Source organism: Scyliorhinus torazame, chromosome 7 (genome assembly GCF_047496885.1).
Source record: "Scyliorhinus torazame isolate Kashiwa2021f chromosome 7, sScyTor2.1, whole genome shotgun sequence".
Lineage (NCBI taxonomy): Eukaryota > Metazoa > Chordata > Chondrichthyes > Carcharhiniformes > Scyliorhinidae > Scyliorhinus > Scyliorhinus torazame.
This window is the reverse complement of record NC_092713.1, coordinates 163,709,700-163,853,878: the sequence shown is the minus strand read 5'-3', so window position 1 is coordinate 163,853,878 and position 144,179 is coordinate 163,709,700. Positions and strand designations below refer to the sequence as shown.

Genomic DNA, 144,179 nt, shown 5'->3' with positions numbered 1-144,179 from the left:
CTTGGTCAGGTAAACGCTCAGCAATCTCCTAAACAGCTCTTGAAGCGATTTCCTCTGCAGCTTTTTGCTTAAACTTTTATAGGGTTTTTTACTTAGGGAGTTCAGGGGAGGTTTTAGCAGGCCTCTGCTTCTGAAGATACTAGATTAACACCCCAACAGCCATTGTTAGACAAACAGAAGCTTCCCGTAGTTGGCAAGGCCATTAGACAAGGCCACTAGACAAGGCCACGAGACTAATAAGCTCACTGCAGCTGGGCATCTACAAAGGTAATGTCTGCAGTACATGTCGAAAGACATTATTGCGATAAGTAGCATCAATTTTATGGTTTACAAGAAATACATGGCTTCATCAGTTTTTAATATAGAGTTAATACTCTTCATCAGTTTTTAATATAGACTTAACACATGCTTGAATATAAAGTCAGTTTTGGTGAGTAGCGTGGAGACCGCCACATCCTCCTCTTGAGCGAAATAAGTCTGGTAGTTAATATGTTCTTTGGATAATTTCCTTGATGAATGTCCTTCTTTGTTGCATTCCTTTTTTCCTTCCAATTGTTTGGAAAAGGGTTGATTCTGCCACCAGTCTTTCATAGGTGTTTTTCCCATGATATATGCTTTTGATTTCCGAATAGGCGGTTCAGTCCATCTCTTGCGGGCCCATAATAGGAGGAGGTAACAACAGAATCCCAAGAGGAGTTTTGCTTCGTAATTTGTCCTCATGATGAGTGTGATTCTGGGATTAGTGTTACGGGCAGTTTTCTTTTAGCAAAATATGGACTGTGGGTATTTTGTCCAGGAAATCGGTTTCTGATTCTGCATTCAATAATAAGGTTACATTTCCTGTTATAAGGCAAGCTATTCCTAAGGTTTTCTAATGCTAATTAGGATTAAGATTGTAGATTATACAAGAGTAGTGAGCATGATCTTTCTCCATAGGCTGAGTATCCTCCAAGTAATGGAGACATAGCCGGGTTGGCCATCTGGAAAGATAAGGCAGGTCTAGTCAGTTAGAGTTAGTGCCTAGGTGGGGTAAGCCCCATCTATCCTATATCTGGGGGACATCACTGCTTGCTTATCTTAGTGCGGCTTTCTGCAGCGCTCTAAATCCATTCGGCCAGTTCCTGGCAGCAGGTTTTCTTTGTTTTTTACCCAATCAGCAAAAGTCTGGTTTGATGACCTGGGGTCGTTCAGGTAGGTTTGGTACTCACATGGAGTGGAGAATGGCCATACATGGTTAATTTGGCTATTTCCATCTGCCGTATTTTGGGGGCATCCAATTGCCATGGACCAAATCCAATTTTGTGACTTACTTCGTCACAGACCATTTTCAGTGTATGGTTGGAAAATTTGGCTTCCGTGTGCTCATAGGCCGGGGGGGCATGGGGTCTGGTTTTGTCCCCATCCATGACAGAGGGAGAATTTCTTGAATCCTTTCTTAAATTGATCAATTAATCTGTTCTCTTCTCGGGCGTCCTTGGCATAGAGGACATTTTCCCATTCTGAGAGAACTGAAAATATCTCTTGGCAGTTTTGGGTATCAGCTTGTCTTGTTACTTTATGGACATCTTTCTGTCCTCTGAGGGACACTATCCTTTCTAGGCAGACCATCCATCTACCATCATCTGGGTAGGTCATACGGAAGGTGTCTGCCTGTAGGAGCTCTGCTAGTGTCATGGTATTTGGGTAGTTATGCCTGACAGCGAAAACAGCGCAAGAGGAAAGAGAGCCGGGACAGCGAAAACAGCGCGAGAGGAGAGAGAGGCGGGACAGCAAAAACAGCGCGGGAGGAGAGAGCTGGGAGATTTTAAAAGCGCGGGAGGAGAGAGCCGGGTCAGTGCTGGGAGAGGTGAGTGCACAAAAGGTGTGGCAGGAGTGCCTTTAGACACGGAGTGCTGATTGAAACAGAGTGCATCTGAGTTTAGGTGAGTGACTGAGTTTGGGTGAGTGGCGAGAGAGGGCTGTGTTTTTGTTGGTGTTCGGGTTTATCCTTGAGGTTATTTTTTTTTTTTAAATTTAAAATTATTATTTAAATTAATTAACTAGTTGAATGTGGCTGGACAGGTGATGTGCTGTTGCTGTATGATGATGGAACTGGTGGATCCCATTGAGACCGTCAGTGACTACATCTGCAGCAAGTGTTGGCTGCTCAAGGAACTTCGGCTCAGAATTGATGAGCTGGAGACCGAGCTGCACACACTGCGGCACATCAGGGAGGGGGAACAGTACCTGGACGCTTTGTTTCAGGAGGCAGTCACACCCGGTAGAATAAGTTCTGTTAATTTGGTCAGTGGTCAGGGACAGAGTGCTGTGACTGCAAGGGAGGCAGGTAGGGGGATCCTGAGTTTAGGAGTTGAGGAGTCTCAGCCCTTGACCTTGTCCAACAGGTATGAGGTACTTGCTCCCTGTGTGGATGAGGAAGAGGGCTGCAGGGAGGATGCGTTGACTGACCACTGCACCGTGGTACAGGAAGCCATTCAAGAGGGGGGAGCAAGAAAACAAGTGGTAGTTGTAGGGGATTCTATAATTAAGGGGATTGATGGCATCCTTTGTAAGCCAGATCGAGAGTCCTGCATGGTATGTTGCCTGCCCGGTGCCAGGGTGAGGGACATCTCTGATCGGCTTGAAAGGATTTTGGAGAGGGAGGGGGAGGATCCAGTTGTTGTGGTCAACGTTGGGACTAACAACAAAGGTAAGACTAGGAAAGAGGACCTGTTTGGGGATTATCAAACACTAGGGACAAAATTAAAGAGCAGGTCCTCCAGGGTTATAATCTCTGGATTACTACCCGAGCCACGTGCCAATTGGCATAGGGTTGAGAAAATTAGGGAAGTTAACATGTGGCTAAAGGAGTGGTGCGGGAAAGAGGGATTCCATTTCATGGGGCAGTGGCATCAGTACTGGGGCAGGAGGGACCTGTACCGTTGGGACGGTCTTGACCTGAACCATTCTGGGACCAGTGTTCGAGCGAATAGGATAAATAGGTTGGTCACAAGGACTTTAAACTAGCAAGTTGGGGGGAAGGGAAGTGTAAAGCTATGGACAGTATAATGGTTAATGGAGATCAAGGCAGCAGGTTACGTGACAGGTTATTATGTAGAGATACGGGTTCAAAGACAAGGAAAATTAGGAGAAAGGGTAAGAGGAAAAATAATTTGCGAAAAGTTACTGATCAAAGTGTTAGGATTCATAACAAAGACATAAAAAACAGCATAAGTGTACTTTACCTGAATGCTCGTAGTGTACGAAATGAGGTAAATGAGTTGATGGCGCAAATCATCGTGAATGACTATGATTTAGTGGCCATTACTGAAACATGGTTAAAAGATGGTCACGACTGGGAGTTAAATATCCAAGGGTATCAGACTATGCGAAAGGATAGAATGGATGGGAAGGGCAGTGGTGTAGCTTTGTTGTTTAAGGATGGCATCCGGGCAATAGTAAGGGATGATATTGGTGCTATGGAGGACAAGGTTGAATCAATTTGGGTGGAAATCAGGAATAGTAAGGCGAAAAGGTCACTGATAGGAGTAGTCTGTACGCCACCAAATAGTAACAGGATGGTAGGGCAGGCATTAAGCAAAGAAATAACGGATGCATGTAGAAATGGTACAGCGGTTATCATGGGAGATTTTAATCTGCATATCGATTGGTTTAACCAGGTTGGTAAAGGCAGCCTTGAGGAGGAGTTTATAGAATGTGCCCGGGATAATTTCCTGGAACAGTATGTAATGGAACCTACAAGGGAACAAGCGGTCCTAGATCTGGTCCTGTGTAATGAGGCAGGATTGATTAATGATCTCATAGTTCGGGATCCTCTTGGAAGGAGCGACCACAATATGGTGGAATTTAAAATACAGTTGGAGGATGACAAGGTAAAATCAAACACTGGTGTTTTGTGCTTAAACAAAGGCGATTACAATGGGATGAGAGAAGAAGTAGCTCAGGTAGACTGGGAGCAAAGACTTCATGGTGAAGCAGTTGAGGAACAGTGGAGAACCTTCCGAGCGATCTTTCACAGTTTTCAGAAAAGGTTCATACCGACAAAAAAGAAAGACGGTAGAAAGGGGAAAAATTGACCGTGGATATCTAAGGAGGTGAGGGAGAGTATCAAATTGAAGGAAAAAACACACAAAGTGGCAAAATTTAGTGGGAGACTAGAGGACTGGGAAGTCTTTAGGGGACAACAGAAAGCTACTAAAAAAGCTATAAAGAAGAGTAAGGTAGACTATGAAAGTAAACTGGCTCAGGACATAAAAGCAGATAGTAAAAGCTTCTACAAATATATAAGGCACAAAAGAGTGGCTAAGGTAAATATTGGTCCTTTGGAAGATGAGAAGGGAGATTTAATAATAGGAGACGGGGAAATGGCTGAGGAGCTGAACAGGTTTTTTGGGTCAGTCTTCACAGTGGAGGACACAAATAACATGCCAGTGACTGATGGAAATAAGGATATGATAGGTGAGGACCTTGAGATGATTATAATCACTAAGGAGGCAGTATTGGGCAAGCTAATGGGGCTAAAGGTAGACAAGTCTCCTGGCCCTGATGGGATGCATCCCAGAGTGTTAAAAGAGATGGCTAGGGAAATTGTAAACGCACTAGTGATAATTTATCAAAATTCACTAGACTCTGGGGTGGTCCCAGAGGATTGGAAAGTAGCAAACGTGACACCACTGTTTAAAAAAGGAGGTCGGCAGAAAGCGGGCAATTATAGGCCGGTAAGCTTAACTTCGGTTGTAGGGAAAATGCTGGAATCTTATCATTCAGGAGGAAATAGCGGGGCACCTGGAGGGAAATTGTCCCATTGGGCAGACGCAGCATGGGTTCACAAAGGGTAGGTCGTGTTTGACTAATTTGGTAGAATTTTTTGAGGACGTTACCAGTGCAGTAGATAACGGGGAGCCAATGGATGTGGTATATCTGGATTTCCAGAAAGCTTTTGACAAGGTGCCACACAAAAGGTTGCTGCATAAACTAAAGATGCATGGCATTGAGGGTAAAGTGGTAGCATGGGTAGAGGATTGGTTAACTAACAGAAAGCAGAGAGTGGGGATAAATGGGTGTTTCCCTGGTTGGCAACCTGTAACTAGTGGCGTCCCTCAAGGATCAGTGTTGGGCCCGCAGTTGTTCACAATTTACATAGAGGATTTGGAGTTGGGGACCAAGTGCAATGTGTCAAAGTTTGCAGATGACACTAAGATGAGTGGTAAAGCAAAAAGTGCAGAGGATACCGGAAGTCTGCAGAAGAATTTGGATAGGTTAGGTGAATGGGCTAGGGTCTGGCAGATGGAATTCAATGTTGCCAAGTGTGAGGCTATCCATTTTGGGAGGAATAACAGCAGAATGGATTACTATTTAAATGGTAAGATGTTAAAACATGCTGCTGTGGGACCTCCGGGTGCGGCGATGACCAGCTAAGTCGCACGTTTCGGCAGCTCCCGGTGGAACGGACTTTTGGGCTCTTGATAGGAGCCCCATCGGCAATTTTAACAGCAAATAACACTGTGCAGTAATCCAGAAGGGAATCCCCCCCGGACACGGATGGAAAAAAGAGAGGAAAGTAGACGGATTGCGGTGGATCCTCAAGAGCAGCGGCCAGGAAGGCAGGCACAAAGCAAGATGGCGTCGGAAGAAGGCAGTTTAATATGGGGCCCTGACCAACAAGAGTTCCTGCGGCGTTGCGTAGATGAACTCAAAAAGGAGATGAAGAAGGAGCTGTTGGCCCCGATATTACAAGCGATTGAGGGGCTAAAGGAGGAGCAAAAGACCCAGGAACAGGAGCTTCGGGTCGTGAAGGCAAAGGCTGCTGAGAATGAGGACGGCATACAGGGCCTGGTGGTGAAAACGGAGATCCACGAGGCACAACACAAAAGATGTGTGGAAAGGCTGGAGGTGCTGGAGAATAATGCGAGGAGGAAGAACTTAAGGATTCTTGGTCTTCCCGAAGGTGCAGAGGGGGCGGACGTCGGGGCATATGTGAGCACGATGCTGCATTCGTTAATGGGATCGGAGGCCCCGATGGGTCCGCTGGAGGTGGAGGGAGCCTATCGAGTTATGGCGCGAAGACCGAGGGCTGGAGAAACTCCTCGAGCAATAGTTGTGAGATTTCTCCGATACAAGGACAGAGAGATGGTCCTCAGATGGGCCAAGAAAACTCGGAACAGTAGGTGGGAGAATGCGGTGATCCGCGTATATCAAGATTGGAGTGCGGAGGTGGCGAGAAGGAGGGCAAGCTTTAATCGGGCCAAGGCGGTGTTGCATAAAAGGAAGGTCAAATTCGGAATGTTTCAGCCGGCGAGACTGTGGGTCACACATCTAGGGAAACACCACTATTTCGAAACGGCAGACGAAGCGTGGACATTTATTGTCGAGGAGAAGCTGGAGTGAGCGGGCCAGAAAAAGAACGTTTGGGACAAAAGGGGGGGGGTGAATTTGTGGGATGAAGGGGGGAAAAGGGGGAAGAGAAGACTTCCCAGATTGTTAAACCTGCGACCCTGTAACTTCTCTCTCTTCCCCATGTCGTGGGGGAGGGGGTGAGGGAGGATGAGGAGCTATGGGCGCTGGCCATTGGGGGCGGGGCCAAAAGGGGAAGCGCGGGCTTTGTTCCTGCGCTATGGTAATCATGGCGGGAACGGGGAAGCAGGAAGGAGGGGGCCTCGCACAGTGTGAGCCGAGGTCACGGGGGGAAGCCGAGGTCGGCCAGAGTTTGCTGACTTCTGGGAGCAACATGGGGGGTGCAATTACGCTAGCTTGGGATCTAGCGGGGGGGGGGGGTTAACTGGGTTGCTGCTGCTGGGGAGAAGGGGGAGCTGGTATGGGAGGGGGGGGGTCGGGGCGGGGGGGCGCCACCTGGGGGGGATACAGCTACGTGGGAACCGGGTGTGGAGCTGGATTGAAAAAGGATATGGCTAGTCGTCAAGCCGGGGGCGGGGGGGGTAAAGAGCCCCCCAACCCGGTTGATCACGTGGAATGTGAGAGGGCTGAACGGGCCGATAACGAGGGCACGGGTACTCGCACACCTAAAGAAACTTAAGGCAGATGTGGTTATGCTTCAGGAGACGCATCTGAAGCTGACAGACCAGGTTAGACTTCGCAAAGGATGGGTGGGGCAGGTGTTTCATTCGGGGCTGGATGCAAAAAACAAGGGGGTGGCCATACTAGTGGGGAAGCGGGTAATGTTTGAGGCAAAGACTATAGTGGCAGATAGTGGGGCAGATACGTGATGGTGAGTGGCAAACTGCAAGGGGAGGCGGTGGTATTGGTGAACGTGTATGCCCCGAACTGGGATGATGCCAATTTTATGAGGCGTATGTTAGGGCGCATCCCGGACCTAGAGGCGGGCAAGTTGGTAATGGGTGGAGACTTTAATACGGTGCTGGACCCAGGGCTGGATAGATCGAGGTCCAGGACCGGAAGGAGGCCGGCTGCAGCTAGGGTGCTTAAGGATTTTATGGTGCAGATGGGAGGAGTAGATCCCTGGAGATTTAGTAGACCTAGGAGTAAGGAGTTTTCGTTTTTCTCCTATGTACATAAAGTATTTTCACGAATAGATTTTTTTGATTTGGGAAGGGCACTGATCCCAAAGGTGACGGGGACGGAGTACACGGCTATAGCCATCTCGGATCATGCTCCACACTGGGTGGACCTGGAGATAGGGGAAGAAAAACAACAGCTTCCACCCTGGAGAATGGACATGGGATTATTGGCAGATGAGGGGGTGTGTTTAAGGGTGAGGGGGTATATTGAAAGGTACTTGGAAATTAATGATAATGGGGAGGTACAGGTGGGAGTGGTCTGGGAGGCACTGAAGGCAGTGGTTAGAGGGGAGCTGATATCTATTAGGGCACATAAAGGAAAGCAGGAGGGTAGGGAAAGGGAGCGGTTGTTGAAAGAACTGCTGAGGGTGGACAGACAATACGCGGAGGCACCGGAGGAGGGACTATACAGGGAAAGGCAAAGGCTACATATAGAGTTTGACTTGTTGACTACGGGTAAGGCAGAGGCACAATGGAGGAAGGCACAGGGTGTACAGTACGAATATGGGGAGAAGGCGAGTAGGTTGTTGGCCCACCAACTGAGGAAAAGGGGAGCAGCGAGGGAGATAGGGGGGGGTGAGAGATGAGGGGCGAAATTCTCCGTTATTGGCGGAAAGTCTGCCGATCATAAGGCCGCGCTGCTCCCCCCCACCCGACCGGAACACCCGACCGCAACACCCGACTGGATGGCTGGCCGTCGCTCAGCCCGAGGTTCGAGTCACGCGATGTGGAGGCGCTCCTGGACGCGGTGGAGCAGAGGAGGGACGCCCTGTATCCCGGGCATGGCCGCAGAGTTGCCCCACGCCACAGCCGGCATCTGTGGAGGGAAGTGGCAGAGGCCGTCACCGCTGTGGCCCTGACAAAACGGACAGGCACCCAGTGCCACAAGAAGGTGAACAACCTCGTCAGAGCAGGCAGGGTGAGCCTCCCCCATATCCCCCCTCCCCCATATCCCCCCTCCCCCATATCCCCCCCTCCCCCATATTCCCCCTCCCCCATATCCCCCCCTCCCCCATATCCCCCCTTCCCCATATCCCCCCTCCCCCATATCCCCCATATCCCCCCTCCCCCATATCCCCCCTTCCCCATATCCCCCCTCCCCCATATCCCCCCCCATATCCGCCCTCCCCCATATACACCCTCCCCCATATCCCCCCTCCCCCATATCCCCCCTCCCCCATATCCCCCCTCCCCATATCCCCCCTCCCCCATATGCCCCCACCCCGATATCACCCATATCCCCCCTCCCCCATATCCCCATATCCCCCCTCCCCCATATCCCCCCTCCCCCATATCCCCCCTCCCCCATATCCCCCCTCCCCATATCCCCCCTCCCCCATATCCCCTCCCCATATCCCCCTCCCCCATATCCCCCCTCCCCATATCCCCCCTCCCCCATATCCCCCCTCCCCCATATCCCCCATATCCCCCCCTCCCCCATATCCCCCCTCCCCCATATCCCCCCTCCCCCATATCCCCCCTCCCCCATATCCCCCATATCCCCCCCACCCCCATATACCCCATATCCCCCATATCCCCAAGTGAATCCAGCCCTAACCTTAACCTCTGCAATGCACGCGCAACTGATGGCGTGCATTCATATACCTGCCTAACACTGTTGCCTTTTACCCCTGCCCCCCCCCCCCGCCACAGGAGAAGCGCGCACACAACAATAGGGAGCATGTGAGGACTGGAGGAGGGCCCGCTGATGAGAGGCCACTGACCGTACACGAGGAAAGGGCCCTGGAACTGGCTGGCGGACCTGAGGACCGGGAGGTTGCTGATGCAGAGGTCGGGGGCGTACTAGCGAGTGAGCCACCGACAGCCAGTCCCCATATCCCCCCTCCCCTATATCCCCCTCCCCCGTATCACCTGATCACTGCCTGATGTCTAACCATGCATGCTTCATTGTGTATCGCAGGACCAAACGTCCAGGCACCCATCCCCGCAGATGCAGACCGCCCGCAGGATGCCCCTCGGAGACCACGGGAGACGGAGAGACCCGCACCCTCCAGCATGCGACGCCCGCAGGATGCCCCTCGGAGACCACAGGAGACGGAGAGACCCGCACCCTCCAGCATGCGACGCCCGCAGGATGCCCCTCGGAGACCACGGGAGACGGAGAGACCCGGACCCTCCAGCATGCGACGCCCGCAGGATGCCCCTCGGAGACCATGGGAGACGGAGAGACCCGCACCCTCCAGCATGCGACGCCCGCAGGATGCCCCTCGGAGACCACGGGAGACGGAGAGACCCGCACCCTCCAGCATGCGACGCCCGCAGGATGGCCCTCGGAGACCACGGGAGACGGAGAGACCCGGACCCTCCAGCATGCGACGCCCGCAGGATGCCCCTCGGAGACCACGGGAGACGGAGCGACCCGCACCCTCCAGCATGCGACGCCCGCAGGATGCCCCTCGCACACCACGGTAGACGGAGAGACCTGGAGCAACAGGGAGACGACACCCCCGTCACGTGTGGGAGCGACCACCCAGCGACGAGGGGGGCAGCCACAGGCCCCCGTCACATCCGAGCCAGGACACCACTACCCAGGACACCACTACCCAGGACACCACTACCCAGGACACCCCTACCCGGGACAGCACTACCCAGGACACCCCTACCCGGGACAGCACTACCCAGGAAGACGAAATACCGGACAGTGACTCAGAGTGGATGGGTGGAGACGAACCCCCACCCCAAAGTGCCATGGACTCAGAGTGGGACGAAGAGCACGACACAACGCCACTGCTGTCACCAACACCCTCCACCATCGCAGAAACACTCACCACGGTTGGGCACTTAAGTGATGAGGCGTCTGGTACACTCACTGGTGCGCACAACACAGCCGTCCCGGTACAGCAGGTGGAGGTAGGAGCAGCAGAGGGACCGGGTGGTCGGAGGGCAGCCCAGCCCAAGCGAACATCTGCCGCCCAGATGGATCCCGGGTTCCTGCAGTTACCACACCCACACATAGATCCGATGCAACCACCGACCCGGAGACGAGCGAAGAGGGTGACGGGCGGCTTGCGGCGGCTGCGGTCGCAGGTGGAGGAGTCCACCCGCGTCCAGGATCTGGGAGTGGTGCCGGTCATGCGTGCCACCCAGGCTGACACCGCACGGGTGGCGTCCGCGGTGGAGGCAATGGGTGCGACGGTGTCAGACAAGGGGAACGGTTTGCGAGGCCTGGGGCCTTCCGTGCAGGCGGCGTCTGTGGCCCAGGAAATGGCTGCCCTCTCACAGGAGGCCATGAGCCAGTGCCAGCGCCAGATGGCAGAGGCGCTCAACGCTATAGCCCAGTCTCTGCAGGCCATGGCCCAGTCTCTGCAGGCCATGGCCCAGTCTCAGCAGGCCATCGCTGAGGGCATCGGCGCCAGTGGCCATGTGCGAGCCGGCGTCGCACTGTCACAGACAGGGTTTGCCAACCCCCTGGGCTCCATGGCTGCAAACCTGCAGACCCCTGTCGATACCAGCACGGGCCTCCAGGACTGGCAGCGCCAGATGTCGGGGGGGCGTCGGATGGCCAGTCCGTTCGCATCCCCCACCCATGTAGAGGCCTGGGGGCCATCGGGCACCCCGAGGGAGGAGGAGGTGGTGTGGTCCGTCCCGGCTCCCTCTGTAGGGGAGGTCCCGGTACACCGCGACACCTCGGACTCCCCCCCTTCCGTCCCAGGTGCATCGGGTGGGCAACGGGCAGAACAGGCTGGCAGCTCGCCATCCCAGTCGCCCGGGCCGCAGCCTGGCCCATCTAGGCCAGGACGCCCCAGGAAACGGCCGCCAAAGGGATCCAGTGTCAGAGGGCAGGAATCACAGGAGTCCACCTCCAGTTCTGCTGTACCGTCTGGGGAACCACGTAGACGTAGTCAAAGGGCCCGTAAGGCCAAACAATTAGACACTGAGTAAGTTGGCACGGGTGCAGGGCACAGATGAGTTTTAGGGGCTAGGGCACGTGCATGAACTCCTTTGGTTATTAAAGTCAATGTTACACCTACCGAAGCTGCCTTTGTGCTCTGTCCAAAGTGTGCGGGGGTGTCATGTACGTTGAGCGCAAGTGTGTGTGTGAGGGGTGGTCTTACCTCAGCCCCAGGTGAGTCTGCCCCCTTCCCCCTGGGCCGCCATCAACATCCCCCGGGTAGAGGACGGGACCGTGCGCTGCAGTGTCACAGCCGCATGCAGGGATGGTCCGGGTGGATGGTGGTACTGTGGCCATGGGTCAGACATAGTCCAACGATGTAGAGCCAGGAGCTCATCGCAGGGCGGGTTGTCATCATCCTCCATGGCCTGCGATAGACACGCGTCCACCCGCAACTGGGTGGGCCCGGCCCGTTGTGCCGCAGGTGGATCGGCAATGGGGGGAGGAGGGTGGTGTGCATGCGGGTGGGGTGGGTGGGGTTGGGGAGGGGGGTGAGGGTGCTGGGTGGGTGGATGGGTGGGGGGTGTGGGTGGTCGGCTGTTGCCATGGTGTGCGGTCTGTGGCCATACTACCCGATTCCCACGCCCATCTAGTCAGTGAAGCGGGCGTCTATCAGTCTGTCCCGTGCCGCTGGGCCAGCCGGTAACGGTGGACAGCCACCCGCCTGTGTCTACCCCGTCTGCCCTGACCATTGCCCCCATCCCCCTCACCTGGGGAGGACTGGGCCTCTTCCTGCTGCTCCTCCACTCCGCCCTCCTCTGCCTGCGGCACATCGCCCCTCTGCTGGGCTATGTTGTGCAGGACGCAGCACACCACAATGATGCGGCCGACCCTATCTGACCGATACTGGAGGGCGCCCCCAGAGAGGTCCAGGCACCTGAAACGCATCTTCAGCACGCCAAAGCACCTCTCGATCACGCCCCTTGTCGCTACATGGGCATCATTGTAGCGGTTCTCCGCCTCATTGCGTGGCCTCCGTATAGGCGTCATCAGCCACGATCGCAATGGGTAGCCCCTGTCGCCCAGCAACCAGCCCCTCAGCCGGGGATGGCGTCCCTCGGACATGCCGGGGATGGATGACCGCGACAACACGAATGAGTCGTGTACACTGCCTGGGTGACGGGCGCAGATGTGCAGGATCATCATGCGGTGGTCGCAGACCACCTGTATGTTCATCGAATAGGTCCCCTTCCTATTAATGAACACGGCCCTGTTATCTGCAGGTGGCCGCACGGCGACGTGCATCCCATCGATCGCGCCCTGGACCATGGGGAACCCGGCCACGGCAGAGAAGCCCACGGCCCGGGCATCTTGGCTGGCCCGGTCCACGGGGAAGCGGATGTAGCGGTGCGTCATGGCATATAGGGCATCTGTCACTGCCCGGATGCACCGGTGCACCGATGTCTGCGATATGCCGGACAGGTCCCCACTCGGTGCCTGGAATGACCCCGTTGAATAAAAGTTCAGGGCCACCGTAACCTTGACGGACACGGGGAGAGGGTGTCCCCCGCCAGTGCCACGAGGTGACAGGTGTGCCAGCAGGTGGCAGATGTGTGCCACGGTTTCCCGGCTCATCCGGAGTCTCCTCCTGCATTCCCGGTCCGTGAGGTCCTGGTATGACTGCCGGGGCCGGTACACACGGGGCGCCCTCGGGTGCCTCCGTTGCCGTGGGGCCGTGACGTCCTCCTCCCCCTCCTCGTCCTGTCGGTCAGGTGTCCCTCCAGCCTGGGCGGCTGCCGCCTGCCCCTCTGCGGCAGCCTGCGCCGCCTCTCTGGCACGCTCCTCCTCCTCCTCCTCCTCATCCAGGGCAACATAGACATGAGCGGCTGCCACCACGGCGGCCAACATCGCTGGATGATCTGAAAACATGACGGCCTGGTGGGGGGGAGGGGAACGACGACATGTCATCATTGCCCATATCCCCTCCTCCCCCCAGCCAGGTGGCATGGACCGCATGGGTCCAACTGTTGGAGGCTGGCACCTGGCCAGGTGGACCAACTCACTTGCCCTCCCAACCCCGTCCTCGGCACGGACCCCCCCCCCCAACCTCCACCCCGGCACGGCACGGACCCCCCCCCCCAACCTCCACCCCGGCACGGCACGGACCCCCCCCCAACCTCCACCCTAGCAGGGACCCCCCCTCAACCTCCACCCCAGCACGGACGCCCCCCAACCCCCAACCTCCACCCCGGCACGGCACGGACCCCCCCCAACCTCCACCCCAGCACGGACCCCCCCCCCAACCTCCACCCCAGCAGGGACCCCCCCCAACCTCCTCCCCAGCACGGACCCCCCCCCAACCCCCAACCTCCACCCCGGCACGGCACGGACCCCCCCCAATCTCCACCCCAGCACGGACCCCCCCCCCAACCCCCAACCTCCACCCCGGCACGGCACGGACCCCCCCCAACCTCCACCCCAGCACGGACCCCCCTAGCCCCCAACCTCCACCCTGGCACGGCACGGACCTCCCCCAACCTCCGCCCCGGCACGGCATGGACCCCCCCCCCAACTTCCGCCCCGGCACGGCACGGACCCCCCCCCAACCTCCACCCCAGCACGGACCCCCCCCCAACCTCCACCCCATCACGGAACCCCCCAACCCCCAACCTCCACCCCGGCACGGACCGCCCCCCCCAACCTCCACCCCGGCACGGACCCCCTCCCGGCACTCCCCCGGAGCCCAGCCTACTCTAACCACACCCCCCGCCGCACACACACACACACAACCCGAGACACACGTCTCCTCACGCAATCTGACTGCGGCCACGCCATTGCCTGCCCAGAGCCAACCCCCCAGGCCGTCACTCACCTCCACGATGGTCGGCGTGAGCCTGGAGCACCGGGTCACGCCGATGAAAAGGAGGTTTGATTCACGTCGACGTGAACGGTCATCACGTCGACGGGACTTCGGCCCATCCGGAAGGGAGAATATCGGCAGGCCGAAAATCGGCTGCCTTGCGCAGACCCGTGACATTCTCCGTGGCAGCGGCGCCATTAACGCCCCACCGACTTTTCTCCCTTCGGAGACTTCGGCAACCGGCGGGGGCGGGATTCACGGCGGCCAACGGCCATTCTCCGACCCTCTGGGGGGTCGGAGAATGACGCCCGAGGAGGGGGAGATGGAGCGGGGAGCGGAGAGAGTGAATGGAGTGTTCAAGGCATTTTATGAAAGATTATATGAAGCGCAGCCCCCGGATGGGAAGGAGAGAATGATGTGCTTTCTGGATCAGCTGGAATTTCCTAAGGTGGAGGAAAAGGAGAGAGTGGGGCTGGGAGCACAGATTGAGACGGAGGAAGTAGTGAAAGGGATTGGGGGCATGCGGGTGGGGAAGGCCCCGGGACCAGACGGATTCCCAGTTGAATTCTATAAGAAATATTTGGACTTGCTGGCCCCGCTACTGATGAGAACCTTTAATGAGGCGAGGGAAAGGGGGCAGCTGCCCCCGACTATGTCAGAGGCAACGATATCGCTCCTCCTAAAGAAGGAAAAAGACCCGCTGCAATGCGGGTCATACAGGCCCATTTCCCTCCTGAATGTGGATGCTAAGATCCTGGCCAAGGTAATGGCAATGAGGACAGAGGATTGTGTCCCGGTGGTGGTCCATGAGGACCAAACTGGGTTTGTGAAGGGGAGACAGCTAAATACAAATATACGGAGGCTGCTAGGGGTAATGATGATGCCCCCACCAGAGGGGGAAGCGGAGATAGTGGTGGCGATGGATGCCGAGAAAGCATTTGATAGAGTGGAGTGGGATTATTTGTGGGAGGTGTTGAGGAGATTTGGCTTTGGGGACGGGTATATCAGGTGGGTACAGTTGCTGTATAGGGCCCCGATGGCGAGCGTGGTCACGAATGGACGGGGGTCTGACTATTTTCGGCTCCATAGAGGGACGAGGCAGGGATGTCCTCTGTCCCCGTTATTGTTTGCACTGGCGATTGAACCCCTGGCCATGGCACTGAGGGGTTCCAGGAAGTGGAGGGGAGTACTTAGGGGGGGAGAAGAACACCGGGTATCTCTATATGCGGACGATTTGTTGCTATATGTGGCGGACCCAGCGGAGGGGATGCCAGAGATAATGCGGATACTTGGGGAGTTTGGGGATTTTTCAGGGTATAAACTGAACATGGGGAAAAGTGAGTTATTTGTGGTGCACCCGGGGGAGCAGAGCAGAGAGATAGAGGATTTACCATTGAGGAAGATAACAAGGGACTTCCGGTACCTGGGGATCCAGATAGCCAAGAATTGGGGTACATGACTGTGGTAGTATGTATTAGGGGTCATGTGGGACTGTGAAGCCGTGATTCTATTGGCTGACAGATCCCGGGTCCTGGTTGGCTGTTGACTCCTGGCTCCGCCCTGAAGGCGGAGTATAAGGACCCGGGCTTCTCCCCGCCGCTCCATTCTGTTGCTGAACATCTGGGGACAAGTCTCGCTCAATAGAGCCTCATCGACTTCATCTCTACTCGTCTCTCTCGTAAGTCATTGTGCGCTACAATTTATTGAGCGAGCTTAAAGGACTATGGAGCTCCGGATCGCCCCGGAATGCCTGCGGATCAGCCCCCACGCAGCGAACCCGGCAGCAGTTTTTAAACACTGGCAAGCTTGTTTCGAAGGCTACCTCCGAACGGCCCCCGGCCAGATCACAGAAAACCAGAAAATGCAGGTCCTGCATTCGAGGGTAAGCCCGGAAATTTACCCTCTCATAGAAGACGCAGAGGATTTCCCGATGGCGCTCGCAGCACTGAAGAGCATTTACGTTCGCCCAGTGAACCAGGTCTACGCACGCTACCAACTCGCAACGAGACGGCAAAGTCCCAGAGAATCGTTAGAGGAATTCTACGCCGCGCTGCTAATTTTGGGACGGGGCTGCAGCTGCCCGCCGGTGAACGCGATTGAACACACGGACATGCTAATTCGCGATGCGTTTGTGGCAGGTATGAACTCTCCCCAAATCCGCCAAAGACTTTTAGAAAAAGAGTCGCTAGGACTCTCAGAGGCACGGGCCATTGCAGCTTCCCTAGATGTGGCCTCGCAAAACACCCGCGCCTACGGCCCCGACCGCCCGGCAGCCCCTTGGGCTCCGTGGACCCCCGTCGCGACAACCCCCCCCCTCCCGTACAGGCTTGCGCGGTTAAAGCGCCAGATCATCCCGGGGGGGCCCGCTGCTATTTCTGCGGGCAAGCGAAACACCCCCGACAGCGCTGCCCGGCCCGCGCAGCTATTTGCAAAAGCTGCGGCAAAAAGGGCTGTCTGCCGGTCCCGGGGGGTCGCCGCAATCCCCGGAGAAGAACGAGCCCAGCGCATCCCAAACGCTCCCCAACCCCCCCAGCGCCCCATGTGCGACCCGCGGGCGCCGCCATTTTGGGTCCCGGCCACCATGAGGGGGGGATGGGCGCCGCCATCTTGTGACTCCCCAGCCACGTGCGATTCATGGGGGCGGCCATTTTGTCCACCCCTGACCACGTGCGATCCATGGGGGCAGCCATTTTGTCCACCCCCAGCCACGTTCGATTCATGGACGCCGCCATCTTGGATGGCAACAAAGGACCCCAGCATCGACGGCTCCACGGGGTCCGAAGAAGACGCCGAGACACTACGACCAAGACTGGCTTCAGTGACGCTGGATCAATCACGGCCCCCGACGCTCCAGACGACGACAACAACGGTGCTGATCAACGGACACGAGACATCATGCCTGATCGACTCCGGGAGCACCGAAAGTTTCATCCACCCCGACACGGTAAGACGCTGTTTTCTGACCATCCATCCAAGTACGCAAAAGATTTCCCTAGCTGCAGGATCACACTCCGTAGAGATCAAAGGGTTCTGCATCGCGAACCTAACGGTGCAAGGGAGGGAGTTTAAAAACTACAGGCTCTACGTCCTTCCCCAACTCTGCGCGCCCACGTTACTGGGATTAGATTTCCAGTGTAACCTGCAGAGCCTAACATTTCAATTCGGCGGCCCAATACCCCCACTCACTATCTGCGGCCTCGCAACCCTCAAGGTTGAACCGTCGTCCTTGTTTGCAAACCTCACCCCGGATTGCAAACCCATCGCCACTAGGAGCAGACAGTACAGCGCCCAGGACCGGATATTTATTCGGTCTGAAGTCCAGCGGCTGCTGAAGGAAGGCATAATCCAGGCCAGCAATAGTCCCTGGAGAGCCCAGGTGGTAGTAGTAAAGACCGGGGAGAAGCAAAGGATGGTCATAGACTATAGCCAGACCATCAACAGGTACACACAGCTAGATGCGTACCCTCTCCCCCGCATATCCGACATGGTAAATCGGATTGCCCAGGATGAGGTTTTCTCCACCGTGGACCTCAAGTCCGCCTACCACCAGCTCCCCATCCGCCCAGGTGACCGCAAGTACACAGCCTTCGAGGCAGACGGGCGTCTATACCTCTTCCTAAGGGTCCCATTTGGTGTCACGAACGGGGTCTCGGTCTTCCAACGGGAGATGGACCGAATGGTTGACCAGCACGGGTTGCAGGCCACATTCCCGTATCTCGATAACGTAACCATCTGCGGCCACGATCAGCATGACCACGACGCCAACCTCCAAAAATTCCTCCAGACCGCTAACGCCTTGAACCTCACATACAACGAGGAAAAGTGCGTCTTTAACACAAACCGGTTGGCCATCCTGGGATACGTAGTGCGCAATGGGATAATAGGCCCCGAACCCGAACGCATGCGCCCCCTCATGGAATTTCCCCTCCCCCACTGCTCCAAAGCCCTGAAACGTTGCCTGGGGTTCTTTTCATATTACGCCCAGTGGGTCCCCCAGTATGCAGACAAGGCCCGCCCGCTAATACAGACCACTACCTTCCCCCTGTCGACAGAGGCTCGCCAGGCCTTCAGCCGCATCAAAGCGGATATCGCAAAGGCCACGATGCGCGCCATCGACGAGTCCCTCCCCTTCTAGGTCGAGAGCGACGCATCCGACGTAGCTCTGGCGGCCACCCTTAACCAAGCGGGCAGACCCGTGGCTTTTCTCTCCCGAACCCTCCACGCCTCAGAAATCCGCCACTCCTCAGTGGAAAAGGAAGCCCAAGCCATAGTGGAAGCTGTGCGACATTGGAGGCATTACCTGGCCGGCAGGAGATTCATTCTCCTCACAGACCAACGGTCGGTAGCCTTCATGTTCGATAATGCACAGCGGGGCAAAATTTAAAATGACAAGATCTTAAGGTGGAGGATCGAGCTCTCCACCTTCAACTACGAGATCTTGTACCGGCCCGGAAAGCTGAACGAGCCGTCCGATGCCCTATCCCGCGGCACATGTGCCAACGCACAAATAGACAGTCTCCAAACCCTCCACGAGGACCTCTGCCACCCGGGGGTCACTCGGTTCTACCATTTTATAAAGTCCCGCAACCTCCCCTACTCTGTGGAGGAGGTCCGTACAGTCACCAGGAACTGCCACATCTGCGCGGAGTGCAAACCGCACTTTTTCAGGCCGGATAGAGCGCACCTGATCAAGGCTTCCCGCCCCTTTGAACGCCTCAGTCTGGATTTCAAAGGGCCCCTCCCCTCCACCGACCGCAACATATACTTCCTGAACGTGGCGGACGAGTACTCCCGTTTCCCCTTCGCCATCCCCTGCCCCGACATGACAGCGGCCAGTCATTAAAGCCCTTGGCACCATATTCACACTGTTCGGTTGCCCCGCATATATCCATAGCGACAGGGGTCCTCCTTCATGAGTGACGAGCTGCGCCAGTTCCTGCTCAGCAAGGGCATAGCCTCGAGCAGGACGACCAGCTACAACCCCCGGGGGAACGGGCAAGTAGAGAGGGAGAACGGCACGGTCTGGAAGACCGGCCTACTGGCCCTACGGTCCAGGGATCTCCCAGTTTCCCAGTGGCAGGAGGTCCTCCCGGACGCTCTCCACTCCATCCGGTCGCTGCTGTGTACCACCACTAACCAAACGCCTCATGAGCACCTCCTTGTCTTCCCCAGGAAGTCCTCCTCCGGAACGTCGCTGCCGACCTGGCTGGCGGCCCCAGGACCCATCTTGCTCCGGAAACATGTGCGGCGCACAAGTCGGACCTGTTGGTCGAGAGTGTTCACCTCCTCCACGCAAACCCGCAGTACGCCTACAGCCGACAGGACACGGTCTCCCTGCGAGACCTGGCGCCCGCCGGCAACACACGCACCCCCCTGACACCGATCATCCCCTCCCTGCCACCGGCGCACCCCGCGACCACCCCCTTCCCGGGAGGATCGGTCCTCCTCCCGTGTCCGCCCAGGAGTGAAACAGGAACAAACACCGAAACGCTCCCGGAGACAACAACTCCGGAACAAGCACCTGCACCACCACCGGGTCTGAGGCGATCGACGAGGAAGACCAGACCGCCCGCTCGACTCGTGGCATCGGCGTGACACCAAGAATGTTGTTGGACTGTAACAACAATTTTTTTTCTCTTACTCATATTGTAAATAGTTTCACAAACCTTCTACATAGCCCAGTGTAGGGCGAAAACTGTAATGACATGCCCAAAATTTTTCCTCCCAGGACCAGCCTTGTAAACCCCTACCACCATGCAAACCACCACCCTGCCGGGTTCATTTTTTAACAAGGGGTGAATGTGGTAGTATGTATTAGGGGTCATGTGGGACTGTGAAGCCGTGATGCTATTGGCTGACAGATCCCGGGTCCTGGTTGGCTGTTGACTCCTGGCTCCGCCCTGAAGGCGGAGTATAAGAACCCGGGCTTCTCCCCGCCGCTCCATTCTGTTGCTGAATTGCTGGGGACAAGTCTCGCTCAATAGAGCCTCATCGACTTCATCTCTACTCGTCTCTCTCGTAAGTCATTGTGCGCTACAATTACATAGGCTTAATTTAACACGGTTGGTGGAACAGATGGAGGAGGATTTCAAGAGATGGGACATGGTGTCCTTGTCATTGGCAGGTAGGGTGCAGGCGGTTAAAATGGTGGTCCTCCCGAGATTCCTTTTTGTGTTCCAGTGCCTCCCGGTGGTGATCACGAAGGCTTTTTTCAAAAGAATTGAGAAGAGCATTATGAGTTTTGTGTGAGCTGGGAAGACCCCGAGAGTGAGGCGGGGATTCTTGCAGCGTAGTAGGGACAGGGGGGGCTGGCACTACCGAGCCTAAGTGAGTACTACTGGGCCGCCAATGTTTCAATGGTGTGTAAGTGGATGGGAGAAGGGGAGGGAGCGGCGTGGAAGAGAATGGAGAGGGCGTCCTGCAAGGGGACTAGCCTACAAGCAATGGTGATGGCGCCGTTGCCGTTCTCACCAAAGAAATACACCACAAGCTCGGTTCTTATGTTTGAAGGCAGTTGGCATATCCTCCTGCCCAGAGTGTACACATTGGATTGAATGGAGTTTGCTGACCTGTTTCTTTTTCCATGGTCAGTATTTTGAGGACTTGTTCAGGGGTACACACTATTTGAGGTGCTATTTTATAAGAAGTTAATTTCAGAATGATCTTTTCTGCCAGCCTAGAATCGGCTTCATAGTTGTCAGGTGTTTGGGGATCTGAGATTATTGGGTCGGAGGACCTTGGGTCATAGTTAAAACGGATTTCTATTTCCATATTAAATTCCCATGCTTGGATCAAACAGTGCAGACAAATGGGAGAGTGCTTCCAGTAAATATTCTGATTGGAACAGGTTCCACACTGGAATTGTGTAACGTGCCTTTGCTTCACGGGATGATTGTGGACAAAGATAGGCATTTCTGTGGTTAGATTACAATGGCTAGTTTGGGCTTTCAGGAAGGCCTTACTCATAAGTCCTTGCAAAAGGGTTTCTTCTGGTCGCCCTGGGATGAAAGGGAAAGTATAGGAATGAGAAGTTTCGCCTTTAGTTACTCCAACACGGAACCGTACTTTGTTGCAAGAAAGGTGCCATTGTTAGATCTACAAAAGGTTAATGTGTCTCTTTGTCCAGGGTCGTTATCCAGGTTTTCCAGGTGGTGTGTATAGAAGTTGAAATTTAGATGATTGTCCATTGGCATGGTCATCAAGGTGAGGCAAGAGGTCCAGTCTTCGGTCCAGCGTGGGTATAGGAATTGGTATATCAATTCTCCGTATAAGGGGGTGCGATGCTCAAGCAATAATTGTTGCAGCTTTCGCAGAGTATAGAGGGTCTCCTGTCTTTGTTGATCGGTTTGGATTGAGTAGTATTGATTTGCTGAGCCCCATTGTTGGGGGACGGTGCAGTAGGGGGAGCAGAAGGTTGGATTGTCAGACATGATGGTTTGTAGATTTGTTTTCGGTTGGTCTTGTACTTTGGTTCAAGTTTTGGCTTTGGCGGTTGGAGCTCCAACGTGATCTGGGCCAATCTAGTATTGTTAAGGTGCAATATAATCAGGGGAAGAATGATAAATGCAAATGCCACAATATATCCTCCTTCAATAATATCAAAGTTCTTTGTTTATTAGGCAATGGAGAATACAAGTTTGGGAAAGTGTTAAGTTACTATATATTGGGAAAGTGTTACAGGAAGGTGAGGCAGACTAGGGGGACATAATCCGCAGGTCAAATCTGCAAATTGCTGGCAATGTCCTCCTCTTGACCACCTGGGCTGCTGAGCAGACCGGTGGAAATACTAGTGTCCAGGGAACCAGAAAGAGAAAGAAAAAGGAGAAGTGGAAGGGTCGTAAAAACTGTTCTTTCGTCTTCTATCTTTCTTTTTTTTGTCAGAGAGAGAACAACGACATCAATGTCTTCTCGTCCCACAATTACACCCAGTCCAAGCCCAACTCCAGGCTCTTCCCTCAGCGAAGAGGCACGATTATCTGTCAATAATGCAGAAGCAGAAACCACATCGCGCGGTCTCCTGTGCCGGCGTTAGTACTTAGTGAAAGCTTGACAAGAGCTTCTTCATATAATTCCGGTAATGACGGGGAAGAGAAGAAAGATTGGAAAGTGAATTCTTGAATTATGTCCTCATCTCTTTTTTGGTATTGATCCATAACTGTCAATTATCGATTGGGGCAAAGGAAATGTATTAGTACTATGCCTCCAACCCCAATTGAACCATATTTTAGGTATTTTCCCAGTCCTAACATTTCACCAAACCAGCCAAGCATTCTGGAGGCCGTGTTGACGGCGAAGTCAATAATAGAGGAGAATGCATCTGCTAGTCTCGGGAAGGCGTTTTTCATGGTCTCACGAATACAGTAAAGAATTCTCTCATGGCTCCCATATAGGAAGTGTCTATTGCCTCCAAGTTGGCCTGGAGGTATTTTATCTGTTTCTCGATGTCCCAATCAGTATATGTAAGGACTAATAGCTCCTGTATGATGATCATTGCGGCATCCAGTATTTGTGAGATAAGAAATTTGGGCGCTGTGACTGAGTCCGCTCGCTTTAACTCTCACACTGCCTTAGGGCGGAATCCTACAGTAATGGGGCTCGGTCCCCACGCCGGCGTAAAAAGCGGCGCCAACCACTAAGGTGTCAACGTTCCCCAATATTGGGGAATGCTCCCCTTCCTAGGGGGCTAGGTCGGCGCCGGAGTGGTCCCCGCAGCTCCAGCCGGCGTGGAATGGCCCGCGCGTGTTCGCGCATGCGCGTGTGTGGGGGTTCCCTTCTCCGTGCCGGCACCCGGGCAGTATGGCCGAGCCTGGTGCGGAGTAAAATAGGCACCACGGAACCAGCCCGCCCGCCAATCGGTAGGCACCGATCGCAGGCCAGGCAACCGGATACCCCGTGCTCCCCCTCCAGGACAGCCCCCGCAGACTCACCTTCTAGGTCCCGCGGTGTGGGACCTGAGTAACTCACTATGGGGATCAAGTTCCACAAATTCACCACCCTCTGTGAGAGGTAGTGCCTCCTCATCTCAGTTTAAAGATGAGTCAGGACTGACTGACCGCTGGCACCCCCATAACCCGATCCGCCCACCCGAGGGTGGCCAAGCACCCACCAGGAGGCGGCTTTCTATCTGGTCAAACAGAAACTATCATCATCGGCCGTGTTGACCCACTATGACCAGGGTAAACCCCTCGTCATCACTTGCGATGCTTCGCCCTACGGGATCAGGGCAGTCCTGGCCCATCGGATGCCAGGTGGTAGTGAACAACTGATCATCTTCACGTCCAGGGCACTGATCACTGCCAAGCGCAAATATGCATAGCTAGAAGAAGGAGGGTGATGTGTTGGGTGTTCTGGATCACAAACAGGTCACCAACACTGGAAGTGGTGCAACTCTATTTTATTATAAGGTTAACTATATTAACATACTTGAACTGTGGGTAAATGCAATACCAGCTTTAACTGTTGACCCTTGCCTAGTCCTAACCAGGTGATGCACTCAGCACATGGTGAATGTCTGTGTTGCAGGCTGTGAGCTCTGTGCTCCGAGCTGGCTGCTACTAGAATGAGCAGGAACTCTCCTGTCCCCTATCTTTATAGTGCGGGTGCTCTCACTGGTGATTGGCTGCGGTGTTGTGTATGCTGATTGGTCCCACTGCATGTCCATCAGTGTGTGTGTGTGTGTCTGCACCATAATATACTGGTGTATATTATGACATCCCCCCTTTTATATAAAGAACATGTGCCTGCGTGACAATAAATATCGTGTAGTGAATGTGCCTGACTATGTGTGTGCGTGTTATTTACATGACTATGCACATGAGGCTAATCTATTTACACGGGAAGGTGCCTGGTGCAGAGAAATAGGGTGTCACACCAACAATGAAATGAACATTATATACAAACTACTGGAACGATGAAACAGGATAACAGAACAGATCAAAGAGTCCAACATTGTAAAACTCATAAGTCAAGTCTCTGAGGTGGGCGAAGAACTCTGGTTGACCGTCAGGGTGGCACACCACTCATCGTCTGGATCAATGCTGTGCACCGACAGCGGCTGGTGGTTTTGATTCGGGGACAGCCTGTTCTTTGTTATAACAGCGACTCGAAAAGGCTCCCTCGGGTCCTCGGTGTCACTGATCTGCGGGAAGGCGGAATCGGACTCGGTGAACGTGGGTTGAATTGCCCGAACGTTCCTGCGAGGCTGGCTGAAGCGATGCGAATTGGCAGGCTGAGCTGCTCGACAGCAGGCAGCATAGTGGCCAAGTCTGCCACATCGTAGGCATTGTCGCGATTTTACGGGGCATTGCCGCTTTAAATGGGTGGAGCCACAGTTGCCGCACGTCATGACGTCAGTACGCTTGTTGCGCCACCGCGCATGCGTGGTGCGGACCTGCGTGATGCGCGCTGTCATGATATTCAAACACACACATCATGATAGACACACCAACAGACAAATCAGAACACACAACACCACAACCAATGACAGAAAGATATAAAAGCACAGACACGACCCCTGGTGGTCAGTAAGAGCGGCAGAGGAGAACCAGGACACAGCTATTGCCGGGGACACTCAGGGAGACAGCACGTGCAGAGTGTCCAGTACGAACTGTATTATAAGAGTTATAATAAAATAGAGTTGTACCACATACAACTGTGTTGGCTCATCTGTGCACCAGAGCACCCAACACCACATGGTACAGGAGTGGATCGATACCTGCCGGCATACCTCAGTGTACACAGACAACCAGCAGTGCCCAGGCATAATGCAAGAGCTCCCGGTTCCGCAGGCGCTCCAGTGCGACGGCGACCTCCACGAAAACTGGCGGCGATTCCGGCAAATGTTCGAGTTGTTCCTGGCGGCAGCTGAACTCCAAGACCTGGATGATAAGGAAAAAATTGAATTTCTCCTCATCGTCGCCGGTGCAAGGGCAAGAGCAATGTTCAGAAGGTTCAGGTTCTTCAGGAGGCAGCAAAGGCACGATTACCAGGCAGTCATGGGCAAATTCGCCAAGTACTGTGAAGAATACGCAATCCAATGGGGACTTAAAGGTAAGAAAAGCTGCAGTACTCACCTCCTGGCTGGGATCCCGGAGCCCGAAATCCCGGGCCTGAGAAAAGGCTGGGTCGAGGTCGGCGGCCATCTTGCTAAAGGTATAACGCTAGCACAGTTGCGCGAGAAGTGCGCAGAACCGGAAGTTTCGTTTGCGCATGCGCAATATGGTGCGCATGCGCAGTTAAGAAAACGGCCATCGGTAAAGGAACAGCGATCTGAGCATGCGCAGTCGCTTCCTACGTGCTACATACCGAGCGTCAGGATGTCAGAGGCCCAAGACTGGATCAATTTAAAAAGGAAATGTCCCAAATCCAATTTAAAAGGGAAACGTCCCAAATCAAAAAAACAAAAATCTGTCAAAGCTGTAAAACAACCTTCCCTCACCTGGAATGACAGCACAGTGCCGCAAATTGACCCAGGAGATGAATTTTACCTCCGAAGAACCCTCCGACAAGCAGTTACCTACGCACAAGCCGATGATTCCGACCTTGAATACTTCGATGACGATTTTTACAGTGTTTCCGGACCTCGCGAGCCCAATGATAGCTCCGTGGTCCTATATGACTATGACTCGGACGAACCTTTCGTGTTGCACATTGGCGGCCCCCATATTGAATCCGACGCAGATGCGGATTCATTTTTCGGATTTGAGGATCTTCAACCCAGCAGATATGACGTTCCAACTTATCAGTACCGGATGATGCTGCAGCCTGACATTACCAGACAGGGAGCGGTGCAAGCACACGGAGAGTGCCCTACTGCCACACAGAGCGTGGTCCACGTCCCGCTCAACGTTCCCGACTCTATGAAAGAAGACATGCAAGACTCCAGAGTGCAGTCCTCGCATGAACCAGAAGTGACTCCAGTGTCACAAGCTTCCACAGCAAGCTCGTGGACAGCCTCCACGATAGAAGTAACGCAAGACTCCAGAGCGCAGTCCTTGCATGAACAAGAAGTGACTCCAGTGTCACAAGTCTCCACAGAGAGCTCGTGGACAGCCTCCACGATAGAAGCAACGCAAGACTCCAGAGCGCAGTCCTTGTACGAACAAGAAGTGACTCCAGTGTCACAAGCCTCCACAGAGAGCTCGTGGACGGACTCCACGATGGAAGGAACGCAAGACTCCAGAGCGCAGTCCTTGCAGGAACAAGACCATGAGGGTCTAGCAACCTCTCCTGACCAACCAGCGGCAGACGATGCAAGTCTGCCATGCTCCCGTGAACAGCAAGAAGGCTATAACAGCCTACCATGCTCCACTACACAGCAGCATGACCATGACGGTCTCTCATGCTACAATAAAGGGCACAGCGCTGAAGACTGTTCAAGCCCAACTGAAGACAAGCCAAAGGAATCGCCTCGTCCAAGCCCGAAGAAAAAAGGTTTATGCGCTGACCTTCAGGATCATTGTAGCCGAACAGAGATTAATAATGCAGCACGGCCACAGAAGGATGCTGAGGATTTGCTAACAAAATTAATTGTATGTTTAACTTGCAAGGAGCAGACTGAGAATTGCCAGTGTTTTGGTACGGATCGAAAAAATGGACAAGACATTGATCCTCAGGTAATGGAAATAACACAACCTGACTCATATCTACAGCAGGGACAAATGTCTCCCTTCAACACAATGCCGCAAAATCCCAACTTCGGAGACCAGCAGTTAGTCAGTAATGACTCTTCAAACCTGGAGGGGAACATTAATTGCATTGAACCTATACACACTCCACTGATTATTGAGCAGAACATTGGAGCAAGAATCCTGAGGACACCGACATCGAGTAGCCAGATAACGAATTTAACACCCACAGCAGTTTCAAGTGAACCAAGTGTGCTTTCCACTAATGATGAAGATGCAGATAAGGTCGACCCGATTATCCATTGTACCACACTAACCCCAGTGATTAAGCAGTTATGTATGGGGAGTATAATGTGGGCAATTGAGAACAGTAAAAGAGAGACTGTGACCATGCCAGTCCCAGCAAAATCAGACCCAGAGACCATGAAGGCATGTACATCAAACAAAGTCACATATGAGGTACCTGAGAAGAAAAGTGAAACGGAATGTTCTTTGGAAAATGGTACAATGTCGATAGAAACAGTGGATACTATATTCGAGACCATACATATGGGAGAATTTGGGGGTAATAAACAAGGTTCTGCAATGTCTGGGGGAAGATTTAAAGTTCCAAAGAAGAAAAGCCCAAATGAAGGACAATGGCAAGACAATGACAGTCCACCGACATGGTGTGCACCACCAGATGAAAACTCTGACAATTTACCCAACCCTAGTGAACAGCAAGCTGCTAATGACGATCTATCTACGGGATGTGAGACGAGTGACGACAGCATCCCACTTCCCATGCAAAAGGTGCAAGGTGACAGACCTCGCCTAGTGCGTACCGAGGCACTCAACGATCACGGTGGGACCACTGACGGCTGCGGTGGCGGCGCACCGCTTCCACCCTCGATGGCTCGAGCCTCTCCACTGGTTGGTGCATTCCTGCATGTTCCGACTCCAGAAGTGCAGCTTCAGGGAATCTCGGCTGCCTCCAGTGAACCTGTTGGGACTCCGGACGGGGGGCATCGACGGAAGGCAGACCGGACTCCAGATGGGGAGCAGCCAAGCGCCGACTCTGATCTGCGCACGCCAGACCTTGCTCCGGACGGGCGGTGTCGCGACCTCGGTGATGGCACGCTCAGGGTGACGGCAGATGCCACGGCTACAGGGAATGGATCGCGTGGCAGTCCCACTGGGTCGGCAGTGGCAACCAGCACCGGCGGTTCAAGATGGACACACCAACTCGCGCCATTGCCAGACGTTGATGCGAGCAACAATTCTCTATCCAAGGCGACATGCTTCGACGTTTCTCTGCGGAGTCGCCCTTCCGGCACAGCAGGTGGCCGGAACCAGCGTACACGGTCTTGGCCAACTTCCACATCTGGCACAGTCATCGCCTTGCATGATATTAGTGATGGTGCTACTTCGATGGCAACGATCCATCGGCTACAAGATGCCGTCCACCACAAACATAAAAAGAAAACAGACTCCACCTTGTTCCTGGCATGCAGGGCGGATGGATTGGTGCGTAGGCGCAATCAGCGGGCTTTGTGCCGCCTTCCACGCTCACAACTGCACCGTACGCACACGCCGGATCCTCCACTGGTTCCCAAGGATGACTTCGTGGAGATGCCACGGATCATGCCCCTTCCATCGCCACCAGAACCAAACCACAGCCAGGGCACCACTAACAAAGATGTTGAATGTTATATTTGTAAGAATGAAAAAAACCAAGCACTGCATGAAGTACAACAAATGGTAAAGTAGAGACTTCGGCAACAGCATCACCCACAACAGTCCAAGGTGAACCAGTGTGACCCCAAATCTCCACAGCTGAACCGGCTTGAGGACCAGCCCATTCTTGAGGCGGTCACCCATTAGACTGGACTTATAACGCTGTTAATACGTTCCAAAAGTCAAACACTTCTGTATTATAACCTGTTGTTGTTTATTGTTCCAGATATCGTCTGACCGGACCAATGTTCAAGTTTTTTTTCTCTCCCATCCAAGTTTTGTTATGGTACAACCTTGTTAGTGTGACGCACCCGACATCGCCCCATGTAAATAGTTACGTCATAAACACACGCTGTACACAACACAAACGCACACTCTTAGATGCACTCACGACACAATTATATTTATAACCACGTAGGCACTTGTCTTTGTAAAAAGGGGGGATGTCATGATATTCAAACACACACATCATGATAGACACACCAACAGACAAATCAGAACACACAACACCACAACCAATGACAGAAAGATATAAAAGCACAGACACGACCCCTGGTGGTCAGTAAGAGCGGCAGAGGAGAACCAGGACACAGCTATTGCCGGGGACACTCAGGGAGACAGCACGTGCAGAGTGTCCAGTACGAACTGTATTATAAGAGTTATAATAAAATAGAGTTGTACCACATACAACTGTGTTGGCTCATCTGTGCACCAGAGCACCCAACACCACACGCGCCTGCGCATCACGTTCCTCCACGTCACCGTCCCCTTGTTTGGCGTGTACAAGCGCGGGAGGCCGCGAAAAGCGTGCGAAATGGCCGCCTTCATCCAGGCTGCAGCCTTGGAGGTGTTCAATTGTTTGGACCCGTTCCGCCTCGTGGGGACTTTGCTGCACTGTTTCAGCCGCCTGTATGTGGGAGTACCGGCTGGTGGCATTTTCATGCAGGACACAGGTCTCGCTGGCAGTCGCTAGGGTGAGTTGCTTACTTTTGAGAGGAGCTGCTGATGCAGGGGGCCCGACAGAACACCAAATACGGTCTGGTCGCGTATCATGGAGTCGAGTGTGGGCTCGTAGCCGCAGGACTGCGCAAGGATGCGGAGGTGTGTTAAAAAGGATTGGAAAGGCTCGTCCTTACCCTGCAAGCGCTGCTGGAACAGGTATCTTTCGAAGCTTTCATTGACCTCTATGCTGAAGTGGGGATTGAATTTGAGGAGAACCGTCTTGTACTTTGTTTTGTCCACGTCGTCTGCGAATGTGAGGGAGTTGAAGATGTGGATGGCGTGTTGCCCGGCCGTGGAGAGGAGCAGAGCAATCTTCCTGGTGTCCGAGGCAGTCTCCCTATCCGTGGCTTCGAGGAAGAGCTGGAAGCGCTGTTTACAAATCTTCCAATTGACCCCGAGATTGCCGGCGATGCGGAGCGGCGGCGGCGGGTTGATGTTCTCCATACTTCAGGATGCCGGAATGCTGATTAGTTGCAGGTGGGTCTCAGAAGTGCTAGTATGCAACCACTCCCTGTAGCATGATGTGTTGGGTGTTCTGGATCACAAACAGGTCACCAACACTGGAAGTGGCGCAACTCTATTTTATTATAAGGTTAACTATATTAACATACTTGAACTATGGGTAAATGCAATACCAGCGTTAACTGTTGACCCTTGCCTAGTCCTAACCAGGTGATGCACTCAGCACATGGTGAATGTCTGTGTTGCAGGCTGTGAGCTCTGTGCTCCAAGCTGGCTGCTACTAGAATGAGCGGGAACTCTCCTGTCCCCTGTCTTTATAGTGCGTGTGCTCTCACTGGTGATTGGCTGCGGTGTTGTGTATGCTGATTGGTCCCACTGCATGTCCATCAGTGTGTGTGTGCGTGTCTGCACCATAATATACTGGTGTGTATAATGACAGAGTGTTTGGCAGTGGTGACTGCGGTTAAGCATTTTCACCAATACATCCATGTCACTGTTTTACCCCAGGTACAGACCACAAATCCTTCTTGGGCCTTTTCCGTGAGGATAAGGTGATTCCGCTCATCGCGTCGGCACGCATCCAGCAGTGGGCTCTGCTATTCGCTGCTTATTCCATAGGACTTAGGCCAGGAACTCAGATAGTGCATGCCGATGCATTGAGCCGGCCACCCCTGCCGGCCATGGTCTTGCATCCCCCTCTGGAAGAGGAGATAGTGGCTGTGTTAAACTCTATGGACTCCTTGCTGGTTACAGCGTCCTGCATCCGCGACTAGACCCGGACGGATCCCATCCTTGCCCGGATGTAACACCTCGTCCTTTGGGGTGTTCAGCTTTGCCAATTACTAGGAGACCTGCAGGCTTTTTGTACCTGGATGTCAGAACTAAATATCGAAGATAGGGTTTTCCTATGGGGTTGCGAGTCATATGAACATAGGAACACAGGAACATCGGAATTAGGAGCAGGAGTCGGCAATTCAGCCCTTCGAGCCTGCTCCACCATTCAATCAGATGATGGCTGATCACTTCCTGGTCTCAAATCCACCTCCCTACCTGTTCCCCATATCCCTTTAAACCATTTGTTATCTGAAATATATCTGTCTCCTTCTTGAAACCATTTAATGAATCGGACTCCACCGCACTATGGGGATTAAGTTCCACAAATTCACCACCCTCTGCGAGAAATAGTGCCTCCTCGCCTCCGTTCTAAATCTACCACCTCTCAGCCTATATCTGTGACCTCTCAGCCTATACCTGTGACCTCTCAGTCTATATCTGTGACCTCTCAGCCTATACCTGTGACCTCTCAGCATATACCTGTGACCTCTCAGCCTATATCTGTGACCTCTCAGCCTATACCTGTGACCTCTCAGCCTATATCTGTGACCTCTCAGCCTATACCTGTGACCTCTCAGTCTAGATTGCCCCACAAGGGGGAACATTTGGGGCTGCATTCTCCACTTCTGAGGCTAAATGTTGATGCCGACGCAGAATTCGTGGTCTTTAACGCCAGAAAATCTGTGCTTCACCTGGAGCGATTCAGCTACTGTTGAGGGGCTAGCACCGGCACGACTCGGAATACAATCGATTCCAATGGGAAACGGTGCCGGATTCGCCGCATTCGCGATTGACCCTCAGGAGGCTGACAAGCTGCAGCCGCATGTTCACACTTCACTCCCCACACACACCATCCCGGCCAACAAGATGGCAACAAGAAGAGCAGCCCGTGGTTTACCAATGCCGAGCTGGAGACCCTCTTGGACGCCGTGGAGGAGAGTCGGATGGCTCTGTACCAAGACCCGGGAAGGAGGCTGCCAGCGCCGCTGTTCGCGGTGCCTAGGCGCAAGTGCCAGAGGTAGTCAGCGCCGTGGCAACTCAGTCCGGACAAGCCAGTATTGCCGGACGAAACTGCACGACCTCCTCAGGGCGGCCAGCGTGAGTAGGCAGCACTGTGCCGCTGGCACCAACCCCAGTAACCCGATCCGCCCACTCACGGGTGGCCAAACCCCCCACCCTGCACCACATGTTGGCACCCATACTGGCCGCCATGGCCAAGTGCCCTGACCACTGAGGACACCAGCTACCCACCCCCTGGGCTGCATGTGTCGGACTGTCTAACGGTGTTGTTTTCTGTTTGCAACCCCCAGTCCATCACACAAACCTGCCTCCCATCCATTGACTCCAACTACACTTCCCGCTGCCTGGGGAAAGCGGCAGCATAATCAAAGACCCCTCCCACCCGGTTTACTCACTCTTCCAACTTCTTCTGAGAACACGCACAAACAGACTTAAAAACAGCTTCTTCCCCACTGTTCCCAGACTCCTAAACGACCCTCTTATGGACTGACCTCATTAACACTACACCCTGTATGCTTCATCCGATGCCGGTGCTTATGTACTTACATTGTATACCTTGTGTTGTCCTATTATGTATTTTCTTCTATTCCCTTTTCTTCCCATGTGTGGTGGTATGTATTAGGGGTAATACGGTACACCACGTGTCGACAGGCTATTGGTGGAGGGATGCCAGGTCCTGATAGGATCTGCCACCTACTGGACTCCACCCAGAAATGCCGGTATAAGAACCCAGTTTTTCCCTCCATTTCCCTCAGCAGCTGCATTCTGTAACCACGCTGCTGGGGATAAAGTTCTGCTTAATAAAGCCTTCAATTGACATTACCTCAACCTGCCTCGCGTCATATTGACGGTGCTACAATTTATTAAGCAGAATTTAAATTGAAGAAAACGACATGGGAACATGGAGCTCCGAATCACCCCGGAGTGCCTGCGCATCGCACCCCAAGCAGCTAACTCGGCCTCTATCTTCAAGCACTGGATGGCTTGCTTTGAGGGCTACCTCCGAACGGCCCCCGGCACACCGACTGACGAACAAAAGATGCAGGTCCTCTATTCCAGGGTGAGTCCTAACGTCTACTCCCTTATCGAGGACGAGGACGGTCTCACCGCTGCCATCGCCGCGCTGAAGGATATCTACATCCGGCCCGCCAACCAGGTTTTTGCTCACTACCAGCTCGCCACACGACGGCAATTTCCGGGGGAATCGCTGGACGAGTTTTATAACGCCCTGCAGATCCTGGGTCGAAACTGCAACTGCCCGGCGGTAACAGCGAGTGAACACACAGAGCTCCTGGTCCGCGATGCGTATGTGGCAGGTTTGGCCTCTTCCCAGATCCGCCAGAGGCTTCTGGAGAAAGAATCTCTGGGACTTACAGAAGCTCGGGCCCTGGCGGCATCCCTCGATGTGGCCTCGCGTAACGCCCGCGCCTACGCCCCCGACCGCACTACAGCCCCTTGGGCTCCGTGGACCCCCGCTGCGGTCGACTCTCCGACACCCCCCCCACCCCCCGCAAACCTGCGCGGCCAAAACACCAGACCAACCGGGGGGGCCCCGCTGCTAATTTTGCGGCCAGCCGAAACACCCTCGGCAGCGCTGCCCGGCCCGCGCGGCTACCTGCAAAAGCTGCGGGAAGAAGGGCCACTACGTGACGGTGTGCAAGTCCCGCGGGGTCGCCGCTATCTCCGGGGAAGAAACGGGACCACAGACCCAGCCCCCCCAGCGATCCACGTGCGACCAACGGACGCCGCCATTTTGGACCCCGGACGCCACGAGGGAGAGATGGGTGCCGCCATTTTGTCCACCCCCGACCGTGCTCGATCCGTGGACGCCGCCATCTTGGCTGAAGGACCCCGACACAGATGGCCACATACTGCCTGATCACGATGCTCAACTTCAACAACCACGTCTGGCTTCGACGACCCTCAACCAGTCGCGACCCCGGACGCTCCAGACTGCAACCACTACAGTCCTAGTGAATGGCTACGAGACGCCGTGTCTTATCGACTCTGGGAGCACGGAGAGCTTCATTCATCCGGACACGGTAAGGCGCTGTTCCCTCGTAATTCGGCCAAGCACCCAGAAAATTTTCCTGGCGGCGGGATCCCACTCCGTTCAGATCACGGGGTTCTGCATCGCTAACCTAACGGTGCAGGGGAGGGAGTTCCGAAATTACCGGCTGTATGTCCTCCCCCATCTCTGTGCGCCCACACTCCTAGGGTTAGACTTCCAATGTAACCTCCAGAGTTTAACATTTACATTTGGCGGCCCTATACCCCCACTGACTGTCTGCGGCCTCGCGACCCTCAAGGTTGAACCGCCTTCCTTGTTTGCGAACCTCACCCCGGATTGCAAACCCGTCGCCACAAGGAGCAGACGGTACAGCGCCCAGGACCGAGCATTTATCCGGTCCGAAGTCCAGAGGCTGCTGAAGGAAGGCATCATCCAGGCTAGCAACAGTCCCTGGAGAGCCCAGGTGGTAGTTGTTAAGACCGGGGAGAAACAGAGGGTGGTCATCGACTATAGTCAGATCATCAACAGGTACACTCAGCTAGATGCGTACCCTCTCCCCCGCATATCCGACATGGTCAATCGGATTGCACAGTACAAGGTCTTTTCCACCGTGGACCTCAAGTCCGCCTACCACCAGCTCCCCATCCATCCCGGTGACCGCAACTATACTGCCTTCGAAGCAGACGGGCGGTTATACCACTTTTTAAGGGTTCCATTCGGCGTCACGAACAGAGTCTCGGTCTTCCAACGAGAGATGGACCGAATGGTTGACCAGCATGGTTTACGGCCCACGTTCCCGTATCTCGACAACGTCACCATCTGCGGCCACGACCAGCAGGACCACGACGCCAATCTCCAAAAATTCCTCCAGACCGCTCACGCGCTGAACCTCACTTACAACAAAGAAAAATGCGTGTTCCGCACCGATCGTCTAGCCATCCTGGGCTACGTAGTGCGTAATGGAGTGATAGGCCCCGACCCTGAAAGCATGCGCCCCCTCATGGAGTTCCCTCTCCCCCACTGTGCCAAAGCCCTGAAACGTTGCCTGGGCTTCTTTTCTTATTACGCCCAGTGGGTCCCCCAATACGCAGACAAGGCCCGTGCACTAATCCAGTCCACTACTTTTCCCCTGACGACAGAGGCATGCCAGGCCTTTAGCCGCATCAAAGCGGATATCGCAAAGGCCACGATGCGCGCCATCGACGAGTACCTCCCCTTCCAGGTCGAGAGCGACGCATCGGATGTAGCTCTGGTGGCCACCCTCAACCAAGCAGGCAGACCCGTGGCCTTCTTCTCCCGAACCCTCCACGTTTCAGAAATCCGCCACTCCACAGTGGAAATGGAGGCACAAGCAATAGTGGAAGCTGTGCGACATTGGAGGCATTACCTGGCCGGTAGGAGATTCACTCTCCTCACTGACCAACGGTCGGTTGCCTTCATGTTCGATAATGCACAGCCGTGCAAGATCAAGAACGACAAGATCTTGTGGTGGAGGATCGAACTCTCCACCTTCAATTATGAGATCTTGCATCGTCCCGGAAAGCTGAACGAGCCATCCGATGCCCTATCTCGCAGCACATGTGCCAATGTACAAGTGGACCGTCTATAAGCCCTCCACGAGGACCTCTGCCACCCGGGGTCACTCGTTTCTACCACTTCCTTAAGGCCCGCAACCTCCCTTACTCCGTCGAGGACGTCCGAACAGTCACCAGAAACTGCCAGATCTGCGCTCTATCAAGGAGGCATGGGATAGTGGGAAATTTGGCCAGTTGGATAACGAACTGGCTAACCGATAGAAGTCAGAGAGTGGTGGTGGATGGCAAATATTCAGCCTGGATCCCAGTTACCAGTGGTGTACCACAGGGATCAGTTCTGGGTCCTCTGCTGTTTGTGATTTTCATTAATGACTTGGATGAGGGAGTTGAAGGGTGGGTCAGTAAATTTGCAGATGATACGAAGATTGGTGGAGTTGTGGATAGTAAGGAGGGCTGTTGTCGGCTGCAAAGAGACATAGATAGGATGCAGAGCTGGGCTGAGAAGTGGCAGATGGAGTTTAACCCTGAAAAGTGTGAGGTTGTCCATTTTGGAAGGACAAATATGAATGTGGAATACAGGGTTAACGGTAGAGTTCTTGGCATTGTGGAGGAGCAGAGAGACCTTGGGGTCTATGTTCATACATCTTTGAAAGTTGCCACTCAAGTGGATAGAGCTGTGAAGAAGGCCTATGGTGTGCTCGCGTTCGTTAACAGAGGGATTGAATTTAAGAGCCGTGAGGTGATGATGCAGCTGTACAAACCTTTGGTAAGGCCACATTTGGAGTACTGTGTACAGTTCTGGTCGCCTCATTTTAGGAAGGATGTGGAAGCTCTGGAAAAGGTGCAAAGAAGATTTACCAGGATGTTGCCTGGAATGGAGAGTAGGTCTTACGAGGAAAGGTTGAGGGTGCTAGGCCTTTTCTCATTAGAGCGGAGAAGGCTGAGGGGCGACTTGATAGAGGTTTATAAGATGATCAGGGGAATAGATAGAGTAGACAGTCAGAGACTTTTTCCCCAGGTGGAACACACCATTACAAGGGTGTGGTGTTGGGTGTTCTGACACACAGATGAGCCAACACGGTTGTATATGGTACAACGCTATTTTATTCAAACTTACTATGTACAGTTTTGTCTTTGCACTCTGCACGTGGGGGTTCCCTGCTTGTGATGTTGTAACAGCTCTTCTCTGTTTCTTTATCCCCAGACCTACTGACCACCAGGTGTCGTGCTCGTGCTTTTTATGTGGTTGGTGTTCTTGTCTGTGATTGGTTGTGGTGTTGTGTGCTCTGATTTGCCTGTTGGTGTGTCCATCATGATGTGTGTGTTTGAATATCATGACATCCCCCCTTTTTACAAAGATATGTGCCTACGTGGTAATAAATATGATCGTGTCGTGAGTGCATCTAAGAGTGTGTGTGTGTCGTGTGCAGCATGTGCATATGACGGAACTATGTACATGGGGCGATGTCGGGTGCGTCACATGAACCAAGTTGTACCATAACATAACATAAATGCGAACGAGAGAAGAAGAAAAAAAAAACTTGAACAGTTGTCCAGTCAGACGACATCTGGAACGATAAACAACAACAGGTTATCATGTAAAATTGTGCAACTTGTTAAACATATGAACGGTATTATAAGTCCAGTCTAATGAGCTTGCGACGAGTTCGGGTTGACCGCCTCAAGGGTGGATCAAGAACCACCGGCTGCTGTGCAGGCATGGCCATGGGTGGCGATGGAAAGGGCGTGATGTGCGGCAGCTCCACAAAGTCATCCTCGGAAGCCTGTTGAGGATCTGGCGTGTGCGTACTGTGTGGCTGTGAGCGTGGAAGTCGGCGAAGGGCGCGCCGATTGCGGCGACGCACTGAACCATCCGGCATGCGAACCAGGAACGAGCGGGGAGCCACTTGTCGGAGGACTTCGGCCGGTGCTGACCAGCCACCATACGGTTGATGGACGCGTACTTTGTCTCCGGAGGACAGGGGGGGCAGGTCCGTCGCTCGTGTGTCGTACCGACTTTTCTGGCGATCACGCTGCATTTGCATGTTCCGAAGAACCGTCTCATGGTCTGTTGTTGGTGCCAGGATGGAAGGTACCGTCGTCCTGAGGGAGCGACCCATTAGTAGCTGCGCTGGCGAGAGACCCGTGGATAGCGGGGCCGATCGATAGGCCAGCAAGGCAAGGTTAAAGTCCAATCCGGCAGCAGCCGCCTTGCACAGGAGCCGCTTGGCGATGTGGACACCCTTTTCAGCCTTCCCGTTCGATTGTGGATGTAGAGGGCTGGATGTCACATGAGTGAAACCATATGCTGCGGCAAAGGACGACCATTCACGGCTGGCGAAGCAGGGTCCATTGTCTGACATGACAGTCCTTGGAATGCCATAGCGAGCAAATGTTTCCTTGCAGGCCCCAATGACTGCGGACGACGTCAGATCATGGAGAGGCATGACTTCCGGGTAGTTTGAGAAGTAGTCTATAATAACGATGTAATCTCTGCCGAGCGCGTGAAATAGGTCAACACCCACCTTCGCCCAGGGGGACGTCACCATCTCGTGTGGTAGAAGTGTTTCCGGAGGTTGCGCCGGCTGAAACCTCTGACAGGTTGTGCAGTTGAGCACCATGTTGGCTATGTCTTCATTAATACCCGGCCAATATACCGCCTCCCGGGCCCTTCGTCTGCATTTTTCGACGCCCAAGTGGCCTTCGTGTAGTTGATGAAGAATCATCTGGCGCACGCTGTGCGGAATAACGATCCTGTCTGATTTCATAAGGACCCCGTCTATGTTGGTAAGATCATCTCGCACATTATAAAACTGGGGGCACTGCCCTTTGAGCCACCCTTCCGTCATGTGGCGCATCACTCGCTGCAGAAGGGGGTCAGTCGCCGTCTCTGCGCGTATGTGGGCCAGACTAGGATCATCAGCTGGCAGATTTGCTGCTGTCAGAGTTACGTGTGCCTCAATTTAACGCACGAACCCCTCCGCATCTGGTGGTGTGCACACTGCTCGGGAAAGAGTGTCCGCCACGATGAGATCCTTCCCCGGAGTGTAGATCAGTTCGAAATCGTACCTCCTGAGTTTAAGTAAGATGCGCTGGAGGCGAGGAGTCATGTCGTTCAGGTCTTTGTTAATGATGTTGACCAGGGGGCGGTGGTCAGTTTCGACCGTAAATCGTGGCAGGCCATACACATAGTCGTGGAACTTGTCCAGTCCAGTTAACAAGCCCAGGCATTCTTTTTCGATTTGCGCGTAGCGCTGTTCGGTAGGGGTCATGGCTCGTGAGGCATATGCAACCGGGGCCCATGACGACGTGCTGTCTTTTTGCAGGAGTACCGCTCCAATACCAGATTGGCTGGCGTCTGTTGAGATCTTTGTAGGGCGAGTCGTGTCAAAGAAGGCCAGCACTGGTGCCGTGACCAGTTTGTGCTTGAGCTCCTCCCATTCCCGCTGATGCGATTGGTGCCAGTTGAATTCTGTCGATTTTTTTACGAGATGGCGCATATTTGTTGTATGAGAAGCCAGGTTGGGAATGAACTTCCCAAGGAAGTTGACCATGCCCAGGAATCTTAGAACAGCCTTCTTGTCAGCCGGTCGTGGCATGGCTGTGATGGCGCTAACCTTGTCTGCATCGGGACGGACCCCTGACCTTGAGATGTGGTCCCCGAGGAATTTCAGCTCCGTCTGGCCGAAGGCACACTTCGCACGGTTGAGACGCAGGCCATTTTGTCGTATGCGGGTGAAGACACGTCGTAGACGATGCATGTGTTCCTGCGGAGTGGTGGACCAAATGATGATATCGTCCACATATACACGTACCCCTTCGATGCCTTCCATCATCTGCTCCATAATGCGGTGGAAAACTTCAGATGCTGAAATGATGCCGAATGGCATCCGGTTGTAGCAGAATCTGCCAAAAGGGGTGTTGAATGTGCATAGTCTTCGGCTGGCCGGGTCCAGTTGGATCTGCCAAAATCCTTTGGACGCATCCAATTTGGTGAATATTTTGGCTCGCGCCATCTCGCTGGTGAGGTCCTCTCGTTTCGGGATGGGATAGTGTTCCCGCATGATGTTGTTATTCAGATCTTTAGGATCTATACATATACGGAGCTCGCCAGAGGGCTTCTTTACACAGACCATGGAGCTGACCCATGGCGTGGGCTCCGTGACCCTGGATAGGACCCCTTGGTCCTGAAGAACCTGCAGTCGTACCTTGAGGCGGTCTTTGAGTGGCGCAGGAACCCTGCGAGGTGCGTGAACGACAGGGATGGCGTCCGGTCTGAGTCGAATCTTGTACGTGTATGGCAATGTCCCCATGCCTTCAAAAACCTCCTGGTTGTGAGCAAGGAGGGAATGGAGATTTGCGTGGAACTCAGCATCCGGGAAGTCGGATATCTCATCTGGAGAGAGAGACATAATGCGCTGTACCAGGTGAAGGACCTTACACGCCTGTGCGCCCAGTAACGAGTCCTTTGATGAGCCGACAACTTCGAAGGGGAGTGTGGCCGTGTGCATCTTGTGAGTTACCTGTAGCTGGCAAGATCCTATGGACGGGATGACGTTCCCGTTATAGTCAACCATCTTGAGCCGGGATGGCGTGATGGGTGGTTTGACCTTCATGGCCTGGACTGCAGAATATGCAATCAGGTTGGCGGATGCGCCGGTGTCCAGACAGAAGGCAACGCGCGATCGGTTGACCGTCAGGGTGGCACACCACTCATCGGCTGGATTGATGGCATTGACCTTGTTGACATCGATGACGGAAACGCGGAAGGCATCCTGGTCATCTGCATCACTTAACTGGAAGTCTTGATGCGTGGGCTGGACGGTCCTGACTTGTCTGCGAGATTGTCGAGGATGCGCCGGATCCATGGGTTGAGCCGAACGACAGTGGGCTGCGTAGTGGCCCATCTTGCCACATCTGAGGCACTGTCGGTTTTTTGCAGGACATTGCCCTTTTAAATGTAGAGCTCCACAATTGCCGCACGTCATGACGTCACGGCGTTCGTTGCGCCACTGCGCATGCGCAGTGCGATCTTGCGGTGGGCGCGCCTGCGCAGTGTGTCCCTCGTTGTGGCCGTTATTTTTGGCGCGCACCTGCGCGGGAGACCGCGAAAAGCGCGGGAAGCGGCCGCTGTCGTCCGGGCCGTGGGTCGGGAAGTAATCGACGGCCTGGATGCGTTCGACGTCGTGGGCGGCCTGGCTTGCCGATTCGACGGCTGGGGACCCCCTCCGTGCCAACTCGGACGCCTGAAATCGGGCAAAACGGCAGGTAGCATTTTCGTGGAGGACACAGGCTTCCACAGCAGACGCTAAGGTGAGGCTTTTCATTTTAAGAAGCTGCTGGCGTAGGCCACTAGAGGCAATGCCAAAAACAATCTGGTCCCTGATCATGGACTCTGTGGTGGTGCCGTAACCGCAGGACTGCGCTAGAATCCGGAGGTGCGTCAAGAAGGGTTGAAAAAGCTCCTCCTTACCTTGCAGGCGTTGCTGAAAGAGGTATCTTTCAAAACTTTCATTTACTTCAACTTGAAAGTGCTGGTCCAGTTTGAGGATGACCGTGTCATATTTGGATTGGTTTTCGCCTTCTTCGAACACCAGTGAGTTGAAGACGTCGGTGGCGTGCTGACCTGCGTAGAAGAGGAGCATTGCAATCTTCGTGTCATCCGAGGCACTCTGTTTTTCGGTGGCACGGATGTACAGGTCAAATCGCTGCCTGAAGAGCTTCCAATTGGTACCTAGGTTCCCCGCGACTTGCAACGGCTGCGGTTTGTCGGTGCGGTCCATGTCCAGAATGGCAGGTTAGTAGGCAGGTATCGATCCACTCCTGTACCATGTGGTGTTGGGTGTTCTGACACACAGATGAGCCAACACGGTTGTATATGGTACAACGCTATTTTATTCAAACTTACTATGTACAGTTTTGTCTTTGCACTCTGCACGTGGGGGTTCCCTGCTTGTGATGTTGTAACAGCTCTTCTCTGTTTCTTTATCCCCAGACCTACTGACCACCAGGTGTCGTGCTCGTGCTTTTTATGTGGTTGGTGTTCTTGTCTGTGATTGGTTGTGGTGTTGTGTGCTCTGATTTGCCTGTTGGTGTGTCCATCATGATGTGTGTGTTTGAATATCATGACAAAGGGGACATAAATTTAAGGTGAAAGGTGGAAGATATAGGAGGGATATCAGAGGTAGGTTCTTTACCCAGAGAGTAGTGGGGGCATGGAATGCACTGCCTGTGGAAGTAGTTGAGTCGGAAACATTAGGGACCTTCAAGCAGCTGTTGGATAGGTACATGGATTACGGGAAAATGATATAGTGTAGATTTATTTGTTCTTAAGGGCAGCACGGTAGCATTGTGGATAGCACAATTGCTTCACAGATCCATGGTCCCAGGTTCGATTCCAGCTTGGGTCATTGTCTGTGCGGAGTCTGCACGTCCTCCCCGTGTCTGCGTGGGTTTCCTCCGGGTGCTCCGGTTTCCTCCCACAGTCCAAAGATGTGCGGGTTAGGTGAATTGGCCAATGATAAATTGCCCTTAATGTCCAAATTGCCCTTGGTGTTGGGTGGAGGTGTTGAGTTTGGGTAGGGTGCTCTTTCCAAGAGCTGGTGCAGACTCAAAGGGCCGAATGGCCTCCTTCTGCACTGTAAATTCAATGATAATCTATGATTAATCTAGGACAAAGGTTCGGCACAACATCGTGGGCCGAAGGGCCTGTTCTGTGCTGTATTTTCTATGTTCCATGTTCTATGAGTGCAAACCGCACTTTTTCAGGCCAGATAGAGCGCACCTGGTTAAGGCCTCTCGACCCTTTGAACGCCTCAGTTTGGATTTCAAAGGCCCCCTCCCCTCTACCGATCGCAACGCGTACTTCCTGAACGTCGTTGACGAATACTCCCGTTTCCCTTTCGCCATCCCCTGCCCCGACATGACAGCATCCACGGTCATTAAAGCCCTCGGCACCATTTTTACACTGTTCGGTTTCCCCGACTATATCCATAGCGACAGGGGGTCCTCCTTTATGAGTGACGAACTGCGTCAATTCCTGCTCAGCAGGGGCATAGCCACGAGCAGGACCACCAGTTACAACCCCCGGGGGAACGGGCAGGTAGAAAGGGAGAATGGAACGGTCTGGAAGGCCATCCTGCTGGCCCTCCGGTCTAGGAGCCTCCCAATTTCCCGCTGGCAGGAAGTCTTCCCGGATGCCCTTCACTCTATCCGGTCCCTGCTGTGCACCACCACGAATCAAACGCCTCACGAGCGCCTCCTCCTCTTTCCTAGGAAGTCCTCCTCTGGAACGCCACTTCCGACCTGGCTAGCAGCTCCGGGACCCATTCTGCTCTGGAAACATGTGCGGGCGCACAAGTCAGATCCGTTGGAACGGGTGCATCTCCTTCACGCCAACCCGCAATACGCCTATGTGGAGTACCCCGATGGCCGACAGGACATGGTCTCCCTGCAAGATCTGGCGCCCGCCGGAGCTACCCACACCCCCCCAACGCCAATCACCACCTCCTCACTCCCGCCGGTTCATCCCGCAGCCACCCCCTTCCCGGGGGGTTCGGTTCTCCTCCCAGACCCGCCCAGGAGTAAGGACACAGGGGACAGCGCTACGCTCCCAGAGTCGACGGGACTCGAGCCAGCGCCATCACCACCACGCCCAAGACGATCGGAAAGGATGACCAGGGCGCCCATCCAGCTCATCGAATCACTTTAACTCTCAACGTTTTCAGTTATTGTGTCTTGTTATAGTTATGGCATCATGCCGACCCTGTTTGGCCGTTGGCCCAGTTGAAGCGATAATTTTGTGTTTTGTTCAAAGTTACGGCACAGTACCGACTCTGTAAACCCCTACCACCATGCAAACCACCATCCCGCCGGGTTTTTTTCAACAAGGGGTGAATGTGGTGGTATGCATTAGGGGTAATACGGTACACCATGTGTCGACAGCCTATTGGTGGAGGGATGCCAGGTCCTGATAGGATCTGCCACCTACTGGACTCCACCCAGAAATGCCGGTATAAGAACTCAGTTTTTCCCTACATTTCCCTCAGCAGCTGCATTCTGTAACCACGCTGCTGGGGATAAAGTTCTGCTTAATAAAGCCTTCAATTGACATTACCTCAACCTGCCTCGCGTCATATTGACGGTGCTACACCATGTACTTAATGATCTGTTGAGCTGCTCGCAGTAAAATAATTTTCACTGTACCTTGGTACACGTGACAATAAACAAATCCAATCCAATCCCCCACCCCAGGAGAAGGGTATGCACAACCGCCGGAAGCTGGAGAAGACAGGAGAGTGACCGCCAAACCTTCGGCCCTTTACCCTGGCAGAGCAGAGGGCACTGGACTTGGTCAGTGGACCGGAAAAAAGGAAGGTCGCCAGGGTGAAGTTCGACCGAGGAAGTGAGACCCCGCTTAATTGTGATTCCCCATGTAACATGGCAACCCTACACTCACTTCACCCCCACCCCATAACCCTCCACCCACGTGCCCACTGCCACCAACCCCCGGCTCACGTTCTAATCATGCGTCTTGTCTTGCAGGACCTGTTGGTGATGGGGCGATTCCATCTGCCGCCCCCGACCCCTGCCACAGCCACAGCCTAAGCCCCCCCCCCATGAGCCGCGCAGTGACGGGGATAGCAGGTCGGACACCAGTCTTCCGCCCGAGACTCAGGAGACCCCAGAGCTCGGGTCAGAGGATGACAGTGATTTTCCGTCACAGCTGTCTCCAACACCCTCCACCATCCCAGAAACATTCACCTTGGTTGGACACTTTAATGAAGGGGCTTCTAGAACACTACCTGGTGCTCACCGAACAGCTGATCCGGTACAGCAGGTGGAGGTAGGAACAGCCGAGGGGGTGGACGGTAGGAGGGTGGGCCGGTCCCAGGGACTAGCTCCCGTCCAGATGGATTTCGGGATTCTGGGACAATCTCATCTATACTAGGGATACAATCACAGAGCTGAGGACTCCATGACGGTTATCGGCGAGCACCCAGCACCTGCAGGCACAGGTGGAGGAGTCCAACTGCGGGAAACAGCAGGATGTGATGCCGACAATGCGTGCCACCCAGGCCGACACTGCACGATGTGGCATCCATGGTGGAGGCATTGGGGCGATGGTTTCGGCTATGGCGTAGCATGTCGAAGGCATGGCACATTCTGTGCAGGCGCTGGCCGAGGCCCAGGACAGTGTTGCTGCCTCACAGGCAGCCATGTGCCAGAGCGACTAGGACATTGCTGCGGCGCACCTGAGCGTGACCCAGTCACAGCGGGCCATCGCTGGGAAAGCCGGCAGCATTGCCCAGCCGCTGGCCGATATGGGCAGACACAGAGGGAGATGGCCCAGTCCCAGAGGGAGATGGCGCAGCCACTAGCTGATGTGACACAGATCCAGAAGGTGGCGGCACATCGCAGCGTGATGTGGCGCAGTCCCAGATGGAGGTGGTCCACTTCCTGTGCTCCATGGCCCTGAGCGTGCAGACCCTAGTCGAGACCAGAGCAGGCCTTCAGTACTGACAATGCCAGGTGTCGGGAGACCTCAGGTGATGGCTCCACTTGCATCCCTGTCCCATGGAGTCATCGGGCACCCCAAGGGAGGAGGCGTAGTTGGGGCCCGTGCAAGTGACTCCCACATGGGAGGTGCTGGAACATCGCAGCACCTCGGACTCCCCATGTTGCTCTCTGTTGGGTCTATCAGGGTGCTTTGAGAACATAGTGTTAACAAAGAACATCAAGTTGAGTTATTGAACAAAGCTGATTTATTTTACATTACTAAATTAAAAGATTCTAACCAGTTAACAAGGAATAAGTTAATAAATAAAACAATGAGATACCTTTTATAACAGAACTCTATGCGAGATGCCTAATCTCTCTAACACCTTCCAACCTTCGCCCAGAATCCCAGAAGTCACATGATATTTATATCACTGCTCCTTATCTCCATCTGATGGTGAGAAGTATTATTATCTTATTGTTCACCCCTTGTATTCCTTACAATGCAGTCACAGCAGGCCGCCTCCACTCCTGCTGTACCATCTGGGGAACCACCTTGACATAGCGTTAGGGGCCATAAGCCAGAATGGTAGACACCAATTAGGTTGGCACGGGTGCAGGGTGCAGATTAGGTATAGGGGCACAAGCCTGTAAATATTTGTTCACATGAAGCACCTGTTATCACCATTACAATCTGCCTCGGTGCTCTGTCCGATGGGTGTGAGGGGTGGGGCTGGTCTAGGCTGGCCAGGGAGATGGTGCGGTGGGTGGGGAGGGAATGGTTGGACATTGTGAGCTCCCCCCCTTCGCCCCCCCCACTCACCCGACCGGCCCACCACTGCCACCCCAAGGATCCGATGGGACCATGAGATGGAATGCCCAGCTCACATGCAGGGATCACTCAGGTGGACGGTGGAAAGTGCAGGAGTCAGACTTTGGCATACGATGCGGAGCAGCAGAGCTCATCGTAGAGCGGGTTGTCATCATCCTCCATCCCATACACCAGACCCATTGTTACTGCCAACCCAGGCCCCACTCTCTGTAGTGCAGCAGGTATGTATCATGGAGGGAGTTGCATCCCACCATCATGCACCCCCCCCCCACCTGCCAGTCCCTTCATGATATGAATCTGCCGCATTACGGGGTGCGGACCCTGGGTTGGCAGTAACAGCGGGTCTGGTCTATGGGATGGAGGGTGATGACAACCCGCTCTGCGATGAGCTCTGGTGCTCTGCATCGTATGACAATGTCTGACTCCTGCCCACGGTAGCACTTTCCACCGTCCACCTGGGTGATCCTTACATGTGAGCTGGCTATTCCATCACACGGTCCCGTCGAATCCCTGGGGTGGCAGAGGTGGGGGCGGTGGGGGGCTGGAGGGGATGAGGGTGGCACAGCAGAGTGGTGGGCACTGGCTGAACTGTAGTTCCTGACACCAACAACGTTCGTCCCATCCTTTTCCCTCTGTGGCCAGCCCAGACCAGCCCATCCCTCACACCCTGCTGACATTGTCTGTGTGGAGCTTGCATATTCTCCACAAGTCTGCGCGGGTTTCACCCCCACAACCAAAGGATGTGCAGGTTAGGTGGATTGGCAATGCTAAATTGCCCCTTAATTGGCTGGCACTGCCAGTCCTGGAGGCCCGTGCTGGTCTCGACCAGGGTCTGCATGCTCACTGCCATAGAGCACAGGGAGTGGACCACCTCCATCTGGGACTGCACCACATTATGCTGCGACTGTGCCACCACCTTCTGGCTCTGTGCCACATCGGCCAGCGCCTAGGCAATGCCACTGCCGCTATCAGCCATGGCCCGCTGTGACTGGGCCACACTCAGGGCAGCCTTCACCTGGTCCTAGGCCAGTGCCTGCACAGAGTGCCCCAGGCCTTAGACATGCTGATCCATGGCCGAAACCTTCGCTTCCAAGTTCTCCACTGTGGACGCCACCCGTGTCGGCCTGGGTGGCACGCATGGTGGGCACCATCTCCTGCTCCTGCATGCGGTTAGATTCCTCCAACTGCAACAGCAGGTGCTGGGTCCTCGCCGACAACCCATGTAGTCCCTGGCTCTGCGACTGCTTCTCCACTATAGATGCGACTGATGTTCCAAAAGCCCAAAACCCGCCTGGAAGGCAGCTAGTCACTGGGAGTCGGCCTGCCCTCCGACCGATCGCTGACCGGGAGTTTCTACCTCCACATGATGTACCCCTGCATGTGTGTGGTGTACACCTGATAGTGTCCCAGGAGCCTCTTCACTGAAGTACCCAACCAAGGTGTGTGTCTCCGTGTTGGTGGAGGGCGTTGGAGACAGCTGTGACGGGAAGTCCGTGTCACCCCTGAATTCAAGGTCTAGCGTGTCCCGGGATGCAGGGCGATGGCCCTCATCCGTGTCGATGGCGTCCTCGTCGCTGATCTGCCCAGGGGTTATTGCTGTGCTGGAGTTTCCCAAAGGTCAGGTCAAGAGACTGTGTCGTGGCACCATTTAGCACTGATCCACATAAACATGGACCAGGTGTACCAGGCAGCACGGTAGCACAAGTGGATAGCACTGTGGCTTCACAGCGCCAGGGTCCCAGGTTCGATTCCCCGCTGGGTCACTACCTGTGCGGCGTCTGCACGTTCTCCCCGTGTCTGCGTGGGTTTCCTCCGGATGCTCCGGTTTCCTGCCACAGTCCAAAGACGTGGTGGATTGGCCATCGAAATTGCCCTGAGTGTCCAAAAAGGTTAGGAGGGGTTATTGGGATAGGGTGGAAGTGAGGGCTTAAGTGGGTCAGTGCAGACTCGATGGGCTGAATGGCCTCCTTCTGCACTGTATGTTCTATGTAACAGCACCTTGGGGCATTTTCCAGGACATAGGAAGCCGCATGGTGGTCGGACCCTGGTACCACCAATGCCACCCAGGCCCCTTGGCACTGCTCGCCTGGCACATTGGCAATGCCATGAAGGCATCCTGACCATGTGTTACTGCAAGGTCGGCAGAGTACAGCCAGGTGTCAGTGCCATGATGACCAGCTGGCAAATTGCCCGTGCCTGGGATCAGGCTGGGGATTCCTTGCCCTCATCAGACTCTCATGAGGGGGGCTCGAGGACCTCATATTCAGGACGTTGGGGAATCCGGAGGCCGCGGTGGGAGTCGAGAGATGGAGGCAGCATTTACAGATCACCCCCCGATCTCTCCCTGCACTGACGAGCTCAGCTCCCAGGAAGTGAATGTAAGAGCAGCCTCGGAGCCTCTTTTCTCACCGCGGCCAATAAACCCAGAGTGCTGGTTAATAACGGGGTCATTTTCAGCGCTGCAGGCTCCGGGAAACACCCCACTAAACATGACCCTGTTCATTTCCAGTTACATCGCGCCCTGAGTAAATCAGTCGCTGCAGAAATGTTGTGGTGATTGGAGGGCCAGAGACAGATAGTTGGGATTTTGAAAGTACCGTTGTAAGTGAATTGGGGAATAGGTTTTTCCAGGGATGGATACAGAAGGGGGTAGTTGGGGTGTGGAAGGGGGATGTGGGTGGGCAGTGATACAAGGAAGTGATCAGAGATGGTCTTATCTGTGATTGAAACTCTGGGAGTACTGAGACCACGTGAGATGGTAAGGTCACGGGGGAATATGGGTTGGAGAATTGTGATTGTGATGATTTAATCCCAGCAACTTTCAGTTTCTTTTCTGATTTGAATCTTGTAAACTCAGAGATTCCAGATAAAACTGATCATTTTAAAATGATTGATAATTGTCTTTGAATCCAATCTTCTGCTGATCTGTATAGAACCTTAGTTAGGCCACACTTGGAGTATAGTGTTCAATTCTGGTCGCCACACTACCAGAAGGATGTGGAGGCTTTAGAGAGGGTGCAGAAGAGATTTACCAGAATGTTGCCTGGTATGGAGGGCATAAGCTATGAGGAGCGATTGAATAAACTCGGTTTGTTCTCACTGGAACGAAGGAGGTTGAGGGGCGACCTGATAGAGGTATACAAAATTATGAGGGGCATAGACAGAGTGGATAGTCAGAGGCTTTTCCCCAGGGTAGAGGGGTCAATTACTAGGGGGCATAGGTTTAAGGTGAGAGGGGCAAAGTTTAGAGTAGATGTACGAGGCAAGTTTTTTACGCAGAGGGTAGTGGGTGCCTGGAACTCACTACCGGAGGAGGTAGTGGAAGCAGGGACGATAGGGACATTTAAGGGGCATCTTGACAAATATATGAATAGGATGGGAATAGAAGGATACGGACCCAGGAAGTGTAGAAGATTGTAGTTTAGTCGGGCAGTATGGTCGGCACGGGCTTGGAGGGCCGAAGGGCCTGTTCCTGTGCTGTACATTTCTTTGTTCTTTGTTCTTTGTTGTCATTGATTGACAGGCCAACCAGCCAATCATGGCAATCACTTGCTGAAATGCAGCCAATCAGCTGATGGAGAGGAGGGACATTTGCAAAGCACACACGAGACACATACTGAATATTCTTAATGTTTATTACCTTTTACAGATTTACATTGTCAGAAAAAAGACTTGAATAAACAGCCCAGCCAGAGGAAGCTGGAGAAATTCACAGGGACAATGGAGGTTTATTAAAACACTGGTGGAGATTTTCTCAATAACATGAGAATCCTGTCCTTTTAAACAGTGACTAAACCTTAAATTGTAACTGCAGGGTGAGCAGGAAGGAGGTCTGGTTTCCTGGAGCAGAGACTTCAGGGGTCACGTTATTTTTCTACAGCTGACAGTCTTCAGCATTTTAGAGAGATTTTACCTGGCATCACGAGTCTGCACTGTCCCATCAAACATTCCCAGGACAGGTACAGCACGGGGTTACATACAGCTTAAAGCTGAATCTACACTGTCCCCATCAACGCCCCAGGACAGGTACAGCATGAGATTAGATACAGATTAAAGCTCTCTCTACACTACCCCAAAACCTGATGCTCAGAAGTGTCTCGGACCCAGTCCCGAGAAGGAAGAGAGTTGTAATTCAGTGCTGACAATGACCTTTGTCCTCCCAGCTCACCCCTGTTCTATGTAAAGTTGTGTCTCCTCTGTGGACTGTCTCTGACACTCTACGCACATTCTGACCTCCTGATGCTCTTGCTGAGGGCAGAGGAGAGGCTCACGTGGGTGAGGGCACAGGAGAAGCGGGCATTGGACTCCCAGGCAGAGCCAGAGAGGGTCAGCAGGCTGCTGACGCTGTAGGTGTTGTCCGAAGCTCGCAGGTAGTTGCTGGTCTGAACCCCGTCCGAAATGGCTGCACCGTCCTTCTTCCACTCCACCACCACCTCATCGGGATAGAAGTGATTGGCAAGGCACACCAGGGTGGCAGTGCCCTTGGTCTTGACCTCCTCCACGGAGGGGGGCAGCAGGGTCAGTGTTGGTTCTGACTTGTTTCTGCCTGGAAAAGAGAAGTAATTTAATTGTTGTGTATTAGTGAATCCTGTGTACATTTGAGTGTTCTGATATATATTTTAGTCTGATGATTGTATATTAGAATATAGGCAGTATAGATTTCAAATGGGAAAATATTTCCTGATGAACCTGAATGAATATTTTGAGGAGGTAACAGAGAGAGCAGACACTGAGTGCAGTAGATGTAATTTACTTGGATTTTTCAAAAGACCTTCGGTAAGGTTCCCCAGAATAGATTAACGAATAAGTCAGAGAATGTGGAGTCGGGGATAAGTGGCGGAATGGATTGCTCGCTGTCTTCAAGACAGAAAGTAGAGAATGGGAGTAAAGGGTCGATTTTCAGAGTGGCAGAGGGTGGGAAATGGTGTTCCCCAAGGATCAGTGCTGGGATCTCTGCTGTTCACAGTTTACATTCAAAATTTGGACTTTGCATTTAAATTCGAGGTGTTGATACTAAATTCAAGGTTTGTCAGAAACAATCGGAGTGTAGTGTATATTAATGCATTGTTTTTTCTATGTTTGTAGTGTATATCTTTCTGTGTTCAATGTACAAATAATTATATTCTGGACTCTCGTCTGCTCTGTGTATATTTGTTCGTTCCGTGTATATTTTTCTGTTCTGTATATATTTGTGTGTTAGGTTTATATTTGTGTGCTCTGTGTATATTTGTTTTCTCTGTGTACATTTGTGTGCTCTGTGTATATTTGTGTGCTCTGTGTATGTGTGTGTTCTGTGTATATTTGTGTGTTTGTGTATATTTGTGTGCTCTGTGTATATTTGTGTGTTCTGTGTATATTTGTGTGCTCTGTGTATATGTGTGTTCTGTGTATATTTATGTGCTCTATGTATATTTGTGTGCTCTGTGTATGTGTGTGTTCTGTGTATATTTGTGTGTTTGTGTATATTTGTGTGCTCTGTGTATATTTGTGTGCTCTGTGTATATTTGTGTGTTCTGTGTATATTTGTGTGTTCTGTGTATATTTGTGTGTTCTGTGTATATTTGTGTGTTCTGTGTATATTTGTGTGTTTTGTGTGCTCTGTGTATGTTTGTGTGCTCTGTGTATGTTTGTGTGCTCTGTGTATGTTTGTGTGCTCTGTGTATATTTGTTTTCTCTGTGTACATTTGTGTGCTCTGTGTATATTTGTGTGCTCTGTGTATGTGTGTGTTCTGTGTATATTTGTGTGTTTGTGTATATTTGTGTGCTCTGTGTATATTTGTGTGCTCTGTGTATATTTGTGTGTTCTGTGTATATTTGTGTGTTCTGTGTATATTTGTGTGTTCTGTGTATATTTGTGTGTTCTGTGTATATTTGTGTGCTCTGTGTATATGTGTGTTCTGTGTATATTTGTGTGTTTTGTGTGCTCTGTGTATGTTTGTGTGCTCTGTGTATGTTTGTGTGCTCTGTGTATGTTTGTGTGCTCCGTGTGTATTTATGTTCTCTATATTTATTTATCTTCTCTGTGTATATTCATGTCTCTGTGTTTATAAATAGGAACAGTAAAGGATCTAAAACTGTAATAGCTGTTGTGCACGGACCCATGGTATAAGCTCAGAAGTGCTTGATTGCATAAATGCAGAAATTAGGCAAGTGTGTAGCAAAAGCAAAGTACTATTAATGGAGGCTTTTAACTTTCACATAGATTGGAGTAGGCAGTCAAGCACCTGTCCGAAAGGTAGTGAATATTTCCAGTGTGTCAGGAATAATTTCCTACAGCAATGTGTCCTGGATGTAACAAGGGAACAGACAGCAATATTGGATTTAGCAATGAGTCGGATTTAGTTAGTCACCTAATTATGCGTGAACATTTATCAAATTGTGATAATAACATATTCAAGTTCAATGGACCGTTTGAAAGTGAAAAGCACAAATCAGCAGGAAGAAGTTTAGATTTAGATAAGGCCGCCTTGAATGAGATGAGACAGAGACTGTCCACAGTAAACTGGGAAATTCTGCTAATGGGTAAAACAACTGAAGAATAGTGGAATATAAAAGCACTGCTGCCTCACAAAGCCAGGGACCCGGGTTCGATTCTGACCTCGGGTGATTGTGTGGAGTTTGCATGGGTTTCCTCTGGGTGCACCTGTTTCCTCCCACAGTCCAAACATGTGCAGGTTTGGTTGATTGGCTTTGCAAAAATGCCCCGAGGTGGGGTTGCGATGTAGGGTGGGGGATTGTGCCTTGTTAGGATGCTCTTTCAGAGGATCGGTGCAGACGCAATGGGCCAAATGACCCCCTTTTGCACTGTAGGGAGTCTATGATTCTATGATTCTGTGAAATGGCAGACATGTTGAAGAATTACTTTGCTTCAGTATTTCCAGTAGAAAAGGAGAGCTTGGCGGAAGTCCCGACAACATTAATAGTGGAGCAGGGACAGGGACTAAATAGAATTAACGTGCGTAAAACATCAATAATCAGGAAATTAATGGAACTAAAAAGTGAAAAGTCGCCAGGACCCGACAGTTTCCATCCGAGGAAGTAGATGAGCACATGGTAGATGCCCTAACTATAATCATTCAGAGTTCCCTAGATTCAGGAGTCATCCCTCTGGATTGGAAAATTGCTCATGTCATTCTGCTTTTTAAGAAGGAGGATAGAGGAAAACCAAGGATTTACAGACCTGTTAGCCTAACATCTGTGGTGGGAAATTGTTGGTGACCATAATCAAGGATAGGGAAACTGAACACCTCAAAGAAATTTCAGTTAATCAGGGAGAGCCAGCATGGGTTGATGACAGGTAGGTCATGCCTGATATAATTCGTGAATAGTGGACAGGGGAATGTGTCAGGATGTTGCTTATATGTACTTCCAGAAGACATCTGATGAAGTCTCACATAAGAGACTGTTTTCTAAGGTAGAACTCCACGGAATTGAGGGAAAATTACTGACATGGCTGGGAAATTGGATGAATAGAAGACATCAGAAAGCAGGGGCAATGAGTAGGTATTCAAATTCTGGGTGTACCACACATTAGGAAGGACATTTTGGCCTTGGGGGAGTGCAACGTATGGTTACAAGAATGTTATTGGGATTTAAGGGGTTAGGTTGTGAGGATAGACTGCACAAATTAGGCCTGTTTTCTTCAGAATTTACATGGTTAAGGGGGGATCTAATCAAAGTCTTCAAGATGTTGACAGGAAATCACAGGATAGATAAAGATAGACTATTTCCACTGGTTGGAGATTCTAGAACTAGGGGACAGAGTTTAAAGATTAAGTCTGGACCGTTCAGGAGCGATGTTAGAAAGCATTTCTTCACTCAAAGGATGGTAGAGATTTGAAACTCGCTTCCACAAATGGCAATTGATACGAGATCAGTTGTTAATCAGCTGTTCGTTGTATATATAAATGATTTGGAGGAAAATGTAATTGGTCGATTAGTAAGTTTGCAGACGACACAAAGTTTGGTGGCAATGCGGATAGCGATGAGGACTGCAGAGGATACAGCAGGATTTAGATCGTTTGGAGACTTGGGCAGGGAGATGGCAGATGGAGTTTAATCTGGACAAATGTGAGGTAATGCATTTTGGAATGTCTAATACAGGTAGGGAATATACAGTGAATGGTAGAACCCTCAAGAGTATTGACAGTCAGAGAGATCTAGGTGTACAGGTCCACAGGTCACTGAAAGGGGCAACACAGGTGGAGAAGGTAGTCAAGAAGGCATACGGAATGCTTGCCTTCATTGGCCAGGGCATTGAGTATAAAAAATGGCAAGTCATGTTGCAGCTGTAAAGAACCTTAGTTAGGCCACACTTGGAGTATAGTGTTCAATTCTGGTCACCACACTACCAGAAGGATGTGGAGGCTTTAGAGAGGGTGCAGAAGAGATTTACCAGGATGTTGCCTGGTATGGAGGGCATTAGCTATGAGGAGAAGTTGAATAAACTTGGTTTGTTCTCACTGGAACGACAGAGATTGAGGGGCGACCTGATAGAGGTCTACAAAATTATGAGGGGCATAGACAGGGTGGATAGTCAGAGACTTTTCCCCAGAGTAGAGGGGCCAATTACTAGGGGGCATAGGTTTAAGGTGCGAGGGGCAAGGTTTAGAAGAGATGTATGAGGCAAGTTTTTTACACAGAGGGTAGTGGGTGCCTGGAACTCGCTGCCGGAGGAGGTGGTGGAAGCAGGGACGATAGTGACATTTAAGGGGCATCTTGACAAATACATGAATAGGATGGGAATAGAGGGATACGGACCCCGGAAGTGTAGAAGATTTTAGTTTAGACGGGCAGCATGGTCGGCGCAGGCTTGGAGGGCCGAAGGGCCTGTTCCTGTGCTGTACTTTTCCTTGTTCTTTCTTCCATTTGAGATGGATCCATATTTGTTAAGCAGAGATATTAAGGTATATGGGTCAAAGGCAGGTATATGGAGTTAGGTCAGAGATCAGCCATAATCTCATTGAATGCAGAGCAGGCTGGAGGGGCTGAATGGCCTACTCCTCTTCCTATGTCCTATATGGGAAGAGGGCGGGAAATGTAGTTGAAGCCCAAGATCAGTCATGATCCTACTGAATGGTGCAGCAGGCTCAATGGGCCGAATAATCTATGCCTGCTCCTATTTCTTGTGGTCTTGTGTTCCAGAACATACTCCTCGCCAAATTGTTCCAGTTTAGCTATAAACTGGCATCGACCCAACAATGTGGAAAATTACCCAGGGATGTCCTGTCCACAATAAGCGGGACAAATCCAATCCGGACAATTACTGCCCCATCAGCCTATTCTCGTTCATCAGCAAAATGATGGGTGTTGTTATCGACAGTGCTATCAACACTTACTCAGCAATAACCTGCTCACTGACACTCAGTTAAGGATCTGCCAGGGTCACTTCGCTCCTGACCGCATTACAGCCTTGGTTCAAACATGGACAAAAGAGCTGAACTCCCGAGGTGAGGCCAGAGTGACAGCCCTTGACATCGAGGCAGCATTTGACCAAGTTTGGCATCAAGGAGCCCAAGCAAAACTGGAGTCAATGGGAATCAGAGGGAAAACTCTCCGCTGGTCGGGTCATACCCAGCACAAAGGAAGATGGCTGTTGTTTGGGGTTTCAACTCTACAATCTATGGCCAGGATTTTCCCGGAATTAGCAGGGTGGCAAGAGCGTCGTGAACCACTCCGGCGTCGGGTCGCACGGAAGTTGCGGAATCCACCGCACTTCCGGGGGCCAGGCCGGCACTGGAGGGGTTGACGCCACGCCAACCGGTGCCGAAGGGCCACCGGGGCTGGTGCGAGTTTGCGCGTGCGTAGAACCGCCGGCATGTTCTGCCGCATGCGTAGGGGGTTTCTTCTACGCGCCGACCATCGCTGAACCTTACAGAGGCCGACACGGAGGGAAAGCGTGCCCCCATGGCACAGGCCCGCACGCAAATCGGTGGGCCTTAATCGCGGGCCAGGCCACCGGGGCCGGATCCCCCCACGCCCCCCCCCCCCCCCCCCGAGGACCCTGCTAGATGGCTGACAAGCCAGGTCCCGCCGGAATGGACCATGTCCATTTCACGCCGGCGGGTCTGGCCAGGAACGCGCGACCGCTCGGCCCATCAGGGCCTGGAGAATTGCCGGAGGGGTCGCAGCCAACGGCCCCCGACCGGCGCGACATGATCCCCGCCCCCGCCCGAAAACCGGCGTTGGAGAATTCGGCAGCCGGTATCGGAACGGGGGTGTGGGATTCACGCCGCCCCCCCCCCCCCAGGGATTCTCCGACCCGGCGGGGGGTCGGAGAATCCTGCCCTATATTAATGAGCTGCTGAAAGCGAGGACAACAGGGGCGGGATTCTCCAATCCCGCGGCAGGGTGTCCACGCCGTTGTAAACGCCGTCGCGTTTTACGATGGCGTGAATGGGCAGCTTACACGTCTAATTCTGGCCCCTACAGGGGGCCAGCACGGCGCTGGAGTGGTTCGCGCCGCTCCAGCTCAGATCCTGGTGCGAACTGGGCTCCGCAGGATCCGCGCATGCGCAGTTGCGCCGGCGGCAACGAGGACATGCGCAGTGGCGCAGCGCAAACGCGCGCATGTGCAATGGCCACCTTCAACGCACCGGCCTCGATGCAACTTGGCGCAGGACTACAGGGGCCGGTGCGTAGGAAAGGAGGCCCCCAGCCACAGAGGCCGGCCCGCTGATCGGTCAGGCCACATCGGAGGCCCCCCCGGGGTCGGAACCCCCTACCCCCCCAACAGGCTGCCACCCGACCCTTACACACCAATGTCCCACCAGCCCAGAGCAGTTAGAACAGTGCCGGCGGGACTGGGATCTTTCCTATGGCCGCTCGGCCCATCCAGGCCAGAGAATCGACGGGCTGGCCATGTAGAGCATCCCGCGACCGCGCTGCGGCAACCATGCTGGCGCCAATTCTCCGCACTGCGGAGAATCGCGTGCTGGCGTCGGGGCAGCGTGGCGCGATTCGCGCAGCCTGCCGGAGAATCCCGCCCACGGATTTTGGATTTTCCTCCATTTTGGATTGTTCCTCCATTTTGGATACAACAAGTTGGTCAGAACAGAACAGACTGTCTGGTATCAGCTGAACTCCATTTTGGACAAAACAGACAAATCAGACATACCCTAATGACACTGGCCCCCTTATCTGCTGTGCTCGCTCCCAGGAATAACTCATGGTCATCTGACATTGGTTCCTGATCATTAACAGTTGCTGTTCCGTCGGCCTACAGAGATAACTCATGGCTTTCGGACAGAAACTTCATTAACTTCTGCCTCAGTAACATTTGTCAGGTTGGTCAGTGGATATAACTCAGAGGCAACGGAGGGGCTCCAGATAACAGAACTTGTAAAGTTTACAGGATATGTGTTATCTGATTGGCCTTGCTGAATTAGGCCTTCATTAAACTAAAATGTAGGCCTGAGACCAGGTGAATGAGAGACAGCCAATTATCACAGAATTGTCAATCCATCAAGGCAACTGGAATATTCCCTTTTTGCGATCAGCAGAAAGAGCAAATAGCAGAGGACCGTGGTGCCACAGAACTGAAGCAGAACCACAGATGAAATGAAATGAATGAAAATTGCTTATTGTCACAAGTAGGCTTCAAATGAAGTTACTGTGTAAAGCCCCTAGTCGCCACATTCCGGCGCCTGTTCGGGGAGGCTGGTACAGGAATTGAACCACGCTGCTGGCCTGCCTTGGTCTGCTTCCAAAGCCAGCAATTTAGCCCTGTGCTAAACCAGCCCCAGATGTTAATATAGTGATCTATCTTATCATTGTTACAAAGAAGTGATTACTTTTGACTCTGTATTGCACTTTGTAACAGTTTATGGTAACTGTAATGACACAAGTTTTAGCTTATTGTTATTTTCCAACACTATGTATTAACTAAAACATATGTAGAGAGTGGTGTAGAATGTCACATTCTAAACTGTGATTAATGCCATACATTTATGCAATAAATTCTTCTGTATAACCTTTATAAATGGTAGTTATGGCTGCACACTTATATTAAGGAAACACTTTGTATCACCCGAAGTATAATTTGTATTATAATCTTTTTATACCAAGCATTTTAAAATATTCTGTGAATTAGGAGCTGTGACCCGATTATACTGAGTTTGTAAAGCAAAACGATCCAATGCAGCTTTTAAGACTCGCAGTAAAAAGCTAGTTTAGGGCTCATGGCCAGATAGCCGATCAGAGTGAAACTGAGGGTGGGATTCTCCGGCCCACCAGGCCAGTTTTCTGACACGACCCCCCCCCCCGCCCGCCCGCAGCGGTATCCTCCATTCCGGCTGCTGGCATCAGCCGTTATCAGAGGGAAGGACTTGGCAGACATAAATTCTCCTCCTATGGGATGAAGGAGTCTTCGGCTAGCAAATGTCTAGACGCGTGACCTATTACCAATTCTAACGGGGCGATTCTCCGATATGCAGCCCAAGTGTTCGCGCCGTCGTGACCGGGCCCAGGTACGACCGATTCTGGCCTGCACAGGGGGCCAGCACGGCGCTGGAGCAGTTCACGCCGTTCCAGCCTCCTTTCGCGGTGCCAAATGGGCGCCACGCCAACCTGCGCATGCGCGGGGGACATCTTTAGCGTGCTGGCCCCGACCAACATGGGGTCGGTGTTCAGGGGCCGGCCGTGCCAGGAAGTAGGCCCGGGGGGGGTTGAGGCCGGCCGGTGGGCCCTGATCGCGGGCCAAACCACATTGGAGGCACTCCCGTTGAAGGAGCCCCCCCCGCACAGGCCGCCCCCGACCGTTCCCGCTGGCAGCGACCAGGGGTGAATGGCGCCGGTGGGACTCTGTCGTATCGGTGCGGCCGCTCGGCCCATCCGGGCTGGAGAATCGGATTTCAGTGGCCCGCCACTGGCGCCGCGCGTGCCAGCGCAAATGGCACCAATTCTCCGCACCTCGGAGAATCGCACACTTGTGTTGGGGCGTCGTGGCGCCATTGCAGCGATTCTCCGGCCTGGCGCGGGGTTCGGAGAATCACCCCCTAAATGTCACGGGAGACTCCTCGGACATGAAGGATAATAGCGTCACCATGGAAACCTTGAGGGTATTGTATAACCATTACTTGTTAGGAAAAGGCCAGGCTACAGAATAGTGGGAGGAGAAAAGAGCAGTGTCTAAAATATAAAATATATAACCTGTGCTCTTGTGTCTATAAGCTGAGATCGGTTTGGTCCGACTCCTTGCGTGAAGGGAAAGGCAGACGTCTCCCGGCCACCTTGAGATCTCCAATAAAATCTATGAACAGAATTTGTTGTGCTTGATCCTGGTCTACTTTTTTGGAGCCTATCAAATGGATTGAGAGTATTGTAGCTACATTTGCTAATGATAAAATTATAGGTAGGAAAGCAAGTTGTGAGGAGGATACAGAGTCTGAAAAGGGACATTGATAGATTCAGTGAGTGGGGAGAACATTTGACAGATGGAGTATAATGTGGGGCAATGTGAGATTGTCCACTTTGTTAGGGAAAATAGAAAAGCAGCATAATATTGAAATGGAGAGAGACTGCAGAAAGCTGTGGTACAGAGGGATCGGGGTGTCCTTGTGTATGAATCACAGAAAGTTAACCTGCAGGTACAGCAAGTGATTAGGAAGGTAAATGGAATGTTGTCCTTTATTACAAGGGGGATGGAGCATAAAAGTCGGGAAGTCTTGCTCCATCGATACAGCACATTGGTGAGACTATACCGTGAGTACTGAGTACAGTGTTGGTCTCCTTACTTAAGGACAGATATTCCGACATTGGAAGAAGTTCAGACAAGGTTCACTGGGCTGATTCCACTGAGGAATGGAATGTCTGATGAGGAAAGATTGAGCTGGTTGGGTCTGTCCTCATTGCAGAATGAGAGGTGATCTTATTGAAACATATAAGATTCCGAGGGGGCTTGACAGGGTGGATGCTGAGAGAATGTTTCCCCTCGTGGGGAATCTAGAATTAGTGGACAGTTTAAAAATAAGGGATCTCCATTTAAGGCGGAGATGAGGAGGAATTTCTTCTCCCAGAGGGTCGTTAGTTTTGGAATTCTCTTTCCCAGAGAGCAATGCAGGCTAGGACATTGACTATATTAAAGGCTGAATTGGACGGATTTTTGATTGATGAGGGGGGTCAAGGGTTATGGGGACTGGCAGGAAAGTGGAGTTCAGGCCATTTTTAAAGTTCCTGGGCACGACTCTCCGGTCACTGATACCAAAATCATGTTCGGCGATCGGCCAGAGAATCAAATATTCGCGCTGCAATCAGGGGCGGCGCCGCTTTCGCGATGCTCCGCCCTCTCCAAAGCAGTGTACTGCCGTATGGACGGCCTCTGGACGTTGCCTGATGCCCTCCCCCTGATGCTCCGCCCCCAACCGGCCGTGTTCCCGACAGCATGGGTCTCTCAAGCTATTCTTTGTCGGGAACTCACCGTGGCGGCTACGGACTGAGTCCAGCCCCGCCACAGTCGGGGGAGAGCCGATCCCCTGGCTGGGGAGGTCTTTCGCGGGGCTGGGAGAACAGTTGGGGGTGGTCGGGGGTCGCGAGCCGGCCAAAGAAGGGACAGTTTTGGCAGGCCGGATCCATGTGTGGCCGGCGCCATGTTGCACGACTCAGCCGTTGCAGGCCCCCACCGTGCGCATGCGTGGCCATGGACCCGACAATTCTCCGGCGGTATCGATAGCTAGAGCCAGGGGCTCTATGCTACCTGCCTGCTAGCCCCCCACCATATGGAGGATCGGTGGCCATTTTGCGCCGAATTTCCGGTCGCAAAATGCCACCGATCCCACACCGTTGTCAGGGTCTAGCCTGAAAATTGGAGAATCCAGCCCCCTTTATCGGATGTGTGAGTCTGAAGTGGGAATCTGCCATCCTGACCTTGTCCGGCCTACAAGTAATTCCAGATCCGCAGTAATGTGTTGACTCTGAAAAGTCCTCTGGAATGGCCGAGCAAGACACTCAGTTCAAGGGCAATTAGGGATGGGCAATAAATGCTGGTCCAGTCAGAGATCACACATCACATCAAACAATTAAATATCTCCAGGGATTTTCAGTAATATTGGATCAGGAATAAATATCGGACTGAACTCGACCCAAAGGGAAAGTAACTGAGAGTCTCCCCAAAATCCTGGAACACTGAAGCCACTGGATTGTGAGCCCTGCTGGACCTGTTTGTCATCAGAACTTTGCTAAGAGATAAGCAGGGAGTAGAGAGAGCAGAGTTAAAGCTGGGGGGAAGTGGGACCTCGCTGTCTCACTGTGCTGCTGCTGCTGTGATCAGTTATATCAGAGAGTGTGACAGAGAGCCAGAGCTCACATCAAACTCTGCCCGTGTCTGTCACACGGAGACTGACAGGAGTCTAGTGAGTGATTTCACTCCATGGTCCAGGAATGTGAACACAGTCTGCAAACGTCCAGATCTCCTCGACACGGTGGGTAAAAGCTGCTTACTTATATCTTGCTGCTTAAAGGGGGGAATGGAACTAAAGAAATACAGCTGGGCACCCTGTTCTACACAGTGTTCTTCAATGAACCATTTCATTCACTGCAGCTCCCCACTGACACCTTCAACTATTCAGCATTTGTGTTTGAGAAAGTTTCAGTATTGAAAGGGTTAATAACGGAGGATTGGGATTTACTTACTCAGTCTGAGCTTGGTTCCTTTACCGAACGTGAGCCACACTGGCAGCTTCCAGTACAGGGGCTGTACAAAAACCTCTGCTCTCTGCTTCACTCACTCACTCTCACCCTCTCTCTGTCTCTCTCTGTCTCTCACTCACTCTCACCCTCTCTCTGTCTCTCACTCACTCACTCTCACCCTCTCTCTGACTCTCTGTCTCTCACTCACTCACTCTCACCCTCTCTCTGACTCTCTGTCTCTCACTCACTCACTCGCACCCTCTCTCTGTCTCTCTCTGCTTCACTCACTCACTCTCACCCTCTCTCTGTCTCTCACTCACTCACTCTCACCCTCTCTCTGTCTGTCTCTGTCTCTCACTCACTCATGTCTTTCTCTCTCACTCTCTCACTCTCTGTTTCTCTCAATGTCTCTGTGTTTTGTTGGGAGAGTTGAGAAATCTAATTTTGGATGATAAATCTTTCAGCTGCTCTTCATACGTGGACATGGAGAGTCAGATGGAAACTTGAGGCCTTCAGTGAGCTGTGGACACCACAGGGACTGGAGTGTGTAGTGGACACTGAGAATAATTTGTTCAGTTTCCTATTCTGTATTTATTATATATTATAGAAAACTGTGGGATGTGTCAGTACAGCAGGTGGTGCTATGTGTATTGAGGTTTTTGTAAGGCTCTGTATCACTGTGTAGGGGAAGCTCTGATATTGCATACAGTAATAGTCAGCGACATCCTCATTCTGCACATTGCTGATTGTCAGGGTGAATCGTGTTCCAGATCCACTGCCGGTGAATCGGTCGGATATTCCTGTGAACCGGGTTGATGCCTCGTAGATCAGCAGAGCCGGTTTCTGACCTTCTCGCTGTTGGAACCACTCGATATTATTATCAATGCCTTGACTGGCCGTACAGGTGATAGTTGCGGTCTGGCCCAGGCTCAATGACAACACCGGGGGAGACTGGGTCATGATGATGTCTCCACTGATACCTGAGGGGTAATAGAGAAACAGAGTGAAGTAAGAACTGTCACAGAAAGAGCCTGTACAATGAGATATTGTTGGAGACACTGACTGTTCCTCTGCTTTCAGCATTTTCCCTTCAATCACAAGTCAGTAGAATTGGATTGAAATGGAGAGCAGGAAAATATTCCAGGTGGAAAGAGAGAGATTTGTACCTGCGATGCAGAATGCCAGAGGCCAGATCAGCTGGATGGCTGAAATCATGGTGTCTGCTCCTGTCCCTGTGCCTGGTTACTGATAAACTCTCCCTTCACTGGGCTCTGCTTTATAAAGCTGCAGCCTGTGAGAGTCTCACTGCCCGTTCCTCAGTATGTAAATGGTATGAGGCAGAGACACCACGTCAGCACCTTCACTTCCTCTTCTTCTCTCTACCTCCCTCCCTTAGTATCTGTCCCTCAGTCTCTGCTCTCTCTCACTTCCTCTCCACTTTGGCCTACCTATCAGTTTCTCAATCATCTCTCTCTGTCTCTCCCGCTCTACTCCACCCTCTCTGCACCAGTCTCTGCCTCTCTCCATCTCCCTCTCCATGTGTTCTCTTTCCTATCTCTCTCTCTCTTTTTCTCCCTCCTCCTCTTTTTCTCTCTATCTCCCACTCTCCATCGTTCTGTAATTCTCGAACTCTATAACAGGTGTTGCTACTTTGATTGTAACACTTTTGAGGGCTGGTGCAGCAGTTAAATGCTTCCCTCTCTCTCTCTGTCACAGTCTGTTCCTCGCTCTCTCTTCCCCACACTCTCAGAGGTGGATCACAGTTAAATGCTCCCCTCTCTCTCTCTGTCACAGTCTGTTCCTCGCTCTCTCTTTCCCACACTCTCCCAGGTGAATCACAGTTAAATGCTCCCCTCTCTCTCTCTGTCACAGTCTGTTCCTCGCTCTGTCTTTCCCACACTCTCCCAGGTGGATCACAGTTAAATGCTTCCCCCTCTCTCCCTGTCCCAGTCTGCCCCTCACTCGCTCTTTCCCACACTATCCCAGGTGGATCACAGTTAAATGCTCCCCTCTCTCTCACTCTGTCACAGTCTGTTCCTCGCTCTCTCTTTCCCCACACTCTCCCAGGTGGATCACAGTTAAATGCTCCCGTCTCTCTCACTCTGTCACAGTCTGTTCCTCGCTCTCTCTTTCCCCACACTCTCCCAGGTGGATCACAGCTAAATGCTTCTCTGTCTCTCTCTGTCACAGTCTGTTCCTCGCTCTCTCTTTCCCACACTCTCCCAGGCGGATCACAGTTAAATGCTTCCCTCTCTCTCTCTCTGTCACAATCTGCGCCTCGCTCTCTCTTTCCCACACTCTCCCAGGTGGATCACAGTTAAATGCTCCCCTCTCTCTCTCTGTCATTGTCTGTTCCTCGCTCTCTCTTTCCCACACTCTCCCAGGTGGATCACAGTTAAATGCTCCCCTCTCTCTCTCTCTGTCACAGTCTGTTCCTCACTCTCTCTTTCCCACACTCTCCCAGGCGGATCACAGTTAAATGCTTCCCTCTCTCTCTCTCTGTCACAATCTGCGCCTCGCTCTCTATTTCCCACACTCTCCCAGGTGGATCACAGTTAAATGCTCCCCTCTCTCTCACTCTGTCACAGTCTGCGCCTCGCTCTCTCTTTCCCACACTCTCCCAGGTGGATCACAGTTAAATGCTTCCCTCTCTCTCTGTCACAGTCTGTTCCTCGCTCTCTCGTTCCCACACTCTCCCAGGTGGATCACAGTTAAATGCTTCCCTTTGGGTCCCATTTGGGAGGCATTGGTATAGTGGTATTGTCGCATGACTTGTAATCCAGAGAACCAGGGGACCTGCTCTGAGGACCAGGATTCAAATCCCACCATGGCAGATGGTAAAATTTGAATTCAATAATAAAGATCTGAAATTAAACGTCTAATGCTGACCATGAAACCATTGTCATTAAAAATCATTTGGTTCACTAATGTCCATTAGGGAAGAAAATCTGTGTCGTTACCTTGGGTCTGGTTTAAATGTGATTCCAGACCCACAGCAATGTGGTTGACTCTTGAATACCCTCAGGAATGGAAATAAATGCTGACCCAGCCAGCGACATCCACACCTGTTCTAACCTGCCTGCTTACCATTGGCTGGGGACTAATGATAATCCCACAATCCTGTGGGAGTATGAGCTTCCCCAATGAGGGGGGCGGAGAAACCATTAGTAAACTCCAAGTATAAATAAAGCTGGCCAGTTTGGAACCAGCAGGGAGGAGTAAGCAGCAAGGGAAGTTGCTGCTGTTGTGTATATATATGTTATTGTAAATAAATGTTATTACTTTGTATCCTTAAAACTCGTGCTGGATTCTTCGTGGCACTCACAAAACTGGCGACAAGGGTTAAAGTGAATAGCTGTCTTCACTGCTGAAGCCATCTCCCTGGATTTTTGTTGGATACAGGTTGGAAGTTGTTTTCTGTTATACCATGCCTCTGTACGGACGTTTGGATGTTTTTGATGCTGCGCTGGAAAGCTGGAACCAGTACGCACAACTGATGCGTTACTATTTCCGGGCAAACAATATCACCGAAAACGAGCGCCAGGTGGTCATATTGCTCACCGCCTGCGGCCCGCATACGTTTGGGGTGATTAGGAGCCTTACGTACCCAGCTGCGCCGGAAACCAAAACGTTTGATGAACTTGTGAATATAGTGGGGCAACATTTTAACCCAACCCCGTCCACGATAGTCCAGCATTAACGGTTTAATACCGCTGAGAGGACCCCAGGAGAATCCCTTGCCGATTTTCTATCCAGGCTATGCAGGATTGCGGAGTACTGTGACTATGGTGAGACCTTGTCAGAAATGTTACGTGACCGTTTGGTTTGCGGTATTAACAATGCGACCACCCAGAGAAAGTTGTTAGCTGAGCCAACATTGACTTTTCAACAAGCCATTCAAATAGTATTGCCGAGAGAGCGCAGAACGAGGAGTGCAGGAGCTACAGGGAATGGAAGTGCACGCCTTGGGGCGCAACCCCTTCCGTACGAAAACGTTCCTCTGCACGCCTGTGGTACCTTGGGCGAGGCGACGTCCGGACCGACGCCAGTGGCCGTCGGACATTCCTCCCCGAAGGGAGCCTTCTCCAGAACCAATGGATGAGGAGCCATGTCCGTGTCAGACTTGTAGGCGCTGACCCCGTCGCCGGTCCTGGGGGCGCCAGAGGCGCCGTTGTTCCGACCGAAACTGGGACCAGCCCAGGGGTCGTACCTTCCATGTGGATGAACCTGCGGCAACTACTCCTGAGGACGTGGAGACGGAGGACGACTGCCTGCAGCTGCATTGTGTGGCAGCTCCCCGTGTGGCACCCATTAAGGTGACAGTACAAGTCAATGGTCACCTGCTTGAGATGGAGTTGGACACTGGCGCAGCGGTCTCCGTGATCGCCCAGAGGACATTCGACCGCATCAAGCAGGGTATACAGACCCTTACATTAACCGACTCACAGGCCAGGTTGGCCACCTACACGGGGGAACCACTGGACATTGCAGGAACTACAATGAGCCCTGTTGTTTATGGACGCCAGGAGGGGCGTTTCCCACTTATCGTGGTGTGCGGCCATGGGCCCAGCCTGTTGGGTCGGGACTGGTTGCGCCATTTGCGGTTGCAATGGCAGCACCTCCTCCAAACAGTTTCTGAAGGGTTGACTGAGGTGCTAGGACGATACCCAGATGTATTCCAGCCTGGTTTGGGGAAAATAAAAGGGGCCGTAGCCCGTATCCAAGTCGAACCAGGAGCCACACCGCGCTATTTCCGGGCGCGCCCAGTGCCTTACGCCTTGTTCGAGAAGGTAGAAGGGGAGCTCACTCGTTTGGAGAGTTTGGGTATTATCAGGCCCATCCGTTTTGCTGACTGGGCAGCACTAATTGTACCTGTAATGAAGCCAGATGCCACAGTTCGCTTGTGTGGCGACTATAAACTTACAGTGAATACGGCTTCCCGACTCGACCGATATCCAATGCCTCGCATAGAGGATCTCTACGCGAAGCTTGCAGGTGGACTCTCGTTCACAAAATTAGATATGAGTCACGCCTACCTGCAGTTGGAACTGGACGCTGCCTCCCGACCATATGTAACAATTAATACACACCGGGGCCTGTATGAATATACACGGTTGCCCTTTGGAGTATCCTCTGCCTGCACAATTTTTAAATGTGTTATGGAGGGCATTTTGAGAGGTTTACCACGTGTTGCTGTCTACTTAGATGACGTTTTGATTACAGGGACGTCGGAGCAGGAACATTTGGAAAATCTGGAGGCTGCCCTTAAACGCTTTTCGGAGGCTGGAGCCCGTTTACGTCGCACAAAGTGCGTATTTCAGGCTAAGGAAGTAGTCTACCTAGGTTATCGGGTGGACCGCGAAGGTTTGCACCCCGTCGCAGAGAAGGTGCGTGCGATTCAACAGGCCCCCGCCCCGACTGACACTTCGCATCTTCGTTCTTTTCTCGGTCTCGTAAACTATTACGGGAAGCTCCTCCACAATCTGGCAACTACGCTGGCCCCGTTGCATCTTCTGCGAAAGAAAAATCACACCTGTGTTTGGGGTCAGCCGCAAGAAACCGCTTTCCGGCGGGTAAAGCAACAATTGTCGTCGTCTGGGTTACTAACCCACTATGATCCTGGAAAGCCTTTGCTCGTCGCATGTGATGCATCCCAGTATGGTATTGGGGGCGTCCTGTCCCACAAGATGGAGAACGGGGCCGAGCGACCGATAGCTTTCGCCTCCCGCACATTGACTGCAGCCGAGTGGCAGTGGTTTTTGAGGTGAAACGCTTCCACCAGTACGTGTATGGCCGCCATTTCACTATCGTGACTGATCATAAGCCTCTGCTGGGACTTTTCAGAGAGGATAAGCCAATACCACCCATTGCTTCCACACGGATCCAGCGCTGGGCTTTGTTGCTTGCTGCATACGAGTATTCTCTGGAGCACAAACCAGGAACGCAGATAGCAAATGCCGACGCACTGAGCCGATTGCCTTTATCGATCGGCCCCATGTCGACCCCCACAACAGGTGAGGTGGTTGCAACCCTAAATTTTATGGACACCTTGCTTGTCACGGCATCACAGATCCGTGAGTGGACCCAGACGGAGCCAGTCCTGTCAAAGGTTCCGCACATAGTCCTGTATGGTGTGCAGCATAGACAGCTCCCAGGCGAGTTGCGGGCATTTTCCTCCAAGCTGTCAGAATTCAGCGTGGAAGACGGCATCCTCTTGTGGCGTGTGATTGTCCCGGAAAAAGGCCAGGAGCTGATACTAGCAGACTTGCACAATGGGCATCCAGGTGTTACCAAAATGAAAATGTTGGCCCGGAGTTATGTCTGGTGGCCAGGCCTCGACACCGACATTGAGAAGGTGGACCAAAACTGCTCCATTTGCCAGGAGCATCAGAAGCTTCTGCCGGCCGCGCCCCTACATCACTGGGAATGGCCAGGGCGGCCTTGGGCGCGCTTGCATGCAGATTTTGCAGGCCCTTTTCAAGGATCCATGTTCCTTCTACTAATTGACGCCCAGTCCAAATGGCTAGAGGTGCATAAGATGCAGGGGACAACGTCCTGCGCAACAATTGAAAAAATGCGTTTGTCTTTTCGTACGCATGGCCTCCCCGAGGTGCTGGTCACGGATAACGGCACTCCATTCACGAGTGAGGAGTTTGCGGGGTTCATGAAGATGAACGGCATACGCCATATCCGCACTGCCCCTTACCACCCGGCTTCAAATGGGTTGGCAGAGCGCGCAGTGCAGACATTCAAAAGATGCCCAAAGAAGCAGTCTTCCGGATCAATGGACACGAGACTGGCTCGCTTTTTGTTTACGTATAGGACCACCCCCCAAGCATTGACTGGGGTAGCTCCCGCAGAACTCCTAATGGGCTGGAGACTTCGCACCCGCCTTAGTATGGTTTTCCCGGACATTGGCGCAAAAGTACGCCGCACACAAGAACGGCAGGGACAAGGATTTTCGCGGCATCGGCCGATTCGGCAGTTTGCGCCCGGTGACCCAGTGTTCGTTCGGAATTTTGCTGGTGGTGCCCAGTGGGTTCCTGGCGTAATCTTTCGCCAAACGGGCCCTATATCGTACCAGGTGCAAGCCCAGGGTCGTCTCCAGCGCAAACATGTAGACCATGTTCGGTCCAGAAGACTATCCACTCAAAAGATTCCCCGCCCCCGGAGCTCATTTCTACAGCCGCAGAGACAAGGGAAGGTAGTCCTCACAATCTTCCACTGGTGCCTCACTCGAAGCCTGCGCAGGTCGTTACAGAACCAAATGGAGATAGAGACGCTGACATGACGGAGGCAGCAGACTCTGACTCCGAGATGGAGACACAGGACGCATCAGAGGGGGAATCCTTGGGTCCACGGGCCGTGGATGTACAACCGTTGCGCCGTTCATCACGGAAGCACCGGTCTCCGTCTCGTTACACGCCGCCTGATCCAGCGCCGCGTGCAAATGGTGTCCGGCCTGCGGCAAAACGAGTCCGGTGCCCTCCTTCGCCAGGGTCTTCGGTAGATTCCTTGGACTTTGGGGGGGAGGGATGTTATAACCTGCCTGCATACCATTGGCTGGGGACTAATGACAATCCCACAATCCTGTGGGAGTATGAGCTTCACCAATGAGGGGGCAGAGAAACCATTAGTAAACTCCAAGTATAAATAAAGCTGGCCAGTTTGGAACCAGGAGGAAGGAGTGTGCAGCAAGGGAAGTTGCTGCTGCTGTTATATATCTATATATAAGTTATTGTAAATAAATGTTATTACTTTGTATCCTTAAAACTCGTGCTGGATTCTTCGTAGCCCTCACAAAAACATCCCATGAACAATTTTTTTTTAAATTCCACATTGACTGTGCTGTGGCCTTGCTCAGTCAGACTGACAGCTTTTTGTTAGATTAAGGGCAGTTCTGTGCTCTTGGCCTATTCTCTCTGGGCATTGGTTTGGACACAAACCTCGGGCGCGATTCACCCGGCCCCGCGCCGGGCCGGAGAATCGGCGCAACCACGCCACGCCACCCCGACGCCGGCGCGCGATTCTCCGACGTGCGCAGAATCAGCGCCATTTGCGCTGGCACGTATGTTCCGGCGCCGGCCGTGGGCCAGGCCGCCGATTCTCCGGCCCGGATGGGCCGAGCGGCCACGCAGAAAAAGCAGAGGCCCGCCGGCGCCGTCCACACCTGGTCACTGCCAGCGGGAACTCTGCGCAAAGGGTCAGGAGGGGCGGCCTGTGGGTGGGGGAGGGGGGCTCTGTCCCCAGGGGGGGGGTCTCCGATGGGGTCTGGCCGGCGATCGGGGCCCACCGATCGGCAGGCAAGCCTCTCCCCCCCCCCCCCCGGTTTACTTTGTCGCGCATCCGGCCCCAGAACCTCCACGCCATGTTGCGTCGGGGCCGGCGCGTTCCGTAAAGCCACCGCGCATGCGCAGGCTGGCGCCGCCCCCAGTGCACGCCAGGAGGTGAGGCTGGAGCGGCGTGAACCACTCCAGCACCGTTCTGCCCCCTGTGGGGGCCAGAATCGTGAGTGCCTGTGCTCGTTTTGCGCGGTCGTGAAATGAGACGGCGTTCACGACGGCGCGGACACTCTGTCGAATCGCGCCCCTCATTTCATGAAGGCTCAGCAGAGAGAGGAGATCCTCACCCCATCAGTGTGAGCTGGAGGGACAGAAACTGAGCCACTAACACATCCTGTCTATTCAGAACACATTCAGGTCCCTTCCCCGCTCCTTCCTCTTCCATGGTCAGACTCTGGGTCCTGGTGTTTAACTGGGATGAGGGGTGGGCAATCACACATTTACAACATAAAGGAACCATCCTCCAAACAACGATGATTCAGAGTACAGGAGGGAGATAGAGAACCTCGTGGAGTGGTGTAATGACAACAATCTCTCCCTCAATGTCAGCAAAACTAAAGAGCTGGTCACTGACTTCAGGAAGCGCAGTATCGTACACACACTTGTCTGCATCAGTGGTGTTGAGGTGGAGATGGTGCCGAGGTGGTGATGGTTGACAGCTTCAAATTCCTAGGTGCGCACATCACCAACAATCTGTCCTGGTCCACCCACGTCGACGCTATGACCAAGAAAGAACAACAGCGCCTATACTTCCTCAGGAAACTAAGGAAATTCGGCATGTCCACATTAACCCTTACCAACTTTTATAGATACATCAGCGAAAGCATCCTATCCGGCTGTATCACAGCCTGGTATGGCAACTGCTCGGTCCAAGACCGTTAGAAACTACAGAGTCGTGAGCACCGCCCAGTCCATCACGCGAACCCGCCTCCCATCCATTGACTCTGTCTACACCTACTGCTGCCTTGGAAAGCGGGCAGCATAATCAAAGACCCCTCCCACCCGGCTTATTCACTCTTACCACTTCTATAGAGCAGGAGATACAAAGGTCTGAGAACACGCACGGACAGATTCAAAAACAGCTTCTTCTTGCTGTTACCAGACTCCTGAATGACCCTCTTATGGACTGATCTAATCTCTTCACACATCTTCCCTACTGAGTAGTACTACACTCCTGTATGCTTCACTGGATCCTGTATTTACATTGTGTATTTATGTATGCCCTATGTTTTTTTCATGTATGGAATGATCTGCCTGGACTGGAGAGAACAATACCTTTCACTGCACCTTGGTACTTGTGACAATAAACCAATCCAAATCCAAAACATGGGCCTCCTTCCCATTGGACCCTCTCACAGGAACCAGTACACATGGGCCTCCTTTCTACTGTATGCTCCAATAGGGACCAGTAAATATAGGCCTCTTTCGAACTGGATCTTCCAATAGGGATCTGTAAACATGGGCCTCCTCCCCACTGAATCCTTCAATAGGGACCAGGAGCTTGTATCCCTGCTTGTTCTACCTCCTAGCTCCATTATTCCGATGTCCTCTCCCAGCTTCATTCATCCACGCTCCACAATCTCCAACTTGTCCCAAATGCAGTGGGTCTGCACCCTGTCTCACAGCAAGTGTCGCACAATTCCTGACATCTCTGGCCTCTTGCCCCTGACCTCACTGACCTCTAATTCCCTCCATAGCCTCACTCCTTCTACCTCTGTGTCCTCACATTCACATTCTCTCCCTCATCCTTCCATCTTCTGACTGGTCTCCGGCCCATCGCTGCTTCCTTCATCCCACCATTGACAACAAAGCCTTCAGACACCTAGGCCCTGCTCTCTGAACTCACACCCTTAAACCCTTCCACTCTCCACGTCACCCAACTCCATCAAACTTTTCACCTAAGCCTTCGCTCAATCTTCATAAAGTCCCCCCACTCCCTCTGTCGTTCTCCTTGCTGCCGCTCTGTGAAACATCTCGGGATGTTTTGTACATTAAGGCACTATATAAATGCAGGTTGTGAGGGGATTTCAGGTGGGGACAGAATTGGACAAAGTGATGATGGCTCCTGCAGTTAAATATCCTGATGACAGGGTCCAGACTTCCACAGAATGGGAAAGAGGGTGTGGTGCGACTTTGGAAATGTATCCATTCCTGGGATGTGGGCGTCGCTGACCAGAGTATCATTCATAGCCCATCCCTAATTGCCTCTCAGAAGGTGGTGGTGAGCTGCCTTCTTGAATTGCTGTAGCTCTGAGGTGTAGGTGCACCTACAGTGCTGTTAGGAAGGAAGTCCCAGGAATTTTACCTAGTGATAGTGAACAAACGGCCGATATATTTCCAAGTCAGGATGCTGAGTGTCTTGGAGGGGAACTTCCAGGCGGTGATATTCCCGTGTGGCTGCTGCCCTTGTCCTTCTAGATGTTAATGGTCATGACTTTGGGGAGGATGTTGAAAGAACCTTGGTGGGTTGCTGCAGTGCATCAGTGGTGGAGGGAGTGAACACGGAGGGTGGTGGGTGGGGAGCCAATCAAGCGTCTGCTTTGTTCTGGATGGTGTTGAGCTTCTTGAGTGTTGTTGGAACTGCTCTCATCCAGGGAAGTGGAGAGTATTCCATTACAGGAGCTGAGTGACCCTGGCCGATACCAAACTGAGCGCCAGAGAGCAGGTTATTGCTGAGTAAGTGCCACATGATCGCGCTGTTAATGACACCTTCCATCACTTTACTAATGATCAAGTGCAGATGGACGGGGCAGCAAATGGCTGAATAGGATTTGTCCTGTTTCTTGTGTACAGGACATACCTGGGCAATTTTCCACATTGCCAGGTAGATGCCAGTGTTGTAGCTGTATGGGAACAGCTGGGCTAGGGGAAAGTTCTGGAGCACAAGTCTTCAGTACGCTTCCCAGAATATTGTCAGGGCCCAGAGCCTTTGCAGTATCCAGTGCCTTCAGCTGTTTCCTGATATCACGTGGAGTCAATCCAATTGGCTGAAGACTGATATCTGGGAACCTCAGGTGACTAAGATGGGTCATCCACTCGGCACTTCTGACTGAAGATTTTTGCAAATGCCTCTGCCTCACCTGTTCTACAGATGTGCTGGGCTCCTCCAACATTGAAGATGGGGATATTTGTGGTGCCTCCTCCTCCAGTGAGTTGCTTATTGTCCACCACTATTCACCAGTGGATGTGGCAGGACTGCAGAACTTAGATATAATACATTGGTTCATACCTTTGCTCTGTCTGTGACCCACTGCTTATGCTGTTTGACATGAAAGTAGTTCTGTAGCTTCACTAGGTTGACATCTCATTTTTTGGTATGCATGGCATAGCTCCTCGCATGCCCCCTGCACTCTTCATTGAACCAGATGTTGATCCCCTGGATTTGGGGAATGGGATATGAGGTTACAAATTGTGTTTGAGTACAATCCTCCTGCTGCTGATAGTCCACAGTACCTCATGGATGTCTGGTTGTAGTTGCTATATCTTTTAGAAATCTATCCCAGTCAGCACAGTGGGTAGTGCCATACAACACGATGAAGGGTATCCTCAATGTGAAGATGGGATTTTGTCTCCAGCAGGGCTGTGTGGTAGTCACTTCCACCCATACAGTCATGGACAGATACATCATGGAAGGCAGGTTGGTGAGGATAAGGTCAAGTATGATTTTCCCTGTTTTTGGTTCCCTCACCACCTGAAGCCTCAATCTAGCAGTTATGCCCTTTAGGACCTGGACAGCTTGGTCAGTAATGATGCTACCCATACAATGATGGACATTGAAATCCCCTACCCAGAATACAATTTGCACCATTTCTACCCTCAACGCTTCATTCAAGTGGTGTTTAACGTGGAGAAGTATTCATTCATCAGCTGAGTGGGGACTGTAAATGGTAACTAGCAGGAGGCTTCCTTGTCCATGTTTGGCCTGGTGCCATCAGACTACATGGAGTCTGGATTCAATGTTGAGGATTCCCAGGGTGACTCCCTCCTGACTGTATACCACCTCTGCTGGGTCTGTCTAGCTGGTGGGACAGGGCATACCCAAGCCTGGTGCTGGTGGTATCTGGGACATTGTCTGTAAGGTACGATTCTGTGGGTGTGACTATGTCAGGCTGTTGCTGACTAGTCTGTGGGACAGCTCTCCCAATTTTGCCACACGCCTTCAGATGTTAGTGAGGAGGACTTTGCAGGGTAAACAGGGTTGGGTTTGCCGTTGTTGTTTCCGGGGTCTAGGTCGATCCCGGGTGATCTGTTCGGTTTCATTCCATTTAGGATTTTCAGTGGTTTGATACAACTGAGTGGCCATTTCAGAGTCAACGCTGTGGATCTGGAGTCACATGTAGGCCAGACCCGGTAAAGACGGCAGATTTCCTTCCCTAAAGGGCATTAGTTGACCAGATGTGTTTTTACGACAATCGACAATGGTTTCATGGTCATCATTACCGAGACGAGCTTTTAATTCCAGATTTATTCACTGAATTTAAATTCCACCAGCTGCCATGGTGGGATTTGAACCTGTGACCAGAGCGTTAGCCTGGGCCTCTGGATTACTAGTCCGTGACATTACCACTACACCACGGCCTCCCCCACATTGTGCTGTGGGGCTCCATGGAACTATATCCCAGCATGAAGTGTCCCTCAGGAGGGGAGAGGGAATGTTCGGAGCCCTGAGCTCCATTTCCCAGCTCAGGCATTTTGTCTTCCAATGAATTAATGAGATGCCAATTTGGAGCCAGGTTAGGGACAGTCTCGTGCTGTGGACCCAGGTCGACAAGACGCAATTGGAGATATCCCTGAAAAGGAAAGATTTGCTGGGTTATGGGGTTAGAGAGGGGGAGTGGGACTAATTGGGTAAGTCCCAGCACGATGGGCAGAATGGCCTCCTTCTGTGCTGGAAGATTCGAGGCAGTGGACACGATTCACAGTTTTCTACCGTGTCAGTAACAAACATCCAGCTGCTCTGAGCCCTTCTTTCACTTCCTCTGTTGGTTACGTTTCAATCTTCCGATCTGACAGTCTTTGCAGTTATTTTTTACACTGGGGGTTTCTGCTGTGGTCTGAATCTCTAACAATAACTGTCCAATCAGTGACAAGAACAGCAGCTAAGAGCAGTCAGGACTGAGGAGCCAGGCTCACTGGGAAACACATTGGGAAGATCAAAGCCATCGACCCCAGCTCCCGATACAAACTCCATCCCTCTCCCTGAGCAGCTGTCTGCTGCTCAACCAGACTCTTTACAACATTGGCCTCATCTTTGACCCCGATCTGAACCCCCCCAAATCCTCCACATCACAAAGATCAGCCACTTCCCCCGAGAATTGGAATGTGCTGATTACACAGGAGAGGTTTCACAAACAGGGAGGAGCCGAGTGAAAGACTTGGGGAAAGTAGAGACAGATGAGGGAAGGGACAGATAGGTGAGTGACACAGTTCACTGTCCAGGAGTTTGAGATGATGGTTTTTAAGAGGAAAAAGTAGTGAAGAGCTGGTGAAGGGTGTGTAGAAGCAGAGAGAGCTCTCCTTCAATTCCAGCATTCCTTAAACGTGGAATTGCAGCTTGATAAAGCCTTGAATTCAAACGATCAACAGCATTAGGAATCTAAAAACGACAGATAGTAGAAATCTGGAATGCAAACCGAGATTTCACTAAACATTCAGCAGCCTCTGGGGAATGAAAGCTTTGGGTTATTGTTCAAACTGCAGTCAATAACCATGTGAATCTGTGGAGAATGCAGGACTATGGGTGTTATATTTTTGTTGTTGACACAAAGAGAAAAGAAGTAGAGATGCTGCACTCTTAGTTTCTAATCATACAATGCACGGTTTATTTTGAGATGTTGCTCTTACAGGGCAAGATGATGAACTCTGAAAACGCTTCGCTGACATCCCTACAGATCACGTGATGCTCTCCCAGCAGGCAGCATTCCTCAGTTACAAAGCACCCCTCCCCCTTTACTCCTTTCATGCAAAGGACTTTTCATTTAAACATTTCAACAGAAGACATGACTAAATATTAATGACATTACGCCATTATGTTGTCTATCCATATGCACATTAGTAAGACTGTCTCTTTGGAGGCTTTCTGTCTTTTTTAGGTAATATTCGATATTCAGGAATCTGTCTTTTCGAAATCTCGGAAGTGTCTTCCTGTTCACTTGTTGTTGGTAATTCTTGACAAATGAACTCAGTGGCCGGGATTCTCCCCTACCCTGCGGGGCGGGGGGTCCCGGCGGGATGGAGTGGCGGGAGCCACTCCGGCGTCGGGCCGCCCCAAAGCTGCGTATTTCTCCGCACCTTTAGGGGCCAAGCCCTCACCTTGAGGGGCTAGGCCCGCGCCGGAGTTGTTTGCGCTCCACCGGCTGGCAGGAAAGGCCTTTGGTCCCCAGCAGCTGGCGCGGAAATGACTTTGCCGGGCGGTGCATGCGCGGGAGCGTCAGCGGCCGCTCACGGCATCCCCACGCATGCGCAGTGGAGGGGGTCTCTTCCGCCTCCGCCATAGTGGAGACCATGGCGAAGGCAGAAGGAAAAGAGTGCCTTCACGGCACAGGCCCACCCGCCGATCGGTGGGCCCCGATCGCGGGCCAGGCCACTGTGGGGGCACCCCCCGGGGCCAGATCGCCCCACGCCCCCCCCAGGACCCCGGAGCCCGCCCGCGCCGCCTTGTCCCGCCGGTAAGAGAGGTGGTTTGATTCTCGCCGGCGGGACAGGCATTCCAGCAGCGGGACTTCGGCCCATCGCTGGCCGGAGAATCGCCGGGGGGGCCCGCCGACCGGCGCGGCGCGATTCCCACCCCTGCCGAATATCCGGTGCCGGAGAATTCGGCAACCGGCGGGGGCGGGATTCACGCCAGCCCTCGGCGATTCTCCGACCCGGCGGGAGTCGCAGAATCCCGTCCCATATCTCTGTCCGAAATGGTTTATCCTGAATCCTCAGCTTGTGACCCCTGGTTCTGGACACACCTACTATCAGGAACTTCTTCCCTGCATTTCCTGTCTAGTCCTGTTAGAATTTTATAAGTCTCTATGAGATCCCCCCTCATTCTTCTGAACTCAAGCGAGAACAATCCTAACTAGTCAATCTCTCCTCATATATCAGTCCCTCTCCTCAAATATCAGACCTTTCTTTGCTAGTTTGATGGCTGGTGTTGAAAGGATCCTTTTGTAAATCCTTGTCTATCCGTTGTTTTCCTTTGTAATTTCTGATCGTTTTTGGCTTTTATAATTTTTCCTCCTGGACAATCACTGGGGCCTATGCCTTTAAGATGTGCTTCCCGATTAATAAAAAAAAGAACATCCGCCAGCAGGCTGTGCTGTTGCTCTGACTTCAGTGATGCCATCGCTTGATGGACTTGGCTGTCAGCCAATGGATTACTTTATATTCCCGGGTCTCAATGGATGCTCAATGCTGATTGGTGCTGATCATTCCGGAATGTTCCTTACTTTCTGAGACTGTGGGCTGGATTCTCTGATTTTGAGACTAAGTGCTGACGTGGAAACAGTGGTGTTTTGCGACAGGAAAAACGGCGCAACAGCTGTACCGATTCAGCTACCTCAAATGGGCTAGCACCATATCCATGTGAAACACAACCAATTCCATGCAAAATGGTGCCGGATTTGCCGGATCCGTGATTGCCGCACATGAAGCTCACAAGCCGCAGCCACACTTAAACGATCCATCCCCACACACACACCTTCCCAGCCAACAAGATGGCTGAAAGGAGAGCAACGCCATGGCTCAAGGACGCTGAGCTGGACACCCTCATGGGCGCCGTGCAGGAAAGAAGGATGACCCTGTACCCCGGCCTGGGAGGAAGGCCGGCAGGCGCCGCCGTTCGCCATGCCTGGGCACAGGCAGCAGAGGCATGCAGTGCAGGAAGAAATTCCATGTCCTCCTCAGGGCAGCAAGGGTGAGTCGGCAGCAGTGTGCCCCTGCACTAACCCCGTTTCCTGCACATACCCGTACCCGGGCCCTCCCCCCAGGGGACAGCCGAATCCTTACCTTGCCCCATATGCCACCCGCCATGGCCGGGTGTCCTGGCCACTGAGGCCACCATCTACCCAACCCCTGAGCTGCATGTGTCAGAACGTCGAATGGTTTTTATGTTTGTGTTCCTCCCCGACACTCCACCGCAAGGAGAAGGCCGCCCACAACCGCCGGGAGCGGGAGAAGACCGGAGGGGAACCACCAGAACTGCGGCCCATCGCCATGCCTGAGCAGAGAGCACTGGACGTGGTCGGCAGCCCGGAGGAAAGGGAGGTCGTCGAGGCGGAGTTCGGTGGCAGGCGAGCAAGTGAGACCCTGCTTAGTTGCGGATCCCCATGACAAATATATGCCCCAAATGTACACTGACTTTCCGTCGCAGCTGTCTCCAACACCCTCCACCATCCCAGAGACTGCCACCTCAGTTGGGCACATTAGTGAAGAGGCTCCTGGGACACTCTCTGGTGCGCACCACACATCGCATCTGATACAGCAGGTGGAGGTAGGAGCAGCCGAGGGGCCGGATGGTTGGAGGGCAGGCCAGCCCAAGGAACCAGCTGCCGTCCTCACGGGTCCAGGGCTCCTGGAACATCCAGTCCCAGCCACAGTGCAGGTGCAGTCAGAGACCCAGGGACTACAAGAGGAGATGATGGTGGGCATCCAGCACCTGCAGGCATAGGTGGAGGAATCCTTCCACCTGCGGGAGCAGGGTGTGGTGCTGGTCATGCATGCCATCCAGACCGACACCACACAGGTGGCGGCCACAATGGAGGCATTGGGGCAATGGTTTCAGCTATGGATCAGCGTGTCCAAGGCCTGGGCATTCTGTGCAGGTGGGGGCCGAGGCCCAGGACACAGGGCTCTCCTCACATTGAGTACTTTGCAACAGTGTTCACCAAAGAGAAGGACCTGGTGGATGATGAGTCTGGGGGAGGAAGTGTGTAGATAGTCTGGTTCACATTGAGTATAAAAGGAGGATATTTTGGGCGCCGTGAATAACATTAAGGTAGATGAGTCCCCAGGGCCTGATGGGATCTATGCCAGAATACCTAGGGAGGCAAGGGAGTAAATTGACAGAAATCTTTGGATCCTCACTGGCTGCAGGTGATGTCCCGGAGGACTGGAGAATAGCCAATGTTGTTCCTGTGTTTAAGAAGGGTAGCAAGGATAATCCAGGGAACTACAGGCCGGTGAGCCTTCCTTCAGTGGTAGGGAAATTACTTGAGACGATTCTTCGAGATAGGATTTATTCCCATTTGGAAGCAAGTGGACGTATTAGCGAGAGGCAACATGGTTTTGTGAAGGGGAAGTCATGTCTCACTGTCGTGATTAGGTTTTTCGAGGTAGTGACTGATACAACCATCAATTCACTCGAAGACACGTGGAGAAGTAAACCGTGGTTTTAATCAGCTTAGAACTGTGCCTGCCTGCGACCGGTACAATACTGAAGGCGGCCCCGCAGGTCAGCTGCTCTTATACTTCCTCTAAAGGCGAGGAGCCATTGGCGGAGCCCGTACCTGCCCCAACATATCCACCTGTGGGTGAAGCCACACAATGGCCCATAGGTGGAGCCCACAGGGTTAATAACATAACATAATACAGTGCACTGGTGAATTATCAGTAATTACACATTCACCACATTCACCCCCTGTTTTAAAAATGAAGTCGGCGGGGGTGACGGGCTCATAGATTCAGTCGGTCCGGTGCCCGGATCGTACGTTGTGACCGCCGAAGCACTGGTGGTGCAGCCGCTTCGGGTGGCTGTGGAAGTGGGTCCGGAGCAGGCACAGGCGTGGACTCCGGGAGCGGCTCTTCTGGAGCTTCATTCCTGTGGACCGGTGCGGCGGGTGGGAGGGAGCGCGGGAACCATATAGGGGTGGGGGCGCTGAACATGGGAGGTTGGACGGGACATAGTGTGGGGGGTGCAGTAGTGGTAGTGGTGGTGGAGCCTGCGGGCTCCAGGTCCAGGAGGGAAACGGTATCTTGCCGGCCATCGGAGTGTTCGACGTACGCACAGTGTGGGTTGGAGTGCAGGAGCTGGACCCTCTCTAACAGGGGGTCGATCTTATGGCTCCGAACGTGTTTTCGGAGGAGGACTGGACCTGGTGTCATCAGCCAGGGCGGAAGCGAGGCCCCTGAGGTAGCTCCCCTAGGGAAAACAAGCGGTCATGAGTGGTCTGGTTTGTGGCCGTGCAAAGGAGGGACCTAATAGCGTAGAGCGCATCGGGGAGGACCTCCTGCCAGTGAGAAACTGGGAGATTCCTGGACTGTAGGGTCAGTAGGACGGTCTTCCAGACCGTCGCGTTCTCCCTCTCCACCTGCCCGTTTCCCCTGGGATTATAACTGGTAGTCCTGCTCGAGGCGATGCCCTTACTGAGCAGGTACTGACGCAGTTCGTCACTCATGAATGATGAGCCCCTGTCGCTGTGGACATAACTGGGTAAACCAAACAGGGTGAAGACACTATGTAGGGCTTTAATGATAGTGGGGGTGGTCATATCGGGGCAGGGGATGGCAAACGGGAAGCGGGAGAACTCATCTATTATGTTAAGTACATGTTGTGGTTATTGGAGGGGAGGGGCCCTTTGAAATCGATACGTTCAAAGGGCAGGGATGCCTTTACCAGGTGGGCCTTATCCGGTCGATAGAAGTGTGTTTTACACTCCGCTCAGATTTGGCAGTCTCTGGTTACAGCTCTGACCTCCTCGGTGGAGTAGGGCAGGTTGCGGGCCTTGATGTAATGGGCGAGCTGGGTGACCCCCGGGTGACAGAGGTCATCGTGGATAGCCCGTAGTCGGTCATCTTGCACGCTGGCGCATGTGCCACGGGACAGGGCATCTGGGGGTTCGTTGAGCTTCCCAGGACGATATACTATATACTATATTGTAGTTATAGGTGGAGAGTTCGATTCTCCATCTCAAGATCTAATCATTCTTGATCTTGCCCCGCTGCGTATTGTCAAACATGAAGGCAACCGACCGTTGGTCGGTGACGAGGGTAAACCTCCTACCAGCGAGGTAGTGCCTCCAGTGCCGCACGGCTTCCACGATGGCTTGGGCTTCTTTTTCGACCGAGGAGTGTCGAATTTCAGAGGTGGTGAGGGTGCGTGAAAAGAACGCTACCGGTCTGCCTGCTTGGTTGAGGGTGGCGGCGAGAGCGACCTCTGAGGCATCGCTCTCCACCTGGAAAGGGATGGACTCGTCCACCGCGCGCATTGCGGCTTTGGCGATGTCCACCTTGATGCAGTTGAAGGCCTGGCGGGCCTCGGCTGCCAATGGAAAGAGGGTGGCCTTAAATAGTGGGCGGGCTTTGTCCGCATACTGGGGGACCCACTGGGCGTAATAGGAGAAAAATCCAAGACACCTCTTCAGGGCCTTGGGACAGTGAGGGAGAGGGAGTTGTAGGAGGGGGCGCATACGGTCAGGGTCGGGCCCTAGGACCCCGTTTTCCACGACGGAGCCGAGGATGGCGAGCCTGGTTGTGCGGAAAACGCATTTCTCCTTGTTGTAGGTGAGGTTGAGTTTTTGGGTGGTTTGGAGAAATCGGTGGAGGTTGGCGTCATGGTCCTGCTGATCATCTCCGCAGATGGTGACATTGTCCAAGGACGGAAACGTGGCCTGCAGCCCGTACTGGTCCACCATTCGGTCCATCGCTCGTTGGAACGATGGACCGGATTTTGCCTCACAAATTTCATTGAATTCTTTGAGGAGGTTACTAGGTGTGTAGATGAAGGTAGAGCAGTTGATGTCGTATACATGGATTTTAGTATGGCGTTTGATAAGGTTCCCCATGGTCGGCTCATGAAGAAAGTAAGTAGGTGTGGGATAGAGGGAAATTTGGCCAATTGGACAAGTAACTGGCTATCACATAGAAGACAGAGGGTGGTGGTAGATGGAAAATTTTCAGACTGGAGACCAGTTACCAGAGTGTACCACAGGGATCAATGCTGGGTCCTCTGCTATTTGTGATTTTTATCAATGACTTGGAGGAGGGGGCTGAAGGGTGGGTCAGTAAATTTGCTGATGACACCAAGATTGGTGGAGTAGTGGATGAGGTGGAGGGCTGTTGTAGGCTGCAAAGAGATATTGATAGGATGCAGAGCTGGGCCTAACAATGGCAGATGGAGTTTAACCCTGATAAGTGCGAGGTGATTCATTTTGGGAGGAAAAATTTGAATGCGGATTACAGGGTCAACGGCAGGGTTCCGAGGAATGTGGAGGAACAGAGAGATCTTGGGGTTCATGTCCACAGATCTCTGAAGGTTGCCACACAAGTTGATAGAGCCGTGAAGAAGGCTTATAGTGTGTTCGCGTTTATTAACAGGGGGCTTGAGTTTAAGAGCCGTGGGGTGATGCTGCAACTATACATGACCCTGGTGAGACCACGGTCGTCATTCTCTGACCCCCCAGCGGGTCGGAGAATGGCCGTTGGCCGCCGTGAATCCCGCCCCCGCCGGTTGCCGAAGTCTCCGAAGGGAGAAAAGTCGGCGGGGCGTTAATGTCGCCGCTGCCGTCGGAGAATGTCACGGGTCTGCACAAGGCAGCCGATTTTCGGCCTGCCGATATTCTCCCTTCCGGATGGGCCGAAGTCCCGTCGACGTGATGACCATTCACGTCGACGTAAATGAAACCTACTTTTCATCGGCGTGACCCTGTGCTCCAGGCTCACGCCGACCAGCGTGGAGGTGAGTGACGGCCTGGGGGGTTGGCTCTGGGCAGGCGATGGCGTGGCCGCAGTCTGAATGTGTGAGGAGAGGTGTGTCTCGGGTTGTGTGTGTGTGTGTGCGGCGGGGGGAGGGTGGTTAGAGTGGGCTGGGCTCCGGGGGAGTGCCGGGAGGGGGGTCCATGCCGGGGAGGGGGATGGGGGGTCCGTGCCGGGGAGGAGGTTGGGGGGGGGTCCATGTCGGGGAGGAAGTTGGGGGGGTTCCGTGCCGGGGAGGAGGTTGGGGGGGTCTGTGCCGGGGAGGAGGTTGGGGGGGGTCAGTGCCGGGGAGGGGGATGGGGGGTCCGTGCCGGGGAGGAGGTTGGGGTCCGTGACGGGGAGGAGGTTGGGGGGGGATCCGTGCCGGGGAGGGGGATGGGGGGTCAGTGCCGGAGAGGAGGTTGGTGTCCGTGCCGGGGAGGAGGTTGGGGGGGGGGGTCCGTGCCGGGGAGGGGGATGGGTGGTCCGTGCCGGGGAGGAGGTTGGGGTCCGTGCCGGGGAGGAGGTTGGGGGGGTCCGTGCCGGGGAGGGGGATGGGGGGGTCCGTGCCGGGGAGGAGGCTGGGGTCCGTGCCGGGGAGGAGGTTGGGGGGGGTCCGTGCCGGGGAGGGGGATGGGGGGTCCGTGCCGGGGAGGAGGTTGGGGGGTCCGTGCCGGGGAGGAGGATGGGGTCCGTGACGGGGAGGAGGTTGGGGGGGGATCCGTGCCGGGGAGGGGGATGGGGGGTCAGTGCCGGAGAGGAGGTTGGTGTCCGTGCCGGGGAGGAGGTTGGGGGGGGGGGTCCGTGCCGGGGAGGGGGATGGGTGGTCCGTGCCGGGGAGGAGGTTGGGGTCCGTGCCGGGGAGGAGGTTGGGGGGGTCCGTGCCGGGGAGGGGGATGGGGGGGTCCGTGCCGGGGAGGAGGCTGGGGTCCGTGCCGGGGAGGAGGTTGGGGGGGGTCCGTGCCGGGGAGGGGGATGGGGGGTCCGTGCCGGGAGGAGGTTGGGGGGTCCGTGCCGGGGAGGAGGATGGGGGGTCCGTGCCGGGGAGGAGGTTGGGGTCCGTGCCGGGGAGGAAGTTGGGGGGGGGGTCCGTGCCGGGGAGGAGGTTGGGGGGGGTCCGTGCCGGGGAGGGGGATGGGGGGTCCGTGCCGGGGAGGAGGTTGGGGGTGTCTGTGCCGGGGAGGAGGTTGGGGTCCGTGCCGGGGAGGAGGTTGGGGGGGGGGTCCGTGCCGGGGAGGGGGATGGGGGGTCCGTGCCGGGGAGGAGGTTGGGGGGGGAGGTCCGTGCCGGGGAGGGGGATGGGGGGTCCGTGCCGGGGAGGAGGTTGGGGTCCGTGCCGGGGAGGAGGTTGGGGGGGTCTGTGCCGGGTAGGGGGAGGGGGATGGGGGGTCCGTGCCGCGGAGGAGGTTGGGGTCCGTGCCGGGGAGGAGGTTGGGGGGGGTCCGTGCCGGGGAGGGGGATGGGGGGTCCGTGTTGGGGAGGAGGTTGGGGGGGTTCCATGCCGGGGAGGGGGATGGGGGGGTCCGTGCCGGGGAGGAGGTTGGGGGCGGGTCCGTGCCGTGGAGGGGGATGGGGGGTCCGTGCCGGGGAGGAGGTTGGGGTCCGTGCCGGGGAGGCGGTTGGGGGCGGGTCCGTGCCGTGGAGGGGGATGGGGGGTCCGTGCCGGGGAGGAGGTTGGGGGGGGGCCCGTGCCGGGGAGGGGGGTGGGGGAATCCGTGCCGGGGAGGAGGTTGGGGGGGGGTCCGTGCCGGGGAGGGGGATGCTCCTGGCTTGTTGTGACAAGGGGAGTGATGGAGAGGTGCTTTGGCGTGCTGAAGATGCGTTTCAGGTGCCTGAACCTCTCTGGGGTCGCCCTCCAGTGTCGGTCAGATAGGGTCGGCCGCATCATTGTGGTGTGCTGCGTCCTGAACAACAAGTGAGTTGCCCTGGCCAGGTGCCAGCCTCCAACAGTTGGATACATGCAGTCCATGCCACCTGGCTGGGGGGAGGAGGGGATATGGGCAATGATGACATGTCGTCGTTCCCCTCCCCCCCACCAGGCCGTCATGTTTTCCGATCATCCAGCGATGTTGGCCGCCGTGGCGGCAGCCGCTCATGTCTATGTTGCCCTGGATGAGGAGGAGGAGGAGGAGGAGCGTGCCAGAGAGGCGGCGCAGGCTGCCGCAGAGGGGCAGGCGGCAGCCGCCCAGGCTGGAGGGACACCTGACCGACAGGACGAGGAGGGGGAGGAGGACGTCGTGGCCCCACGGCAACGGAGGCACCCGAGGGCGCCCCGTGTGTACCGGCCATGGCAGTCATACCAGGACTTCACGGACCGGGAATGCAGGAGGAGACTCCGGATGAGCCGGGAAACCATGGCACACATCTGCCACCTGCTGGCACACCTGTCACCGCGTGGCACTGGCGGGGGGCACCCTCTCCCCGTGTCCGTTAAGGTTACGGTGGCCCTGAACTTTTATGCAACGGGGTCATTCCAGGCACCGAGTGGGGACCTGTCCGGCATATCGCAGACATCGGTGCATCGGTGCATCCGGGCAGTGACAGATGCCCTATATGCCATGGCGCACCGCTATATCCGCTTCCCCATGGACCGGGCCAGCCAAGATGCCCGGGCCGTGGGCTTCTCTGCCGTGGCCGGGTTCCCCATGGTCCAGGGCGCCATTGATGGGATGCACGTCGCCGTGCGGCCACCTGCAGGTAACAGGGCCGTGTTCACCAATAGGAAGGGGACCTATTCGATGAACGTACAGGTGGTCTGCGACCACCGCATGATGATCCTGCACGTCTGCGCCCGTTACCCAGGCAGTGTACACGACTCATACGTGTTGTCGCGGTCATCCATCCCCGGCATGTACGAGGGACGCCATCCCCGGCTGAGGGGCTGGTTGCTGGGCGACAGGGGCTACCCATTGCGATCATGGCTGATGACGCCTATACGGAGGCCAGGCAATGAGGCGGAGAACCGCTACAATGATGCCCATGTAGCGACAAGGGGAGTGATAGAGAGGTGCTTTGGCGTGCTGAAGATGCGTTTCAGGTGCCTGGACCTCTCTGGGGTCGCCCTCCAGTATCGGTCAGATAGGGTCGGCCGCATCATTGTGGTGTGCTGCGTCCTGCACAACATAGCCCAGCAGAGGGGCGATGTGCCGCAGGCAGAGGAGGGCGGACTGGAGGAGCAGCAGGAAGAGTCGCAGTCCTCCTAGATGAGGGGGATGGGGGTAATGGTCAGGGCAGACGGGGTAGACACAGGCGGGTGGCTGTCCACCGTTAACGGCTGGCCCAGCGGGCACGGGACAGACTGATAGCCGCCCGCTTCACTGACTAGATGGGCGTGGGAATCGGGTAGTATGGCCACAGACCGCACACCATGGCAACAGCCGACCACCCACACCCCCCACCCATCCACCCACCCAGCACCCTCACCCCCCTCCCCAACCCCACCCACCCCACCCGCATGCACACCACCCCCCCCATTGCCGATCCACCTGTGGCACAACGGGCCGGGCTCACACAGTTGCGGGTGGACGCGTGTCTATTGCAGGCCATGGAGGATGATGACAACCCGCCCTGCGGTGATCTCCTGGCTCCACATCGTTGGACTATGTCTGACCCATGGCCACAGTACCACCATCCACCCGGACCATCCCTGCATGCGGCTGTGACACTGCAGCGCACGGTCCCGTCCTCTGCCCGGGGGATGTTGATGGCGGCCCAGGGGGAAGGGTGCAGACTCACCTGGGGCTGAGGTAAGACCACCCCTCACACACACACTTGCGCTCAACATACATGACACCCCCGCACGCTTTGGACAGAGCACAAAGGCAGCTTCTGTCGGTGTAACATTGACTTTAATAACCAAAGGAGTTCATGCACGTGCCCTAGCCCCTAAAACTCATCTGTGCCCTGCACCCGTGCCAACTTACTCAGTGTCTAATTGTTTGGCCTTACGGGCCCTTTGACTACGTCTACGTGGTTCCCCAGACGGTACAGCAGAACTGGAGGTGGACTCCTGTGATTCCTGCCCTCTGACACTGGATCCCTTTGGCGGCTGTTTCCAGGGGCGTCCTGGCCTAGATGGGCCAGGCTGCGGCCCGGGCGACTGGGATGGCGAGCTGCCAGCCTGTCCTGCCCGTTGCCCACCCGATGCACCTGGGGCGGAAGGGGGGGAGTCCGAGGTGTCGCGGTGTTCCCGGACCTCCCCTACAGGGGGAGCCGGGACGGACCACACCACCTCCTCCTCCCTCGGGGTGCCCGATGGCCCCCAGGCCTCTACATGGGTGGGGGATGCGAACGGACTGGCCATCCGACGCCCCCCCGGCATCTGGCGCTGCCAGTCCTGGAGGCCCGTGCTGGTATCGACAGGGGTCTGCAGGTTTGCAGCCATGGAGCCCAGGGGGTTGGCAAACCCTGTCTGTGACAGTGCGACGCCGGCTCGCACATGGCCACTGGCACCGATGCCCTCAGCGATGGCCTGCTGAGACTGGGCCATGGCCTGCTGAGACTGGGCCATGGCCTGCTGAGACTGGGCCATGGCCTGCAGAGACTGGGCCATGGCCTGCTGAGACTGGGCCATGGCCTGCAGAGACTGGGCTATGGCGTTGAGCGCCTCTGCCATCTGGCGCTGGCACTGGCTCATGGCCTCCTGTGAGAGGGCAGCCATGTCCTGGGCCACAGACGCCGCCTGCACGAAAAGCCCCAGGCCTCGCAAACCGTTCCCCATGTCTGACACCGTCGCATCCATTGCCTCCACCGCGGACGCCAGCCGTGCGGTGTCGGCCTGGGTGGCACGCATGACCGGCACCACTCCCAGCTCCTGGACGCGGGTGGACTCCTCCACCTGCGACTGCAGCCGCCGCAAGCCGCCCGTCACCCTCTTCGCTCGTCTCCGTGTCGGTGGTTGCATCGGATCTATGTGTGGGTGTGGTAACTCCAGGAACCCGGGATCCATCTGGGCGGCAGATGTTCGCTTGGGCTGGGCTGCCCTCCGACCGCCCGGCCCCTCTGCTGCTCCTACCTCCACCTGCTGTACAGGGACGGCTGTGTTGTGCGCACCAGTGAGTGTAGCAGACGCCTCATCACTAAAGTGCCCAACCGAGATGAGTGTTTCTGCGATGGTGGAGGGTGTTGGTGACAGCAGTGGCATTGTGTCGTGCTCTTCGTCCCACTCCATGGCACTTTGGGGTGGGGGTTCGTCTCCACCCATCCACTCTGAGTTACTGCCGGTATTTCGTCTTCCTGGGTAGTGGTGTCTTGGGTAGTGGTATCCTGGGTAGTGGTGTCCTGGGTAGTGGTGTCCGGGCTCGGATGTGACGGGGGCCTGTGGCTGCCCCCCTCGTCGCTGGGTGGTCGCTCCCGCACGTGACGGGGGTGTCGTCTCCCTGTTGCTCCAGGTCTCTCCGTCTCCCGTGGTGTGCGAGGGGCATCCTGCGGGCGTCGCATGCTGGAGGGTCCGGGTCTCTCTGTCTCCCGTGGCCTCCGAGGGGCATCCTGCGGGCGTCGCATGCTGGAGGGTCCGGGTCTCTCTGTCTCCCGTGGCCTCCGAGGGGTATCCTGTGGGCGTTGCATGCTGGAGGGTCCGGGTCTCTCTGTCTCCCGTGGCCTCCGAGGGGCATCCTGCGGGCGTCGCATGCTGGAGGGTCCGGGTCTCTCCGTCTCCCGTGGTGTGCGAGGGGCATCCTGCGGGCGTCGCATGCTGGAGGGTCCGGGTCTCTCTGTCTCCCGTGGCCTCCGAGGGGCATCCTGCGGGCGTTGCATGCTGGAGGGTCCGGGTCTCTCTGTCTCCCGTGGCCTCCGAGGGGTATCCTGTGGGCGTTGCATGCTGGAGGGTCCGGGTCTCTCTGTCTCCCGTGGCCTCCGAGGGGCATCCTGCGGGCGTCGCATGCTGGAGGGTCCGGGTCTCTCTGTCTCACGTGGCCTCCGAGGGGCATCCTGCGGGCGTCGCATGCTGGAGGGTCCGGGTCTCTCTCTCTCCCGTGGCCTCCGAGGGGCATCCTGCGGGCGGTCTGCATCTGCGGGGATGGGTGCCTGGACTTTTGGTCCTGCGATACACAATGAAGCATGCATGGTTAGACACGCAGGCAGTGATCAGGTGATATGGGGGAGGGGGACATAGGGTAGGGGGGATATGGGGAAGGGCTGTCGGTGGCTCACTTGCTAGTACGCCCCGACCTCTGCATCAGCAACCTCCCGGTCCTCAGGTCCGCCAGCCAGTTCCAGGGCCCTTTCCTCGTGTTCGGTCAGTGTCCTCTCATCAGCGGGCCCTCCTCCAGTCCTCACATGCTCCCTATTGTTGTGTGCGCGCTTCTGCTGTGGGGGGGGGTGGCAGGGGTAAAAGGCAACACTGTTAGGCAGGTATATGAATGCACGCCATCGGTTGCGCGTGCATTGCAGAGGTTAAGGTTAGGGCTGGATTCACTTGGGGATATGGGGGAGGGGGGATATGGGGGAGGGGGGATATGGGGGAGATGGGGAAGGGGGGATATGGGGGAGGGGGGATATGGGGAGGGGGGATATGGGGGAGGGGGGATATGGGGGGGATATGGGGGAGGGGGGATATGGGGGGATATGGGGGCGGGGAGATATGGGGGAGGGGGATATGGGGAGGGGGGATATGGGGGTGGGGGGATATGGGGGAGGGGGATATGGGGGTGGGGGGATATGGGGGAGGAGGGATATGGGGGTGGGGGGATATGGGGGATATGGGGAGGGGAAATGGGGGATATGGGGAAGGGGGATATGGAGAGGAGGATATGGGGAGGAGGATACGGGGGAGGAGGATATGGGGAGGGGGGATATGGGGGAGGGGGGATATGGGGGAGGGGGGAAATGGGTGATATGGGGAGGGGGGATATGGGGAGGGGGATATTGGGGAGGGGGGAGATGGGGATATGGGGGAGGGGGATATGGGGGAGGGGGGATGTGGGGGATATGGGGAGGGGGGATGTGGGGGATATGGGGAGGGGGGATATGGGGAGGGGGATATGGGGGAGGGGGATATGGGGGAGGGGGATATGGGGTGGGGGATATGGGGGAGGGGGGAAATTGGGGATATGGGGAGGGGGGATATGGGGGATATGGGGGAGGGGGATATGGGGGAGGGGGATATGGGGGAGGGGGAGGGGGGATATGGGGGAGGGGGGATGTGGGGGATATGCGGTGTGGGGATATGGGGGAGGGGGATATGGGGGAGGGGGGATATGGGGGAGGGGGGATATGGGGATGGGGAGGGGGATATGGGGGATATGGGGAGGGGGATTATGGGGGATATGGGGGAGGGGGAATATGGGGGAGGGGGGATATGGGGGAGGGGGGATATGGGGAGGGGGGGATATGGGGAGGGGGGATTTGGGGGAGGGGGGATATGGGGAGGGGGGGATATGGGGAGGGGGGATTTGGGGGAGGGGGGTATGGGGAGGGGGGATATGGGGGAGGGGGGATATGGGGGAGGGGGGATATGGGTGATATGGGGGAGGGGGGATATGGGGGAGGGGGGATATGGGTGATATGGGGGGGGATATGGGGGAGGGGGGAATATGGGGGTGGAGGATATGGGGAGGGAGGGATATGGGGGATATGGGGGAGGGGGATATGGGGGAGGGGGATATGGGGGAGGGGGGATATGGGGAGGCTCACCCTGCCTGCTCTGACTGGGTGCCTGTCCGTGGTGTCAGGGCCACAGCGGTGACGGCCTCTGCCACTTCCCTCCACAGACGCCGGCTGTGGCGTGGGGCAACTCTGCGGCCGTGCCCGGGATACAGGGCGTCCCTCCTCTGGTCCACCGCGTCCAGGAGCGCCTCCACATCCCGTGACTCGAACCTCGGGGCTGAGCGGCGGCCAGCCATCCAGTCGGGTGTTCTGGTCGGGTGTTCCGGTCGGGTGGGGGGAGCAGCGCGGCCTTATGAGCCGTCACGCCGTGCGGCACGTATGACGCTGCACGGCGTGAACCACGTGCGGAAGCGCGGATCCCGTTACGTCGCTGCTAGCCCATTTCGGGCCGGAGACATTCGACCCATTTTTCCGACGTGACGCAAGTCGGATTTGCGCCGTTTTTTGCGCCGATCGGCGGACTTTCCGCCAATCGGCGGACTTTCCGCTGATAACGGAGAATTTCGCCCCACATTTGGAGTATTGTGTGCAGTTCTGGTCACCTCATTAAAGAAGGATGTGGAAGCATTGGAAAGCTTGCAAAGGAGATTTACCAGGATGCTGCCTGGTTTGCAGGATAGGTCTCATGAGGAAAGGTTGAGGGAGCTAGGGCTTTTCTCTTTGGAGCGGAGGAGGATGAGAGGCGACTTAATAGAGGTTTATAAGATAATGAGGAGGATAGATAGAGTGGACATTCAGAGACGATTTCCTCGGGTGGATGTAGCTGTTACAAGAAGGCATAACTATAAGATTCAGGGTGAGAGAAGGAGGAGGGATGTCCGAGGTAGGTTCTTTATTCAGAGGGTGGTTAGGGTGTGGAATGGACTGCCTGCTGTGATAGTGGAGTCGGACACTTTAGGAACTTTCAAGCGGTTATTGGATACGCACATGGAGCACACCAGAATGACAGGGAGTGGGATAGCTTGATCTTGGTTTCGGACAATGCTCAGCACAACATCGAGGGCTGAAGGGCCTGTTCTGTGCTGCACTGTTCTATGTTCTATGTTCTATGTCTGGGAAGCATTGAGGATGAGAGGGACCTTGGTGTGTATGTACACTGGTCCCTTAAGATAGCAGGGCAGGTGGATACAAGTCGTTAAGAAGGAATATAATATACTTGCCTCTTAGCTGAGGCATAGAGTTTAAGAGCAGGGAAGTTATGCTGGAACTGTATAAAATGTTGGTTAGGCCACAGCTAGAGTACTGTGTGCAGTTCTGGAATCCACATTATAGGAAGGATGTGATAGCACTGGAAAGGAGATTTACCAGAATGTTGGCTGGGCTGGAGAGTTTTATCGATGAAGAGGGATTGGGTAAACAGGAGTTGTTTTCCTTGGAGCAAATGAGTTGAGAGGGGACATGATTGAGATGTATAAAATTCTGGGGGGCATAGATAGAGTAGACAGGAATAAACCTTTCCCCTTGGTGGATGGATCAATGACCAGTGGGCATAGATATAATGTAAGGGGCAGGAGGTTGAGAGGGGATGTGGAGAAAAGCTTTTTCATCCAGAGGGCTGTGGGAGTCTGGATCTCGCTGCCTGGATGCAGAGACCCTGATAACATTTAAGAAGTATTTAGATGTGCCTTTTTGATGCCAAGACATACAAGGCTATGTCTGTTCCCAAAATATAAAGATAAACCTGAAACCTTGAAGTTTGGTAGCAATCCAATTTTAAGCAGAGTTAAAGCTCAACAACAAAACTATTAGAATCTGGGATCATTTTAAAATGAAAACGCACCAGATCCAATCGAGAGAAGTTAATCTGGGAAGTTAATGTGCTTTCAATCTGGAGAGTTCATTTATTTTTCAGCTTGGGGAGATGATGTCTTTGCTGGGTGGAGCTAAGAGATTGAGAGAGAGTGTTTGTAAAAGCTTTGGAGAGAAGTTGAATCTGATCTGGCTGACACTGAATTCATAATTCTCTTTAACAGGATAGTTGTAAAAAGAGTAATACTATTTAAAGCAGTAAAGTCTTACCTGAGGACAAGGAAGAAGCTAAATCACGCCAGATGAATCAAAGTTTTGAAGATATTCAGCCAGAGTCTGAAGGGGTTCTAATAGGAGCCAAATCTGTTCTATCGAGTAAGTACTACTTTCTGCCATGTTAATTTTAAGATGGATTGAGAGTTGTATGTTCCTTGTGGAATTCGGTACGTTGGGGTAAATAGTTTTGTTTGGTGCTGAAGTAGGAAACCCTCACCAGCTCAAGATATGCCCAGAACATATGCACATAATTTGCCGGACACCCCCACAACACTGATATTTACATTCCACCCCCTCAAACAACCGACTCATCCTCGCCCTGGTTAAGTGTGTCTGGTGCACCACCTTCAACTGTGTCAGCCCCAGTCTCGTGTATGACAAAGATGGTATACAAGATGGACACTCGCAGAGCCTATAGGGAAAAATGGACAATACAAAGCAACAAGCAGGCACAGAGCCTGAATGTGTATTTGGAAGGCAGTCAGCAGACGGAATCGAAACTCTGAGTCGATTTACATATTGATGGCCCATCTCCGAGGAACAAAGGACTAATACTCAGGTAGCCGATACTGTCGCAGGCATTCCAGCTCCACTACCCCAACCAGAGGATATGGCAGCATGGTAGCACAGTGGTTAGCACAATTGCTTCACAGCTCCAGGGTCCCAGGTTCGATTCCGGCTTGGGTCACTGTCTGTGTGGAGTCTGCACATCCTCCCCGTGTGAACATGGGTTTCCTCCGGGTGCTCCGGTTTCCTCCCACAGTCCAAAGATGTGCAGGTTAGGTAGATTGGCCGTGATAAATTGCCCTTAGTGTCCAAAATTGCCCTTAGTGTTGGGTGGGGTTACTGGGTTATGGGGATAGGATGGAGGTGTTGACCTTGGGTAGGGTGCTCTTTCCAAGAGCCGGTGCAGACTCGATGGGCCAAATGGCCTCCTTCTGCACTGTAAAAAAATTCTATGATTTCCTTGCATACCTGCCTGGATTGTTCTGGCTGCAAATTAAACAATTTTCAATGTAATGCATTACAGTGGATTTCAAATCGGGCCACCAGCAGAGAGGTCTGAGGTGGGCAAGGGTTGCTTCTATCCCTTGGTGTCCATGGTTGTCATGGAATTGGCAGATAATTTGGTTTCTGTCTTGGGTGGGGACCACGTAAATACCTTCTTTTAAAATTATGCTGTCATGTGTCGTTAAAATGTTTCTGTACTGACTTCCGGTTGCGGCGATGCGGAGCTAAGCCGCGTGTTTCAGCAGCTCCCGCGGCTACGGACCTTTGGGCTCTCCAGAGGAGCCCCAACGGAGCTGGTTTGATCTAATCCCGTGTGGGAAGGTGCAGTGAGGTCCCCCCTCACAATATATGGCAGAGATCAGCGGTGGAGCGACGAGGAAAGAGGCCCTGGAGCAGAGACCAAAACGAGGGGAAAAAGACAAGATGGCGGAGGGCGAGCAGCATGGGGGCCAGACCAGCAGGAGTTCCTCAAGCGATGTGTGGAGGAGCTGAAAAAGGAGGTGCTGGCGCCGATGCGGTTGGCGATCGAGGGGCTGAAGGCGACCTAGGCGGTGGAGCTTCATGTGGTGAATGATAAAGTGAATACCAACGAGGACGAGATCCTGGGCCTAGCGGTAAAAATGGAGGCGCACGAGGCGGTGCACAGGAGGTGGGCCGAGAGAATTGAGGTCCTGGAGAACAGGTCGAGAAGGAATAACCTCTGGATTCTGGGTCTTCCCGAAGGAGTGGAGGGAGCTGATGCCGGGGCGTATGTGAGTACGATGCTCCATTCGCTGATGGGTGCGGAGGCCTCTCTGACCCCCCCTGGAGCTGGAAGGAGCTCATCGGGTCCTGGCGAGGAGACCCAAGGCAGATGAGCCGCCAAGGGCGATAGTGGAAAGGTTCCACCACTTCGCGGACAAAGAAAGTGTGCTGAGATGGGCCAAGAAGGTGCGGAGCAGTAGATGGGAGAACGCGGTGATCCGAGTTTACCAGGATTGGAGCGCAGAGGTGGCAAAGAGGAGAGCTGGCTTCAACCAGGCCAAGGCGGTGCTGCATAAAAAAAAGAGTCAGGTTCGGAATGCTGCAGCCTGCGCGACTGTGGGTTACTTATCAGGACCGACACCATTATTTTGAAATGCCAGAAGAGGCTTGGACCTTTATTCAGATGGAAAAACTGGACTCGAACTGAGGAGATGTGGTTGTACAGGGGGTTGTAAATATGGGTAAAGAATATTGCATGGGTGGGATGATGGATGGGGATGTGGGTAGAGTCCTGGTTAAAATTCCTAAAATTTCCTTTTTTCTTTTCTGTGGACAAGATGATGATGATGGGGAATGTGAGCGTCGGTGCTGGAGGGAGGTGAGACTCGGGGATGAGGGAACTGGGATAATGGCCGCAATAGGAGCTGCGCCATAGGGGGCGAGGCTGGCTCAGGAAAGCACGGGGGAGTGGAGTGGAGGAGTTTAGGGTTGCTGCTGCACTGTCCGAGGGGGAACTGAAAATGGAAGAGGTGGTCGGGGCGGGGGTCCCCCGCCTGGGGGACTGGAAGGTGCGGGAGGCGCGAGCACAGGACTGGCCTAAGATAGGAGATGGCTAATTGGCGGGGGGGGCGGGGGTAGGTAACCCTGAATCCGGCTGATCACGTGGAATGTGAGAGGCCTAAATAAGGTTAAGAGGGCCCGAGTGTTCGCGCACCTAAAGGGATTGAAGGCAGACGTGGTCATGCTTCAGGATACACATCTGAAGGTGGCGGATCAGGTCAGGTTAAGGAAGGGATGGGTGGGACAGGTGTTCCATTCGGGGCTGGATGCGAAGAATAGAGAGGTGGCAATGCTGGTGGGAAAGGGGGTGTCGTTTGAGGCCAAGAACATAGTAGCGGACAAGGGAGGTCGATACGTGATGGTGAGTGGTAGGTTGCAGGGGACGGAGGTGGTACTGGTGAATGTATATGCCCCAAACTGGGACGATGCTGGATTCATGAAACGGATGTTGGGGCGTATTCCGGACCTGGAGGTAGGGAGTTTGATAATGGGTGGGGATTTTAACACGGTGCTGGACCCAGCATTAGATCGTTCCAGAGGTGCTTAGGGGGTTTATGGATTAGATGGGGGGAGTAGATCCGTGGAGATTTGCCAGGCCTGGGCAGGGCATTGATCCCGAAAGTGGAGGGAACGGAGTATTCGGCCATAGCCATTTCAGACCATGCCCCGCACTGGGTGGAGCTGGAGTTGGGGGAGGAGAGGGACCAACGCCCATTCTGGAGGTTGGATGTGGGACTGCTGGCAGACGAGGAAGTGTGCGGGAATGTATTGAAAGGTATCTGGAGGCTATCTGGATGCTTCATCCGATGCCAGTGCTTATGTAGTTACATTGTATAAGTTGTGTTGCCCTATTATGTATTTTCTTTTATTCCCTTTTCTTCTCATGTACTTAATGATCTGTTGAGCTGCTCGCAGAAAAATACTTTTCACTGTACCTCGGTACACGTGACAATAAACAAATCCAATCCAATCCACGTCAGCCCTCAAGCTCTTCAAATGAGCAATAAATCTCACCAGTTTCACCCGGATCCTCCCAGCCCCCACACATTCCACGTCACCAACTGAATCGGGGGTCATCCACCCCCCACCACCCACCACCGTTTACTCGCGAACTGCAGTTTGCTGGTAGTGTGGCACATTTGCCAGAGTCCCCCTCACCCAATAATCAACAAAGAACACACTCAAGAAGCCCTCCACACACAACTTACAACCTCAAAAACCCTTTTCCCCCACTCCCAAACACCCTGACCCCCTCTCCATTTCCATATATACCTATACCTACCACTAAAAGCACAAAAGACAAAGGAGAGAAGTAACGCCATTCTATGAACAATCTCAAAACACTTTTCAATTAACCATTCACAATACCATAGTACAAAAAAAATGATGAGCCCCAAGTAAAACAAAGAAAATACACAACACATAGCCCTCCAGCACCCCCCTTTTAAACCAAAGTCCCTCATTCAGATTTGCGAGGATGCTACCAGGACTTGATGGTCTGAGGTATAAGGAGAGGCTGGATAGGCTGGGACTTTTTTCCTTGGAGTGTAGAAGGCTTAGGGGTGATCTTATAGAGGTCTATAAAATAATGAGGAGCATCGATAGTCAACACCTTTTCCCAAAGGTAGAGGAGTCTAGAACTAGAGGGCATAGGTTCAAGGTGAGAGGAGAGAGATACAAAAGAGACCAGAGGGGAAGTTTTTTCACACAGAGGGTGGTGGGCATCTGGAACGAGCTGCCAGAGGCAGTGGGAGAGGCAGCTGCAATTTTTTCCTTTAAAAAACAGTTACACAGTTACATGGGCAGGGTGGGTATAGGGGGATATGGGCCAAATGTGGGCAAGTGGGACTAGCTTAGTGATAGAAAGTGGGCGGCATGGACAAGCTGGGCCGAAGGTCTTGTTTCCATGCTGTAAACATCTATGACTCTATTCGCAGTTCAGTCCAAGTCCCTCTGCCTTCATGAATGCCTCCGCCTTCTCCACTGCCCCGAAGAGTTGTCTGCGACCCTCAACCTTGCCGGGTAGGCCACTCCAAAATGCACTCTGCTTTTGTAAAGAGTTGCCTTTGCCCTATCTTCTCGCCAGCTCCACCATGACATTCTGGTATATCCGAATACCACTGCTGTCCCACCTCACCTCACGGTTCTGCTTAGCACATTGCAGCACCGTCTCCTTCATCTGGTAGCTGTGAATGTAGGCTGTTACACCTCCACGTGGCTCGTTAGCCCTTGGCTTCGGCCGGAGCGACCGATGCGCCGTATCCAGCTTGAAGGGGGAGGCTGCACCTTCTCTCCAACAACTTCCCAAACATTGTTGAAAAGTACTCCAGCTTGGGCCCTCCACACCCTCAGGCAGCCCCACGATCTGCAAATTCAGCCGCAGGGACCTGTTTTCCAGGTCCTTGACCTTTGCTCCCGGGCCCTTATTACTGTCACTCGACACGATGCTGAACTCTTTTTCTGCCGCCTTCAACTTCGTGCTCACTCCTTCGGGCAGGACTCCTTCCCCGTTCAACAGATCCTTTTACCCGCCTCCAGCATCTCCCTCCACATGGACCCCTCCCTCTGGCCGCTTACCGCCTCTTGATCTTTTCATTCAGACCTGTCGCGTGACAGTGACCATCTCAGTTTCTCTGCTCCTCTCACCCACTCTAACCTGCCTCCTTATGAACTGGCTGCACTCCACTTTCTCAGGTCCAACCCTGACTTCGTCATCAAACCCACCGACAAAGGGTGGGGCTGTTGTTGTCTGGTGCACTCCGACTCTCCGACACTTCTTTCTACCTCCCCGTGGACCATGACCCCACCACTCAGCGTCAAGTCATTGTTGTTTCCAGGACTGTCACTGACCTCATATCCTCTGGAGATCTTCTCGCCACAGCCTCCAACCTCATAATCTCCCAGTCCCGGACAGCCCGGTTGGCCCATCATGTCAGCCGGGTCCTGCCCCACCAAACCCATTTATTCCTATCTCGACTCCATATTTTCTCCTTTTGTCCCATCCCTTCCAACCTACATTCGTGATTCCTCCGATGCCCTACACCATATCAACAACTTCCAGTTCCTCGGCCCCAACCACCTCCTCTTTACCATGGATGTGCAATCCCTCTAGACCTCCATTCCCCACCAGGATGGTGTGAGGGCGCTCCGCGTTTTCCTCTAGCAGAGGCCTGAACAATCCTAATCCACTATTAAGCACATCTGGCTGGCTGAACCTGTCCTCTCACTGAACAATTTCTCCTTTAACATGTCTCATTTCCTCCAAACCAAAGGTGTCGCTATGGGTACCCACATGGGTCCCGGTTTTGCCTGTCTCTTTATGGGGTATGTGGAAAATTCCTTGTTCCAGTCCTACTCCGGCCCCATCCCACAACAATTTTATCAGTACATCGACGACTGTTTCGGTGCCACTTCATGTTCCCGTCTGTTCCTGGAAAAAAATATTAATTTCGCTTCCAATTTCCACCCCTCTGTCACCTTCATATGGTCCATCTCCGACACTTCCCTTCTCTTCGTGACCATTTTATTTCAATTTCTGTGAATCCATTATCTACTAATGTCCATTAGAAGCCTACTGAGTCCCACAGCTGTAAGACCATAAGACATAGGAGCAGAATTAGGCCACTCCGCCCATGGGTGGTGGGGGGTGGGGGTGGGGGGTGGATGACCCCCAATTCAGTTGGTGACGTGGAATGTGTGGGAGCTGGGAGGATCCGGGTGAAACTGGTGAGATCTATTGCTCATTTGAAGAGCTTGAGGGCTGATGTGGATTGGATTGGATTGGATTGGATTTGTTTATTGTCACGTGTACCGAGGTACAGTGAAAAGTATTCTTCTGCGAGCAGCTCTACCATTCAATCATGGCTGATATTTTTCCCATTTCCATTCTCCTGCCTTCTCCCATAACCCCTGATCCCCTTACCTTGACTACAGCTCTTTACACCCCACTTCCTGTAAGGACTCCATCCCATTCTCCCAGCTCCTTCACCTCCGTCGCATCTGTTCTGATGATTCCACTTTCCAAAACGGTGCTGCTGACATATCTTCAGACTTCCATAATTGTGGTTTCCCACCTACTGTTGTCGGCAGGGCTCTCAACCATGTCCGACCCATCTCCCACAACTCTGATCTCATCCCCTCTCCTCCCTCCCAGAACCAGGATAAGGTCCCCCTTGTCCTCACTTTTCACCCACCAGCCTCCACAGTCAAAGAATCATCCTGCGCCAGTTCCGCCAACTCCAGCATGATTCTACCACCAAACACGTCTTCCCCTCACTCATTCCACAGGGACCATTCCCTCCTGTATACCCTGGTCCACTCCTCCATCACCCCCGGCACCTCACCCTCTTCTCACGACACCTTCCTATGCAATCACACAAAGTGTAAGACTTGCTCTTTTACCTCCTCCCTGCTCACCATCTCAAGGCCTAATCGCTCTTTCCAAGTGAGGGTTCACGTGCATCTCCTTCAATCTGGTTTATTTATTCGCTGCTCCCAATGTGATCTACTCTACATTGGAGAGACTAAACGCAGGCTGGGTGACCACTTTGCAGAACCCCTTCGGTCCGTCCGTAAGCAGAACCCAGACCTTCCTGTCGCTTGCCATTTCAACTCACCGTCCTGCTCTCACATCCACATGTCTGTCCTTGGCCTGCTCCAATGTTCCAGTGAAGCCCAGCGCAAACTGGAAGAACAGCACCTCATCTTCCAATTAGGCATGTTACAGCCTTCCGGACTTAACATTGAGGTCAGGAACTTCAGACAGTGAACTCTCTCCTCCACCTTCACCCCATTTTTATTTCTGTCAATTTATTTTCATTTCTTCCATTGATCTGTTTTTCTCTCACCATTCTTCCCCCTTCCCCACACCACTTGGGCAGCTGTTCCCAGTTGCCCTTCACATAGAAACATAGAAAACAGAAGCAGGAGGAGGCCATTCCGCCCTTCGAGCCTGCTCCGCCATTCATTATGATCATGGCTGATCATCAAGTTCAATACCCTGGTCCCGCCTTCCCCCCATATCCCTTGATCCCACTAGTCCCAAGAGCGGTATCTAATTCCTTCAGGAAATTACACAACCTTTTGGCCTCCAAGACTTTCTGTGCTAGTGAATTCCATGATTCACCACTCTCTGTGTGAAGACATTTCTCCTCACCTCTGTCCTAAAAGGTTTACCCCTTATCCTCAAACTATGACCCCTAGTTCTGGACTCCCCTACCATCGGGAACATTCTTTCTGAATCTACCCTGTCTAATCCTGTTAGAATTTTATAAGTTTCTATGAGGTTGCTTCATGTTCTTGTGCAATGACCGATAGTAATGATGCGCATTAGAACATCTAGTTCTTGACTAGTTAAAGTAATTTATTATTAAACAAATGCTTGGTAAAGATAACGATAAGAAATATATTACAAACTACTAATACTGATAAATTACCCAAGAGCTACTGCAAGTATGAATATCCACCAACACGACTAACATCCAACTCTCCGAGGTACAGAGTCACATGGTAGATTTACACTGTCACCTGCTGACAGTGGTCATGTACATCATTATATATATGATAGCTTATGCATATCATCACAATCCCCTCTCACTCTTCTAAACTCCAATGAATATAATCCTAACCGATTTAGTCTCTCCTCATATGACAGACCCGCCATCCCAGGAATCAGCCTGGTAAACCTTTGCTGCACTCCCTCCATAGCAAGAACATCCTTCCTCAGATAAGGAGACCAAAACTGCACACAATATTCCAGGTGTGGCCTCACCAATGCCCTATACAATTGCAGTAAAACACCTCCTATACTGAAACCCTCTTGCTATGAAGACCAACACACCATTTGCCTTCTTTACTGCCTGCTGTACCTGCATACTGTCATGTGAGTATCCCTTTAAGAAAGGGTTTGTTTGACCACATGGCTTGTAGCACGGTTTCAGTGATGTCATTTGTGGGTGGAGCTGGGCTGTGGCTGTCAGGTGAGAAGGGGTTTAGTGTTTGGGTTTCAGTTTGGGTTTCAGGACCTTTCCCTGTTTTCTCTGTTTTTATTTTAAAGCTGTCGCAGTGAACTGAAAACACATTGGGTGTGGCAAACCACCGTGGTAACCTTAAAGTTAGAATTGCTTCCGGAAGGAGTTTTGAATCTGCTGGTTGGAGGCTGTAGCAGAATCTCAGGGAAAGGACCAGTCCCATTCAAGTGAGATTACTGTGTGCTGGGCCACGCCCTTGACAGGGGTTTTGGTTTATTGGATTTTGTATTGAATTGGAACAGCTACTGAGGGGGATTCATTAAGAGTTATATACATAGATTACTGTAGCTGTTGTGTGTTTTTCATGTTTGTAAATGATAACAAATTTTTGATAAGCATTTTATATCTGTTAACTACTTTCTTATAATGAACTTTGTTTTGATAAAAGTGCCCAGGAAGTCTGATGAATCACACCTGAAGTGAAGACTCTTGTGCTCATCCTAGTCAAATTCAACATAAAAGTTATAGGTCAGGTGAGCTGCATAATACACTTTGGAGTTTCTATGGCACATAACAAATTGGGAGCTCATCCGGGATAAAAGTCTATATTTTGTGATTAGGTTGGCTTAGTGAACTCAAAGACAGTAAGGGGTGAGCGTATTTGTGTTTGCTTTTCAGGTGCTGGCTTCAAGTTTAAATATGGAGTGTGTTGTGGACAATTGCTCCTTCAGAGGCTCAGAGGTTTTTGGGGATGGAAAGGATCTTGCAAAGTACCTTACAGACAGTCTAAAACAAGGCTTTTAGAATTTGCAAAAATATTACAGTTAACATTGCCTGACAGGGTACGGAAAGGAGAAGTAATTGCGGCGGTAGCTGAGCATTTAAAATTGCCTGAGGCTCAGTCAGAATCATTGGAAATGGCAAGAATTCAATGGAACAGCTTGAACATGAAAAATAATTAAAGCAGCTTGAATTCTAAATGATTTCTCTCCAGCTTTGACAAAGAGTCATCCAGACTCGAAATGTCAGCTCTGTTCTCTCTCCACAGATGCTGACAGACCTGCTGAGATTGTCCACTATTTTCTGTTTTTGTTTCAGATTTCAGCATCCGCAGTAATTTGCTTTGACCTTATTACTGTCCTCCACCTTCAACAGCTCGGCCTCCAGAGAAGCGAGTCATTGTGCCTTGACAGCAGCACCTCCTCCCCCTTCAACACCTCGCCATGCTCCTGCACCATCTCCGACATCCATCCAACTGCCTCTTTTATTTGGGCCAACGGGTCCTCCACCAACTGCTTAAAACTCTCCAACATTTCCCTCCCATGCCGCTCGAAATGTTTACTGAACTGCTTCTCAAACTCAGCCATCATCACCTCTACCAGCACATCCATCGTTACTGAAGCATCTTTCCTCCTACTGCACTCCTCACTGAACTCAACCCTGCCAACGGATTATAGCTCGCACCCTTCTTCAAAGTATTACTTCTTTGGTTCTTAGACATCCTCTCGTAACCAACTTTCAACTGGGCCAGGTTTCCATGGGAATTCTTCCCGGAAAATGGGTGAAAAATGCCAAAAATTATCATATTGGGCCAAAGAAGAACCAGGCAGTGTGCCTTAATGATTACGGTCAGGTGGCCTTGACATCGATCATTATGAAGTGTTTCTGGAGGTTTGTCATGTGACACAGCAACACCAACCTTCCAGATTGCCTTGATCCACTGCAATTCAGATACTGCCACAGCAGGTCCACAGCGGACGCCATCTCCCCTGCTCTACACTCATCTCGGGATCATCTCAACAACAAGGACTCCTACATCAGACCACCATTGACTACAGCTCCGTGTTCAACACCATAATCCCAGCCAAGCTCATTTCAAACCTCCAAAACCTGGGACTTGGCTCCACCCTCTGTAACTGGATCTTCGACTTCCTGACCCATAGACCACAATCAAAAAGGATAAACAACAACACATCCTCCACGATAGTCCTCAATACCAGAGCCCCTAAGGCTGTGTACTTAGCCCCGTACTATACCTATGCACACACAACTGTGTGGCAAAATTCAGCTCCAACTCCAGCTACAAATTTGTTGATGATACGACCGTAGTGGGTCGGATCATGAACAATGATGACTCAGAATACAGGAAGGAGATTAGAGAACCTCGTGGAGTGGTGTAATGGCAACAATCTCTCCCTCAATGCCAGAATACTAAGGAGCTGGTCATCGACTTCAGGAAGTGAAGTATCGTACACACCCCTGTCTGCATCAACGGGGCCGAGGTGGAGATGGTTGATAGCTTCAAATTCGTAGGGGTCCCCATCTCCGAAAATCTGTCCTGGTCCACCCACATCGATGCTACAACTTCCTCAGGAAACTAAAGAAATTCGGCATGTCCACATTGACTCTTACCAATTTTTACAGGTGCACCATAGAAAACATCCTATCTGGCTGCATCACAGCCTGGTATGGTAACTGCTAGGCCCAAGACTGCAAGAAATTACAGAGAGTTGTGAACTCAGCCCAGTCCATCACACGAACCTGCCTCCCATCCATTGACTCTGTCTACACCTCCCGCTGCCTGGGGAAAGCGGGCAGCATAATCAAAGACCCCTCCCACCCGGCTTACTCACTCGTCCAAATTCTTCCATCGGGCAGGAGATACAAAAGCCTGAGAACACGTACAAACAGATTCAAAAAAATCGTCTTCCCCGCTGTTACCAGACTCCTGAATGACCCTCTTATGGACTGAACTGATCTCTCCACAAATCCTCTCTACATATCCGTATGTTCACCCAACTTTTGTGTTTATGTATTTACATTGTGTATTTATCGTATGTCCTATGTTTTTCATGCATGGAGCGAGTTGTCTGGACTGTACGCAGAACAATACTTTTCGCTGTACCTTGACAATAAATCTAAAACGAAATCTAAATCTCAAACCGAGGATTCTGGCAGGAATTGCCCAACGTGCGATCTTCTCCTCCATGTCGTCATCAGATGTCTGCTGAAAGGATAATTGTAAGCGGTTCTTTTCGGATAAGAAGTTAAACAGTTTTATATTGTATTCATATTCAAGTTTTGTTTTAATAATACCAAATACCTATTTCTTTGTGCAATCGCTCCTGGAGTGTATCATTCTTTCCACACAGTCTTACGAAATAAACTAAAATATTTCAGTATCCTAACCACTTTTGGGGTCTGGTCTGGGGTCATAATAATGGAATGGTCAGGTTAGTGAAGGAATTAATGAGAAACATTCTAATGAAACGGAGCAAAATAAGAACTATAAATATTTGTTACAAAACCTGCGTCACAGAGAGGCACCGTTACAGACTGAGGTTCACTCTCTCCAGAATTTGCTTGAATAAATCTTCACTGACTGGAAGCTCACAGATTCTTACACCACAACAAAACCTTACAACACACCAGAGAATACTGTGTGCTCCTGTATCTTTTAGTGTTAAATGTAATGTTTCATCAGCACTGAGCTCTGTTCATTGAGAATGTCAAAGCACATAAGCTGGAGCCATTATGGTCCCCACAACCAACGTGTAAATCTCTGTGGCCACTCAAAGTGTCTACTTCAGGTGACAACCACTGCACAATGTTGCAGGGTGTGTGTTAGTGTGCTGCCTTTTACCTCACACTCCAGCTAGATGCACCTTTGGGTGCTGACCTTTCCAAAAATTAGGGCTTTGTGATGATCCTTGAGGGTTAAAGGTCCAAGGTCAACGGCTGACCTTGCTAGTGATATCGCCGCTTATAAAGGGCTCTCCAATCACTGGTGTGGCAAAAGGTGCTGGAGCAATGCACTCGTGTCCCCTTGCCTGGACCTTACTTGTGGCTATCAATGTGCCATGCGCACCTCTTCCACCTCGTGCCACTGCGATGCCATCCTCATATGGAAGCTGACCATCTTCATCCTCCTCAGGTACCTGCTCTTCCAAACCCCCTCATCCGAGGAAATCTCCGCCTCCTCCATTTCTCCCTCTGGCAAGTGATTGTCCCTCTTAAACTCCAGGTTGTTCAGGGTGCAACAGACCATGGCAACAGGGACACTGTTACGGACACTCAAAGAATATTTTGTGTTTGTAAATATGGGTATTAGGGATAGGTTTTAGCTTGAAGTTTCAGTTTAATTTAAATTCTTTATCTGTGGTTTAAAAAATTGAAAACTGTGTCTGGTTTCATTTTAGAGCGGAGACAGCAGCTCTACAGTTGTTTGGGCACCTGCATTTTTAATGAGGTTTTACAACCTTGAAGGGAAGCTAAAACAAACACAAAGTAGAAGAAAACTGTGCTATTGCCTAGCAACAGTGGTCCAAAGGGAGAGGAACACATAACTCCAGGGGCGGGATTCTCCGCAATCGGCGCGATGTCCGCCGACCGGCACCAAAAACGGCGCGAATCAGTCCGGCATCGCGCCGCCCCAAAGGTGCGGAATCCTCCGCATCTTGAGGGGTCAAGCCCTCACCTTGAGGGGCTAGGCCCGCGCCGGACTGATTTCTGCCCCGCCAGGTGGCGGGAAACTGACTTTGCCGTGCGGCGCATGCGCGGGTGCGTCAGCGGCCGCTCACTGCATCCCCGCGCATGCGCAGTGGAGGGGGTCTCTTCCGCCTCTGCCATAGTGGAGACCATGGCGAAGGCGGAAGGAAAAGATCAGTGGGCCCCGATCGTGGGCCAGGCCACTGCGGGTGCACCCCCGGGACCAGATCGCCCCCCCCCCCCCCCCCCCGGACCCTGGAGCCCGCCCGCGCCGCCTTGTCCCGCCAAGGTGGTGGTTTGATTCTCGCCGGCGGTACAGGCATTCCAGCAGCAGGACTTCGGCCCATCGCGGGCCAGAGAATCGCCGGGGGGGGGGGGCCCACCAACCGGCGCGGCGCGATTCCCACCCCCGCCGAATATCCGGTGCCGGAGAATTCGGCAACCGGCAGGGGCGGGATTCACGCCAGCCCCCGGTTGGCGCCACCCCCCCCCCCCCCCCCCGGCGATTCTCCGGCCCGGCGGGGGGTCGGAGAATCTCGCCCCCAATGTCCCAGTCTACTCAATCCCTTCTCATCGGACAACTCCTCATCCCGGGAATCAGTCTTGGGAATCTTTGCTTCTCTCCTTCCAAGGTAAGGAGACAAACACGGTTCACAATGATCCCGGTCTGGACCCAACAAGCTCCCACATAATTGTCGTAAAACTTCTTCACTCTGACAATGGGCTGACACAGTCTCTCTCTCTCTCTCGCTTCACCTCCTTCTCTCTGTCACTCACCTCACTCTGTCTCAATCTCTCTCTCTTCTTCCATCCCCCTCTCTCACTCACTCGCTCCTCTCTTGCTCTCTCTCTCTCCCTCTCCTCTCCCCTGCTCTCTCTTACTCAATCTCAATTTGTCTCTCTCCCTCTATCTCAATCTCACTTGGGGCAGCATGGTGGCACAGCGGTTAGCACTACTGTCTCACAGTGCCAGGGACCCGTGTTCGATTCCGGCCTTGGGTGACTGTCTATATGCAGTTTACACTTTCTCCCCGTGTCTGCGTGGGCTTTCTATGGGTGCTCCGTTTTCCTCCCACAGTCCAAAGATGTGCAGGTTAAGTGGTTTGGTCATGCCAAATTGCCCCTTATTGTCCAGGTTAGGTGGAGTTACAGGGATAGGGCAGGGGAGCAATCCTAGATAGGGTGCTCTTTCAGAAGGTCATTGCATACTCGAAGGACCAAATGGCCTCCTTCTGTCCTGTAAGAATTCTTGTTCTCTCTCTCTCTCTACGTCCCTCCTTCTCTCTGCCACTCTCACTCTCCTCTCTATCTCCCTCCCTCTCTCACTCTCTCTCCCACTCTTCCCTCTTCTCCCTCTCTCCCTCTATCCCCCTCTCTCTCCCTCTCCACCGTCTCTCTCGATCTCAATGCCCGTCTCTCTCCTCTGTCTCACTCCCTCTGTCTTGATCTCTTTCTCTCTCTCTCTCAATCACTCGTTCTCTCCTCCATCTCTCTCTCTCTCCCTCTCTCCCTCCCCCTCACTCTCCTGACTTTTACTCTGAAGCTGTTCTCTGGGTGAGTGTTTAATATAAGGTGGTGTTTGTCAGTACATTTTCCATACTGTATGGTTTCTCAGCATGGTGGGAGGGGATTAGTGCTCCGTTCTTTGAGGTGAGACAGTGATGTGTGTCCCAATGTCTCAGACAGTGACGCTGTTGTTTTCTGTGACTGACGCTATGAAATCCATTCTCATTCACTCACTGTGACAGGAGGTTAACGGCTTGATCAGTGGGGAGGGAGGAACAGACAGAACAAGGAGCTGCAATCATCAGTCACGGCCCAAAACCCTCACACAGCCCGCACAGTCCGGAAACTTCTTCACTAAATATTCTTTCAGCTCCTTGATGAGAGCCCTGGAGCTGGAAAGGGAAACAGAGAAAGACATATTTTCGAGAAGCTCATGTACACAATGTCCATTCTACATTACCACTAACGACACTCCGCCGACATTCAACTCATTGTTTAAGCTCCAGCCCACCTCCTGTTCCTATCCATATGTTTCAGTCAAGGAGCCAGATAAGTCTACAGTATAGGAGGAGGCCATTCAGCCCCTCGTGTCTATGCTAGCTGTTTACTAGAGTCATTCACAACTAACATCTCAGTTTAATGTCTGTTGCGGGGAAGTGACTGGAATCTGTCATTAGACACAAAATGAGTGAGAAATATGAACTAATCCGAGAGAGTCAGCATGGATTTAAAAAGGGTCAGACATGTTTAACTAATCTGGTTACATTTGGTAATGAGGTCACTAATGTGATAGATCAGGGAATGTCTGTGGGTGTGATTTATATGAATTTCCAGAAGACATTCAATGAGGTTTCCACACAAGAGGCTGTCAATAAAATTGGAAGCATATGGAATTTGAGGAAAGCTTATGCCATGGATGAGGAATTAGTTAGGAGGTAGGAGACAGGGAGTAGGGATAACGTGTGTGACTCCAATCAGCAAGATGTGAATAGTGATGTCCCCAGGGATCTGAGCTGGAGCCTCAGCTTTTCACTGTATTTATCAATGACTTGGATGAAGGAATAGAGAGACATATATCCAAGATTACTGACCACACTAAGTTAGGCAGCTTGGAGGAGGTTACAGAGATAGGGAGGGTGGAGGACAGGAAGGGATTTGAGAACAAGGATGGGAATTTTAAATCGAGGCATTGCTGGACCGGGAGTCAATGTGGGTCAGTGAGCAGAGGGGGTGATGGGTGAACGGGATTTGGTGTGAGTTCAGGTCCAGGCAGCAGAGTTTTGGATCAGCTGATGTTTACGGAGGGTGGTAGGTGTGAGGCCGGCCAGGACAGCATTGGAATATTCACGTTTAGAGGGAACAAAGACATGGAGGAGATTCTCAGCAGCAGATGATGTGAGGCAGGACGGACTCGGGCGATGTTACCGAGGGGGAAATAGGCCGTCTTAGTGATGGAGCGGATGATGTGGTGGGAAGCTCATCTCAGGGTCAAATAGGACACCATGGCTGTGAACTGTGTGGTTCAGAGTCAGACAGGCCCAGGGAGAGGGATGGAATCAGTGTCTGGGGAACAGAGATTGTGATGGGGACTGAAGACAATGGCAGATGGTGTTCAATGTGGGGATGTGAAATCATCCACTTTGGACCAAAGAAAGAGAAATCAGAGTCATTTCTAAATGGTGGGAAGCTGGGAATTGTGGAGGAACAGAGAGATGAGGCCAATGTTGTAAAGAGTCTGGTTGGGCAGCAAACAGTTGCTCAGGGAGAGAGATGGAGTTTGTATCGAGAGCTGAAGACGATGGCTTTGATCTTCCCAATGTGTTTCCCAGTGAGCCTCGAATCTTCCAGCATAGAAGGAGGCTATTCTGCCCATCATGCTGGGTCTTACCCAATTAGTCCCACTCCCCCCCTCTATCGCCATAACCCAGCAAATCTTTCCTTTTCAGGTATATCTCCAATTGCCTCTTGTAGACCTGGGTTCACAGCACGAGACTGTCCCTAACCTGGCTCCAAATTGGCATCTCATTCATTCATTGGAAGACAAAGTGCGGGACAGAATGTGTCCTGCCCCCGCCGGCTGCCGAATTCTCCGGCGCCAGGGTTTTGGCGGGGGCGGCCCCCCCCGGCGATTCTCCGATCCGCGATGGGCCGAGCGGCCGCCCGTTTTAGGCCGGTCCCGCCGGCGTAGATTAGACCTGATACTTACCGGCAAGACCTGGCTCTGCGGGCGGCCTCCATTGTCCTCGGGGGGGGGCGCGGGCGGATCTGGCCCTGGGGCCCATTGATCTGTGGGTTGGCCTGTGTCGTGGGGGCACTCTTTCCCTCCTCACCGTCTGCTGGGGACCTCCGCTATGGCCGTGCGGAGATGAACCCCCCTGCGCATGCGCTGTGATGACATCAGCACACGCTGGAGCTCCTGTGCATGCGCCAACTCGCGCCGACCGGCGGAGGCCCTTCCACGCCGGTTGGTGTGGAGCCAACACTGCCGGCGCCGTCCTAGCCCCTGAATTGCGGAGGATTCCGCACCTTCCGGGCGGCCCAACGCTGGAGTGATTCACGCCACTCCTCGGCGGCAGGACCACCAGCCCCGCCGGGTAGGGGAGAATCCCGCCCCATGAAACCATTGTCGATAGTTGCAAAATCCCATCTGCTTCACTGGTGGAATTTAGATTCAATGAATAAATCTGGAATTAAAAGCTTGTCTCAGTATTTGTGACCATGGGCGGGATTCTCCAACTCCCCGCCGGGTCGGAGAATCGCCGGGGGGCAGTGTGAATCCTGCCCCGCCACCCCTACGCCGGCTGCCAAATTCTCTGGCGCTGGGGTTTTGGCGGGGGCGGGAATCACGCTGCACCGGTCGGGGGCCATTGGTAGCGGTCCCCCCCCCGGCGATTCTCTGGCCCGCAATGGGCCGAGCGGCCATCCGATTTCAGCCTGTCCTGCCGCTGTGAATCAAACCAGGTCCGTACCAGTGGGACCTGGCTCTGCGGGCGGCCTGCGGAGTCCTCGGGGGGCGCGGGGGTATCTGGCCCCAGGGCGTGCCCCACGGAGGCTTGGCCCACGATCAGGACCCACCGATCCACGGGCGGGCATGTGCCGTGGGGGCACTCTTTCCCCTCCGCGCCAGCTGCTGTCAACCTCCGCCATGGCCGGCGCGGAGAAGAACCCCCCTGCACATGCGCTGGGATGATGCCAGCACACGCTGGCGCTCCCACATGCGCCAACTCGCGCCGGCTGGCAGAGGCCCTTCGGCACCAGTTGGCGTGGCGCCAAGCCCTTCCGCGCCAGCTGGCACGGCGCCAACCCTGCCGGCGCCGGCCTTGCCCCTGAAGGTGCAGAGGATTCCGCACCTTCCGGGCGGCCCAACGCCGGAGTGATTCACGCCACTCCTTGGCGCCGGTACAGCCCACCCTGCCTGGTAGGAGAGAATCCCGCCCCATGAAACCATTGTCGCTAGTTGTAAAAACTCATCTGCTTCACTGATGACCTTTAGCGAAGGAAATCTGCCGTCCTTACCTGGTCCTTCCTACATGTGACTCCAGAGCCACAGCAATGTGGTTGACTCTGAAATGGCCACTCAGTTGTATCAAACCGCTGCAAATCCTAAAAGGAATGAAACCGGATGCACCATCCGGCATCGACCTAGGCCCAGGAAACAACAACGGCTAACCCAACCCTTTTTACCCTGCAAAGTCCTCCTCTGGGGATTTGTGTCAAAATTAAGAGAGCTGTTCCACAGACTGGTTAACAACAGCCTGACATTGTCACACTCACAGAATCATACTTTACAGATAATGTACAAGACACCACCATCACCATCCCTGGGTATGTCCTGTCTCACCAGCAGGCCAGACCCAGCAGGGGTGGGGGCGCAGTGGCATACAGTTGGGAGGGAGATGTCTTGGGAGTCCTCAACATTGACACCAGACCCAATGTAGACTGATTGCATCAGATTAAACACGGGCAAGGAAACCCCATGCTGATACCACGTACTGTCTCCCCGCAGCTGATAAATCAGTACTCCTCCATGTTGAACACCACTTGGTGCAAGGGTACAGAATATACTCTGGGTGGAGGACTACCAAGAGTGACTTGGTGGTGAGAATTAGTTTCCCTTCAGTCCGGATGAAATGATCAATCGAACACCAAGTTTCTTAATCGTACGTTTATTCTCGGCCGGAGCTACACCACTGAATCTCGGGGAGGTACAGCAGCAAGCCAAAGTTAATACATCCAACAGCAGTTTATATACATTGTATGACACTGTTTCTTTTCTGAGAACAGCCCCCTGGCATTCTGTTGCTTTCAGCTCAGTTATAGTTATCTTTAAAGTTAGGAACCATTTCCAAGGCCGTTACTGCAATTTGTCTGGTGCAAAAGCAGAAGTGATTACATAGCTTGCTACAAAGCCTGCCTTGACATTCCAGCTCACAAAGCTCGATTTGACATTCTATTTTCCCACAGATCTCTATTCTATCTTGAGCCAAACTCTCATTCCCCCCCTGTTATCATTTCATGATAACTTCTAATCCATAGCCACTCGTCTCAGTCTCTCCCGTTCTATCTGTACTTCTATCATTTTCTTATGTTCCTCAGCACCTTCTTTCACATCCATTAACTCTTCAAGGCTCACTTCATGTTGCTGCATTAACTGTTGAGAAATTACTGCTGCACTGACACTTTTACACAAGCATTTCATTAGGAAGCTAAGCATAATTATTACAAGTATTACAACTACCAGGATTATCAATCCATGCACTAGGTAAGACCCCCATGATCCGGCAAACAACCAATCTAACCACCCATCTCTTGATATTTCATGCAGTTTCTTACCCTCTTTGCGGATATGATCCACGAGGTGGGTGATGTTCTCCGAACTATCGGGGATGTAGGTGCAACATTCTGAACCGATCACGGCACAAGTCCCACCTTTGTTTGCAAGGAGGTAATCGAGGGCCATTCGGTTTTGTAGGGCTACAGTTCTTATTGCCACCATTTCATTATTTATCTCAGTCAATGCTTCAGAGGTGTCGTTTGCTACCTCTTCCAGGATTTTTGCTACCTTCCTTATTTCCTTTATTGCAAGAGCTACCCCGATAGGGGGAAGCAGGATCCCAAAGTATCATTGCGTTTCGGTTATTGCTCTCTTTTGTCGCTTCATCATTTGGTAATGGTTGGCTAAATTGGGTTACGATAATAAGTGTGGCCTTCATCCTTTAAGTGATGCCGGAGTTATTATCTAGGGCTCGAAACTGAGGGTTATTTTCTATTGCATTTTCACAACCTTACAATGGTGGATGTGGATCCAGGCATTTCTGCCTTCCACTTTTACAGCAGTGGGAGTAGTGAGTGGGACCTGGTGTGATCCTTCCCATCGGGATTCTAATCCTTTCCTAACCCAATTACGAATCAGAACATACTCCCCTGGATTAATAGTGACAGAACTGGACAAGGGAGGTATCTCCTCATAAGCAGCTCGTACCCGTGAATGGAGGCCTTTTAGTACTTTAGTCAAGGCTATCACATAGTTGGCCATTTCAGTGGTCATATGGTGAAACTGTACTTCCTTATGTTTCCCTTGATCCCAAGGAGTACGCAAGGGTCTGCCGTATAAAATTTCGGCGGGACTCAGTCGTGTCTTTCCAGCTGGGGTTGCACGTATCTGGAAGAGGGCAATAGGCAATAATTTGAGCCAAGTGGCTCCAGTCTCTGCCTGTAGTCTTGCCAGTTTCGTTTTTAATGTCTGATTAGCCCTTTCTACCATTCCCGCTGCTTGGGGTCTGTATGCGCAATGTAATTGTTGTTTTATTCCCAGCTGAGTACAAAATTCCTCATTGATCTGTTCCACAAAATGAGGTCCATTATCAGAGCTTAATCGATATGGAATCCCAAATCTAGGAACAATTTCTCGCATTAAAACTTTTACTACCATGGAAGCTTTGTTATCTACTGTGGTGTAAGCTTCTATCCACTTACTAAATACATCAACAATAACTAATACATGTTTATAACATTGACATCTTTCCAGCTCAATGTAATCCATCTGGAGTGTCTCAAAGGGACCTTCCGGTAGCGGGGTTTTACCCATTTCACAGGGTATTGCCTTACCAGGATTATACTGCTGACATACTAGGCAACGACTGCTAATGTTTTGCGCTATGTCCTGCTGTCTTGGATGCCACCAAGTTTTGAGCAATACATCACCCGTAGCTCGCGCACCACAATGAGTTGCAAAGTGAACACATTCGGTGACCCAGGCTGCTAATGCATCGGGCATACAAGTTTGCCCTGCCGGGGTGACCCACAATTTGTTTACAGGATCATAACAACATCCCAATTCTTCCCATAGTCTTTTTACACAGCCAGGAGCGTCCTTCTGTAACTGAATGGCGTCAGTGATGGTCGGCATTGGCTTTTCAGAGGGAGATTGACCCTTAGAGCTTTTAGTCTGGCTCATCATTTTTGGTACCACCATGTCTTTTAAGCGAGAAGCCTCTTTGGCTTGGTGGTCCGCCTGCCGATTACCCGCGTCCAACAGGGTTTTGCCTGTCGTATGGGCAGCACACTTTATTACGGCTATTTGTTTAGGGAGCATTAAAGCCTGTAGTAATTGTGTAACTAACTATTTGTGGGATATCTGAGTGCCTGCAGATGTAAGAAATCCCCTGTTCTTCCATAATTGACCAAAGTCGTGTGTGACTCCAAATGCGTATCTGGAGTCTGTGTAAATGTTTATTTTCTTATTCTCTCCTAACACGCACGCTCGGATAAGTGCAAATAGCTCGGCTTGTTGGGCGGAGAACGGCGTTTCAAATGCTGCTGCTTCCAGGGTTTCGCCCTGCTGATTAACTATAGCGTACCCTGATAATCTATCCCCCCTTTCGCCGACGAAAGCACTGCCGTCGGTGAAAACAGTTAAGTCTACATCGGGCAGGGGAGTGTCAGTGAGATCACCGCGCATGGAGGCTTCCTCTCTGAGGAGCGTCAGGCAATCATGGCCCAGCTGTGAGCATTCCGAGGGTGGTTCGGAGAGAAAACTTGCTGGATTGATAGTGGTGCAGTTGCAAAATTGGAGCTTGGGATTATTCAGGAGATAAATCTTGTAATTGTTCTGCCGAGCCATGGTTAAATGTTGGGTTTGGAGCTGTCCGAGCAGGGCCGTGACAGAGTGGGAGCTGTAAACCACAATGTCCTGCTGGAGGGTAAGGTTAGCCGCCGATTGGAGGCTGTCGTAAATAGAAGCAAGGATCTGAGTGCAAGCGGGATAGCCAAGTGCCGCAGGGTCAAGCTTAGAGGAATAATAGGCAACGGGACGATGACGATCTCCGTGTTTCTGGGTGAGGACGGCCGTCGCACAGCCAGAAAATACGGTACAGTAAAGCTGGAAGTGGCGATCGTACAAGGGCCGCCCCAGAGCCGGCGCCTGCATCAGGGCGTGTTTGAGCCTTTTAAAAGCCCCGAGAACCTCTGGGCTTAGCTGAAAGGGTCCCGGGTGGTTAGTGAATGGAGTCAAAAGGCGGGTATCGAGAGTGATATTAGGGATCCACTGGCGACAATAGCTGACCATGCCCAGCCAGCGGCGAATGTCCTTAGCAGTAGAAGGGTCTGGAAAATGGCAAATGGGCTGCACACGGCTAGGTGCCAGTGCTCGTGCGTCTGCAGAAAGGAGGATGCCCAAGAATGTAACTTCTGATTGGGCAATCAATACTTTTGCAGGCGAAACTACGTACCCCAGGGCTGAGAGGTGGTTCAACAATTGGGCAGAATCTTCTTTACAACTTTGTTCTGATGGACTAGCAACTAACAGGTCGTCAACGTACTGAACTAGCGTGGAGCCGTCCTTTAGTTCCAGCTGCCGGAGTTGTTGCTGGAGGCAGCGGGAGAAGAGGGTAGGTGAATGAACGAAGCCCTGGGCAGACGGGTCCATGTATATTGCTGGTTCTGATAGGTAAAGGCAAAGAGGTACTGGCTAGCAGGGTGAAGGGGGAGCGCGAAAAACACATGTTGAAGATCTACAAGGGAGAAAAATATGGCATTAACCGGGACCTGAGCCAAGATGTGAGCTGGATTAGGGACCAGGGCATGAAGGGGCTGCACAATGGCATTAATAGATCGGAGGTCTTGAACGAGGCGGTACTGGTCGGGTTTGCCGGGTTTAGGAACAGCTAGAATCGGAGTGTTGCAGGGTGACTGACACGGAACTAGTATGTGCTGCTGGATAAGGTGCTTAATAAGGGCTTCCAAGAACGGCAAGGCTTGGGGTTTTAAGGGGTATTGACGAATGGAGGGCAGTGTGACATTTGTCTTTAGCAGAACTTGAATGTTCAATGTTGACGGTACCAGCCTGATATTGATCTTCAGTCCATATCCGAGTATCCACAGAGTTAAGGGGCCTAGCATGGTGATGACGGAGTACAGTGGCGGTGTAACGAGCCTCTGAGTAGAATTGGAACTGTAAGCGTCCTGGCAGAATTTGGATATCCGTAGAAGTATGATCTGCGGAAGGAAGGGCCATTCTCACCATGGGGCCGAGGTCTTTCTCGTGATATGGAAAGTTGACTTTCTTAGTGACATGAGGAGTGGTATACCCAGTCAGCTGCCATAAATGTTCTGTGACTATGGCGGCTTCGGCTTCCCCTTATGGTCCTGTTACAAAAGCGATTAATTGAATGTCGAAACTGACTCCCAAAAATGGTGCGTAAAAGTTTTCTAGATGCTTATCCTCGCCTGATCTATCGTAAGCCAGTGTAACGTGCAGTTCGTAGTCCAAATGTAACGCCCACCATTGGTTGATTAGAGGTGGTATAGTATTGGGCCGGGATTAAAGGCGGCCGGACAACAATACCTTCATCTCCGCACTCTATCTGCAAGCCGAAGGCACATGACAAGTCCCGAGCCATAAGGTTGCAGTTAAGCCCTGTAGTAATAATAAATTGATGTTGGATCTGTTCCCCCTGGAAAGTTACCGCGACGGGTTCGGAGATGGGGTACTGGCAAACCTGGCCTTGAAAGCCGGAGAGTCTCTGTTTTCTCAGAGAGTGGGAGCGAGAGAGAAGATTGGACAGAGGACATAGTCGCCCCTGTGTCTGCTAAAAAGGGGTGAGCGTGGCCATGAATGGTGAGGGAAAGGAGAGGCTCTTTTTCGGAGGCCGTCTCGCGGCAGACCAAGATTCGGGGTCAGTACTGAAAGGGATTATTCTGCGTAATGTTGGTGTAACCTCTTCCTCTTCCCCCTTTGCGACCGCGCTGTCCTCCTTGATTTCCCCTAGGGTTCTGGTAACAATCCCTGCTCCAGTGTCCCTGGCGCCCGTCAGTGTAACAGGCATTGTTAGATGGGGCGGGTGGCCCCCCCTCCCCCTTGCGCGTATACCAGTTGTTGTGGAGGCTGTGGACCGGGGAACGGGGCATAAGGGATGGAGTCATGGGTCCGTTAGGATGTGTCACGTATCCTTCACCACGAGCCGTAACCCACCCTGGTACACAAAACTGAAGTTCCATCTGATATCCCACCCGATCCGGTGGTGGCTCGTCATTTTTCTTTGTAACATATACCGTTTTTATTTTAGATTGGGTTTTTGTGGGTTCGCAGCCTGATCCGTCTTGCCAGTAATATTTTACCGTGCGAGCCATCTGAGTAGGGCTATTATCGGACCAATCCATATTGTTAGTTTTGATAGCGTCCGAGACCTTAGTGGGCAAACAACTCAACAACATTGCGCAATATTGGGGAGAGTTACCCCCTTCCTGATAGTTAGTGTCTCCAGCTTGGTTTTTATATATTTCTTCGAATCGCTCCAAAAAATCTTCAGCCCCTTCGTTCTTTTTTGGTTTAGTCTCCATTACTTTAGAGATATCTGTGGTGTTGGGTACTCTGATGCACAGATGAACCAACACAGTTGTATTTGGTACAACTCTATTTTATTTCAACTGCTGTATACAATTCGGTCTGGACACTCTGCACGTGGTGTCTCCCTGAGTGTGTAGTGTAACAGGTCCTGTCCTTGTCCTGGTCTCCAGCTCTACTGGCCACCAAGTGTCGTGTTTGTCCTTTTATACTGTCCCTGTCCTTGTCTGTGATTGGTTGTGGTGTTGTGTGTTCTGATTTGTCTATTGGTGTGTCTATCATGATGTGTGTGTTTGAATATCATGACAATATCGACGGGTTTCTGCAGAGTAGTGGTGAGGGCGTTATATACAGCAGTTTGTTGAGCCGTATCTTGGGCGACAATTGCCTGAAGGGCCGCTAAGGTGGGCGCATTCGCACCTGTTTGCCGGACCAAGTTGTTAAGAAACCTATTGTGTTCCTCGGGTCGTAAGACCTGACAGTCTAGTGCCCAAAGGTCCCTTATTTCAGCACTATAAACTTGAACGGTGGTGCGGAGGAAGTCTATAAAAGCCGCCGGTGATTGCTTTCGGTCCTGGACTCTGGTTAAGATTGCCATTATCTCATTGGGCTTCCAAGGCTGATATATACCGATTTGTGCCTGGTTGTTGGGCCCCGGGGGTTGGCAGGGTTGTACGCTATATTGGGAACTTGCCGGACGGGGAACTGGCACCGCGGCTGATAATCATCTGGGTAATCAGAGAAATCCACCTCCGATGCCCCCTCTTTTCCGGGGACTAACTCTTGATTCATCTGTGGGAATTGATTAGCACGGGTTTTAGAACGAGTGCAAGTCGCCGGACCTCCTTGCGGCGGAGGTGGTGGTAATGGCGGTGGGAGCGGTGGATAAAGGGCTTGAATGTAAGGTGGAGGCGGTGGTAGTGGCGGGGGAACGGTCGGTCGTTCCCTATATTGCCAATTTTCAGGGTCATCCTCATCGTCTCCCTCGGTCAAGGCAAGGCCGGCCATTTGTCCGCACGGTCCTGATTTAGAAATGGGGGGTTTTACAGACTTAGGCCTTTTTTTATGGTGGGCAAATTCCTTTCTCAAAACCTCTGCAGTCTTAACAATTCCCCCTTCTGTTCATTCAAGCCCCAACTTTAAAGCGTTAGCCTGCCAACTAGCCAATAAAGATGTATCTTTTAATTTTTGGCAGTACTCCCGCCATAACTCGATCAATTTCTTAGCCGTGGAGCTACGGTTATGTCGCCAAATAATCTGCTGTGCCTCCATTACCGTGGGAAAATCTTTTGATCCTCCCAGGGGCCATTTTCCCTTTCCCAAATTCTTATGCAATTCCCCTGACAACTGCTGCAGCTGCTTAGAATGTTCCGGATACTGTTCGCAAAGAGTCTGAAGCGCGCTTCCACTATCAGAGGTGCTATCCAAAGTATTACCCATTGTCTCCTATCCTCGGATGATCCTTGTGGTTACCTACTTAATTTTGATGGCGATCCTAAATCGCTTATTCAATCAAGAATTTAAACGGGGTTATCCTGCCCCGTTACCCAATCAGGAGGCTTAGGCAATTGTTTGAGTGTTCCGACAGGGTACGCGACGGTGAAACACTGTTTATTGTGGAGTTTAAGGCATCATCCGCACCTGATGGGAAGTACTATAATTTGGACGGAGTTATCCGTTCTCCGCTGTAGCCAATAGTCAACCCGGAGTGTCGAACAAGTCAAGACACTGGTTGAGACAATCACTTGTTTTAAGGGCAACCTTTTATCGCGAAGGTATCAAGCAACCAGAAGGATCATCAACAGCCAAGCACCTTTCTTCAGCCAAGGGCCTCTAACCCTCGTGCATGGGCCTTTAACCCTAATTCGAAGAGGACGCTAACCTCTTACGGGCCTCTAACCCTGACTCTAACGGGTTCGCAAGACTGACCTGGATCTCGTAAGAGTCTCTTCAGCAACAGACGGTAGGACTAGGTCATGCTCGGTACAGCGGAGGGGGAAACCAAAGTGGTAACAAGGGTACTCACATTTGGGGGCCCGATCCCTCCTTCGCCTCCGGACACGATCTGTCAGTTACACCGACTGCTCCTGGCGAGGCTCCGTGAGATCCCACCACTGCCACCAAATGAGAATTAGTTTCCCTTCAGTCCGGATGAAATGATCAATCGAACACCAAGTTTCTTAATCGTACGTTTATTCTCGGCCGGAGCTACACCACTGTATCTCGGGGAGGTACAGCAGCAAGCCAAAGTTATACATCCAACAGCAGTTTATATACATTTTATGTTTCTTTTCTGAGAACAGCCCCCTGGCATTCTGTTGCTTTCAGCTTAGTTATAGTTATCTTTAAAGTTAGGACCATTTCCAAGGCCGTTACTGCAATTTGTCTGGTACAAAAGCAGAAGTGATTACATAGCTTGCTACAAAGCCTGCCTTGACATTCCAGCACACAAAGCTCTATTTGACATTCTATTTTCCCACAGATCTCTATTCTATCTTGAGCCAAACTCTCAGTAGCACCACTACAGACTGCGTGGGCTTGGTCTGCAGCAGGTGGTGAGGGAACCAACAAGGGGGAAAATCATACTTGACCTCATCCAGGGCAGTATCGGTAGGAGTGACCACCACACAGTCCTTCTGGAGACAAAGGCCCGTCTTCACATTAACGACACCCCCTATCTTGTTGTGGGCACTACCATTGTGCTAAATGTGATAGACTTCAAACAGATCGAGCAACTGAAGAGACTTGGTATCCATAATGTATAATGAAACATTTGCTCATCAAAATGATGTAACAGTTATTTATGAATTATTGTACAGGATTATAGTGAGTTTATGATAGTTACTAGCTAATAGTCAGAATTACACCTGAAAGGTAATGGTTAAAGAAAATATCACAACCAATGTTAGAGAAATATTCTTTTGCAAAGAAGTCTTACAACACCAGGTTAAAGTCCAACAGGTTTATTTTGAATCACTAGCTTTCGGAGCACAGCTCCTTCCTCAGGTGAATGAAGAGGTATGTTCCAGAAACACATATAGACAAAGTCAATGATGCAAGATGATACTTTGAATGTGAGTCTTTGCAGGTAATTAAATCTTTACAGGTCCAGACAGAGCAACTGGAGAGAGGGATAATCTCAGGTTAAAGAGGTGTGAATTGTCTCAAGCCAGGACAGTTGGTAGGATTTTGCAAGCCCAGGCCTGATGGTGGGGGGTGAATATAATGCGACATGAATCCAAGGTCCCGGTTGAGACCGTACTCATGTGCGCGGAACTTGGCTATAAGTTTCTGCTCGGTGATTCTGCGTTGTCACGCATCCTGAAGGCCGCCTTGCAGAACGCTTACCCGAAGACTCTTCGGGTAGGTCTTCAGGTAAGTGTAGGTAATACAACTATCAGGTCCTAGTCATGCACCATCGTCACTGATGAAGGGCAAGTTCTAAGAAGAAACAGGAGAGCCTTGCTGAAAGTTCAGCAACCCCTTGTTTCAGAACCATCGGATGATGTAGAAAGCAATCTCAGGACAACTGAGCAAATGCTACCTCAGCACACAGAAACAGAATAAGCTGAAGATGTACAAAGTGCAGAAAAACAGCAAAAACCATCTTCAGAAACAATTAAAATGCAAGTCAAACTCATATGTTCAACCAATGCTTAGAAGGTCGACAAGACATAGAAGAAAGCCAGACAGATTGAATTTGTGATGGACATTGAACATGTAAATAATTCAAATATTCTGCATATCATATGAATTGAATTGAAATATGTTTGCAAATGTTGTTCATTTCCAAAGGAAAGGGGATGTGATGATATGAATAAGCAATCATGTAAATATTAACAGATACGACCTCCAACCAGCAGGTGGCAGCAAAGGACAACCACGTGATACTGTTACCTCGGGGAGTCTGGAGATAGTCGTCGTAGTGGATAGCTGCATTTGTAGTAGCTCTTAGATAATTTATACTTGGAATATAATAGTAGATTTTGATCATTTTTTAATTGTTATCCTGGAATTGTTAAATGCGCATCTGATGGTCACATATCAACTGCACATTCATCGAGTGGAACCCTTTTCGGTTTCTTTAGAGCGGCCTGTCATCCGCTGGTGCTCATAGGGGGACATGCATCCCGTCGATCACCCCCTGGACCCAGGGCATGTCGGCAATGGCGCCGAATCCCGCTGGTTGAATTCCAATAACCATTATTTGCAGGGGTGAAAGGCTGACCATGTTAGCATAGTGCGTTGCCCCGTGCCCAACCAGGTCCAATGAGCTACATGGTGGCCCTGGTTGGCATTGCAAACCCTGCCCCCGCGTGTTCCCCATGCCCCCCAACCCCGCACCCCAGGCCCTGTCGGTGGCCGGCACCTCTGGCACTAGCACCCATCCCTAATGCCAAGGGTACTGTCGATGACTGGGCACCGCCCCAGTCCCATGTGGGGTCACCCCGGCCACTCGGCATGTTCCCCTGGCAACACCTCACTCTCCCGCCCTGCTCCCCCCCCCCCCCCCCCCCCTCCCCTGGCCCTAGAAAACTTTGGTCAAATCGCCCCTCAACTTGCTAAATTCCAGAGAATACAGGTTATTTAACCCTTTCTGGTAAATCTACACTCATTCCAAGGTCAAACATATCCTTCCTAAGCTGCGGAGTTCCCTGTAACTCCAGGTGTGGTCTAACCTAGGGCTTGTGAAACTCAAATTCCCTCCTCTTTTATTCTGATTGGATAGTGACAGCCTGTAAGCAAGTTGACCACAGAATCTTCATAACTGAGAGTCATCTTGTCTTTGCTGGACTCCGTCCACTGTCAGTCATCCCTGGATAGAGATCAGGACCACATTGGGACCAAGAAGCACTCTTTCTTATTTTCACCTCCTAATCCTGGAAATATCCAAATCAGTCCCTTCACAAACACGGCACCCTCCAACACCCACCCCATTCCACCCCCACTTCCCACTGCTTGAGATCAGTTAATTCAGCATCTTACACTGCATTGAGCTCAAAGGAACACTTAACTGGGAGCTAGGCACTCAGGATAGCAGAGGGCAGTGACCCAGCCAAACTAATTGAGGCAACTTAGGTCTCATTTTGATTTTTTGTTTCCTTCCTTCTTTCTCACCCTCCACACACCAATTATTTTGTTCCTGGCTTAAAGTTCTGAAACTAACCTAACTGAGATTTTGGAGAAGCAACCTGATTTCACTAGCTTCTCCGTATGCGCCTCCTTACTGAACCACACAAAAGTGTATCACACTGGGCTTTGAGAGGGCCATGCGGCACGGTAGCACAGTGGTTAGCACTGCTGCCTCACGGCACTGAGGTCCCAGGTTCGATCCCAGCCCTGGGTCACTGACCGTGTGGAGTTTGCACATTCTCCCCGTGTTTGTGTGGGTTTCGCCCCCACAACCCAAAGATGTGCAGGCTGGGTGAATTGGCCACGCTAAATTGCCCCTTAATTGGAAAAAATGAAAAATTAAAGAGGGGAGTTGCACCTTCAGAGAGGAGTTACATGTCCAATGTGTATTGGAAAAGCAACAGTTAATAATAGTAATAATCTTTATTACTGTCACAAGTAGGCTTACATTAACACTGCAATGAAGTTACTGGGAAAATCCCCTAGACGCCACATTCTGGTGCCTATTCAGGTCACAGAGGGAGAATTCAGAATGTCCAATCCACCTAACAGCACGTCTTTCGGGACTTGTGGGAGGAAACCGGAGCACCCGGAGGAAAGGAAACCCACGCAGAGGCGGGGAGAACGTGCAGACTCCGCACAGACAGTGACCCAAGCCGGGAATTACTGAAATAGAGGTGCAGGAGCATCCCAGTACCAATGAGGTTGCAAAATAAAGAGGACAGTCCCTCAGAATAGGATCATGAAGGAGGCTCCAAAGGGTTAGGAACTGTGCAGTGTTACAATTGTGGGGAAAAAGGAGACTTATAATGAGATTGCAGATTCCCTATCCAGGATAAGGGGAGCACTGAACAGGAAACACCATGGCGGGATTCTCCGTTTCTGAGACTAAGTGTTGATGCTGGGGCAGGATTCATGGAGTTCTGCAACAGCAAACCCGGCGGCGAACCGGGACCGGTTCAGCAACTGTGGAGGGGTTAGTACCAGCGCCACGTGAACTCAATCGATTCCAATGGAAAACAGCGTGGGATTCGCTGGATCCATGATGACACTCGGGAGGCTGACAAGCTACAGCCGAATATACACATTACACTCCCCACACACACTCGTCCCAGCCAACAAGATGGCACTGGTTGTGCTGGAGTGTGCCCATACAGCTGATAGGTCGGCTGGAGCCAGCGGGCACCTAGGGGGGTGGCCTGGTGGGACACCTGCACAACCCGTGACCCTAGGTTCACAAAGGGCTGTCAGCAGCACTAATGCCCGCCTCGCCACATACATAGGTGAACCGCTGGCAATCGCGGGCAGCCCCATGGTCCCAGGAGAATATGGACAGCAGATGGCATTCCAGCCATCAGTGGTGGATGCACCCACATAATGCACCCACATAGCCCTGAGGTGGTCCTGGCCAGGTTCCGGTTCGGTGGCATTGTGGTTAGCATTGCTGCCTCACAACTCCATGGTCCCGGGTTCAATTCCAGCCTCAGGTGACTGTGTGGAGTTTGCACTTTTCACCCGTGTGCGTGTGGGTTTCCTCCGGGTGCTCCGGTTTCCTCTCACAGTCCAAAGATGTGGAGGTTAGGTGGATTGGCCATGATAAATTGCCCCTTTGTGTCCAAAAAAAGGTTAGGTAGGGTTACTGGGTTACGGGGATAGGGTGGGCTTAAGTGGGGTGCTCTTTTCAAAGGCTGGTGCAGACTCCATGGGCCGAATGGCCTCCTTTTGAACTGTAAATTCTATGACTGTAAATTCTATGTTTCAGGAGGGGTTAGGCACCATCAGAGGGGTTGTGGCCTGCATCAGCGCGACCCAAATGCCCAACCAGCCTGCACTGTATGCATTATGGTCAAAACTGGACGCGGAGTTGGACTGTCTTGTAGGGTTGAAGATAATACGCCTGTCCAATTCTCCAACAGGACAACACCAGTTGTGTTGGTGATAAAGCCTGACAGCTCCATCCACCTCTGCGAGGAGTACAAGATGACAGTCTGGATCGCTAACCCGTCCCGCGTATTGAGGACCTATTCGCCAAGCTCAGCAGTGAAATGCTACACATTTTCCAAATTGTACATGAGCCTTGCGTACCTCCAGCTGCCTTTGGCCTTGAACTCCAGGCGGTTCATGACCATCAACACACATCGTAGGCTATGTGAGTATACTTAGCTACCTTTTGGTGTTTCTTCCGCTTGCGCTATCTTCCAGTGGGTGATGGAAAACATCCTGTGTGGACTCCCAGGAGTGGCGATATACATTGATGATGTCCTGACCATGGGATCATCTGACCTGGCCAAGGTTGTCCTGTGTTTCAAAGAGGTGAAGGTCCGCCTCCCCATGGAAAAATTAATTTTTAACACAACCAAGGTCACCTACCTGGGTTATCATGTGGATTACCATGGGTTACACCCCATGGAGGAAAACGTTCATCACCAAACCCGCCACCTGACATCGATCGAAGAACTCCATACGATGCTTTAAATGTTCTTTCCATGTCTGGAAGTTGTAAATAAAAGCAGATTGTCCCACTTTCTCAATGCCATCCTTCAAACGTGGGATAGGATAAGACTCAATTCTTGTAATTGCATTAACCTTTCTATAGTCCACACACAACCGTTGGGTACCGTCTGGTTTAGGTACCATCACTATGGGTGAGCTCCATTAGCTGCAACCCACTTCAATTATGGCATTCTTCAGCATACTCTCAATCTCTCTGTTAACCTGTGCCAATTTTAAAGGGTTAAGTCTGTATGGATGTTGTTTGATAGGAACAGCATTTCCCACATCTACATCATGTATAGTCATTTGAGTACTTTCCAATTTATCTCTACGAACTTGCCCATGTGATATCAATAACTCTTTCAGGTCAGTTTGTTTTTCCTCTGGAAGGTAACGTAACAATTCATCCCAATTTTTAAGAACATCCTCATTTTCCAATTTAATTTGAGGTATGTCAAATTCACAGTCATCTGGATTTGGTTCGTCACTTTGAGTTAGAATCATTAAAACCTCCTTTATCTCTCCTTCCCTTTCAAAGTACATTTTAAGCATATTCACATGACACACTCGGTGAGTCTTCCTTCTATCTGGTGTTTTTACCACATAATTCACCTCACTTCATTTCCTTTCAATCTGATACAGTCCACAAAACTTTGCTTTTAAAGGCTCCCCTACCACTGGTAACAACACTAAAACTTTATCCCCACTGGCAAAACTACGAACTTTGGATTTCTTGTCCGCTACCCGTTTCATCACATTTTGTGCAACTTTCAAATGCTGTCTAGCCAATTCACCTGCTCTATTTAATCGTTCCCTAAAATTTGACACGTAATCAAATAGTGTAATTTCCGATTTCTCGCCCACAAAGTTTTCCTTAATCAATTTAAGTGGTCCTCTTGCCTCATGACCAAAAATTAGTTCAAAAGGACTAAATCTGGTAGACTCATTAGGCGCATCCCTAATTGCAAACAATCGAATGGTATTCCTTTATCCCAATCCTCAGGGTAATCTTGACAATACGCCCTTAACGTTGTCTTTAATGTCTGATGCAACCTTTCTAATGCTCCCTGCGATTCTGGATGGTACGCAGTTGATTTAAATTGTTTTATTCCTAAGCTATCCATAACGTCTTTGAACAACCTTGAAGTAAAATTTGATCCTTGATCCGATTGAATTTCTGTGGGTAGTCCATATCTAGTAAAGAATTTAAGTAACTCCTCCACAATCCTTTTAGCTGTAATATTACGTACTGGAATGGCCTCTGGAAACCTAGTAGACACATCCATTATAGGCAAAAGATATTGATTCCCACTTTTTGTTTTAGGAAGCGGTCCTACACAATCGATTAGGACCCTTGTAAAATGGTTCCTCAAATGCTGGAATGGGTACTAAGGGCACTGGTTTTATCACTGCTTGAGGTTTCCCTATCACTTGACATGTATGACATGATTGACAAAATGTAACTACATCTTTATGTAGTCAAGGCCTGGACATTGGATCTCTTAACACCCCTTACTTCAAAGATAACTCAGAAAATATTGCAACAGTAAATAACTCCTTAAAATGTCCCTTCAAACTTCCAAGAGACTTCACACCTTTAAACAGTATCACATCAGGTTAAAGGATATATATATTTTCTGTAAAATGACAGAGATATATTAGCTTGGTTGACTTCAGCTCCAGCACCTTGCTTTCTTCCTGCAGCTCTCTGGACACACACAGACACACACAAACTGCTTTTTCCAACTGCAAAACTAAACTGCAAAAACGGCTGACCTGAGCTCAGCCCCACCCACTCTCAGACATCACAGTTTTCTTAAAGGTACATTGCTTAAACATCCATGTCTTAAAGGTACCCTCACATGACACTTCGGAGAAGGCTGTCCAGAACCCAGCAGGCTTGGGGCAAGCCCAAAACATGTGGGTGTGGTTGGTCAGGCCCCTCTGGCACCATTCACATTTGTCCTCCACCTCCGGGAAGAATCTGCTCATTCGGGTTCTGGTCAGGAGCGCTCTGTGCACAACTTTGAGCTGCATTAGGCTTAGCCTTGCGCAGGAGGAGGTGGAGCTCAACCTGCTCAGTGCTTCGCTCCAGAGTCCCCATCCCACCTCTGTCCCCAGTTCGTCCTCCCATTTTTGTCTGGTCTCATTCAGTGGTGTCCGGGCTCTGTCCAGTAGCTGTCCGTATATTTTCCCATAAAGCCCCCCCTTCTCGCTGCTTGTGCCTATCAGGTGCTTTCTGGGGCCGCTGGGTACCCTACCGTCTCTTTGCGGAGGAACTGCTTTATTTGGATGTGTTTCATTTCCTGTCCTTTTGCTAGCCTCCACTTCCTCGTTAGTTCGTCCAGTGTCGCCAGTCTGTGCCCCACGTAGAAGTTCCCGACCGTCAGTGTGCCCCCGTCCCGCTTCCATCTTTTGAAGGTGATATCTAGCATGGCTGAGGGGAATCTGTGATTGCCGCAGATGGGGGCCATAAGGGACATTTTGGCCATCCCAAAGTGCTGTCTCAACTGGGTCCACGTTCTCAGCGTGGCCGCTACCACTGGGCTCGTTGTGTACCTTGTTGAGGAGGATGGGAGTGCTGCTGTGGCCAGGGCCCGCAGGGTTGTTCCTTTACAGGATGCCTCCTCCATTTGTACCCAATCTGTGTCGGGTTCTTGTACCCATCCCCTCACTCTTTCTGCCATTGCTGCCCAGTGGTAGTATTGTAGGTTCGGGAGAGCCAGGCCCTCTCTGACTTTCCCTCTTTGCAGTGTCGGTTTGGGTAATCTCGGGTTCTTGCCCTCTCACACAGACGCCATGATTAGACTGTCTACATTTTGGGAAAAAGCCTTGGGGATGAAGATCGGGATGGATCTAAACAGGAAGAGGAACCTTGGCAGTACGTTCATCTTGATCGTCTGCACTCTCCCCACCAGGGAGAGTGGGAGTGAGCCCCACCTTTGAAGGTCTTTTCTTACTTCCTCCACCAGGCTGGTCAGGTTCCACTTGTGGATCTGTGTCCAGTCTCTGGCTATCTGGATCTCCAGGTAGCGGAATCTATTCTGGGCTGTTTTGAACGGGAGCCTCTCCAGCTGTTTGGGTTCACTGGGAATGCCTTCCTTTTGCCCAGGTTAAGTTTGTAGCCCGAGAAGGTTCCAAACTCTTTCAGGATTTGCAGTATTGCCTTCAGTCCCTCCTGTGGCTTCGAGACACAGAGGAGCAGGTCATCTGCATAGAGTGAGACTCTGTGCTCTCGGTCTCCTCTCCGGATTCCCTTCCAGCTTTTTGCGTCCTGCAGGGCTATCGCCAGGGGTTCGGTCGCTAGCGCGAACAAGAGTGGGGACAGGGAGCAGCCCTGTCTTGTTCCTCTCTGTAGCTGGAAGTATTCAGAGCTGGTGGTGTTAGTTTGGACGCTCGCTTTGGGAGCGTTGTACAAGAGCCTCACCCAGGCGGTGAACCCCGCCCCTAGCCCAAACCGTTCCAGTACCTCGAGGAGGTATTTCCATTTGACTCTTTCGAAGGCCTTTTCTGCGTCCAGGGAGATGATCACCTCTGGTGTTCTCTCCCCAGAGGGGCTCATTATTTCCTTCAGCAGCCGCCTGATGTTCGCTGTGAGCTGCCTACCCTTGACAAAGCCGGTTTGGTCCTCTGCGACCACCTCTGGTACACAGCCCTCCAGCCTTTTGGCCAGGACCCTTGCGAGTATTTTCGCATCCACGTCCAGCAGTGAAATGGGTCTGTATGATCCGCATTCCATCAGGTCTTTATCTTTTTGGGTATCAGTGAGATTGTGGCCTGCGTTAGCATTGGGGGTAGGGTACCCCTTGCCAGTGGGTCCGCGAACATGTCCCTTAGGTGTGGGGCCAGGACTGGTGCAAATTTTTTGTAGATGTCCACCGGGAACCCGTCGGGTCCCGGTGCCTTCCCCGCCTGCATGGAGCTGATGCTCTCCATGATTTGGCCCAGATCTATTGGTGCTTCCAGCTCTCCCCCGTCTGTCTTCCCCCACAACTGGTAGTTCCAGTCCGTCTAGGAACTGTTTCATCCCCGTGTCCCTGTTGTGGGGCTCGGAGGCGTTCAGTCCCCAGTAGATGGTCTCAAATGCCCGATTGACCTCCTTTGGTTCTGTTACCAGTCTGCCTCTGCTATCCTTTACCTGCGCTATTTCCCTTGTGGCTGCCTGCTTTCTCAGCTGGTGAGCCAATAGGCAGCCAGCCTTGTCTGTGTGTTCGTAAAATGACCCCCCTTTCTGGCGGAGTTGATACACTGCTTTCCTAGTGGATAGCAGGTTAAAGTCCATTTGCAGCTTTTCCCTCTCCGCCAGCAGCTCTACAGTCGGGGCATTGGAGTATTTTCTGTTGACTTCCAGGATGGAGTCCTCCAGTTGTTGCCTAGCTACCCTTATCTCTGTTTGCCTTATAGGCTATGATCTCTCCTCTAATCACGGCCTTCAGTGCCTCCCAGAACGTGGAGGGTGAGACCTCCCCGTTTTGGTTGTTACTAACGTAGTCGCCTATGGCCCGGGATGTTTTTGACAGAAGGCCTTGTCAGCCAGGAGGTCCGTGTTCAGCCTCCACGTGGGGCGCTGGGCCCGGCCTGTCTCCAACCTCACATCCATATAGTGTGGAGCGTGGTCAGAGATAATGATCATGGAGTACTCTGTTCCCGTGATCCCTGGAAGCACCGATTTCCCCACTGCAAAGTCGTCGATATGGATGTATATCTTGTGTGCTTGTGAGAAGTATGAAAATTCCTTCTCTCCTGGGTGCAGGAACCTCCATGGGTCCACCGCCCCCATCTGCTCCATAAATGCTGCCAGCTCCCTGGCCATGCCAGTCTTTTTCCCTGCTCTGGGGTTTGATAGTCGGTCAGTGGGTCCTGTACACAGTTGAAGTCGCCCCCATGATCAGTCGGTGTGTGTCAAGGTCGGGGATTTCTGCCATGGTCTTCTTTATGAATTCTGTATCGTCCCAGTTGGGAGCATATACATTTGCCAGTACAAGCGGTGCCCTCTCCAGGACACCGCTGACCATGACGTACTGTCCCCCTGGGTCCGTAACTGTCTTGGTTTCCGTAAACTTTGTCCTCTTAATAATTAATATTGCTACTCCCCTAGCCCTCGACCCGTAGCATGAGTGGTATGTCTGTCCCACCCAGCCCTTTCTTACCTGCTGTCGGTCCTTCTCCCTCAGGTGCGTCTCTAGTAGGTAGATTATGTCTGCTTTTAGGCTTCTTAGGTGGGCGAAGACTCTGGAGCTTTTCACTGGGCCGTTAAGTCGTTAAGTTCCAGGTAACAATCCTGGTGGGGAGTTTCTGACCCCCCCCCGGTCCTGTGGGATCACCCATACTTACCTGGTGGACACGCCCCTGCACTCCGGGGTTTCCCTTCGTTAGGGAGCTGTCCAAAATGGCCACGGTCGCCGCTCTCACCATGAGGTCGGGTCCCAGGGCTCCGGGGTTTCCTTTTGTCCAGGGGGCACGCAACATGGCCGCCAGCTATGTGTACGCCGTGTGGCTGCGCCCCTGCACGCCAGGGTCTCCCTTCGCCCTGAAGCCCTCCCGGGTGGCTGTTTGTGGCGTCATCTTGGTTCCTCGCCCTGCTCCATGCCTGCCGAGGCCTGCGTTCGTGCTGCTTATCAACCTCACCCTTCTCTTTGCTTCTCTTCTATTTTGCGCTCTCCCCCCGGCTCCTCCCCCCCCCCCCCCCCCATAGTCTCTGTCCCTCTGTCCATCCCCTGTGTTCTTCCCCCCCTTCTGCCCTGTCGTCCCCCCTCCCCCCCCCCACTCTTTGTGCCAGGCGCTCCCTCTCCCCTGAGAAGCGCGCCGTGGCCCTCCTTTCTTCCTGCCCCCCCCCCCCCGTGTTGGCCGTCCTCGCTAGCACGGTGGCCCCCCTCCCAGTACTTGCCCTGCTCGGGTCCTGTTTTACCTTCCTTTTGCTAAACCTTGTCTCGCCCTCCTGTCTGCCTTCCTCACCCTCAGTTACCTTGCTTCGCTCCCCCCCCCCATTGCATTGAGAGATGGAACGAGCCCGGGAACAAGTCAGCACAGTCCCGCACAGTGCACCAAACACGTGTGTACAGTTCGTGATCGTATTGTCTGTTTGCGGTCTGCCCGCTGCTCTTTGTTCCGATTCTTCCTTTCTTTTCCATCCCCGTCGCTGTCATGATATCCACGCATGTATATAATGAGATGCAGACAGGCAGTGATTGACACTCCGGATGACCAGTAAGCACACAGCACAGTGCAGCCAATCACCAGACAGGACACCACCACTATAAAGCCAGAGGGCACTAGGTTTCCCGCTCTCTCTGGACCCAGCTACTGAGACAGTCAGAGTCCACGAGCTAGCACAATGCAAACACCATGCGGTAGCTAGTAAGTCTGGTCAGGCTAGTACAAGGTCTCCAGTCAGTTCAGTGTAGTGTCGACCCACAGTTAAATATGTATGTTAGTTCTATTGTTCAATAAAACCGTGTTGGATCTTCTACAGTGTTAGAGGTCTGTTACTCGCATCGCTGCATCAAGTGCAGTCCACACCGAACCGACCTGCCTAACCCCTCACGGTACTACGGAATGACACTGAAAATTGACGGACCTACCTCGAATGAATCAGCATTGACCAGCAAGCAGCTATCCGGTGACATGGAAAACATCCAGCCTCCTCCGCAACTCCGCATCTCCCGCAACCTCGGCGCAAATTGGAAGCTCTTCAAGCAAAAGTTCCTCTGGTACATCGAGGCCTCCGACCTCGAAGCAGCATCGGATGCCAGGAAGATCGCACTATTTCTCTCCACCGCGGGGGACCACGCCATCCACATCTACAACTCCCTCATGTTCGCTGATGGCGAAGACAAAACAAAATTCAAAACAGTCCTGCTGAAGTTTTACAGCCACTGCGACATTGAGGTGAATGAGAGCTTTGAACGGTATGTTTTCCAGCAGAGGCTTCAGGGTAAGGATGAGCCTTTTCAGTCCTTCGTCACCCATCTCCGCATCCGAGCGCAGTCATGTAACTATGACTCGACGGCTAATTCCATGATCCCGGATCAGATCGTTTTCGGGGTCCACTCCAACTCCCTTCGGCAGCAGCACCTGACAGTCAAAGAGTTGACCCTCCCAGTCGCTATCGAGACGTGCGTTGTCCATGAGCATGTCAAGAATCGTTACTCCCACATCAGGGCGGCAGAAACTGCGAAGCTGGCCTCCCATGAGGCGGAACGGGTGCAGGTCATTGCACAAATGCAGGGCCTGAGCATCGAGGAGAGTGGCCATTTTGCATGTTTTTCCCAGGTCCCTGCACATGTGCGCCACAACCGAGTGGACGACGAGCCCAACAACCCGACTGCGCAGGTGCGCACGTCGACCGACCGCACTGCGCATGCGCGATGGCGCATGGAATGCGCTGACGTCGGCATCATGACGTGTCAGAATTGTGGCTCCGCCCACTTAAAGCGGCAATGTCCGGCAAAAGGATGCCGGTGTCTACAGTGTGGCAAGCTTGGCCACTACGCAGCCCTTTGCAGATCTGCTCCACCGCTCAGCAGCCAGCGATCCCAGCTGCGGCGCAGAAGTGTCCGCTCAATACAAGGCATGCCAGATTACGATCCCGACAGTCCAATGGACCCTGATGCTGAGTGCCTCAAGTCCCCATACCGGGTAGGCATCATAACTACACATGCGCTGCCTTCCACCACACCTACGCAACGCCTCTCTATCCTCAGTGTGGATCCCGATGACGAGTGGTCTGCTGTCCTCACAGTGAACAAGGCCCGCATCCGGTTCAAACTGGACACTGGCGCATTGGCGAACATCATCTCGAAATCCGACCTCGACACCATCCGCGCCAAACGATGCATTCTTCCGCCGGCCTGCCAGCTCCTTGACTACAATGGTAACGCCATAGCTGCCAGTGGCTCGTGTCAACTGGGGGTATCCAATAAGGCGATTAAGGCAACGCTGTGGTTTGAAATCGTCGGGCCTGACAGAGCATCTCTGCTCGGTGCTCGTGCCTGCAAACTCCTGAACCTTGATCAACGCGTTCACACCATGTCATCATCACCAACGACGGCCTTGCCCGATGGAAACTTGCAAGCCGACATAGATGACATCAGCACGCAGTACCACAGCGTGTTCGACGGAATGGGCACGCTCCCATACCGATACAAAATCCTGCTCAAGCCGAACGCCACCCCTGTAATTCATGCCGCCGCCCCTCAAGGATCGTCTGAAAAAGCAAGTACAGGACCTCCAAGACCAGGGCATCATATCAAAGGTTTCAGAGCCCTGGGTCAGCTCCATGGTCTGTGTCAAGGAGCCGTCAGGGAAGCTTCGCATTTGCATTGACCCTAAGGATCTAAACCGAAACATCATGAGGGAGCATTACCAGATACCAAAACATGAAGAGTTGACCAGTGAGATGGCTCATGCCAAATTCTTTACAAAGCTCGACACCTCCAAGGGTTTTTGGCAAATACAGCTGGACGCGTCCAGTCGCAAGTTGTGCACGTTCAACACCCCGTTTGGTCGTTACTGCTACAACCGGATGCCTTCTGGCATCATATCTGCCTCCGAAGTATTTAATCGCATCATGGAACAGATGATGGAGGGCATCGAGGGGGTGCGAGTGTACGTTGACGATGTCATTATCTGGTCCACAACGCCCCAGGAACACATCGCTCGCCTCAAGGAGGTATTCCAAAGAATCCATGAACATGGTCTTCAGCTCAACAGGGCCAAGTGCTCATTTGGTCAATCGGAGATCAAATTCCTAGGTGACCACATTTCGCAGCGGGGCGTACGGCCAGACGCCGACAAGGTCTTGGCGGTCAACGCCATGAAGACCCCGGAGGACAAAGAGGCGGTCCTCCGCTTTCTGGGATTGGTCAACTTCATCGGGAAATTCATTCCCAATATGGCATCCCACACCACGGACCTCCGCCATCTCGTCACAAAGTCGACGGAATTCCAGTGGCTGCCCACGCATGAAGAGGAATGCCGCGAGCTCAAAGCAAAACTCAGGACAGCCCCAGTCCTAGCGTTCTTCGACCCAACCAAGGAAACCAAGATATCAACTGCTGCAAGCCAGGACGGCATTGGGGCGGTGCTCCTTCAGCGGGATGTCTCCTCGCCCTGGGCTCCAGTGGCGTATGCCTCCAGGGCTATGACGCCCACTGAGCAATGGTACGCTCAGATTGAGAAGGAGTGTCTGGGCCTCCTAACAGGGATAGTCAAGTTCCACGACTATGTTTATGGCCTGCCGAAATTCACGGTAGAGACGGGCCACAGGCCTCTAGTCCACATAATCCAGAAGGATTTAAACGACATGACACCTCGGTTACAGCGTATTCTTCTAAAGCTACGCTGCTACGACTTCGAACTGGTCTACACGCCAGGTAAAGAGCTGATCGCTGCAGATGCCCTGTCTAGGTCCATTACCATACCGCATGAACAAAGTGACTTCATCTGCCACATAGAAGCCCAAGTGCAGTTGTGTGCCACCAACCTCCCAGCCTCTGACGAACGGGTGGTCCAAATTCGTGAGGAGACAGCCAAGGATCCTCTGCTGCAGCATGTGATACAGCACCTCAGCAATGGCTGTCAGAAGGGACAATGTCCCCAGTTCTATTACGTAAAAGACGACCTGACGGTGGTGGAGGGAATCCTTCTGAAACTCGACAGGATCGTAATTCGTCAGAGTATGCGTGCTATGGTGCTGGGCCAACTCCATGAGGGTCACCTTGGGGTCGGGAAATGCTGACGAGGAGCTCGGGAGGCGGTCTATTGGCCGGGCATCAGCCAGGACATTGCCGACACAGTCCTCAACTGCCCTACCTGTCAGAAATTTCAGCCAGCTCAACCCAAAGAAACATTGCAGCTCACGAGATTGTGACCTCTCCGTGGTCCAAAGTAGGTGTAGACCTTTTCCACGCCAAGGTGTGTGACTACGTACCCCTGGTCGACTACTTCTCCAGTTACCCAGAAGTAGTGAAACTGTCCGACCTCACATCGAAGGCGGTAATCAAAGCCTGCAAAGAAACGTTCGCCAGGCATGGGATAACGCTCACGGTAATGAGCGACAACGGCCCTTGCTTTTACAGCCAGGAATGGTCTGACTTCGCACAGTTCTACAACTTCCGTCACGTTACCTCCAGCCCCCACTACCGCAGTCAAACGGGAAGGTCGAAAAAGGGGTCCACATTGTAAAGCTGCTGCTGTGCAAAGCTGCAGATTCAGGCTCCGATTTTAACCTGGCGATACTGGCATACAGGGTGACTCCACTGTCCACTGGATTATCTCCAGCCCAGATGCTCATGAATCGCACTCTGAGGACCACAGTTCCAGCCATCCACGTTCCCGACCTTGATCACCTCACGGTCCTACAGAAAATGCAGCAGTCATGGGCCCACCAGAAAGCCACGTACGATGCCCATGCCACGGATCTGCCCGAGCTGGCCCCAACTGATCATGTTCGCGTACAGTTGCCTGAGGGCAGCTGGTCAGCCACAGCTGTTGTGCTCAAACAAGTGGCCCCAAGATCATTCCTTGTCCGCATGGCTGATGGCTCCCTGCTCCGGTGCAACAGACGGGCAATGCAAAGTGTTCCACGCCCGCTACTTGACCGGCGTGCCCCGCTGCCTACGATGCCTTCTCCGGACGTACCCGACCACGAGGCCACCGATCTACCAGCAATCCTGCCGGTCCACGCGCCCACCGCAATGCCAGCGATTCTGCCTCTCCAAGAGCAGGCAACTCCTAATCCACCTCTGCGGCGATCAACAAGAATTTGTCGCCCACCACAAAGATTAAATCTATAGACTGAGCTTTTGTACATTTTTGTGACTTCACCAATTGGACCTCTGTAAATATCGTTTCGTTTGCCATGTATCTGCACTATCGCAACCTTTCTATGTATATACGTTCGTTTAGACATCTTTCTGTATTGGATTGGATTTGTTTATTGTCACGTGTACCGAGGTACAGTGAAAAGTATTTTTCTGCGAGCAGCTCAACAGATCATTAAGTACATGGGAAGAAAAGGGAATAAAAGAAAATACATAATAGGGCAACACAACATATACAATGTAACTACATAAGAACTGGCATCGGATGAAGCATACAGGGTGTAGTGTTAATGAGGTCAGTCCATAAGAGGGTCATTTAGGAGTCTGGTGACAGTGGGGAAGAAGCTGTTTTTGAGTCTGTTCGTGCGTGTTCTCAGACTTCTGTATCTCCTGCCCGATGGAAGAAGTTGGAAGAGTGAGTAAGCCGGGTGGGAGGGATCTTTGATTATGCTGCCTGCTTTCCCCAGGCAGCGGGAGGTGTAGATGGAGTCAATAGATGGGAGGCAGGTTTGTGTGATGGACTGGGCTGTGTTCACGACTCTCTGAAGTCTCTTGCGGTCTTGGGCCGAGCAGTTGCCATACCAGGCTGTGATGCAGCCCGATAGGATGCTTTCTATGGTGCATCTGTAAAAGTTGGTAAGAGTCAATGTGGACATGCCGAATTTCCTTAGTTTCCCGAGGAATTATAGACGCTGTTGTGCTTTCTTGGTGGTAGCGTCGACGTGGGTGGACCAGGACAGATTTTTGGAGATGTGCACCCCTAGGAATTTGAAACTGCTAACCATCTCCACCTCGGCCCCGTTGATGCTGACAGGGGTGTGTACAGTACTTTGCTTCCTGAAGTCAATTACCAGCTCTTTAGTTTTGCTGGCATTGAGGGAGAGATTGTTGTCACTGCACCACTCCACTAGGTTCTCTATCTCCCGCCTGTATTCTGAGACTATATTCTATCTAGTCAGGTACAGATATATATATATTTATAAGCATCCACACCTTAGTATTTTTTTTTTTTTAAAGAAAAAGGGGGGAGATGTCAAAATATCCACGCATGTATATAATGAGATGCAGACAGGCAGTGATTGACACACAGGATGACCAGTAAGCATACAACACAGCACAGCCAATCACCAGACAGGACACCACCACTATAAAGCCAGAGGGCACTAGGTTTCCCGCTCTCTCTGGACCCAGCCACTGAGACGGTCAGAGTCCACGAGCCACCATGCGGTAGCTAGTAAGTCTGGTCAGGCTAGTATAAGGTCTCCAGTCAGTTCAGTATACTGTCGACCCACAGTTAAATATATATGTTAGTTCTATCGTTCAATAAAACCGTGTTGGATCTTCTACAGTGTTAGAGGTCTGTTTCTCGCATCGCTGCATCAAGTGCAGTCCACACCGAACCGACCTGCCTAACACATCAGTTGCTTTCATGATGGCCGTTGCGGCTGTCCCTCCCCCAGTTTGTTCGCTCTAACGAACTCCTCCGCTACCACTGGGGTGTTAAAAAACGGCTCCTTCCCCTCAAATGTTACCCAGAGTTTGGCCGGGAATAACATCCCAAGTTTCACATTACTTTTGTAGAGTGCTGGTTTGGCCCTGTTGAATTCAGCCCTTCTTTTGGCCAGGTCCACCCCAATGTCCTGGTACACCCTTCTGATCTTCCCTTCCCACGTGCTCTATTTCATCTGCCGGGCCCACTTCAGGATTTTATCCCTGTCTTGGAACCTGTGCAGCTTCATGATAATCACGCTGAGCTGCCCCCCGGCTTTGGGCCTCGGTCAGAGCGACCTGTGCTCCCTGTCGATTTCTGGTGGGTTTGGAAATTTCTCCCTTCCCACCAGCTTGCCCAGCATTTGGATGATGTAGCCTATTGGGTCTCTGCCCTCCATCCCCTCTGGCAGACCCACTACTTTGATATTCTGCCGTCTGGACCTATTTTCCTGGTCCTCCACTTTCCCTCTTAGGCTCCCTGGGTTGTTACCAGCCTTTTCACCTCGGTTTCCTGAGTTACCATCCGGTCGCTCTGGTCCGAGGTGACCTTCTCCAACTCCTGAATCGTTTTCTTCTGCGCCTCCACCTTCCGTTCCAGGCCATCGATGGTTCGCTGCATTTTGTCCGTTGCCTCCGCCAGCATCTCCTTCATCATTGTGTGGAGCTCCGTCCTGAGTGCCTCCCTCATGACGTTTATCTCCGTTTTTATCTCCTCCTTTATGGCGTTTATTTCCACTTTCAGCACGCTTCTCCATTCCTCCCCCTGTGCGGGGGATGGGGGGAGGATGGTCGCCACGTCCTGTTCCTGCTCCGCTGCTCGGCTCGCCAGCTTTTCCGCTTCCTGGTTCGGGAACCAGCGCCTCGCCCCGTGGGGTCGTTTGCCTGCGCGGCCGCAGCTCCTGCCTTTTTCCTTCGCCTTCGCTGCTGCTCCTTCTTACATCTCGCCGTCCCCCGATTTATTATTATTATTTGCAGGAATATTCCTATTATGTGCCTTTCTCTTTTTTTTCCCTGGGTTTTGGTGCGAAAAAGAGATTCTTCCCCCCCCCCCCCCCCCGGCTCCCCGCAAGAAAAAAAAACCAAGGGTTTTTTTTCCTTTTAAAAACAATTTTTTTTTAGAAAAAGGAATTTATTTTTTGTTTGTTTGAAATTTTTTTTTTTAAAAAGTTTTTTACATTTTCAGGAAATAAAAAAGTTTGTTTTTGTCTTATCCTCTCCGTGCTCTGACTTTCAGGCAGTGTCTTGTTGCGATCCCCACTCCTCCTTCACGTGCAGCTGTCCGCTGACCAGGGCCAGTCTCTCCAGGGATCAAAATGAACACCCCTCTTGAAAACAAAGCATTTTGAACATCACAAACGACACAATGTAATCAGATCTATGAGCTGATGTCATGCCCAAAATGAATGCTGAGTCATGTTAGAAAAATTCAGATTGAAGGTACCTTTTACAATCCAAGTGAAATAATAGTTACTTTACAATAAAGTCATAAAAACTTAATAACTGTTAGAAAAATATATAAACCCGAAGAAAGGGGACAGCCAGCAGAGCCAGCTCTCACAGCTCGGTACATGGGAAAGATAGGACACAGCGAATACATCTAAAGAAGACCAGATTTTAAAAAGAAGATTGATTGTCAAGTTGGGCCTGAAGGTCCCGTCAACCAACCAGAAGGATCCGGAAGCAAGATCTTTTTACTTTTCTGTAAAGACAGTAATTGCATCTTTAAAAATATATATATATATAATAATAAAATAACTTAAATGTTTTAACCTGAAACAATGTTTATTCCTAAGCCTACTTCACTTACTTAGCAACGCAGGACACAGGATATCAATGCTACTAGTGGGTAAGTAGGTAAAATTCTTCTGTGAAGGTATGGGTTATACCGGGGGATAACTTGAAAACATAGTTTGACCTGAATAGCACCCACTGAAGCCTGCATAGGAGTCAGGGAGTGAGAATCCCTGTTCACCATATAGAATATCGACCCTTTTTGGTATAGGGGGAATTCTAAGAATAGTGGTGAGTTTTCAACAACATGGCGCCCAACGTTTAATTAAAACTGTGTTAATTACGCCTAGCGTGTTGCTTTATTTTCTACATGGCACCCGACGTGTTAGCACTGTGTTAATTACGCCCAGCCGGTTGTTTTGCTTTCTCCATGGCACCCAGCGTGGAGACCTGGAATATTAGAAGTTTCTAGGTAAAGTGAGGCTAGAATATTAGAAGTTTCTAGCTGAGCAGAATGGGGGCTAGAGTGGGGTCTAGAATATTAGAAGTTTCCAGTTCCCAAGAAACAGTTGGAATATTAGAAGTTTCTAACCGGCACAAAGGCTAGAATATTAGAAGTTTCTGGTGTATGCGTGAGTCAGACTTTACCTGCCGAGTTTAGTCTGGAAAGTCATGTGTGATTGACTTTTGTAAGGATATTCTGTGGATCGAGGGGTCTGAAACTCAGGTTGGGTATGAAAATCAGTAGACTAGAAGATACTGACCCTGAGAAAAAGTCTGCAAGACATCTTGGTGACAGCACTGAAAATATTGCATCCATTACTGGTAAAAGGAGGCCAAAAAATAAATCATCCTTAGAGTAAGGCAGATTTGTGAGGGATTTCCTAGAGAAATAGGGATGCCTAGAATCTTTAGAAACCAATAACCAATCGACCCTTAACTAAGACAGGAAGATAGTGCCTTAGTTAGTCTTGGATAGGGCCCAGAAAGGGTACTTATCCTTAATTTCAGATTGTAACTGAAAGGGACAACCAGGAACAGAAGTTAGAAATCTGAAAAATGGCAATTAGAATAATCCTCTTGCTCCGAAACACGGTCAAGAGAGTTGAAGCAATGAAACAAGAGTGGAAAAGATTAACAGAGGCAAAAAAACTCCTGCATAAGAGAGACTTGACAGCACGGAGGGGTCTCAATTTTTGTTAAGAGTAACTAAAACCCTGCTGAATAGAGGTTCAAGATCGCAGTGGATAAATGTGTGTGTGTGTGTTTAATAAGGATTTGTGAAGCCCTACAAAGTAGAGATCTAAGATCTGAGTGGATGAATGAGTGTGTGTATGTTTAGTAAGGCTTTGTGAATTTCTGGTGGTGTTTGTGGTTTTTAAAATGTTGTATTTTGTAAAACCGGGTTTCACATTAATTGGAAGTTATAAATGGCAGGCAGAAATGTGATCAGTATTATGAGGTAGGAAATCAGTATGTTCAGAACTAAATTGGTCTCAGAATATTCAGATAAAGAAGTTTTTACTCGGCAGCAGTCAGCTGTGTGCAGGAAATTACTTTGAAACTGGTGCATTGAAATTGACACGGCATAGCTCCTAGTGCCCGACGATCACAAGAATGTCACCAGCAAAATAAAATGATGTGCAGAATATTAAATACATTGAAGAAGGAGATTTGGAGAATAAAGATATTGGACCAACAGTTAAATTGAAGAATTACTTGCAGTATCAGGAAATGAGAATCTGATGGCAGGAAAAGATTTGATAAAGATAGATGCAGGTAAAATTAAGATATTAAAACCAATTGATAATACAGAGGAAGTTTGGGTGAAGCTACCAACTAAGACTGCAGGGAAAATAATCAGTGAAGCTGTAAAATGTAAAGACAAGATTGTTCAGAATCTGGGTAAACATACAGTTGAATTAGAGAAGCATGGTGTCTGGAGCAAAAGAAATTGTATCGCAATTAAAACACATGACCGACTTCCGGGTGCGGCTATGCAGAGCTAGGTCGCATATTCGGCAGCTCCTGCTTGGAACGGACTTTTGGGCTCTTTACAGGGCCCCCACGGCATTTGTTTGACATTTCTCGGTGTGGGAAGGAGACTGCAACATTCCCCCGACAGTGTCCCCCAGGAATGGTATGTCTCTTGGTTACCAGACCCGGCAGAAACAGTAAAAGATTTGGCTGTAACTGCAGGATAAACAAAGCCTCTTCCAGCATGCAGGCGGGGGAAGGGCAAGCTTAAAGCTGCAAGCTGACTTGAGGGCCTTTATTAAAGGTGAATTCTAGCAGCAGAGGGAACAACTGTGAAAAGATCTACCAAGGCCACTGAAGAAGCGGGGACGAGGCTTCCGGTGGCGGCCATGGAGGAGTAGGTCGCGCATTCGGCAGCTCCCGTCTGGATGGGTCCTAGCCGGGGGGGGGGGGGGGGGAATCGAGTTGCTGCTGCTATGGTCAAGGAGGAGCTGGAGCGAGTGGGGGGTCGAGACGGGGGTATGCCGCTGTGGCGAACGGGCCGGGTGTGGGGTGCGGGCGCGTGGCTGGCCGAGGAGGGGTCATGGCTAGTCGGCGGGGGAGGGGGGGGCGGGTAGCCCCCTGATCCGGCTGATAACCTGGAATGTAAGGGGACTGAATGGGCCGGTTAAGCGGGCCGGCGTGTTCGCGCACCTGAAGGGGCTCAAGGCGGATGTGGTTATGCTCCAGGAGACACACCTGAAGGTGGCAGACCAGGTAAGACTGAGGAAAGGGTGGGTAGGTCAGGTTTTTCATTCGGGGCGAGATGCCAAAAATCGAGGGGTGACGAACTTGGTGGGAAAGAAGGTGTCATTCGAGGCGTCGAGCATTGTGGCAGATAATGGTGGTAGGTACATAATGGTAAGTGGTAAGTTGCAGGGAGAGAGGGTGGTACTGGTCAATGTGTATGCTCTGAACTGGGACGATGCAGGTTTTATGCGGCGTATGTTGGGTCGGATCCCAGACTTGGAAGCGGGGGGCCTGAAAATGGGGGGAGACTTTAACGTGGAGTTGGATCCGGCACTGGATCACTCCAGGTCGAGGACGGGTCGGAAGCCGGCGGCGGCTAGAGTGTTGAGGGATTTATGGACCAAATGGGAGGGGTGGACCCTTGGAGATTTGCAAGGCCGGGGGCTAGGGAATTTTCATTCTTCTCACATGTCCATAAGGCTTATTCTCAAATCGACTTTTTCATTTTGAGTAGGGCGCTGTTAGCGAGAGTAGAGGATACCGAGTATTCGGCAATAGCCATTTCGGACCACGCCCCGCATTAGGTGGACTTGGAGATGGGGAGGAGAGGGACCAGCGCCCGCTGTGGCGCTTGGAGGTGGGGCTGTTGGCGGACGAGGAGGTGAGCGAGTGGGTCCGAGGAAGTATAGAGAGGTACTTGGAGACCAATGACAACGGGGAGGTCTGAGTGGGGATGGTATAGGAGGCACTGAAGGCGATGGTGGAGGGGTGCTGATCTCCATTAGGGCCCACAAGGAGTGGAGGGAGCAGGGGGAGAGGGAGAGGCTGGTGGGGGAGATGATGAGGGTAGACAGGAGGTATGCAGAAGAGCCTGAGGAAGGATTGTTGAGGAAGAGGCGCAGCCTCCAGGCCTGGTGACCACCAGGAAGGCGGAGGTGCAGTGGAGGAAGGCCCAGGGGGCGATTTGTGCTGGCGCATCAGCTTCGGAAGCAGGACGCAGCTAGGGAGATTGGGGGAGTTAAGGACAGGGGAGGGAGCGTGGTGCGGAGTGGGGTTGCCATCAATGGGGTCTTCAGGGACATCTATGAGGAATTGTACCGATCCGAGCCCCCACGAGAGGAGGGAGGGATGAGCCATTTCCTGGACCAATTGAGGTTTCCAAAGGTGGAAGAGGGACTGGTGGCGGGACTGAGGCCCCCGATTGGGCTGGAGGAGCTGATCAAAGGGATAGGAAGCATGCAGGCGGGGAAGGCACCGGGGCCGGACGATTTCCCGGTCGAGTTCTATAAAAAATATATGGACCTGTTGGGTCCGCTGTTAGTTAGGACCTTTAATGAGGCAAGGGATGGGGGGACTTTATCCCCGACTATGTCCTGGGCACTGATCGCCTTGATCCTGAAGCGGGACAAGGATCCCCTGCAATGTGGGCCTTACAGACCAATTTCCTTGCTAAATGTAGATGCCAAGGTGCTGGCAAAGGTCTTAGCCACGAGGATTGAGGATTGTGTGCCACAGATCAACCATGAAGATTAGACGGGGTTTGTGAAGGGGAGACAGTTGAACGCGAATGTGCGGTGGCTTTTGAACGTTATCATGATGCCGGCGAAGGAGGGGGAGGCAGAGATAGTGGTGGCGATGGACGCTGAGAAAGCCTTCGATAGGGTAGAGTGGGGGTACCTGTGGGAGGTGCTGAAGAGGTTCGGGTTTGGGGAGGGGTTTGTCAGGTGGGTTAGGCTGTTGTATGAGATCCCGATGGTGAGTGTGGCCACAAATAGGAGGAGGTCCGAATATTTTCGGTTGCACCGAGGGACGAGACAGGGGTGTCCCCTGTCCCCCCTGCTCTTCGCACTGGCGATTGAACCCCTGGCTATGGCACTGAGAGGCTTGAGGAACTGGAGGGGGTTGGTGCTGGGTGGGGAGGAGCATAGGGTGTCACTTTATGCGGACAACCTGCTGCTGTATGTGGCGGACCCGGTGGGAGGAATGCCAGAGGTAATGAGGATCCTTAGGGAATTCGGGGACTTTTCGGGGTACAAGCTCAATTTGGGGAAGAGCGAGCTGTTCGTAGTTCAGCTAGGGGACCAGGAGAGGGGATTGGCGAGCTCCCACTAAAAAGGGCGGAGAGGAACTTCAGATATTTGGGGGTCCAGGTGGCCAGGAGCTGGGGGGCCCTGCATCGGCTTAACTTTACAAGGCTGGTGGAGCAAATGGAGGAGGAGTTCAAGAGGTGGGACGCGTTGCCGCTGTCCTTGGCGGGTAGAGTGCAGTCAATCAAAATGACAGTGCTCCCAAGGTTTTTGTTCCTGTTCCAGTGCCTCCCCGTGTTTACCCCGAAGGCTTTTTTCAGGTGGGTTAACAGGAGTATAATGGGGTTTGTGTGGGCACGAGGGACTCCGAGGGTGAGAAGGGTGTTCCTGGAGCGGAGTAGAGATAGCGGGGGACTGGTGCTGCCCAACCTCTGTGGGTACTACTGGGCCGCCAATGCGACAATGGTGCGCAACTGGGTGATGGAGGGGGAGGGGGCTGCATGGAAGTTGGTCCTGTGTGGGTACGAGTCTGGGGGCGCTGGCAACGGCGCCGCTGCCGCTCCCTCCAAGGAGGTATACCACGAGCCCAGTGGTGGTGGCGTCCCTCAAAATTTGGGGGCAGTGGAGACGGCATAGGGGGGAAGTTGGGGCCTCGACGTGGACCTCATTACGGGGGAACCACCGGTTCGCCCCAGGAAGAACAGGTGGAGGGTTTTCGGGGTGGCACAGGGCAGGGATACAAAAGTTGGGGGATCTTTTTGTGGACGGGATGTTCGCGAACTTGGGTGAGCTGGAGGAGAAGTACGGGCTCCCCCCGGGAACACCTTTAGGTATTTACAGGTAAGGGCGTTTGCCAGAAGGCAGGTGGTGAAATTCCCGCGGCTACTGCCACGCACAGTACAGGACAGGGTGCTCTCGGGGGGGTGGGAGTGGGAAAGATCTCGGAAACTTACCAGGTGATGCAGGAGGGGGAGGAGGCCTCGGTGGTGGAGTTGAAAGGTAAGTGGGAGGAGGAGTTGGGAGAGGAGATCGAAGAGGGAACGTGGGCAGATGGCCTAGGGAGGGTGAATTCTTCCTCTTCGTGCGCGATGCTCAGCCTCATACAGTTTAAGGTGCTGCACAGGGCACACATGACCGGGACAAAGATGAGCCGGTTCTTTGGGGGTGAGGACAGGTGTGTTAGGTGCTCAGGGAGCCCAGCAAATCATATGTTCTGGCCATGCCCAGTGCTGGAGGAATTTTGGAAGGGCGTAGCGAGGACGGTGTCGAGGGTGGTAGGATCCAGGGTCAGACCGGGCTGGGGGCTCGCAATATTTGGGGTGGCAGAGGAGCCGGAAGTGCAGGAGGCGAAAGAGGCCGGAATTCTGGCCTTTGCGTCCCTGGTAGCCCGGCGAAG

At 52.5% G+C, this 144,179-nt stretch overlaps 1 long non-coding RNA gene and 1 gene segment (V, D, J or C); one reads left to right on the top strand and one right to left on the bottom strand.

The window, feature by feature from the left end:
• Nucleotides 1-49,401: 49,401 nt before the first annotated feature.
• Nucleotides 49,402-62,712, bottom strand: LOC140426664 (Ig kappa chain V region Mem5-like). The segment is given in 4 exon segments: nt 49,402-50,330; nt 61,412-61,444; nt 62,092-62,388; nt 62,575-62,712. Coding segments are annotated over 4 exon segments (708 nt in total).
• On the top strand, nt 60,990-138,019 carry LOC140426665 (uncharacterized). 3 transcript variants are annotated; one of them, XR_011948254.1, is made up of 4 exons: nt 60,990-61,200; nt 91,986-92,136; nt 123,429-123,661; nt 137,554-138,019. It is a non-coding gene; the product is annotated as an uncharacterized lncRNA (long non-coding RNA). The 3 variants fall into 3 exon arrangements; XR_011948256.1 differs by lacking the exons at nt 123,429-123,661; nt 137,554-138,019 and adding exons at nt 100,990-101,074; nt 101,640-103,729; XR_011948255.1 differs by lacking the exons at nt 123,429-123,661; nt 137,554-138,019 and adding an exon at nt 101,640-103,729 and having other exon boundaries at nt 60,994-61,200.
• Nucleotides 138,020-144,179: the final 6,160 nt, after the last annotated feature.